Source organism: Phacochoerus africanus, chromosome X (genome assembly GCF_016906955.1).
Source record: "Phacochoerus africanus isolate WHEZ1 chromosome X, ROS_Pafr_v1, whole genome shotgun sequence".
In the NCBI taxonomy this organism is placed as follows: Eukaryota; Metazoa; Chordata; class Mammalia; order Artiodactyla; family Suidae; genus Phacochoerus; species Phacochoerus africanus.
This window is the reverse complement of record NC_062560.1, coordinates 78559501-78703679: the sequence shown is the minus strand read 5'-3', so window position 1 is coordinate 78703679 and position 144179 is coordinate 78559501. Positions and strand designations below refer to the sequence as shown.

At 34.5% G+C, this 144179-nt stretch overlaps 1 protein-coding gene across 1 annotated transcript; it reads right to left on the bottom strand.

Annotated features, from left to right (window-relative positions):
* Nucleotides 1-42321: 42321 nt before the first annotated feature.
* Nucleotides 42322-120709, bottom strand: PCDH11X (protocadherin 11 X-linked). The gene is made up of 5 exons (XM_047765631.1): nucleotides 120626-120709; nucleotides 119399-119615; nucleotides 81008-81591; nucleotides 46235-48730; nucleotides 42322-42801 (listed from the first exon to the last, which is right to left on the bottom strand). Exons 3-5 carry the CDS (start codon nucleotides 81545-81547, stop codon nucleotides 42757-42759), a joined length of 3081 nt encoding a protein of 1026 aa, XP_047621587.1. The 5' UTR covers nucleotides 81548-81591; nucleotides 119399-119615; nucleotides 120626-120709; the 3' UTR covers nucleotides 42322-42756.
* Between the last annotated feature and the right edge of the window lie 23470 nt (nucleotides 120710-144179).

Genomic DNA, 144179 nt, shown 5'->3' with positions numbered 1-144179 from the left:
ATAGCAGTAATTTCACAAGTGGCCAATATTTAGACCTCCTAAATGGTGTTGCATTCATTCGAACTAAATAATATTTCACTTTTATCATGATGCATAAATTTTGGACATTTAATATTTGTTCATATGTATGATGCACTTTATTGATTATAGAGTAAATGTTATTCTGACTTTAATCAACAGGCATATTCATTTTACAAACTGCATAAGATAACTGGACAGATAGCATTTAAGAGGAAGACAAAGAATTTCATGTACTAAATAAGAAAAGTATATTTAAATCCTACTATGTTTCTGAAAGTATAACAGTACAGTATTGGTGCTTATTATTATTTAAAAGGAAAAACTGTCATGTAGACTGAGTTACAGAAGATGCTCTTTCTATTGTTTTACTTTTTATTATGTATATGGACCGTTGAATGAAAAAATTCAGGGAGTTTAAAGTCATCCTTACAAAATCTATCTATCTATCTATCTATCTATCTATCTATCTATCTATAGTCTTAGAAAGATGGATTCATATTATATTAGGTGGCATTATATAATCAGATATATAGACTTTCAATCTATACTATTAAAAACCTTTATAATTTAACAAAAATTATTCTTTTGCCAATTGTGACTGAATAAAATACTTAAGTCATTATCTAAATAATTACAAAAACATATACCATATTTAAGCTTATTGAAATAACAGTTAACAGTTAATTCTAACAAAGTAGGAAAGTAGTAAGCATCCTCACTGAATATCCTAAAAAGAGATAAAATATTAAGCCTATCCAATTATCATTTTCTTTATAAGACTTCATTACTCATAAACAATGAATTTTACTCATGCAAGGCTTGAGTAATACAAAAATCTGGCCTACATCTGAACTTAAATAATAAATCAATCAGAAATCATTCTTTTCAGGATTCTTAAACACCAAAACCAAACAAAAAACTTCAAATGTTATCTTCAAGTTAATGGCAAATGGCAAGACTCATAGACAAGGACCCTTTCCAATGTTATTCAAATTATACTTTCTAAGGGGCAGGTTATATATTTCAAAGAGGAGCTAGATGTTTCAAAAACATGAAAGTTAAGAATGAAAATAAAATTGTGATTTGTAGGAGTTTGAGATAATTGTAAAAGGTCAAATATGATTCTGAGTGTGTGAATCAGCTGAATGTGAAGAAGGGTAACATTACTCAGGAAAATCTAACTTTCATCTCAGAGGACTACCAGTTACTATTTAACTACTTTCCAATTTTTAGGCACTGTTGATTGAAGAGAAACATTATCTCAGTAGATCCCATTCTACTGAAACAACCCATACATAGCTGGATTCCTGGACCTTACATAGCTTGATTGAAAAACATAGGGCACCTGGACAGAACAAAGAAACTGATAAGTCCCCACTCCCCAAAACAGCAGTAATCAAGAAAAAGGTGACTGAGTTTTAGTAGATATGGTAGATATTATCAGTATTAATATACTATGGAGATTTAATTCTGTATTATTAAATTAATAGAAACACTGATAATATAAAATAGCATATACTTTTAGGAATTAATGCTGCTTAAGAGAAGTAATTTATCTTTAGAATAAGTGACATTATAGTGGAGGACATTTCAGTATGAAGAGTGGTATACTAAAATTATAAGAAAATACTTTAGCTATCTATAAAAACTGAAATATTTTCTTTTATCTCTCTCTTATTTCATGATGTCCCTTTCACTTATTTCTTTAGAAACATTTTTTCACCGAATAACTCTTAAAACTTCTGTAGTAGATTTTTTCCAGTAACAGACATTTCTTATATCTATAGGCATGATAAATTGAAAATATGTTACAGTATTCTTTCTCACTTGCATAGTTTATCTTTTTATACAATTTTTTTTTTAAACTCGAATTTCTTAGGCTTTGTAAATAATTGGGATGACACATCTTGTGGAGATATTTTCTACCTGAATTAGCATACATTGTAAAATACTTGTTTCCCTTTCAAATTTCTGGTCTTCATTAAGCTGTGTCTGTTGAATTTCATTGCTTTGTTACTTTTTTGAGTTGCATCTTACAAAATGAACTGTTCTCCTAAAAGCCCAATGTCTCTCTTTGTTCATTTTCCAGCTTTAAGATGATTTAAACACAGTGTTATTTCAGTTTAAATTTACTGACAGATCTACAGTGGGATTCCAGTCTAACTTCTTTCATTAGTCTAGGACTCTCAGGTGGGAAAACACATAATTCAGTAAAGAGCAACCAAAAGTCCTTCATTGAGGAAAAAACAATGACTATGGTTTTCATTGGATTTGTGACATGTGAACGCAAACACTTTGATGGATAGAACAAAGTTATTAGGATTTTGTGTAAAGTATTAATTGAATTAGTATGTCCCAAAGTGAAATTTTAAAATCATATATTGACTTAAAATCTAACTTAAATTGTTTCCATATAGTTCTAAAGAACTGGATAGGGTCTTCCTAGCTTATTTTAGCATAACCCAGAGAGACATGAAGAACATATCCTATAACTAATGTCTATAAACCTTACTACAGTCAGAAGTAATCTAGGCAACAGTAGAGTGTTGTGCCAAGAATTTCCAATTATAGCAGGAAACAAAGGGTGACCTCTAAGTCTCAGGGGAAAAAAGGCCACATTCTCAGAAAGAGCAGATTATCTTTTTAAAACATTAAAACTAGAGGCATTACATCTTTAATTGTGGGTACTATTCTAACTCAAGCTGGAGGAACTAAGTTTTCCCCTAGTGCTGGTAAAATTTGAATGGCACTAATCAATGATTCTTATCATTTGGGCTGTGCAATTCTTTCACAATAACGTTTCCATGGTTAGGAACAATGAACAAAGGAAACAGCAAAGAGTAAGATGAACACATTTTCCATCTTAAAAGGAAATAAAGATTTAAACAGCTGAGGTGAAATATTTAGCTATCTTTTAAGAAAAGAATGTGTCTGGGTGTCTGGGATGCTAGCTCTATTGTTGTCCTAATTAACAGGCTTAGGATGTTTTCTTTGGATGGATACATATCTTTAACGACAACTTTCTATCTTTTTGCTATCATCCTTTCTCTAAAGCACACTTGACAAAAGGGCCATTAATAATGTTTCTACTCAGAAACCTGATTATTTTGTGTGATTTGTGTTTATTGCTCACATGTTATAGTTGTTATTGTTTTTCCGCTAGAAACTTTTTGAAGGGGAGAATTTAACACTGATTTCAAGCAATTTCCTTAGGCATGTCTGACACCTAAAATATTCACTTATTCACACCAACTATCCCATTCAGCAATTCTTATTCACTGACAAATTTAGAAATAATTGTTTACTACCTAAGCAGTTCATAAATATGCGTTGATTTTATCAACAAACTAGGAAACTAGAGTATATTTTAACAAAAATGCATCTAAATATATCAGGATTACTAGCTCACATTAATGCTGTCTTTTCCTGTATAAGCTGGGGTCTTTTTTCTTAGAGAAATTTGTTTTAAAATATATCAAGTGTGGAAATATCTTCAAATATTTGCATAGAAAACTGTGCTAAATCATGCTTGAAATAATGTAGGTATTTATTATTATAATGCCTATATTATAATAAAAATCCACCAGCATGAAATAATATTATACATATAAACATCCTCTAATATTTTTACTACACATTTTAGGAAGTAGTGGTCAATGAGTAGCCCCTTCTCTCTCCAAAGGAAATGATTTTGTCTGGTTGTGTCTGAACGTTCTGAATACGGCTTGTTAATTACTTCAGTCTTGGAATTGGCTCTAATCAGGAATTAAGAAGTGGCAACTGCTTTGCAAGGTACAAGTCTGCTTTTACCAGTTAGAGGGGATTTTCAAAATAGGTAAATCAAGGCCTCGCTTGATGATCCTAAAACAATCTTATATTCAAGAGAATGATGTTTAGGAAATCAAGAATTGAAATCATGTTTTTCATGACAGCATTTTTCTTGACATCTGCAAAAAAATGCATTGTTTCAAAATTGAGCATTAAAGGAGGATTTTCTATCCAAAGGTGATGGATCAAGAGTAACAACAGGAGGTGTGTAATTCCAGAAGCCCTACACTCCTATAAGACTTGTAGGGAGAAAGGCAGGGAGCAAGCATACAAGCAATCTATACCTCCTATTTGAAATGTTACTTGTAATTAAATCATTAATTTAATAGGATGATTATAAGATATTTTATATTATTAAGTAGATACTATTTAATGATGGGTACTGTTGCAAGACATGTTTTCTTGAAAACTCCATCTTGTCCTTCCTTCCTTTATCCCATCTTCCTTCTTTGAAAAACAGTCACAGTGCTGGTAAATGACTTAAGCTTAAGAGCAAAGACCTAAAGGCATAAGTGACTTAAGCTTAAGAACTGTTATGTGCCTAGAGGTCAGAGTAAGAGCTTAACCCTTTACCACCTAAGTGGCTTTCTAAATACTAAAAGAACTTATATAATAGTAAACAAACCCTGTATCATCCACCCATAGCCACTCCTCACTTGATCTCATCTAAAGAGCACAATAAAAGCAGTGTGGTTTCTTGAGGCAGAGGCGCTTGGTCCCTGAGACCTTGAGCTCCCTGGCTCCCACCTCGACTTAAGATAAATGTCTCTGTGTCTTGTTTTGTGTTAACTATTTTTCCTTAAGTTCCACAGCACCCGTTCTTCAGCCCCATCCTGCTGAGCTGGCCCCGGCAGGGTACTGTTTCATCCCAGAGTAGCTCTAGAAATTATCTTTTTTTTTTCTTTTTCTCTGTCTCTGTCCTCCACATGATTCTCCATACCTGTGTTTCTCTTTTCCCCATCATCATGTTCTCCCTGCCTTTTCACTCTTTTCTCTTTTGTTGTAGATTCTCTCTGCCTCTTTCTATGTATCCCAGATTTTTTCTCCACCTGTCATTCTTTCTTTTTCAATTTATTTTTTATTGTAGTTGATTTATAACATTGTGTTAGTTTCTGGTATATAGAAAAGTATTCAGTTATACATAGTCATTCTTTTTTCATATTTTTTTCCATTATGGTTTATTACAGGGTATTGAATATAGTTCTTTATGCTATACAGTAGGGTGTTGTTTATCATCACTCTTTTTAACTTTACCTCTCTATCCCCACCTCCACCATCTTCCCCATGTTTCTCCACTTCATCTTTACTGTACTCCTTTCCCTCTGTCTCCCCTCCTACCCCCTCTCTCTCTCTCTTCTTTTTCTCTCTCCCTGTTTCTCTGGCCAAAAATCACAAAACTTCATGGTATTTTTTGTCTTTTTTATTTTTTAACACACAATCATATATGGTGTTCTACATCAACAATTTTTGTTTGACTCAGCTTTGGTCAGGGACAGATCATAAAACAGTAAAATGGTATATTTTTCTATTGAGTGGAAAAATTTTAACCCCCTAAAATATGACTTTTCTGTGGGATTCAACTGCATTCACCAAACATGGAAAAATTTTCATTTAGACATCTTTTGCTGAATCCAATCCTGAATGAAAGACTGGATAATGAACATCTAAAATGTTTTCTTTTGCAGCTAGAGATATTTAAATAAATCATTAAAAAAAAAAAAACCCACAGGAGAAGCCTTAGCATTAATACCATTAATACAGTACAACCTACTATGAACTTCTTCAACAAAATCCTTTGTAAGTGGCCATCTGGCCTTTGATGTTTAAATTCCAGTATTGGGAATCTAACTACCTCATTAGATAGCTCAGTCCATTCTATTAGAAAATTCTGCCTTCTAATGAAATAAAATCTGTCTGTGTAAACTCCCCTCATAGGTTACTACTAATTACTCCTAGTACATTAGCACAATGTTTTCAACATAATTAATTCTGCTTTTCAAAATTTGTTTTTATGGCAGCCCAACATGCACATACTTTTACTGCATCTTATTATATAAAAGTTAATTGGAACGAACTGAAAAAGTTTCCATGGTTTTCTTTCATGCCGATTTATGTGGACAGTTAATTTAAGATTAAGGATCACACATGCAATTTTGTAAGAAAAAAAGACAAGTGAAAATGTTACCCATAATGAACCCCAAAGACTAAATTCAGTTAAGTTCCACTTTCCTAAACACTGTTTCTGAATATTTCATCTGGGATTCTTTGGACTTTGAAATGTTATATACTTAGAGATCTACATCTACCTGAGAATAACCATAGAGTGGCACACAGAATTTCCCCATCTGCATATAAATTTTATGCTTAGATTTTCATGTCTGAACATTATAACCACAAAGAAATTTACATTATAATGACCAATCCTGGGAAGACACTAGGCCAGCTTCAGAGCTTATCTACCATGCCCTCTGGTGCCAGCATCAAGGGCCAAATTAAGGCATCAAACTTATTTGCAAGTCCAAATGAATAGTTCTCTTTATGAAAAACAGAACCCTAAATGGGCTGCAGGGGCACCAGCTCTGTTGCATCTGATAGTTAAGGGTGACTGAAGCCACTTCTCACTTACGGCAACTACAAGTTGGATCCCAAAGTTTCCTTTTCTTCTCATAAAAAAAAAAAGAAAGAAATTAGAAATGTCTCTTTAAAGAGGATCTCTTGTTTTGTCTCTAGTCTTTTTTCTAAGTCTCTTTCCCTCCTATATTGTCTAATCTGTTATTTTTCAGAATTATATATCTTTCCATAGTTCCTGAGGGAATATTTTCTTTTATTCTTTTACTAATCTTCTCTCTCTCTCTCTCACATACACATACACAGAACAATTTACCACTACTATCAGATAAGCTTTGAAATTTGGCCATTTTTTAATATTTAAAATGAATTTCTACCCATCTCTACCAAGTTTCTTCTATCACTTTAATGCATTAAATATTCTATACTTCAGAGTTATCTGAAGACATGTGGGCTGATCTAACATATTTAAAAGAGTGTTCTGGCCTGAAGAAACTGCTCCTATTGGGGTCTTTTTTTTTTCTTGTCTAATTCCTGGATTTATTCTAAATGATTATATTTATTAATTATTAATTAGTTTTCCTACTACTAAAGTTGGAAGCAAGTTGGCTTCCAACTTGCTTTCTGTCATTTCTAACATTCTCTTTTTAAATAGATCCCTCCACTCTCCTCAGTGATTATTTGTGATCCTGCAAAGTATCTGAAGAACACAGAATCATCAACATATCATGAATTTGTATAATGCTGATAGAAGTAAAGCAGTACTAAAAACTAACCAACTTTCTGGGAACCAAAATCTCTAGAGTCAACTAAATCTTTACCACATATCTGTCCATAAAGAATCTTGGAATCTGAAAGACTCAAGTTATTAACCGTGCTAATTCCAATTTCACTCCCTTTTTACTTTCTCTACTATGAAGTTAATTTTACAAATTGCCCCAGATTTCTATTTTTAATAGCATGTTTGAATCTTTTATAAGTGTACTGGAAATAATGCTATTTGTTTTGCTGACAATATATCCATAGTAATCAGTAAAGATAGTTAAAACTGGATTTCTCTAGCCAGACTGCCTGGGCTTGAATCCTAGCTCCATTACTTAATAGATGGGTGATCTTGGGCAATTTAGTGTTTCTGGGCTTTAGTTTTGTTTTCTTTTAACCTAGAAAATAGGGATATAAAGAAATGTATTTCATAGGACTCTTGTGTTACACATATTCAAGTGCTTAAATTAATACTTGGTACATAGTAAGAACTCAATAAACTCTATTATTCCTCTTTAGAGTCTCTCTGTACATGACCTTCAGATGGACTATTAATGTAATATGTTAGCTAAAACTAAATATAAACCAAATAATTCACACCAACTATCAAAATGATTAAGGTGATTTTATGAAACAGGACATTTCAGCTTTCAGGAAAAAAATCCATTAAATAGACTTAATTGATTTGTCAGAATTTGAATTTATTACTTCATCTTATAATTCAAATTTACTAAATTGTATATGAAATAGGCTGTTCATTACCTTCTAAGCTAGGTGCCATTTAATCAGACTCAGCTGATAGTTTTCAAGCTCTCTAACTCAAAAACATTTTTTTAATATCCTAAAACATCTATATATAGGGGATTCATAAACAAAAAAACAAAATTTTATGTAAATGCACTAACCTAAATATTTGATTTATTTGCTCCTGTTTAAATTTTGTTCACATGCTTATACAATTCATTTGTTCCCCTAATCTACCAATGGCATTTGATTAATTCTATGACATCCAGGAGCAGTGAATTCTTTAAGTTGAAATATGCTACTTAATGTCAGTTTCAAGGATAATTTCAGATCACGATACTTAAAAAGAAGTCAACATCCTTTTGTATAATTTTCAGAGCATGTATCATTCATTATGAACTCTTACCCATGACATTTACATTCTCAGCTAGGATATACCAGCCATTCATTTCCATCTATAAAGATGTTTGCTGACACATCAAACCACTAATTGTTGAATTGCAATTTGAGGCTGTCTCAAAGTGTACTGTCTGGGCAAACTCCTGTTAAATTTAAAGTTCAGTAAATGTAATAAAATCCTTATTTCCTTCCTCTCAGACAAATATTTGCATTTGATTTAGGCTACATTTTTTTTTCTTATTTACAGTAATCATTATATATTTCATGTCTGATAAAATTAATCATAGCCCTTTTAGCAAAGAAACTACTCTTTATATAATATATACGAATAAATGATGCTCTTCAGCATGATGTTTTTACTATAGGTGCCTGCAAACCACATGAGCCAAGTTTCATTAGGTTGTTCATTTTACAAAACCCCAGGATAAATAGTTTAGTCTTTTTTATATGCATAGTGAGGGAAGTGTTACTCACTGCAGCAGTCAGGAACATATTCACAGGCTGCTATCAGTAGTGAGTAGAGATAAGGGGAATCACTGAAATAAACCTTGAAACTTAATTTCCAGTTTAAGTGTCTATTAGTCTCAACTTTTTTATTTTTAACTGAAAAATAGGTGCTTGACAGAACACTGTAAACCAGCTATAATGGAAAAAATAAAAGTCATTATAGATGAAAAAAGTAAACAAAAAAAGAAAAATAAGTACAGAGAAACATACTGTACATAAGTACTGGCCATTTTATTTAGACTATAAATAAGACTAAGTAGATGTTTTGATAGTAGACAAATTATTAGTTCTCTCCCAGTAACTATGGGGCCTTAATACAATCCTTCCTACTTCACATCCTTGTGAATTATGAAGCTTCCTCATGTCTAAGCCAATATCTAATTAAGTAGTAGATCAGAACCTGGAAACAGATTCTGTAGATGTTACACTGCCTCTTTCAGTATTCTTGGTATGTTTTTTCCCTGGCTTCCCTCTCTGCCAGCGGCCATTTGCAATGGGGGAAATTCTCAGAAAGGTTACTATGGATAGCAAAGGTATACTGCATGAGCTGAGACAAGTCATTTGACTTTTCTGGTTGCCTGAGATTCCTTATCAATAAAGCGAAGAAATATGATAAGAAAGCTGTTCATATTCATAGGTTCCAGGGATTACAACCTGAACATCTTTGGGAGGACATTTTTCATCATAGTACAGCATGTAGTTTTTACATCAAAGCCCACAAAATATGAATTAGTTTTTCATTTCTATTAATTCAATATATTTTTTTTTTGATTTAGGATTTCTAGAAAGTGTTCTCTTTCAGAGTCTATATGAAATTACAGATCCTCTGAATCTGGTTTAAGAGTTAGTAGGAGATACTTTACATCTCTTGCCTTTGATGATGGTTACATGCTGCAAAAGTGTTTTTAAACTCTGAAAGATATTTACCAGAGGCCTAAGATTCTGTCATTGACAACATCTTAAGAACTTCTACCATAATCTCAAAATAGAGCATGGACTCTAGAGCTAAACTGACTGGGCTTAAGTCTGATCTTTACCACTCATGCTATGCTTTAGTTTCTTAATCTGTAAAACAGAATCCAAAATATTACCTAAATGAGATAATATATGTCAATAGAACAGAACCTGGTACACAGTAAAGTGCTATATACATGTTACTTTAGTTCTTATTAACAAGTTATGATAAATGTTGAAATTATCTATTTAAAATGTTTAATACAATGCATTATTAATATAATAGATCTTGACTGATTTCACAACTACTAATTATATTATAGAACACAGCCTCACTTAAAAATGGAAATTGTATATGTGCATGTGTAATGCAAAATATGGGACTTTAAAAAGCCATTTCTATATGATAGAAAACACTGAATCAGAAATGGCTGAGATATCTGCTATTATCATCAAAATGTAAGAGGATAGATTATTTCTAAGGAGAGAGATTCATCGGGGGCAAGTTTGTAAATGAGAAATTCATTCATAGACCAATCACCACTGGAGGCTCTGTGGCAACTTTTATTATAACTTTTTGGGTGATATTTTGACTTTGTCTAGAAATCCATACAGCCAAAAGCATTTGTATATCTAGAATTTTTCAAGTGTGTGCTATCTACAAACACTCAGATTATGAAATTACAGACTAATTAGTGTAACTGGCTATTCAGGGCTCAACTGAGGTTTACCTAAAATTATAGGTCTGCTAATGAGAGAATCTACATGATTCCAAGATTCCCTAAGACAGAATTTTTCAAATTATGAACTCAGTAACAGTAAAATTAGAGTTAGTGGGAGAAAAAAATTTAAGGCAAAAGCAAGATAAATTCAGGAATTTTTTTTCTACAAATATATTTTTCTCATCACTTAAGTTTATATAAAAATGTAAATAATAAATGCAGTCTAAAATGTCTCAATTGTCAAGAAAGTGTCACAAAGCAAGTTATAACAGTTGCAATAAAGACCAAAACTTTTAATTTTTTGTAGGGTGTCAGGCAATTCGGGAACATTTTTCATGTTCACTTTCTTTCTAAAGTGAAAGAAGTATACTGATTGAGCAACACTCCTTTTACAACTTCATTGCCTTTTCTTTTCAATTGTTTACTGCGTGCAAAATATAAGTTTGAATTATTTAGCATAGAAGGGACTTATTGAGGGCTCCAGAGAAAATGTTTCTGGCGCAATATAATGCATCTCTATTTTATCCACCATTGCACAGAACATCTATAAATGGCCCCAGTGCTTGCACAGTTCTATAGGGCTCATTCCCATTATCCCTGAACTGTGGTTATTCCAAATGCTCTGCTAATCATTCTGTGTTCTAACATGCTCTGGAGGAAAATCTAAATGTTCCCACAAAGTCGAAGTGGAGTCCTACTAATGAAATTAAGCAAAGGGAATAAAATGTGTTTTTGTCAATGAAGACCCCTTAAGCTAGACTTTGGAAGGTAATGCACATAGATTATTCAGTAGAAAAGCTTTTAATTAGTGTTACTTTACACTTACTTCATAAAGGGCAAAAATAATCAACACAGTCCATCAGGATTGTTGAATGTGTAACTAAGCAAGTTTTCAACAAGCTGGGTTCACATCACTTACCTACTTGAAAAGTACATGAAAGGTAATTTAAAAAAAGTCACAAGAAGTGTCTAATCAAGTTCTTTTGGAGGAAACATACCTTGTTCCTTTAATATTTATAATAAGAGTTATTTTTTTAACCAAATTTCATTCCATTTCTTTCTACTGTGTATTTCTTTCCCTTCCTGATTGGGTTCTCTTTTTCTCAGTGCCTCACTCTTTAGCTCTGGTTGTGGAGTGTAAAATGCATTGAAAACAACAATTTCCAAAAGCTTTGTTGAGGACATAATGACAGAGAAAAAATATGCAAATACTCTGCCTCTGCCTCAACGTTGATTTCTAACCAGCCTGAAGGGTTAACGTAATTGCTTTAATGGACAATTGTCTACAGCTTAGAAACTTGAATCTACCCACACCACTCTTTAACTGCAGTGCCCAAAACATTATTGATTCAAATATTGTCTCTAAAAACAAAGATAATCCTTTTTTGAGATTTCAAATTGAATTTAAAGACTGTGTGTAAGTGACACTAGGTCAGTGCTGCCATTAGCTGAATGCCAATTGACATTGGCAGCTCTGACATTTTAAACAGGCAACTGGTAGTGAGTGACTCACCAGAGAACAGCTCATTATTTAGTGCCATCTCTTACGGAACTGACTTGATTCTGACCTGAGGAGTTTTCTTCTGCACCTGAGCAGTGTAGAATTACAGACCCTTACTGAATTGAAAAGTAATCTCTTCCTTTGTAGTTTCTAATTTTCTGACTTTCTTTTTTTCAGTTTCCCTGAAGGGTTTTTATCCTCTCCTATAGGTGATATTCTATCTACACTGCCTCAGTGGGAAGTACTGCTGGAATATGCACTTCTCTTAAGTCTATATTGTCCTGAATACTATTCTGTGGATTAGAATTTTTCTTGAAATTTGAAAAGAAAGAGACAGAACTAGAATACCAGTTATGAGAGTTCCTGTCGTGGCACAGTGGGTAACGAATCTGACTAGGAACCATGAGGTTGTGGGTTCAAACCCTGGCCTCACTCAGTGGGTTAAGGATCTGACTTGCAGTGAGCTGTGGTGTAGGTCGCAGACGGGGCTCAGATCCCACATTGCTGTGGCTCTGACATAGGCCGGCGGCTACAGCTCTGATTAGACCCCTAGCCTGGGAACCTCCATATGCCGCAGGTGCGGCCCTAGAAAAGACCAAAAAAATAAATAAATAAAATAGAATACCAGTGATTATTTGAAGAAGTCATTTATCATGAAGTCATGGTAAATTTAAAAAGAAAATCTCATACATGAGATACAACTTTGGTTGATTTTCCAGGAGGGTTTAATAAAGCAAAAATTCCCTGAAGTAATTGAGAGTTTTCCATGATTAAAAGTGGAAAACCCTCCATTAGAAAAAAATGTGAAAAAAAAATTTTTTGGAGTAATTATCCCCACAGCAATATTCCTTGAACACATTTCAGACCCAGTAGAATGCCTCTTGATCAACTACATCTTGATCCACACCAAGCTCGTAATTATCTTTCATCATTAGCTGTCTTCCTTCTTTTATACCCCAATGTTTAGGTGTCAAGTAATGTATCTTTTGTGTTGTAATAATTATGCATGCACACGCACACAGACACACAGACACACACACACACAGAACAATGAGACTTTCGATTGACTATTTACTAAGTAGTGATTTCCTTGGGAAGGCCAAACAGCAGACTTAAATGTGGTAATAATATATCACAATAAAAGCAGTCAGGTAAAAAAAGTAACAAATAGTAAGATTTCTTCTCTCTACAGGATGTTTAGGAATAAACACTGTATTTGATTCTTTATGTTCATTTGCTAATATATCAAAGAACAATGAAAAAAAAACTAACAATATAAGCAGGATACAGCAAAGCAAACAATTTTTAATTAAATACCCTACTAACAAAAAGGAACTTACAGTTAGAATTTCATTTCACTAGAATTTTCTGAATAGGATCTCAGTTCTCTATGCAGTTTACAATGGGAAACTAGCAAAAAGTTTGTATGTTTGCTGACAGGAATATAGTAGCTTCAAGATTTCTAGAAAAATATTTTGGGTTTTATATATAGAATATTCTCTTACTAATTATACATCACTTTCCCAGATTAAGATGATTCTAATTGAATGTTTTATAGAATTATAATTTAATGTATATATTAAAACACATACTTCATAAAAGATTCTCATAAGTTTAAGTCAAATAATTTAGTTCCTTTATTGTATAATGCACATATATTTTATGAATACAGAATACTATTATAAATATGTTGCCTTGTTATTTTATCATAAAGTTTAAAGATTCCCTATAAATATTAAGAAATACTTTTAGTTTAACCTATCATAATCCTAGAGTCAAATTCTAATATCTGTAACTTCTAACAGTACAAAACTCTGATAAATGATTTTAATTGTTTTAGATGAATATACTCTACAGGTTGCAGCTAGTACTGTTTGGTTGTATGTTATAGAAGATAAGGTGATTTGAGAAATGAGTTATGAATTTCAGATTAGAGCCAGATCATGGAAGATCTTAAATGCATGATGAGGAAGTTTGAACTCTCTTTACTAAGTGGTAAGTTGGGAATAAAGGATGACATTATCAGAATATGACTATGGGAGGATGATTCTCATACCAATTGGTTGGATAGGCTGCAGAGGACATAGCTTGGAGCCAGGAAAATCATTTAGGAAATTATTTAAATATTTAAGATTAAAGGTAATGAAAGTGTATATTTTACTTCAACACAAAAAAATTTACCAAAAATAAGAAAATAAGGACCTGAATTAAGATGGCAGTACTGGTAATAGAAATATGTGAGCTATTTTGAACTTGAAAACAAGAGAACTTGGAATTAGTTAGATATGAACAGCATGAAGTAGCTTTACTACTTTTATTTCAAAAGTCTCAGAAACCCATTGCTTGTGATTAATTTTCATTTATTTCATATTGTAAAAATGAATAGACACATAAACATGTCTTAACAAAAATTATGACTATATAGACACCCCAAATTAACTATTTTTATACAAATGAATACATCTTGGCTATATGACTATTGTGCATTTGGATCCCTATATGTAAATAACTCACATAATTATAAAGCCTTGAATTAAGAGCTGTAAAGATTACTTACATTTACTTCAATAATGCTTTAACTCAATGCTAACTTCAGAAAATTATATTGTCACTTATTTTGTGCAAAAGCAACTTAAATTGAAAGATAAAACAAGTTGCAGGAAAGCAAAGTTAAAGGAAATCTCATTGGCCTGATTCTGTATATTTAATATTTTTATATGTTAACTATCAGTGATGAAGAAACTCTCTTTAGAGAATATAGATGATGGATGGCTGCAGTTTGAGTTTGGATTATTATTTCCATAAGGTTACCTGCTTACACCATGTTTGGAGAGAAATATTTGAATGTTTCATACTTCAGCAGTTGAAAATAAATCTCCTTAAAATTACATATATACACACTGAAATGTCTAAACTCCAATTATTTATCCTGAAGTTTGTTTATTTTTACTTGATATTTCATTAAAATGTTTATTTGTTATTTTTATCATAGTTTTAGTATATTTCAATTGAATTTACAAAGTTTTTACAGAATTTGTTCTGTCTTTTACACATTTTTTATTTTAAATAATTTTATTTTTTCCATTATTGCTGGTTTACAGTGTTCTGTCAATTTTCTACTGTACAGCAAGGTGACCTAGTCACATATACATATATACATTCTTTTTCCTCACATTATCCTCCGTCATGCTCCATCATAAGTGACTAGATATAGTTCCCAGTGCTATACAGAAGGATCTCATTGCTTATCCATTCCAAAGGCAATAGTTTGCATCTATTAACCCCAAATTCCCAGTCTATCCCATTCCCTCTCCCTCCCCCTTAGCAACCACAAGTCTATTCTCCAAGTCCATGATTTTCTTTTCTATGGAAAAGTTCCTTTGTGCCATATATTAGATTCCAGGTATAAGTGTTATCATATGGTATTTGTCTCTCTCTTTCTGACTTATTTCACTCAGGGTGAGAGTCTCTAGTTCCATCCATGTTGCTGCAAATGGCATTATTTTGTTCTTTTTTATGGCTGAGTAGTATTCCATTGTGTATATATACCACATCTTCTTAATCCATTCATTCGTCGATGGACATTTAGGTTGTTTCCTATCCATGGCTTTTAGATTCAATTTGTGAAGTTCTAACCCTTGGAATAATTTTAGAGCTATATTCATAACAGTTGTGGCCTCCATATCTCCTTGCTTTCTTCTTTTGTTATCAAAATCAACTAGACAACTTTTTCCAAAGTAATTAACATCCTTGGCTGAATAGTAAAAGCTAGGAAAATCTTTTAAAAGTTGCTATATATAAGAGGAAAAAGTCACTAAATTCATGGATTTTGCAACTTATGATTGTTTATTGAACTGTCAACTCATCTAGGGCAACCACTATATATATATATATATATATATATATATATATATATATATATATATGCATTGTAATCCAAGCACCCAAAATTTAGAATAAATAGATCGCCAATATATACCTTAGTTGTTTTTGAATGACTCAAAATAATCCAGGTATTTTTCAATCCAACAAAATGTGTATCATCAAACAACAATTTTGTTTCATTCTTTCCATGGGGCAGATTTATCTTTAGAAGTTCAAACAATCGGTAGAGATATAGAAAGTGTAAAGTACCATAAATATTTTGTGATATTTTTGGAATGTTGACTTTAATCATTGAAAATTTCTAAATGATTTGACTGGACGCTTTAAAAGTCTGGTTACATGCTAAGTGAAATAACTCCAAAAAAGTATTATATTTTCAAAATCATTTTAAACATTAACTAATTAGTTATGGAGTGATATGGTTTACAGAACTGGGATATTTTCAACTGCCTACAAAAATCATGATTCATAAATCAATGTATTTTAAGTATAGCCACTTCTTTAAAATTACTGTTTCAGGACATTTAATTTCATTATTTAATTCACTCTTTAATTTCATAATTTTAATTCCTATTTTCTCGGTAGGTTAACAAGTGTTATAAATACAGTGGTTAAATTTACAAAAGTCTAAAGTATGAAAAATAAAGTTCTCATAATACTGCAGTTCCTTTTTACTTGTTCCATCATGCTTAAATATAAAACACTAAGTGAAAATGATGTGAAGATGTAGCAAAAAAACATTAAAGACAAGTATTTCAGTGGAAAAGAATTGCATTAATATAATAAATTTTTCTAACAGAAATGTTGTACATCATTTTCATAAATTGAAATAAATATTACAAAATTTGTAATCACATCTGTTCATCTAATAATTATTTTTTTGTCTTTTTGCCTTTTCTAGGGCCACTTCCCGTGGCATATGGAGGTTCCCAGGCTAGGGGTCTAATCAGAGCTGTAGCCCCCGGCCTATGCCAGAGCCACAGCAATGTGGGATCTGAGCCCCGTCTGCTACCTACGCCACAGCTCACTGGCAATGCCGGATCCTTAACCCACTGAGCAAGGCCAGGGATCGAACCCACAACCTCATGGTTCCTAGTTGGATTTGTTAACCACTGCACCACAACGGGAACTCCATGTTCATCTAATAATTTTATGTAACTTTTACTAAACAATGTTACCAGAAAAGCTCAATTTACATGTAATCAAGTGTCCCAAGTATCCCCCAAAATATTGCAATACACATGATTATATGCTCTGTCTAAGTAATACTACAGAACATATGCAAATTATTTTTTATGTTCCCATAATACAAAAAAAATCTAGATGCTTGGAGCCACCAAGAATTTTACCGTTCCACTGACAAAGCACTATTCATCAACCTATTAGATATTTATACTGAGTATATAGAAACATGTAAGACAAAAGCAGGAGATCCTATAGTTTAACTGACACCAGGCTTAATGCAAATGAGATTCTTCCTCTTTCCTTTTTGAATATTTATTTTATAGACTATAGTTTACTTATGAATAGGTAGCCTTATCTTCTCAGTAGAGCTAAAATTGCTGTTCAATAGTAATGAAGTCTAATACATTCTGTTCCTATCTCTTGCAGAGTTAACTGTTGGACTAAATCTTTCATTAATTTAGCAAGAGAGCATACAATGGTATATTTTGTTTATTCTTTCTTCACCTGAGTTAGAAATAAAATGAAGGTGTTCCCGTCGTGGCACAGTGGTTAACGAATCCGACTAGGAACCATGAGGTTGCGGGTTCGCTCCCTGCCCTTGCTCAGTGGGTTAAGGATCCGGCGTTGCCCTGAGCTGTGGTGTAGGTTGCAGACGCGGCTCGGATCCCGCGTTGCTGTGGCTCTGGCGTAGGCCGGTGGCTACAGCTCCGATTGGACCCCTAGCCTGGGAACCTCCATATGCCGCGCGAGCGGTCCAAGAAATAGCAACAACAACAACAACAACAAAAAAAGCCAAAAAAAAAAAAGAAATAAAATGAAAACTCCCTGAAGAATTGATGGTATGTAAAATGAATTACCTAGAGTCCACTTCATTTCCAGAGACTAATTGGTTAAAATAACTGTATTTAGATCTTAAGAGATCATTTTCATTCAACAGCTTTGTGATAGGCAGAATACTAAAATGCCCCTCTCTCAAGTTATACATCAAAGTCTCTGGGACTGTGAATGTGATGAGATATCTGCGATGTGTTAAATTGCAAAAGAAATTTTGCAGATTCAATTAAGTTTACTAATCAATTGGCTTAGAGTTCAACAAAAAGGATGAACTAGGTGGGCCTAATCTAATTACAATACCCTTTAAAAGTAGGTAATTTTCATGAGCTGGCAGTAGAAGAAGATGTCAGAGATTCAAAATGTGGGAAGGATTCAACACTTGAGAGGTATTTCTTTTGCAGAGATGGAGGGGACCTTGGACTAAGGACCTAAGAGTGGCCTCTAGAAACTGAGAATGGTCCCTAGCTGACAGTCAGCAAGAAAATGGGAACTCAGCCCAGGAACTAAATTTTTCCACAACCTGAATGAGCTTGGAAACAAATTCTTCCCCAGAGACTCCAGATAAAAGGCAGCCTGGTCAACACCTTGTTTTTGACTTTGTGAGACCTTAGGCAAAGAACCCAGTCAAACCTGCCTGAACTTCTAACCTACATAATTGTGAGATAATAAGTGAGTAGTTTTAAGTTGCTAAGTTAGTGATAATTTACTACACAACCACAGACACTAATACAGCATTCAATTTTTTATAGATAAGAAAACTGAGTCTCAGAGAAGTCTACAAATATAAATTGATGTGCTTACACTTCCTTCATATTCCACCGAACACACTTGGTTTGTGTTCCTTTATTGGCAACTATGCGAATCCCACAAAACAAAGATATCCAATGATTTTTATTTTTATTTTATTTATTTATTTATTTTTGTCTTTTTGCTATTTCTTGGGCCGCTCCCGCGGCATATGGAGGTTCCCAGCCTAGGGGTCCAATCGGAGCTGTAGCCACCGGCCTACGCCAGAGCCACAGCAGCGCAGGATCCGAACCGCGTCTGCAACCTACACCACAGCTCATGGCAACGCCGGATCGTTAACCCACTGAGCAAGGGCAGGGACCAAACCCGCAACCTCATGGTTCCTAGTCGGATTCGTCAACCACTGCGCTACGACGGGAACTCCTCCAATGATTTTTAAATAGTCAAGTGGCCATAAAAAACTGACAAGGAAATAATACACAAATTACTGAGTTATCAAATGTATTAATGTGGGAATTATTATATATCTCCTTATTCTAATTAATTGAAACAACATTCCTTTTAGCCTTGGTGGTAATAAACTGATTATACTCCCTTTTTTTTAATAGGTCCAAACTCTTTGGGTGTCCAAAATATCTTTTCTACATATATATTCAATTAATTATTTAAAAATAACCTCTAGAAATAAGCTTAGTTACTCTGACTTAACTAGTTTCATTATTTCATATTGAATGAATATGCAAAATCCCTATGTGTTTGCAAATTTCAGAAATAAATATAAAATCAACTATCTTTGTATAGACCTAAATCAAATTAATGGAGTTTCAGTAATACTATTAAGGAAGAGAAACCGCTGATGTGATTCTGAAATCTGTCACTTGCTTGACTTGGAAGTGTTCTAAATAGTTTGTCAGGGATAAGAAAAATATCAAACTATGGTTATATTAGAATTCTTCAGCCAACTAAAATGGAAAAATTAAAGTAAGCCTTCAGAATGTGTCCAAACACCAGTTTATTTGACACTGTGTGTGTGTGTGTGTAAATGTATATTTATGAATGCTTCTTGGCATTATCACTGATAAAGCAAGTAATATGAACCAAGAAGGTAGGTTAGTGTCTTGGAAAAAAAAAATCGCTGAACTAGGTAGCAGTCAGGAGATTTGATTAGTCTGTCATGAATCCTATTTCCCAGTCTGCATTCTCTGTAATGCACCTTCCACTTTATGGGTACATTTTACTGGTGGGCCTAATTAAGCCACATTTTCTCATATATAAGATTTTATTCTTTCCAGTTATAAATCCTATCCTCTTCCATAATTATAACACTTTATAATGGTCACAACACTATAATGCTTAAGGTTATAACAAGAATGCACCTAGAATTTTTAGTCAGTGGAACTTGAGTCTGACCTACCTTCCCTTTGATTCTATACTCCTTTGACACGAATTGTTCTGTTTTAATCAAATTGTTCTCGGTTTGTCTTTAAGATCTGGAATTTACAGTTTTATGGACCATGACACAGAATGGTTTGATTTTTGTGGAAATAAATCATTATTTTTGAGAAAATTCTTTCTGTTATCCACATCTGTATTTTGGTGCCTGGTAGACATGACCATACTGGTAGGCTTTGTGCCAAGTGCACTGGTTACATTAACTGAGTATATTTATCTATAATAGTTATTTTGTTGAGTCAAGTATGAGCATTTGATCTGATGAGATTAAATTTATTTTTTAAGTAAAGCAATAAACATAATTAATTCTGTATATGTCAGCTTCAATGTTCCAAAGTCAGGATTGCAGTGAGACAAGGAGGTTTCTTCATCAGGGTACTTGCAGGCCCTGGAGACTGAATATTCTCAAATTTTGTGCCCTCAGTGCCTCATTCGCCTCAAATTAGTCCTGGCTTTGTAATGTACATTAACCAATTTTTATGTTATTTAATTATACATAATTTTTTCTGATCAGATGCTATATTCGGTGACAATAGCAGGCATATAAAATTACCATGTATGTATGCATTTTCAAAATTTGAAAAAAAAGGACAAAAGTGTAATATCTTTACAAAGTGTATTTGAAAGTACTACTAAATATGCTCAACAAATTCTTTCAAATGTTAGAACATTTATTTTGATATAAATAACAAGGTAATAGGTTTATTCTTGGACATTGGAAGTAGATTTTGACAAATAATCAGAAAGGATCATGTATATGTAGTAACAGTAAAGAAAGGATTTAATTGGATTAGCATTATAGTACCTTTGGCATTTTGTGATTTTACTTCCAAATAAATACGCTTAAAGCTTATAAACTTACAAAAAGCTGTCTTTGAAATTCAGACAATGAGCTTTTATTAATTTAGAATTTCTGAAGCAGAAAGATAGCTTCAAAACCTTCCAAAGTAGTCTAGCTTTTGTTCTATTTTTAGACTTCCTAAAATAAATTTCAAATTAGTGATAGTTGCATGAGGTCCATATTGAACTATTTTGATAGTGTTTTATGAATTTTATCTCATAATGATGTATGGTACCAAAAAAAAAAAGCCAAACTGCTTTATACTTCATTAATTAAACAAAGTAATTATGATTTAGGGAATAAGGTGATAATGACATTTTAAATAAAGTTTAGACATTTTCATATAAAACAAAATATACATTTGACATGGTGAACTTTGCAAACTAGGCAATGATACTGGTAAATGTGATCTGACATAAAAATCTTTCCAATATTTTCTTCTTGGATGTTTTTCTGTTCTTATAGATTGTCATGTAATGTCCTCTGTGAGGTTTGCAAGTGTCAATAATAGGATGTTACTTATTTAAAGAAGTCAAATATTATTTATCTAAAAGCTTGTGAAGATGTTCTTTTCATGTTTATTTTGGTGAATATTTATTTGAAGAATTAAGAACTTGCTGAAAACTGTGTATGGATGTTTCTCCCCAAGGAAACTTGAAATTTCCTATAGTAACATTTCATTGTACATGCAAATCACCAAGTTCAAAAAAGGATGGTGTTTTTGGCTAGGCCTATAAAAGGAATGTATGCCATAGTTCAATGCTAGTGTCAGCCTTCTAATTTCCTCTCTTCCCACTTTAGGTAGACTTTACTGGGAAGTAATAAGGCCCAGCAAGGGAAAGATAAGTGTTGTTATTTTTTATTGCTTCACATAAAATAAAACCTTATTATGGTGATATCCATAGACAAGCCAGAGATAGAAAGGCCAGTGTGCTCATAAGCAGTCCTTTCAGATTAGTTGGAACATTTTGTTTCACTGACAGATGCTGTTTAAAAAAAATGTATATTCCAGGTATCATATTTTAGTGAATCTGGCTTAAATAGCTGGGTACTACTGGGCAATCACTCTCTGCAAGCCAAAAACGGGAAGTGTTATAAAGCAGACATTACTAAAGAGTAAAATTACCTTAAAATTGGCAACCTAATCATATAATGTGCCACCTTCACAGACAAATTAAAAAATGGATGTGACGTACCAGTTTCCAAGTTCTCTCTTGAGCTGAAGTTTTCAACTATTTATTAGGCAATACCAGATAAGATTCTGAATCTAGTGAGGCATCAAAAAGATTGCTAAATTTGATTTTTATTTTAGCCTGAATTACACTCCTTTGAAGTTACCAAGCCATAAGAAATGCCTGCACCTTCTTTCACTGTATCAGTGAGACTTTTTTAAACCAGCAAGACACTGCAAAAGTTTTAAGTGGATTCTTTCAATATTATGAGTTGCTGTATATATTTTTAATGCATTTTCCTTTGGATGCATTGAGTTTCTCATGATTATGAATGTTTAAAAGATGGGACATATTAGCAACATACGAGCTACCAAATGTGACAGAAGCAGAGGTATCAGAAAGACAAGTTGATATTTTACAAAGTAGTTGTGGATGGAAGCATCTAATTGTTCAGATTGAACTTTGTCTTCAAATTTCTCATTTGAAACTTATTTTTTCCCAAAGAGGTACTTTAGCTAATTGAGAACAATCACATTTCCACTGAGATTTAATTTGAATATAAATCTTGGAACAAACCATTCATTTGGAATAGCTTGTTTTGAATAGGTTGTATAAAACTGCCTCTTCTCAAAGAAATGACTTTACAATGTGCTCTTTTCTACTTTATTTTGAATATTTTGTACAGCTTTAGAATTACACAATTATGTATGATTGAAGAACTGGTAAAGAAATGGGTCACTATGCTGTACAGCAAAATTGACACAATACTGTAAATCAACTATACTCTAATAAAGAAAAAAGAAAAAAACTAAAGTGAATAAAGTTGTCCTTTACATTGGCAATATATTACATTTGATTTTTTAAAATATAAATTGAAAAAAAATCTATACTAGTTAAGACCATGTCAGCTTGCAAATCTATATTTTTCTATTACAATACATGTAGGTGAAGGTGTGTTTGTGTGTGTGTGTGTGTGTGTTGAGAGTGATGTGTACTTGTAGGTGTATGTGGGTACCAATGGTTGGTCTTTGGAAAATTAACAGAAATAGAGAAATTCAGAAGCCATTAAACAAATAAAAATTAAGTACCAGATTCACCTTACCTGTATCTAAAGATCTGTTATTTACAAAACTACTAAAATCAGTTTAATATTTGCTCACACTTTAAAATTATACTTATAAAAATGGTTGTATAGTATACATGATTTTTACACTTCAACTTGCCATATTATTTTACTTTATTTTAAAAGTAAAATTACAAACTATACATTGTCTGAATATCATTGAGTTGGCAGAGCTCCTAAAGTTTATTTCTTGGCAATGTACACTGAGACTATTAGCACCTTAATGGTGAAAATGCTTTTCCAGTAAAATTATCCTTCATTTTCTTCAAGAAGACATATCCTTGTTAAAAAAAGAACAATAAAAGAGCAATGATAATATTTGTTCCAAAAGTAGTTTTCTGTTTGATTTTTAAGTAGGGATTTCATAATCATTTTACCTGTCACTTACTATGAATCTAACTATATCATTATTCTTTTTTGATTTAATGAGTTATTGTTACTATGTTAAACAAATAAACAAACAAATAAAAAAACCCCTAAGTGACCATATGATGAAAACTGAGCTAGTTACTAGAGGTACAGAACTAATACAGACATTTTGTCTGCCATCGAAAAGCTCAGTCTAGTGAGTAAGCTTATTAATGAACAATGTTTCAAATATGTGAATAAGGATTCATTTAATGGAGGTATTAATATCTCTGCACATTCAAATCATCTGCTAAGCTAATAAAAAATAAATATAGCTAGGCATCAATTCAGACTTACTCTATCAGAATCTCTTGGGAGAGATTCTGACCTCCACATGCAATTTTAATGCTCAGACAGTGTTGTGAATCATTGGTCTAGATAGTGATCAAATAAAAAATCATTTTTAACAGAATGGTTAATAAAATGGGTCAATGATGACTCAGCTTGTTTGTCCCATTCTAAAAATGGGAGAGGGTGAAGTCTGCTTTACTCTAAGTAAAAACAAATTGGCAAAATACTGAAGAATCTTCAATATAAAATTGCTTATTAGATAGTTTAATTCTCTATGTCCAACATAGAAAACAAAGACTTCATTATGTTTAATTATAGTAAAATGAGATTTAAAGTTATATCTACATATTGGTGATATGTTAATATCAGCTTCTAGAGCTACTTGTAAGCTAAAGATGTCTTCTCTATCACGATATTAAATAGACAGTGTTATACTTTTTCCTAGCTTTTAATATACTAGTCTTTATTTTGAATATGGCCTAACAATTTAAAGATATTAAATGTACATTGAAAACTGCACCCTGAATTGCAATTTTTCTAAGTGAATTCTCTTAGTTTTGAGATATAAAATTAACAAGTAGATCATTACATATATAAAGATTAAGAACTAATGGGTTGATATGCTCCTATCGCAAGACATGTTTCTACAATATTTTCTTAGCCTCTTTGCTGAAAACTCTATATTGTCCTGCTTTACTTTACCCCATCTTCCTGCTTGGAAAACAGTCACAGTGCTGCTAAATGACTTAAGCTTAAGGACAAAGACCTAAAGGCATAAGTTATTCATAGGGTCAGCTGAATGAGGACTTAATGCGTTGGTCTAGGCACTCCAGACCTGTGCATATTGGCCCGCCATTTGCACAGCATGATATGTCCTCTTAAGAATAAAAGAGGAGCCCCATGGCCCCAAGGTGTTTATGAGGGGTTGTTAGCAGGATATGCATTAGCAAAGAAGAACCGAGGTGCAAACCTAGGCACACTGGGGTGCTGCAGATAGGCATGCAGTCTGCAGAAGCACAATGAAGATTCTCTAGATGCTATGCATACATAGCTGATACCAAGCTTCCTCAAATGCTAATGATTGTTAAATGCCTAAAGGTCAGAGTAAAAGCTTAATCAGCAACCTGCTATGTGACTTTTAAAATAACTTTAAAAAAAAACCTATATCCTGCACCTAAAACCCCCTTCTCACTTGACATAATCCTAAAAAGCACAATTAAAGCTGTGTGGATTCTTAAGGCAGGGCTCTTGAGTCCCCCAGTTCCCACAGGGCTCTTGAGTCCCCCAGTTCCCACCTTTACTTAAGATAAATATCTCTGTGTCTTGTTTTATGTTAACTTTTTTCCTTAAGTTTCACAGCACCCATTCTTCAGCCCCATCCTGCTGAGCTGGTCTTGGCATGCTCCTAGATTGGAAACATTATTATTGTTAAAATAACCACAGTACTCAAAGCAATCTACAGATCTAATGTGATCTCTATCAAATTACCCATGACATTTTCCACATAACTAGAACAAATGCTCCTAAAATTCATATGGAACCACAAAAAAGAAACAAGCAAACAAAAAAACAAAACGGAATTGCCAAAGCAATCCTGAGGAAAAAAGAACAAATCTGGAAGCATAACCCTCTCAGACTTCAGATAATACTACAAAGCTACAGAAATCAAACAGTGTGGTACTGGCACAAAAACAGACATATATGTATATATAGATCAATGGTACAAAATAGAGAGTCAGTAATAAACTCCTGCACCTAGGGTCAATTAATGTTTGACAAAAGAGGCCAAGAATATACGATAGAGAAAAGACAGTCTCCTCAGCAAGTGGTATTAGGAAAGCTGACAGCCTCATGTAAATCAATAAAATTAGAACACTCCCTCACACCATATAAAAAAATAAACTCAAATAGTCTAAAGACCTAAATGTAAGATATGTCTGACACCTAAAACTCCTAGAAGAAAACATACACAGAACATTATCTGACAGAAGTTGTGACAATATTTTTATTAGCTCAGTCTTCCAAGGCAAAAGAAATAAATGCAAAAATAAAAGTTCTTGGCACATGCCTGGCCTCTAGGAAATTTTCAAAATATAATAGTTGTCTATTCAAACCAGTCTTTGAATTACTCAATTGTTAAATGAAGAAGTCATTTATAATCATTTATAAAGTTGCAAATATAATAATAATCAGCTATTATTTTCATTCTATTAAGAATATTTCAAACAGAAAATCAGGAAAAAAATTGTTGAATTATTGGAATGGGGAGGGGTCACACAGGGAAGGAAAGAAGATATTACCTAAGTTTTGAACTTCAATAATTTGAGTGAATGGTGACTCAATTAGTTGATACAGATAATGAGCCAGATTTGGAAAAAGGAAGTCAGAGGGAATTGATACCATTTGGAGAACATTGAGTTTGAGGATCCATGGATCACTGATGGGAAGATGTCCATAGAGAAGTTTTGTATATCTGTCAAAATTGCAGGGAGAGGTAGGGACTATATATGGGGATTAGAACTCATCAGGATATAGGTCACATATGAAAAATCAGGGAGAGTATAAAGTGATGAGAACAATAGATGAAGGATATCATTCTAGGAAAAATGAACACTGATGCCATGGACAGATGATGAAGTACCCACTCACATACAGAAAATAAAATTGTTAGAAGGCAGAAGAAAAATCAGAGAAGAATATAATCATGGAGGCCAAGAAAACAGAAATCCAAAAGGAGTGAATGAATGAGGAAAAGTGTCAAATGAAGGAGAAAGAAACACAAATGAAAAATGTCTTTTGAGTTTAGTAAATAGAAGCCACTGCAAACTAGGTGAAAAATGTGAGTAGTAAGCAGATGTTACATTTTAAGGAATAAATGGGAATTGAAGAAGTATAGATAATAAATGTAATACTGCCATTTGAGAAGGATATACAAGAAACAGTGTTCCAAAAATAAATATCAAAACTCCTTTAGTCTGGTATTTATTGCCTCCTCAAAGTTATCCATAATATAGTCCCAACATATCTTCCTAAATTTACCTCAAAGGTAGATGAAAACCCTTTTTTAAAAATACGACATGTACTTTAGGTCATTTAACTGCTACTGATTTCGACTTCTTCCTCTCCATATTTCCAAACCATACTTTAAAAACTAAATCATGTTCATTCTCCTCCATGATTCTCTCTCATTCTACCTGAGCTCACAGTGGTTTCTCTCTTCAAACATAAAATGAAAATTACTCCTATACTGCTTTGTATTTTAGGTATTAATTTTCATGGGCGTACAATTTATGGGTTTCAATAATGTGTTTTCAATCTTAAAACCAGTCTTTGAATTACTCAATTGTTAAATGAAGAAATCACTTATAATCATTTATAAAGTCTCAAAATTGTCAGAATTCTGTCATTTTATTTTATTTTATATATATATTTTTGCCTTTTAGGGGTGCACTCCCAGCATATGGAGGTTCCCAGGCTAGTGGTCTAATTGGAACTATAGCTTCCAGCCTATGCCACAGCCACAGCAACATCAGATCCTAGTCGCATCTGCATACTACACCACAGCTCGCAGCAATGCGAGTGGGATCCTTACCCCACTGAGCGAGGCCAGGTATACAACCCACAACTTCATGGTTCCTAGTTGTTTTTGCTGCATCATGACTGGAACTCCCTGTCATTTTAAATAATATACAATTTTTAATAATAAACAATTTTAAATTTTAAGCTGACGATTAGAAAAAAATTAGAGATGTATTTATCAAAATGCTAAAAGGGGTTAATTTTGAATAGCAGGCTTATAAAATGATTCCTATTTCCATCACTGTATTTTTTTCTTTTTTTAAACTTCTATCATAAAATTTTATAGACAGAAAAATTAAGTGTAGTAGAAATAAAATAATTGTGTTCCTGAGCTGAAAATCTATAAACTATTCATTTGAAATTTTATGGATGTGCAATTTGATTTGCTAAACCAATATAAACAACTTAGCATTCCAGGTGTGATGGAAATAAAACACTTTAACTAAAAAATTATTTAACAGATTCTAAACAATGTATAATATAAAGTTTCAAAAAGCTTTTTAGGCAATTTAGTTTCCATAGCATATGAATTCCAATTATGTTGAACCTAGACTCTATTAAAATTTCATCTTAATATTTTACTTCTGGATACCTATTTTAATTAGAACTATGCTTTGTAAGATAGTCATTCATGTATATGGAGATAATAAGGTAAAATGGCTAATATTAAAATCACATATTAAGTCAGATTCTTAACATTATATTATAAACTTTCCCCTCTAAAGTTGTTTATTCATAGTTTCAAGAATAAACAGTCTTGCTCATATCTCCCTATGCCTAAGGAAAAAGAATTTGAAAAAAGATAAGTATATATTTAATGCCATGCATAAAAACTTGAATTTTCTGAGTTTTTAAACTACATCTGAACAGAGGCATTTTGGGTCCTATGCCAGAGGCAGAACAGTGGACAGGAAATGACTTGAAACTGAGAGGCCAATCTTGGTAAAATTCCAGACAGGCCGCAAATCAGTTGCCTGAGCCTGAGCAAATCATTGAAATTCTGAGACTCAGTCTCTCAATTTGATTTGCAGTGTGAGGATGACCCTAAAGATATCTTGTTCACTAGGTAGTTGGGTGGATTAGTTGAGACAATCAATGAAGGGTCTTAGCACTTAGTAAGTGCCTGTTATGTGCCAGTCACATTTTATAGGATATCTCTTTTAGTTTTCACAACTCTATGAGTTTGACGTTATTATAGTCATTTTAATGGATGAAGATCCCCAGACTCAGAAACATTAAAAAGTGTTATGCAAGACCCAACAGCTAAAGACCATAACGTCATGGTTAAAGCCCACATTGCCTGATTTGGAAGCTAATCCCCTTCCTACTGCTCCAATGTGCCTATCCAGAGTAGGCAAGAACAGTTTTCTCCCCCCCACCCCACTTTTTTTTGAGAAGACTCACTATAGCACTATCATTTCCAAAATGGCTCTTACATGTCACTGAAAGCTGTCTCAGCTTCCTTAATTAAATGCCATACAAACCCATGGTTTTAAATAATTTGATCTCATGTGTTTCTAAACTATACTAAGAAATACTTGGTATAGCTTAGTTAAAGAGTTACAAAGTGCACTTCAGAAACACAGGAGTCTCCCAGTCTCCCCACATAATCACAAGCTGGCCACTTTGGGAACTTGCATAAAATATTAATAGAGCATTTGTAATCAAGAACTCATCATTTTCAGTGTCTTGTGAGGGAAGAAACCTGAGTGTAGAGCATTTTTAAAGACTTGTTTAGTTTTACTGATAATAATTATCAAATGTAAATCTCTCATTTTTCAAATACTATTTGAAACATCATCTAAGGTTCTGAAAAACCCATCATCTTCATTTTGCACGTGAAGAAATTGAGTCTCAGAGATGGTTAAGTGATCTTCCAAGGTCATAGCAGATTTACTACAGAGTAAAGCTTAAACTTCAATCACTGATTCCTACAACAGTTTTATTTTTATTAGTTTCGCTTTTTCCACAATTTTAATACTATTCAGTATCACTTCATACAGCAGTTATTCAGGGCACAAAGTTATCACAGACTAAATAGGTTGGGTATGTAGTGGTAAGAATCTTGAACTGGAAGTCAGGAGCTTAACATTCATGACCTGATTCTTTAAAAATCTAACTGTAGGACCTAGGGCAAATCACTCTCACATTTGGGAGTCTTATCTTCTTCATCTAACGTTTTATGATTCTAACACTAAATTAGTGTTGTCAATAGTTTTCGCCAAACTTTATTTCCAACAGCCACATTTAAAAATTCATTCACCTACAACTGAAAGGATTTTAAAGTTAACGTTACTGCCTAGAGCAATACTCAATAACTCTGCTCAGGCTCCTGTAAAGAAAACGCATGATAGGGTTCAAAAGGCAAGATTGCTGTCTGGGTCAGCTTTAGTTAAGCAGTTAATAAAAAATATGGTTGTCTAGATTCTTGATTTGAAATAGCTGTGATGTAGGGAAAGCACAATTAAATTGTTTAAATTGAGCTTAGGCAAATTTTAGAAGCTCCCTGAGACCCAGTTTGTTTGTTTGTTTGTCTTTAAGGGGTATGATACCAATAACATCTATCTCACTGTATTGTTCCAAATATTAGATGAGTTCATCAACGTGGAACAGACTTACATTTATTAAGTGTCTACTTTATGGCAGACACTGTACAATGCACGTTTTTATACCTAATGTCTTCAAATCCTCACTTAATCCATTTAACTGGAAAATATGGTACAGCCTAATATTATTCCTAGTGCCTAGAAGGGACTCGCCAAATTTTCCTTGAACTATACCTTCCTAATTTCCTCTTTTCCCTTCATCTTTATTTTCAGAAGTTAATGTAGCATGGGCATCTGATATATATATATATGTTCCCTGATTGTTATTAAGGAATTAATGCAGCTTCCTAAGTGCTAAACTGTTCCCATTTGAAAAAACAAGTATTACGTAATATTTTTTAGGACATATTGGTCACTGTTAAAAATTAGTGTTCCTTTAGCTACATATGAATTGGCAAAACTAGGAAGAAACAAAATACTTTTTCAAGTTTTCCTATGTAATCCAAAGTTAATCATTCTAAATGACTAAAAGAAATTCATAATGTATTTGAGTTGATAATTTTAAATACTTTTTATAACTATCTGGTGGTCCATATTTGATATATATTTCTGGTTATTTCCAATACATCTCATATGGTTTATTAGGGATTCATAACTATACTGAATATTACAATGATCCTTTTTATTATAAATTGATATAGAAATTAATTCATATTTGGTGACACACATATATACTCTTCTCTCTCAAACTCATCTTGTGGCTCACCAAACTGCAGGACATTAGAATCATATTATGTTTTAAATGTTGCAAAGGTGGAATGGAAAGGGAACTTTCAAAGTTCAGTTCAGTTAAACACTTTTTGAATAGCTGCTATTTTCAAAGTTTATTCAGGAGTTCATATATTGAGAGTGGAAATAGATGGAAGAAGAGAGTCTTCGTTGTCTATCCTATTTGCATTTTTCCAACTGATCTATTCACAGGGAATTATGCCCCATAGCTTCCAGAATGAACGTGGTACTTGCTAAGCTTATGAAAATCTTGTAATGAGAATCGTCTAAAAGATCATGTCTGAGTTTAAATACTTGTGGATGAGTCCAGGAAGGGGCAAAGAGAGTTGGGAAAATCTACACCAGTTTACAGCTGAGAAGAAATTTAATGAGAAGGTGGTAAAAGTGAAGAACCTCTGAACTTCAAAACAAGAGTTGTGGGGGCCATAACTCTGCCAGACATGACGTAGAGAGGAAGGAGAACTTGAGAGTTACTTAGATCTAACCACAGCTTCTCCCGGCCACTTACTCTGAGATAAAGAACTGTTATATGTAAGGTGACTAGCACACTGCTTGACATAAAATAGATGCTCAATAAAGTTTGGTTCTACTGTCTGCCAAATAGTAGAAGCGGACTAGGATATCACATATTCTCTGAAATAGAAGCAGGTCACAGATGTAACAATATAGCCCATAAAGGTTATAGGAAATACTACAGATCTGGGAATTAGATGGTCAGCATAATATAACCAGAAGAGTAAAAAGTATTTTCAACTATTCAAGTAAATGTCTAAGTAGCTGAAGTTTTTCTCCTATTGGATTGACAGAGTTTGGATAAGAGACCAGACACATGTTCCTATCTGAATATGGGGCTGCAAAAGTTTCCCAGAGAATAGAGAGGACAGACCAACAGCATATTCCCTTTATGCAATAAGAGGATAAGTATCTCTCAGTGGGTCCAATACTTCCCATGCTTATATATGAAAGTCCACCTTGGGTTCTAACACATTTTAGTAGCCAGGCCAACCTGAAGAAGAAAGGAAATGCTGACAACTCTATTTTCAGAATTTTCTCTTAGGTTTTCATATGAGAAGGGATATGGAATTTTTCTCTATGAAAAGTAAAATGCACCATGAAATTTAAAATTTCATACACACATGCTAAGACAGTTATGGTAGGAATACAGTTAAGGCAGATTTAGCATATAGCTATGGTAATTTTTGTTAGACTGATTTTACATAGGATTGTTCCCAAGAAATAAATCATAGTTAAAAATAATGTTTTTTGGCTCTAACAAATTAAAAATGAATAATATGAATAATAATCTTCCCTCTGCCATGATAGAAGCACTTCAAAAATATATAAAAAAAATACAAATATGAAGAGAATGTTTGTTCAGTAGAAATGTGGCAATGTGTTACTCATGTTATTGAGTCCTTAGCCTTGTCTTTATATCCAATCTTCCACTTTATTACCTGTTTATATTATATTCTCCAGGGATATGTACTGAAGAAAGTAGCCACTGACTTTAATTTGAAGAATGTTAGTAATTGCTTTTATTTTATATGGGAAAGTTGGAAAACTCTCAATGATTATAACTGAGCTAAAAAACCATGTGCCTGCTCATGATTATGTTTATACACTTTACATAAGGAGGTGAAATAAATAATGAGTGGTAGAATGGAACCATCATCAGGTAGAATGGAAATGTTTTGTAGTAATTCCAGCATCCCAATATAAGACTATTTAGCAAATATATGAAAGACAAACCAAAACAAAACCCAAATCCCAAGGATGTTTCCTGCATGACACTTAGAAAGTTTTTTCTGTTACATTGAGGACAAAAGAAAAAAGGGCTAATGTGAGAACTATGTGGTTTATTTTCATCTATTTCTAGGAAGCAGGTGGCATACTTGTTTCCAGTATATGTGCCAAGAAGTGCATTACTTAAAGATAAGTGTGTGTGTGTGCATACAACATAGGGATATATGGTTTCTGAATTTTCAGAGTAGCTCTATCATGTTATAATTTGGATATTATCTACATTTAATATCTCATGGTTTTCTGCGTCTATGCTGTTTTGACAAATTTAATAAATTTGACTTTCAATATGAGGTGAAAGGGATAAAATGATTTCTATCCAGGATGACCATTTTATCTCAGTACTTCTGTGACAGTTTTTATATATATACGAGCACATTTTTTTTTTGGCCACACTCGTGGCATGTAGAAGTTCCAAGGCCAGGGATCAAACCTACACCACAGCAGTGACCTGAGCCACAGCAGTGACAATGCCAGGTCCTTAACCTGCTGAGCCACCAGGGAACACCTAAACAAGCACATTTTAACCAGAGTTCCCAATATCTGTTACCATTCACTAGAAAAATTTCCTCTGAGAAGAAAAACACATTTTTTCTTGCCATATTTAAAAGAAATGTCACATTGAGATGCTTCTTTTGCTAAAATGCCTAAACGCAGTATGTGGTTCTTCAGTATATGGACTACATTAAGATCAACGAATGGGGTAAAATTTTCCATTGATACTTTTCATTTTAAGTGCAACCTCTGGACAGGAAATAAAATAAGAATCAAAGTATCTGAGGTAATTATTACAAAATATTCTAGGATTAGTGGAGAAAAATGATATGACATCAATTTTGCTGGAAATAGTTTCCAGAAACTACTGTTTGAAAAGTTTTATGACCTACTCATTTATTGACACATTTAATTTTACAAGAATTATGTAAGGTTAATGTTAAGAAACAGAGAAGAGAAGGTCCTGCTGGGGCACACTAATATTGTCTTGGGAGCCCTAGGACATGGATTCAATTCTCAGCCCGGCACAGTGGGCTAAGGATCTGGTGTTGCCACAGCTGCAGCTCAGTTTGAGGCTGTTACTTGGATCCGATCTTTGGCCTGGGAGCTCCATATGCCGCGGGGTGACAAAAAAACAAAAAAACAAAAAAAAAAAGAAAAAAGAAACAGAAAAGATATTGAAGAAAGAAATATCCAGGCTTCTTCCATTTTTAATAAAATCATAGGTAGCACTCTTTGATTTTTATCATATTCCATTTTAAAAAGTATGTTTTCTTGCCTTATTTCCACAATTACATTTCCAACTCACTGACCATGGCTTATTTTTGTTGTCCACACAGAAGAATCTTAACCAATGGAAGTGCTCAATATAATTCTGGTAAATTGTTCAGATTTGTGGAAGCATAAAAGTACATAACATAGTCAAGGAAAAAGAGTAGTAGGCATGACAAAAATATAGGGTGCATGGAGTAGTAGGAGATAAGGATGAGCAAATAGACTTGGTTAAAATTGTAAAATCCTTGAAAAATACAGTAATGGTTTTTATTCTATATGCTATTGGGAAAGGCTTGGAAGATTTTCCCCCATAGGCTTCACTTGATTAGATCTGTTTTAGAAAAAAGTATTATGGGTACAGGATAGAAAATAAATTGGACAAATGAAGGTAACAAGCAGAACAACCTATTAGTAGTGGAGCTGATAACTCATAACGAAGACGTAAATAAGGAAGTGGCAGAGTTCCTGTCGTGGTGCAGTTGTTAACGAATCCAACTAGGAACCACGAGGTTGTGGGTTCCATCCCTGGCCTTGTTCAGTGGGTGAAGGATCCAGCGTTGCCGTGAGCTGTGGTGTCGTTCACAGATGTGGCTCGGATCCCGCGTTGCTGTGGCTCTGGCGTGGGCCCGCGGCTACAGCTCTGATTCGACCTCTAGCCTGGGAACCTCCATATGCCATGGGAAGTGGCCCTGGAAAAGGCAAAAAGACAAAACAAACAAACAAACAAACAAAAATAAAGAAGTGGCAAAGGGGAAAATGTCCAAAGCACTGTAGAGGCAAGATTAAAAGTATTTGGTTACTATTTGGATGTGACTCAGGAAAATGTTGATGACTTTAAGATACTTCCTGAAATGGGTTAAGTATATGCTTGCTCAGTTCAGATTTCAAGAGATTTGGAAAGAGTATCTACTTACTACATAATTGTAAGGTACTCTACTAGTGATGTTCACACACACACACACACACACACTTCTAATTATTATGATAAAACATTTTAATTTTTCTCATTTTTTTTTAACATTGTATACTCAGGGATTTTCTGCTCTAGAAAAACTGAAAGTTTTTTTTTTTAACATACTTTTCTCGGATAAAGGGATTTTTACACTACTTGCAACCAGGGGAATTCTTTTATTGTCCCACATCTCTACCTACCCTTTATAACCCACCCTTCATCATAACCACCACTATTCTCTACATTGCTTTGTTCATAGGAGGAGTTTGAGAAATATTCAACTAATTTCACTTGAACTCATGGTAAACTCCATTATCTAGTATGTTTTATGAAAAACAGTAGTTAATAAGTAGCACCATATTACCAATACTCAAAGTATTTGAATACAATAAAATGCACAGAACTAAAAATTTTAGTGAATATGAATCATTTCTATATACTTCATTGCTTTGGGTTAATTGGAAAAGACCAGTAATCTCCCAATGTTAGTGATGAAGAATGAGAATATATAAAGTTCCAGTTCATACAACTCAGATAACAAGACATACCCTGAAACTGTAGGATATTAATGCACTAAAATGTATTTTAGGATCCCTGATGATGTTAATGAAATTGGTAGCCTCTACTGTACTGAAGTAGCACTTCAAAAAATATCAGAAGATTTGTTATTGGAATGCAGAAACAACTTTATTTGTATGTATTTCACTTAATACAGATTACACACACTTTATGCACTGAAAATACATCAAATACAACCAGTGTTGGTATCAACATGTATTCTAGTTGAAAGATGCTCTATGATTTTCACTCTAATATATTCACACATAAACCTGTTATTGACTTTTTTAAATTACAGCTACAAGTAAAGCAAATCAAAGTTTTAAGAGAGAATGTTTGTGAATGCTCTTGCATTTTAAATCTTCACAATTTTAATGTTACTTTGCACAGCTTTTCCTCAATTGCAGTTCTTAATACTAACTCCATTCAAAAGCAGAAATGACAATAAATTGTACACATTACCCAATCAAAAAACTGAATCTATCCTCACAAATATTTCCATGAATTAGGTCAATCCACAGTCCACACTGAGCCATTTATAGAAGTGTATTTTGTATTTACATACATAGATAATATGTATGCCTATATATGATAATGGTAAATCCATATCTTAGCATTTGATAGAAACATTAACACACAAAGTTGCAGATTTATGAACTGAAAATCTGACATTGTACAGAGAACTAAGAGAGAATTACTTATTTCATTTTTGGTGCCAGAAGTGTTGAAATTAAGTAAGGTATTAATGCAAATAAGGAGGGTTAATCTAATGGATTCTTTTCTATATGTTTTTGATATACCAGCTGAGCAGAAGTTGACCATTACTGCAGGCAAATTTATCTTAGCTTTTTTGTATACAAAAGAAGTAGAATCTACACTGGTACTTACATAGGAAAAAATGGTTTAATTTTTACTGTATAATTTAATGTTACTGGATCTGTGATCTTTTAGAAAACAGGGAAACTGTTACATTTGAGGCAAATAATCTGATTGAAATTATTTAAAAACACATGAGCACATATTCAGAATCACTGGATAGGACAGGTATTTTATTAAAGAAAAGGTGCTGTATAAGATGACATAAGGGATAAAGGATGGTTAAAGTGTGTAAGTGAAGCATGAGTTTAAAAGAAGAGAGAATAACTTTGTAAATGTAGATGTATGATCTCTGAACAAGTTGTCTTTAGGTTAAAGTTTATAGTATTTTTTCTGCTAGAAATTTGAAAAACCTAAATACACACATATACATGCAAATGTATGTGTGCTTATACATACTCTAACCCATTTTAATCCCACTGTATTAGAATTACATAAAGATCAAATCAAAATGAATTTTCCTCTGGTTTGACAATTAGGTCTCTTATTTTTTTTTTTTTTTTGCCTTTTCTAGGGCCGCTCCTGCGGCATATGGAGTTCCCAGGCTAGGGGACTAATCGGAGCTGTAGCCACCGGCCTACACCAGAGCCACATCAACTCGGGATCCGAGCCATGTCTGCAACCACAGCTCACGGCAATGCCGGATCGTTAACCCACTGAGCAAGGCCAGGGATCGAACCTGCAACCTCATGGTTTCTAGTCAGATTCGTTAACCACTGCACCATGATGGGAACTCCTAGGTGTCTTAATTTTAAGACTTTGGTATGTTTGTCTTTTAAGTCTCACACCTAAAAAGAATTGTTATGTACCTCATCATTTCTATAATTGGTATGCATTTTGAAATAAATATGTGTACAGTCTTACAAACAACTACAATTTATATATGTAAAGTTGAATTATAGTACCGTGAAGAATTTTGTTGTTAAATGTTATCAACTGCTCTAGTGTCAGATAATTTTCTAGAGCACGTCAATTTTTTTCTCCTATCTAAAATGAAATGATTATAATATTATTTTGTAGTACTAGATAAAATCTGCAGCTTTATAAAGTCAAACAATTTTTCAGGTAGACAAAATATTCCCATGTTCACTGAACATGCTTCCAGATATTTTGGTATCATGTAGACAAAGCTATGATACCTGGAGGAGAACTGAGCACCTTCTCTTGAATAATTATATTTGTGTGAAAAATGTAATTATTCAATTTGAACATCATAAATAATTTATATAATTTTTTACCAAAAGGGACCCAATACATGATTATAAGTGAGTGATCAAATAAATAAAATTAATAATGAAATATAATTTCTCATTTAGGAATTCTTAAACTAGTTTTCCAAAGTCCATGCAATGTTTGTGAGTTTTTTTCTTCCTTGATTATGAGATTATATCTGTGTTTACATGCCAAAAGAGCTGGTTAGATTTGTGGGGGGGGGAATTACTCTGAGGCTGTGACACTGAACAACTATTTGAGCTGTATATTTGAATTATTGGACACATGTTTATGTAAGTTGATAGTATTTATAATCAATTCTGTTTAGTTATAAAGTATCATTGAAATGGTGATCTGCACTGATTTTGAAATTGAGATTAAAACTGGTATGTGATAAGACAAGTAAATACATTTTAAAATTTATTTTATGAATTTCTGAAAATGACTTTCACCAGTGCTGAACATTCATTTATTTCTAACTACCACCAAATAGAGTAAAATTGGTATTAAATTTTCTCTAAGTATCTAATGAAAACATTATTTTGTTATCCAATGTTTTTACCAAGTATTAAGACAAAAAGGAAAATGCTTTTAAAATGCATTTCAAGGAGAATAGCATTTTATGAAGTAAATCAATGAATAATTAATAAATACAAGGCTCCAGGACAAAGGACACAAGTGCAAATATTTCCAGAATATACATTGAAATACCTCATTTTCCTTACTGTGTTATTTTGACTAGCTGAAACATAATAGAATGTGATTTTTTTCACTTCACCAAAAAAGGCTTACTCCTAATTGGATGGTACCAGTGTATGTGTAGATAATTAAATATAATTAATCACTTAAAAAGGACAGTTAAAACAATTTTAATTGAGAAGATCTAGAATATGAAAAAGGTGGTGTTCCCACTGTGCCTCAGTGGTAACAAATCCAACTAGTATCTGTGAGGATGGAACCCTGGCCTAACTCAGTGGGTTAAGGATTCAGCGTAACTGTTACTGTGTGCTGTGGTGCAAGGTCGCAGACATGGCTGGATCCTTTGTTGCTGTGGCTGTGCAGCTCCAATTGGACCCCTAGCCTGGGAACTTCTATATGCCGCATATGCAGCCCTAAAAAGACAAAAAAGGAAAAAGAAAAAGGTAAGAGTTGCTTATGAGACTTTTTGGAAATAATTAGATAACTTGAATGTTCATTCCAAGGCAAGTTTTGGCTGATATTAAGAAAGCATTCTTAATCAGGCGCTGTGGTGCAATGGGTAGCGTATTGGACTTCTTGATGGTATTCTTTTTAATGAAAAAGCTTTTTCATCAAGATTGGGTATTTTAACTGAGGGGAGATTAGTCTTATGATGGAGATATATAGTATGTCTCTGTATTATGCCATCAACTAATTAGGCTACACTATTACATAATGTCTAATCATATATTTATAAAATAAATAATATGCATAATAAATAACCACTATGTGTAAAAAAAGTTTTTCAAGTATAGTTTAAAATAAAAAAGAACAGAATATGTCTGTAATTTTAAAGTGCACCAACTCCAGAGGTTAAACAGAATTACTAAGCAAGTTATAAAGAAAAACTTACTGGTATAGCTTAAAATAAAAACAAAGATCTAAAATCCTCCATTCAAAATCTACCCACAATTTTAAAAACCCTACTCCCAATTCTAAATAGCACATAACACCATGGTATGAACACCCATAATGTATGAAAAAATAAATTGCACAATAGTTCTTTTTTTAAAATACTAGTTATACACAACACACACAGCTTTATATTACTGCAGCACCTTTGAATATCTTAGAAACCTAAGTCTAAACAATATTTAAAGTAGACAAAAACTAAGTTACATAAAACCTAAGGAAAACTGTCTATTACACAAGAGCACCTATAGGAAGCTTTTACAGATTGTGGCTTACATTTATATAAGATTATTTAGTAGAGCTGTTTGTCCTGAAGCACTTCTGCTGCAATCAGGCTTCTTTTCACACCTAGCTAGATGCACAATTACAAAAGCTAATTAAACAGTGAAAAGTGCAGGTGACAAACTGTAGAATGAGACAATATTATTTTGTGTCAAAATAAAAAGATTAGTAACTATTGTACAAAATAATGATTGATTGATTGAATCTTAATTCAACTTTTAAAAATTATTCTAGAGTATAGGTGTTTTCAGTAATGATGTGGACATGACAGTCAGCAGAGAAAACAGAAGTATATATAAAGGATTTATTATTGGACAGAATTTAAATTGCTTTATAATTTTTCCAATTTAAATCATTGAAAATAAAATTAATTTACGAAATGTAATGGCTTGAATATTCTACTTCTAAAAATAAACTTTTATATTTAATGTAAAATAAGAAAATGTATTTCAGCAGCTTTTTTCAAAAAAAGACCACCATGAATTTTAATCAAATTTGAGCACCTATAGCGGTGAAAGTGTACAGGCCATTGTAGTTCATCAATTAGTCCCTAAAAGTTTATTTTATGACTAGTCTTAAAATTTGCTTTCCTTTTGTTTTTCTCTATACACTGACTAGAATAAGAACAACAGAGACGGTCAAGGACACTTCACTGAGACTATTCCAGGAGTCTATTACAACAAGAGATGGGAAGATATCTGAGAACTTATAGGCCAAACATGTAACAACAAAAATATTTAAATTAAAAGTTTCATCAAATCAACTGATAAGAAGGAAACAAGTAGGAAAATGCATGTTTTTGTTTTCTCTAGCTTTTGTCTAAAACTAGTTTCAATGCCATCCATCTTATTCTCCAATAATATTATTTCTGCAAGCATAAGCAAAGGAAAGATCAAAGGTAGTTAATAATCAAAAGCAGAATCCATTTTCATCTATGGCCAAATTCTAAATACAGTTAAATCTCAGTCATTATTGGTTTATATGGGTAAATATTTTAGTCTCAAAGAGCAGGAAAGAAATCAGTTCAGAAGTTCCTTTCTCACACAAGTTGTATTCTGAGAGATGGAATCACTTGCAGCTTTAAAATAAAGTTTCTATTTTCATCTTCTGCAAAGATGACACCCATAAAAATATTGAGGAATTTTTTTTTAGAGATTCTGGATAACTCTTTCAAGACACTTTCATCTTCATATAAACAAAGGAGTGATTAGGAATTTTCCTTATTACAGTCAGAAAGGAAAAGGTCACAGAAGCAGAAGAAAAATGAGATATTCTCCTCTAGCTCACAAAATGTGCAGAAAAGGAGACAAGCGTGGCCATGACACAAGCATTTAAAATGTGTTTATATAATAATTACATATACAAATGGTCATGAAGCCACAGTAGTCTATCACAGGACAAGTGAAATATTGATTCATTTTCTTGGGCATCATCATTTTGTTCACAATTAAATTGAGACTACGAATTTTACTCTTAGTACATCTTGGTGCCTGCAGGGTACTAACTCTAAGGGCATAGTAAATTGGCTCAATTTTGACATTCCTTGAAACGATTTGAATTAAACTGAAATATCTATCAGGAAAAAATGGGGGAGGAATTTCAAAATTATTCTATATGAATAACTTTCACAAAGGTAAAGTTTAATTTTAAGTATTATTATACAATAGTTATTTATAAGTATGTAACACAATATTGTAATTTATAAGACATATCTCACTACCAGTAAAAAAGTTACACTCACAGTCATTATAATTAACTAAGTAATGTTTAAAAAGCCAGATAGCAAGCATGTTCAAGGAACTTGACGTTATTAGAGGTACTAATTCTGTACTGAGTAAATGGGAATGTTGAATTTTAACAAAAATCTTTTCAAAATCCTGCCCATATATTAAATATCCAAGAATTACACTAATCAAAAATGCTAAATAGAGCATAAACCTCTTCTAAACACCTTTACACCAAAGAACAAGTAATACACTAATTTAATGTACATACATATAGACCAAATCCTACTCACACTTTGCAAGATAAAATGTAACACAATGAAGCATTTGAATGAGAAGTCAGGAAACATATGTCATGATTATAAGGGTCCTTTATACTCCCTTTTTTTTCCCTGAAAAATCATGTTTTTAAAATATTCTGTTAGTACTAGTACTGTTATTAACTTATAAGCAGCTTAAAGAATACAGTGTAAAATTGGGACACTTCCTTCCTCAATAAGTTTAACGTACACCCAATTTGAGGCATTTAATCATTTGTGTAGGAAAGTAATTAATCAAAATGGTGTGAAGGATGAGATAAAGGGCAAATTACTCAAAGTAAAGAAATACATTCAGTAATTTGATGCCAGAGAAATAAATCTATTTAGCTGCAACTCTAGTATCTTACATTTTTCTAGGTAGTTTCAAAATTAAGATAAAATCTTTCAAAATATCCTATTTAAACCCTTGACTCTACTCTCATATGACTAGAATTATGAGACTACTCTCATATGACTAGTATTATGTCATTATGTAAGATATATCAATACTTTTTTCCCAAAATATTGGGGAGTATAAAGAACTTTTACATTCTCCTTTTGATAGATTAAAAATAGATAAAGCTTCTTTTTCAGTATTTAAAGAAAAAGGAAACATGATCACAACAAAAATATCTTTAATGATTAAAGTAGTGGAACAACATGATTTCAATCAACATAAAAAACATTGAAGTTATTTTATATCAGCTAACTTTTAAGAAAAGTGATGGATAATTATAATTATTTTTTCAACACTATATAATGAGAATATTTTCAAAAAAAAATGCTAAAGTGTTTTGTTGTTGTTGTTTGCTTTTGGTATTAAGGAAAATCTCTTGCCCTGGATACCTTTCAGAGGGTAGCTTGGATAGTTCAGCTTCACTTCCAAACTCCCAGAGATGATCTTTAAATTCTTCAGCAATCAGACAGGGCAAGTAATTCCATGTTTTGTGATTGATATATTAACCATCATTTTGTACACCAAGACACATTATATCACACTCATTGACATTCAGAGCAAGCAAATGGAGACACAGCATGATAAAATTCTTTTATTATACTGCACTGTTTCTTCCGCAAATTTTAAATTTCCATTGCAAGATTATAGCTAAAATGAGCACAAGGCTCAGTGGGACAAAATTTTTAAGGTGGTTTTTGTTTTGCTTGCCTTTATAGTGGGAAATTCAGGTTACGAAATTAATGATCTTAGCCAAATTTTGAAATCACAAATCATTGGAATTTTTTGGAAGGAGAATGGAATTATGTTGTTCCTAGAAAGTTATATCTCACTGTAGATTTCAATAGTTGGTGTCCTGGAATCAGTCTAGGACAAGAAAAATAAAATGTTATCAAAATCAGATGGTTTTGTTCTAGGAGTATTAGTTGCCAAGCATGCTACACGGCTAAAATTCACATTACTAAAATACAGACGCATAAAAATCAAAGTTATGGGATTTAACAGTAGTGAATACCAACCCTACTCCAAGCTAACTCAGACTCCTCTTATCATTTTAAATCCGTGTATAATATCTACATTCATATAATGGTGAATTTTTTCTTTGAAATGAAGTACCTCAAATACATGTGACACTGTGCTAAGACAGTGACTTGTACATAGAAGTTCCTTTCAAAGTAATAAGTTCATTTTTATTCTCCTATTTTTGAAATATATACCTTCACAATATTATAATGTGAGAGCTTTGTTAAGCAAGACTTGGTTTTGGCATTATATCTCTTTTATACAACAATTATCAAAATTGATTCTAAATGATTATTCTTACTGTTTTTCTAGAGTTGCACCAACCAAACAATATCTGCTTGCTCTGAAAAACGTTAACAGAAAGTAAAGAGTAATATCATCTTCCAAATTTCATTTTTTTTTGTCTTTTTAGGGCTGCACCGTGGCATATGGAGGTTCCCAGGCTAGGAGTCAAATCAGAGATGCAGCTGCCGGCCTACGCCACAGCCACGGCAACACCAGATCTGAGCCATGTCTGCAACCTACACCACAGCTCACGGCACACCAGATTCTTAACCCACTGAGTGGGGCCAGGGGTTGAAATCGTGTCCTCATGGATACTAGTCAGGTTTATTACCACTGAAGCCACAACGGGAACTCCTCACATTTTTAATTTCTACTACTGTATAAAAATGCCTTCCAGAATATCTGTAAAAATTTACATCAAAAGGAGAATCCATCATATTCCCCAGGTATATATGGCTTTATGCAATAGATACATTTCTATCTGATGAATGTACCATATTTTTTTCAGAACATAGGTCAGAAAAAATAAAAACTATAAAATGTATTTGATTCCATTTTTAAAACATGAAATTTCTGATAAATCACCTTATATCTTATAGCCTACTAGAACCATTTCATTTCTTCACTTTCATATTTCTGTTCAGAGGGGTAATGAACTAAAAGTAAATATCATCCTAAACCATCTTTTTGAAAATACATTTCTCACGTTGTTTAAAATCAATTGAATATAATTCTGCCTTCTGTTAACAGTAGTATTTTATTCCACTGTCAGAATTTCCTTAAGGGGCAATGAATTTTATTGGCTGACACTTTTCCCCATTTTGTAGGATGTTTCTTTAAAAAGGATACACCTACTGTATTTGAATTTTTATAAATACATGAGTTCATTTTCAGTGCTTACTTACCTTATTAGCATTCTGTAACATCAGTGAATATAAGATGCCTCTCCTGGCATTAATCAGAAATTGAAGTGTGTATAGAAAGGGTGAAGAACATTGCAAATGTAGCACAAAATACAAGGATTCAAATTATTTTTAGTATCATATTAGTCTAAGTTCACTAATTCATGTCCAGAAAATATTTAGTAATTAATCCAAAACATCTGTGAACCAATAACATAAAATGTACAATTTACCTTTTTTAAGGTGTGAGAAAATAGAATACATCATCTGAGAACTCACTGATTCCAAGATAGTCCTTTTAACTAATAAAAACCCAATAATAATCAAGAATTTATTTTTATTAGCATTTACTTTCCGTATTTTGCCTATGTCATTAAGTTATTGTCCTATTTCTTAGCTAAATAAAATGGCATAATGAAAAAAAATTAATTTTATTGACTTTTTCAGGATTAAAAAATATTCAAAAAGGTAAATAAAAGAGGAAGATATTTGAAAAACACCTCAATTTTTTCCTTTGTCTATGTTATAAACAAAAACACACCATGATGAGATGTTAGGCATCTATGTTTGCCACCCATTTAAGATCCATCTTGGTCAGAAAATATGGGGCTGCTGTGAACTGTAAAAATAATCACTGCCCTATAAACTCATTCTAAGCATAACAGAAACTCTCCACAAAAAGAGTAGGGTTCTGTTTTGCCATTTGCAATAGCATAATTATGAACCTATCGTAAAAAAATTCACGCACAACTGAATTAGTACCTTACTTTCTTTTCACTGTGTGATTAAGAGAGAAAGGTCAATGTTATTGTGTAATTTAATCGTGAATATCCTTGCGTGATGTTAATTCCTAAAACCATTGCCTAAATTATGGTAAATTGTTTTCATTGTTATTTTAAATCCTGATAGACTTCTTTAATATCTCTAACTTTGGTGAGAGGGAACCTATTTTGACTCTCACGTTACTACCATTTTATTAAGCCTGAATGGGTTTCCAGAAGTCTTTATTCACTGAAACTTAGATGAAGAAGACCTTGTTAGGAGTAACACAGATGAAATAATAAAGTCAACATGTGGTGTTGACTTCGATAGAAAAAATAAAATTTCATCACTTGACTTCATTAAGGTAATAACCTTACTTAAATCATTTAGTTATGAATTTCTAGATACATTTTAATTCATTTCTCCATAGAATACAGATAAAAATGACTGTATAAACTCTGTTTTCATAAATTTATTGGGTTTTAAATTATCATATACAGATTTATTGGGTCTTAATATGCTCATATTTCCCTCAGGCCCATTAGAGAAAGCAAGCATACTTCATTTTCCAAAAATCATTATCTTTTAAGAATGTCTACTGAAGGGTTCTCAATACCTTGCATAGATATGCAAGTACTCAAATAGATATCTAAAATAGAAACCTCATATATATTTCATCCTCTGGCTTGGAGATGAAAGTGAGTAGCATGGCTTCATTTTCCTAATCACATTTTTGCTACATGGTGTCAATGCAGATTTGATGAACTAGAGTAATGGTGAGCTCCTAATCTGAAAATGACACTCTCTTTTCATTGTGGTGGTTTGAGGAAATGGTGGGTAGGGAGAATATCTTGATGTTATTTGATTATCTTGGGTAGACACATATTTGCCCAAGTGAAGCTGGAAGTCTCAGCATCATTAAGATCTGCTTATCAGATTCCAAAAGGCTTTACTGTGATGTATCTAGCCCTGACTCTTCTGCCCTCATGCACACAATTATTACTGAGGACAGTGTCATGACCCTTTATTTTGGAGTTTTTCCAGGATATTCTCTAGCAAGAGGTATCACACTGCCATCTACAGACAACACTTCCCCTATTATAATCATCGTTCTGCACCCAATTTTCCTACAATCAGGAGTCATTTTATTCTGATTTTCTGCCAAACTTAAAATGAATCCATGTTTCTCTTAGGATATTTCTGTAGAATATGATCATTTTGATCCCATGATGAATCAGTAGATTCTGTAAAGCCCCTACTTCAACTGAAAATAATTTTTAAAAATAAAATAAAGTTAGAAAGATCAGTTAGAAACTTGGATTACCTACCGGTCTGGTGTGCACAGACACAGGGGTCTTGAAAGTTGTCACTGGATAGCTGCACTCAGAAACACTGTAGGGATCAGAACTGCTGGAGGAACACTTGGAGATGGAATCACAGCCCACGAAGGTGTTATCAAGAGGCAGTTCCTGGATGATGTGGTGCTTCGAATTCAGAGGAGTTTCTGGCTGGATCTGGAAGGTAGGCTGTGGAGAGGCAGATTTGTAGTGCCGGGCCAAATCGGGGCTGTCAGGCTTGAAAGTAGTAGGTGTAGTGCCCCAGTTGTACTTGCCCATGGTTTGCTCTTCCAGCTCAATGGGAAGGTCTAGTGTGACGCTGCTTCTATTGTTGTCAGCATCATCCGCCTTAGCTTCTTCGATAGTGACAAAGTTAAGCAGCAAGTTCTTAGGTGCATGCTTCTTCTTCTTCTTCTTCTTTTTCTTCATCATTATCATCTGCCTGTTTTCTGGGTTTGGAGTAACCCATTCAGAATTCTGCTTGTTTTTCTGAGCAGCCTTAAGGTGTGGTGATTGCCGGCATCTTACTACAGCAGTGATGAAAATAACAAGGATGACAGTTATGGTGCCAGCCACAATGGCAACCACGATCTTGACATAGTCACTGGATGGTGAGGATGCATCAGTTGTCTCAATATTTTGGGTCACTGGTGTTTCAATGTTTTTGCGCACCAATTCATAAATCAGTGTAGCATTGGTCACTGACTCATTCACAAATAGATTAACATTTACAACATTGAAGAGAGAATCAGGTTGTCCTAAGTCCTTAGCTTTGACTACCAATCTGTGTAAACCAAGGTCTGCAAAGACACATTTCTCCTTCAGTGTAATGTTGCCTGAAGTTTGGTCAATTATAAATAGACCTTTTGTGTTTCCTCCTACCATGCTATAACGAAGCTCTGCATTCATGCCAGTGTCATTGTCAACAGCAACTACTGTGAAGACCACTGTACCTGGATTAGTGGATGGTGGAACCAGTTCAAAAGAGTAGTTGGAAGAAGGGACAACAAAAACTGGTTTGTTGTCATTAACATCAACCACATTTATGGTGACTTTGGCAGTTGAAGAACGTGATATCCTACCACCATCCTCAGCTTTTACATAGAAAGTATAAGATTCCTGTTTTTCTCTATCAAATGAGATATTTGGTCGGATGACACCAGTTTGTGGATCAATGGTGAAGTCATCATTTGCATCTAAAATGGAGAGAATGACTGCAGAATTTTCTCCATAATCAGGATCAGTTACTGTGATTAGTCCTACTGTGCCATGTCTTGGAAGGTTTTCTGGAACATAGAAGTTGTACTCATTGTGCGTGAAAACTGGACTGTTGTCATTCTGATCAAGAACAGTCACAAGGACCGTGGCATTGGTCATTAAAGGTGGCATCCCATTATCTTTTGCTAGAACTGTGAATGAATATTTTTCCTGTTTTTCTCTATCCAGTTTCTTCACTGCGGTCAGAATGCCTGTACGATGATCCAAGTTGAATTCAGATGGAGCATCAAAGCCTAGCAGGTAATTTATCTCAGCATTACGCCCACTGTCTGCATCCATTGCACTTATTTTTGTCAATTGGGTGCCAGGAGAGTTATTCTCAGGAACAGAAAGACTTAGGAAAGGCTGAGTGAAAACTGGAGCATTGTCATTTTCATCTTTTACTTTGATGAGGAGCATGGATGACTGATTCAAAGGAGGTTTGCCAGCATCTGCAGCCAGTAATTTAATGGCATATTCTCTTGTGGACTCATAATCAAGATATGCAGCAGTCTCTAGAAGGAACTGATTACTGAATACTGGCCTTAATCTGAAAGGGACCTCATGGTCTGTAAAGCATGACACCCTACCATTATGGTCAGCATCCTTATCTGTCACAGTTATGAGAGCAATTTTGGTGTTGAGTGGAGCGTTTTCTGAAAGAACCACAGTGCCATTGATGGGATTGATGATGTATCTTATGTCAATTGATGGGATATTATCATTGATATCTGTAACATTGACTAGCACCATTGCTCTTGCTGGCGTCAATCCACCATCACTCGCTAAAACAAGTAATTTGTGATTTGGTGATTCCTCCCTATCCAGTGGTTCTTTGATTGTTATAAGTCCAGTAGTGGAGTTGAGGTAGAACAGCTTTTTGGCCATGTTGGAGATTAGATTGCTGAAATAGAAGTGAATCTTGGCATTTTCACCTATGTCGGCATCTGTGGCATGGAGCTGTGTCACTGAAGAACCTACAGGAGCATTTTCTGGTATACTGACTTCAATTTCATTCTCCTTGAAGACTGGGCGGTTATCGTTTGTATCAGCAACACTTACTTGCAAAATAGCAGTACTGGATCTTTGAGGAAAGCCACCATCTTCAACCTTTACTTTCATTACATATGTATCTTTCTCTTCCCTGTCTAACTCCTTTTGAACTATCAGCTGTGGCATCTTCTCTCCTTCTGGTGTTTCAATGACATCAAGCCCAAAAATACTTTGACCCTAGAAAACAGAGAATGAAATACTTTAGCTTATTATATTATTATTATTTTATTATTTGTAATAGTTATTTCTCCAATTTTTTTCTACTGTACAGCATGGTGACCCAGTTACACATACATGTACGCATTCTATTTTCGTACATTATCACGCTCCATCATAAGTGTCTAGACATAGTTCCCAGTGCTACACAGCAGGATCTCATTGCTAATCCATTCCAAAAGCAATAGTCTGTATCTATTAACCCCAAGCTCTCCAACCACCCCGCTCCCTCCCCCTCTCCCTTGGCAACCACAAGTCTATTCTGCAAGTCCATGATTTTCTTTTCTTTGGAAAGGTTCATTTGTGCCTTATATTAGATTCCAGATATAAGTGATATCATATGGTATTTGTCTTTCTCTTTCTGACTTGTCTTTTTAATGAGACCAGTTTTCAATTTCTTGAAGCCACATGACATAGCATCGGCTAGAAATAAGTGAGTGCCAGAGACTTCAGTTTTAAGTCTTAACTTTGTCTATAACTAATTTTGTGACCACAAACAAGTTGCTTAACTTCTCCAGACATTTGTGAAATTAGAGTCGTGCTAGATGTTCTGAGGGCTTTTCAGGCCATAGCATTTTATGGTGATAAATGTAACTCTTTTATGTGAACTATTAAAGATTTCAGAAGCAAGAAGTATGAAGAATTTTAAGAATTGTCACTAAGTTTCACATGAGGAACAAAGTTATAAGTGAGTTAACCATGGTTACTTCAAATGAATTAAAATATATTATTGTAGATTTAGTTGTCTGGGACAGTTTTTGACCACCAAAGTAACAATCAAGTATAAAATAATTATCTCAAAGAACATATATCACATGTAATAAATACAGGTAAAACCTTTGGCATGGGGAGAAAATATGCAAACACTGTTAAGAATAAAACCTTAAGTAAAATACATAGACTTTCCTTCCCTCCCCCCCCCATAGAAACAGGAGTTAAAATGCTATTTACTTTCTTATTTTTAAGGAACAGACACGATGGACTGAAATTCACATGCCACAATGTCAAAATGGAAGATATAGCTTGGAACAGTTATCTATAGTCTCTTCTTGCCTATAAGGTCAGATTATGGGAATGTTTAAAATCAATCTCCACTGGTTCAAAACCATCAAGGAAGTGGTTCAATTAATTAAAAAAAACTCTAAAATACTTAAGGTGCTTGGGCTCTCTTAAGAGACTTTTCAGCACACAGTTAAGCTTTAAAAATAGTCAAATACATTAATTTTGATAAAGTCCAATTTATCAAAAGACAATAAAAAAATTTTAAGTCCCTCCTCTGAACTACAGTAAGATGAGCCCTACACATAAATAGTGACCTTGCTAGCTGATTGAGGAATAGTGTTGACAGGCTCTCAGGGGCAGTCCTATCCAATGTTACTTGTAGCACTTTGACAGAAATGATTAAGATAAAAAGCTACTGGAGGCTATGAAGAAAAGATCAAAAGATTTTAAAATTCCTAATACACGAGTGATTTATGAACCGTTATGTATACACACACACATAACCATACACTACAATTTTTAATTCACCCATATATTTTTTAACAGAAAACTTGTTGGCATGTGGTGAAGATCAATTATTCAGATCTCATTTACATGCTCTGTTTGAAGAATGGGATAATATCTGAGGGTTTTTCCCCATAGTTTTTTCATACCAGTGTCTAAAACAAGATCCTAAAAGTTGGAAACAAATGAACAATATCAGGTTTTCAGGGATCACTACAATATGGTGAGATTACATGGTCATATTATTTTTTTTAACTTACCAAGGTGTAATAATTGCTTACATATAATCTAGTACAATACTCAAGTACAACTACCTTTTTCGTAGTGAATTGCCTGAAGATATTTCAGCATTTTTTGTTATTTTTTTAATGTGTTTAGATTCACTTCCACTTTTATTCAAATCCAGAACCATAATATATCTTGAAGGAAAAATTAAATATTTATTACAAAATTTAAGTTGGCATTTCAGAGATATTAATTAAAGTCATCATTATGCTTCCATGTAATTTTAAAAATTTTTCATATGACGTAAACGGTGTGTATTAATTTTGTTTTTAATTTGTAAACTAAAATGAGCATTCTATTAATATTTTATTCATATAAATCAATAAAAAATCTGCCTTTATTTGCCAAGGGAAATATTTTTCATATCTATTTAAAAGTGTGAAAATTAGCAAACTAGAATCTATTCTTCAGCTTTGTATTTCAAGAAAAACAGTATTTTACAACATTAAATATAGACATGTTAACTTTAATGATAATGTCATCTAAATAAACTTAGTGATTAATGATAGTTTCATTTTTGTAATTATGTTTCAAAAGCCTTTTTTTTTTTGTATTTTTGCCATTTCTTGGGCTGCTCCCACAGCATATGGAGGTTCCCAGGCTAGGGGTCGAATCGGAGTTGTAGCCACCGGCCTACACCAGAGCCACAGCAACGCGGGATCTGAGCCGCATCTGCAACCTACACCACAGCTCATGGCAACACTGGATCCTTAACCCACTGAGCAAGGCTAGGGATCGAACCTGCAACCTCATGGTTCCTAGTAGGATTCGTTAACCACTGAGCCACGACGGGAACTCCCTCAAAAGGCTTTTAGGAAGGTTCAAATCTAGAATGTCTTATTTATGAGTAGAAAAAATAGTTTCTGAATTGCACTTCACAAAAATGCATGGCACTTAATAAAATTTTGTTAATTCTTGGCATGTCAATATTCAGTGGCTAACAGCATTCTTCTAGTCACTGGGGATATGATGGTGAGTAAAAATATTTTACTAATGTAATGGAAATTAAATTTTAGCTAAGAGGAGAGAAAATTAATAGCAATCTAAGTATGTACTGATGTTGATACTAATAGATTCATGTTAGTTGAGAATAATTACATCTTTAATAAGAGATATAAAGGTAGATTATAAAGTATTATTAGAGGTTATATAAAGGGAAACTGGCATATATAATATAGTATTAAAAGAACAGGTAAATATCTTAAGTTCTTGAGTTTTGGACTCAATTGTCCAGTTTATGTGGATAGTGATTACTGCATTGGACAGCACAGATATAGAATTTGGCAATCATTACACCAAGTTCTACTGGACTGGACTGTTTTAAGATCTCATATTTTTCTTTAACAAAAATCTGTGTTTAGTCAGGTGATTGGGTTCATACTCCCTGCTCAGATATTTAGAGCTCTACAAATAACTTGCTGGCTTGCATATTTAAATTTAATATTGTCCAAGAAATTCAAAGAGGAGTTGCCCACATGTAAGATATAAATACTTTTCAACAAAGTTTTGGCTATATACATAAGTTTGATGCCAAAGTGTGGTACCAATGTGAGCTTACTACCATTATTGAATAACTATATCAAGGACATTCCTTTGTCTTGTTTCTTTAGGAATAAAGAATGACTAACACCTGGATCCAACATTAGTTCTATCCCATGTCAATTTGCTCAGCGGAAACTCAAAGCCACAGGTACAATGAAAAAAACTGAAGGCCTTTGCCATATTTGAAACTATGACATGAAAACAATGGGAAAAGTGAAAAAGGAAAATGAAGATATACATCTCTCATCACCTTGCTAACTTTAGCATAGATGTGTCCTATATGTTAAAAAAAAAAAAAGTTAGAAGTTTGGGATAATTGACCTGTAGTATACTAAATTCCAAACCTACTTAAAATTATTTCCCTTTGTTTATAGGGACAAACAGCCTGAAAAAACCCTTTGTTATCTCTCCCAAATGGTCTTTCTTTGGTGATAGCACTGGCTATCTTGCACATGTGTGTATCTCTTAGTAATATACTTAAACCTGTATTACACTAATGGATGCAAGTCTAGAATAAAATGGCATCAAGCTTCCTTCATATGTGTAATCTCTAAGGACATAACACCCAGCGTGTACAAACACATTAAATAAGTATTTGCTAGATGAAGAAATGCATGAATTAAAAGGATGATTCCTATTTTAAAACATAAAAAGAGAAAGAGCAGAGTTTGGTTAGCAGAGTTTTTAACTTTCAGTCTGTGCTGGAATAGGAATATATTGTTTTTGGATTGTTTTTTTGGTTTGTTTTTTTTTGTTTTTGTTTTTTCTTTTTAGGGCCGCACCCGCAGCATATGGAGGTTCCCAGGCTAGGGGTCTAATGGGAGCTGTTGCTGCTGCCCTACACCAGAGCCACAGCAGCGCGGGATCCGAGCCACTCTGCAACCTACACCACAGCTCACGGAAACGCCGGATCCTTAACCCACTGAGTGAGGCCAGGGTTTGAACCCACAGCCTCATGGTTCTTAGTCGGATTCGTTTCCGCTGTGCCAGCACGGGAATATATTGTAATTGTTGACTTAGGTTGTCTTTTTCTTTACTTTAATTGTCCAGAAAATAATTTCGAAATTATTTTATAAAACAACTGCTTTTTTTTTTTTTTCTGATAGGGATATAATAAGCTACAGTGTCACTCTCTGCTAAAAAGTTAAAACCTGGTTGTAAACCTTTATTTTCAGAAGAAATAATGATAAGTACTTAGTGTGGTAAGTGGTCAGTGTAGTACTTATAAAATACAAAACCCTACATCTGTCAAACACACATATGTACTAATAAGAGAGAAAACAAAAACTCAGAGAAGAAAACAACATATTATATGAATTGGATGCAACATGTTATATGTTGATTTTGGATCCTGATATCTTAAACTAGTTTGATTTCAAGTACACAAAATTACCAATTCCAGTTCAGGTCAAGAAAAAATTATGGGCTTTCTAATAACTCCATGTAATTACAAAAAACTTAATTTCATTTATGAGTGATATTTCTTCCTAAATTTAAAAAAAAGCTTTGAGCTGGCATATTCAGCACAATAATTGGTGAAATAAGCAAGGTATTATTAAGCTCATCTGAGACTTTAGTTCTTTGTAGGGATTTGTAAAATCAAGGAAGAGAATGTTGGTTTTGGATATGAAATTCCCAAGAGAAATATTTTTGCTTTTGAAAAAAATGAATAAGGAATTTCCCCTGCCAAATTAAAAGCAATTGTTTGGCCTACTGCTCTGGGAAAGAATTAACTGAACCATTGTACTAAACTTTTTTGACATATGCATGTGCAAGACACCAACCACTTCATTGCCTATTGGAAGGTAATAAATAACACAGCACTTCCAGAGCTATAAATCTAGTACAGTTGCCCAGAAAATGCATACAGTGCCAGTAAGTACTAAAAATAGTTCCAAAGAGATTGGATTCTAAAACTGATTAAATAAAACCTGTTTACTCTGAAGATCGAGGAATGCTGGGGAAAGACTAAAAATTTATTTCTGAGCTTTACCACTGCTGATTCACCAAGAACCAACCTGACTTTAAAAAAAAAGTTTTTTTCTGTCTGTTCCTGACACACCTTTGGGTCGGTGAAACTCAAGGACATAGTTTCAAATGGATAAAACCACAAAGATATGTCTATTTTAGAAAAGAGTAGGAAAATAAATTTAGTATTCCCAATACAAATGTAATGGGTACTATAATAAATTTCCTTTAATTCCATTAAAAATTTTATTGGTTTGCTATAGGGTGCCTAGAACTACTGAAGAGAATAGCAACTGTTTCTGAAATATTCAGCTTTGTGATGTCATTTAGATTCTATGCACTATTTCCAAAACATTTCTTTTAGCTTTCATTTGTAGCACTGTCAAGGGAAATATAATAAAAATGGATTACAAGTAAAATGACCTGAGCCATTAGTCACACATTTGATGATAACTTTGAAATCACCAAGTCCTTACCTACTGTAAAGTTAAATTATGGAGAGTCATTTTTTTTTTTAAGAAAATATCAACTCTCTTTGGAAGAAATGAATTTACATGAAATCACTTATAGCATTGGCTTTCACTTTGGCAAAGCTATGCACGAGGTTTAGCATATACACATGTTTATTTTATCTATTTGATATTTACCAAAGACTATTTAGTAGAATAATGTTATTTGTAGCACATGGTTCTTTTTTTAAATGTTAGCCCCAAGAAAAGTAATTCCTAACGCTGCCTTATTCCCCTTCTATTTCATCAGATTTCAACACTAGGAACAGTGTGTTTTGTTTTTTCTCTTTGACAAAGGAGTAGGTACTCAGGAAGGTCATTGAAAATGATAGCATCTTGATACTAACTTCTGTCTTCATGTGTACTCCTCCCTTAATTCAGGATTTTTTTTTTTTGTGATACATGGTAAATACTATTTCCTTTTTTATGACCATGTGCCCCTGTCATTATTCTGTGTCCTCCAACTGAGAGAATAATCAAACTACTTGATCATATTATTTGGAATAAGTATTCAGATTGAAAAAAATATTTTTGGCTATGCCAATGACATGTGAAAGTTCCCATGCCCCTATAATGACAATGCACTGTCCCACAAGGGAACTCCCCAGATTGAAATGTTTTAAAGGGTTAACTTAAATTCATAATGTTATGGGTTGGAACAAAGGCAATTTAATTGAAGATATCAGGGTGGTTATATCCATGAGAACAGGTGGATGTTGAAACAAATCCATTCATCAGGTTTCCATTTTTTCAGTCTATTCTTCACTTAGTTTTGAAAAGCCAAATTTTCCACTTTCAGACAAAAAGGGAAAATCTTAAACAATTGACTAAATATGAGATATATATAAATGAAACAAAAGACATAATCTGATTCATTCTAACATCTCAGGAAGAAACCATTTTTTACCAGCATATATAATAATTCAGCATTCTCTTTCTTACTCGTTCCATTTCCTGCTAGCTCACTTTCTCTCTCTCTCTCTCTGCAGATTTTAACACTTGCAAAGACTAAGCATGCCTTACCATATTAAAAAATACTCTTCAATACTAGATAAATGTTTAAAATACAAATTGGACTTGATCCCAGAGATTTTAATGTTTTACATTTTATTTGAAAATATTTTAAGGAATACATTTTCAAGCATGTGATTTTTTTTTTCAAAACAAAAACAATAAATATTTTCTTTTATTAGAGAAAAAGTTCTGAGTTTATCTGAATGTCATACTGAGTGAAATGAGCCAGAAAGACAAAGACAAATACCATATGATATCACTTATAACTGGAATCTAATATCAAGCACAAATGAACATCTCCTTAGAAAAGAAAATCATGGACTTGGAGAAGCATGTGATTTTAATCGCTAACTGCTTTTAATTGAAAAGACTTGCAGAACAAATGAAATGTCACTCCTAATTGTTGTTAATCAGCTCTTTTTAGCAACTGCTTCTCTTGTGCTCAAGTTAGATTAGCTGGTTTCATAAGAAAACAAGAACACAGTATACTGAATCACTGAATACCAGTACTAGAAGGAACTTCAGATATCATCTAGCCTTCCTTCTTCTCCTTTTACAAAAAGGACAATGAGACTCAGTGAGATTAGGTGACTTGCTCATGATCACACAACTAGTTTACTGCAGAGCCAGATCTGAAAGCCAAGTCTCTTGATTTTGAGTTCAATAGTTTTAACTATGGTTAACTATGAAAAGGGATGCCTTACTGATGCTGGCAAGAATTCTTGTACTATGGAGAGTTCTTGGACATGAGATAATCATCAGGTAATCATTATCCAAAAAAGAGCAAAACAAAACAAACAAAACTGTTCCTTGATCCACTTTGAGCCTCTGACAAAGAGTTTTCTTCTTTGTCCCTTCAAATCTATTTCACCACCCGAAGGAGTAATATTTACTGAAAAAAGAAAGCAAAGAAATACCTTCTAAAATATAAAAAGTGACATTATTTCTATACATAAAGAAGGGTCAGATTCTCAAAATGGCATTCATCAATACTTTTTTTTTATGTTTTATTTTTTTAATAAAATGATTTTTATTTTTATCCATTATAGCTGGTTTACAGTGTTCTGTCAATTTTATACTGTACAGCATGGTAACACAGTTACATATACATGACTTCCCATGTGGCTCACATCATCATTACTTTTTTAAAATAATCAATATAAAGTCTTCTACATTTCATGGAATATTTTCTTAAATTTCTCTTTTGAAAAATAGTAAAAAACACTTTCTGGAAGACAATCCAAAAGCTTTTTACACTGCTACATACTTCACTTGAACTATTGTTTAAAATAAATAAGGTAAAGACCTCATGGTTAACTTTAATTAAAATTCATGATTATGTCAAACCATATCAAAAGTTTAGTCATCAAAAAATGGAAATACAATATTTTACTAATAGAAACTCTTGCAAACCTGGTTGCTTATCAGGAAGATAAAATTCAAGATGCTTCTGGTCCAATGTGTCAGAGAAAACATCAGGTAAAAACAGTCAGTACATAAGGTAAGTCTGGGGGTCAGGAAAGATACTGTTAGAAAATCTAAGGTCTTATGAAGACATTTTATCTTTTAAGTCTCAGAGCTTCTTGAGTGGTTATAACTCTGATTGGTTTTAACCTCTGAACTGTGAAAAGTTCTAAATCAATTTCTGTTGGACTTAATCTTCAAAGCCTAGAAATCCAAAAAGGGATTTCAGTTGCTACACCATATGGGAAGGCCATGTCTTCTGTGTGTCCGATATCTGAATATTGATTAAACAAATGTCATAATAAAGATGGTGGCAACTTTTCTTGAGAGAAGTTAAGTCAATGACAAAGTTGTCCATGAATTACATGCTCTTGAAAATGGGTAAACATTGCAAGAATAAATCAACTCCTTTGCTCTTTGGGGCAAGTGGAGTTTCAAATGGCAGTGACTAATAAGAGATGGCTCATTCTAATCAAGGTTTTGCTGAATAATTGGAAGTCATTAATGCTAATCTATCTTGTGGACGATATAATTTTCATATTGTGGTTCACTAAAAAATTGTTCACATTTGTTAATGAAAGTACCAGATTTCTCAGTGATCTGGTTTTTGAGAGGTAGACTGTAGCCCAGCAGAGTCAGATCATTGTGGAGGTGGGGGCAAGGTTTGTTGGGGGATGGCATGAGGAGAGCAGCAAATCTGGTTTTTTTCTTCCCTCGCGCATTTCTCAAATGGACCAAAAGAAAATTTTTTTCCTTAATGGATGTGAAGGATGGAAATCCTACATATGGCTTTCTACAGTTCAGACTTTTAACTCGAATACATATTCTTTTTTGGAGGTTAAGACTGGGAGAGGAATGGAGTACATGGGATAGTTTTGACATGCATCTGAGATAAGGGAAAATTAAAGAGAGAGAAAAATCAGGGCAGACAATATTAGGTCATGTCCAGGGAGGCGTATCTTGTCTGCTGAATCAGAGAACGCTCCAGGTTAGGCCATTTACAATTATTTTCATAATCCAAGGCCTATTCACTTGGTACTGACCCCATGGGATGTATCTTGAGATGTTAAAAGACCTTACCTCTGACCTATGCTTTTCTGTTTTAATTTAAGGGAGAGAGGAACTCATGCACATTTGCCTAAGTGTTTTTATGATTTCTGTTTTCGAAGGAAGAACCACGTCTTCTGAGATCATTTCTGATTCTTCATCATTGCCCATGTTTTCATGAAGAAACGTGAAGCCCAGATTGCTGACATTGAGCAATTCATGGGTACCAATTTTATATCATCAAATAAGTGATCATCATCATAAAATTCATTGTTTTCATCACCAGCAGTATCATCATTATTGCTATTATCATCATTATAGTAATCATTATCATGATTTTTGTAGTAATTTTCCTTCTCTGAAGGCACTACCTTTTCTGAACAACTGACACGAACAGTCCCATAGGCCAAAACAGGTATCTTTTACATAAAAACAGAAGAAACCAACAAAGTCAAAATTAATTTTAATATCTATTCACTTTGAAAGCTAAACTACATAAGCTAATGCTAACTAAATGAGTAATTAGCATAGTAGGTGACAAAAATACTTTTTTGCTGCTACCTTCCAATAAAAAAAAAAAATCATGTCTTCTTAAAGTAGCTTCTTGGTGTGAAAAAAGCCATCAGTGTTCTGTAAGCATAACTATGTTTATATATTGAAGGAGGCTTAAACTACTCAAATTTACTAGATGTATTTAATATCAGCAAATACTATACCCCATGGCACTTATTCCAGGGCTGATTTAAATTATGTATGGGATCATTTTGAATTAGGAAAGACCATGGTATTTTTCAGACTACTAGTAATTATTTTTCCCTCAAGTGCACTGAATCACACTTTTTAATTAGAGCATCAATACCCTATAAAATTTAACTCCATCTAGAGAATAGTAATATTTATAAAAGTTCTCCAAAATTAAGGTGATGCCTTGAAAAGCAGAACTAGTATTTTTATGCTGCAACATCTAACAACTATGTCAATGAAGCAAGCATCTGAAAATTCCAGTCTTATTATGTTAATTAGTTCTTTACAGACACAGCCAATGACAAACTTAATGAAATTGGTCCCCGTTTTACACATTAAAGCATAGACATTTTTGGAGTTCCCTTGTGGTACAATGGATTAAGTACTGGGTGTTGTCATTGCAGCGGCCCCAGTCACTGCTGTGGCACAGGTTTGATCCCTGGCCTGGGAACTTCCACATGCCAGGGGGTACAGCCATTAATTAATTAATTAACTAATAAAGCATAGATATTTTCAATGATGAATATAGCAGTCTAGATAAAATTATTATAGGCATTAGGTTAAAATATATTTTTGTGTCCCACAATACTAAAAGAAAAGAATAATAAAACTGAAGCTCTAAGAATATTTGACCATAAATAAATCCATTAGTAAAACATTGGCTTAATAAATGCTTCTTTTAACAAGATAGCCATATTAGTGCTATCATGCAACAATGAAGACTGTGTTCCATTCATATACTGTGTCTTCAATCAGTTCTTAATTTGTCTAATACTAGAAAAATGTTAATTTTTAGCATTTCTTATCCTTAATGATAACAATTTTTTTCAAAGCTTACTATTTTAACTGTAATAAGTTTAAGTATTTTAACTAATAGTTCTTATATGACCATGAAATCAAGTCAGAAAAATAATGATTTTACTAATGAAAAGAATAAATTTACTTTACTAGCTGAGCTCCTATAATTTATAACATTTTGCAAACATACTCATACATATTAATTTTATCCTTCTAATTTTTATTCTAAGATTAGAAATTCAGCTGGTAAAGTACTCAAACATTTGTTTAATATAAATATTCAATTTATAAAGTGAGATTTTGTTAGGGCTGATAATAAATGTATTTTCTTGATATATAATAAAACAATAAATAAATAGTGAAATACCTTTGTGTAATTAATGAATTTTTATCACCTGAAATTAGAACACCATCTCTCAAGCTACTTTGCTCCCCCTTAAGTTATATACATAAGAAAGTAACTTCTACATTGAAAATTAATTATAACATTTTACAAATTATAAAAAGCACTATTATTTCATAAAATCTCTATCAAAGGTGCTAACACTTTTTTTGTGTGCTAATACTTTCCCACCTATGAATCCTAAGGTTTAAGAAACTGTTAAAATTGCATTTACTGTTTAAACATCTATGAAGTATTTTCTCATCTGGAAGTACTCATCATTTGAAGGTTTGGGGAAGTGTTCCAAACACCATGATATGTCCTTGGAGTTACAAAAAGGGACAAAATCTACTCCTACCACACTACAACATGCAAGGATGGGCTAAAGCTGTAATTCTCTGCTGAGGAAATTTTACCCCATCCCACTCCACCCTGACACATACAGGGGATGTTTAGCAAACTTTGGAAATATTTTAGGTTGTCACATCTAGTCAGGAGGGTGCTACTGAGACCTAGAGTGTATACTAATAATCCTCATACAATGCACAGGACACCCCCGTCCTGTCCTACCCTACCTCACAAGAAAGAATTTTCTATCTCTAAATGTCAATAGTATCAAGGTCAAGAAACCCTGGGCCAACACTTTGAGAATTACAATGCTAAAAGAAAAAGACTAAATTGTGTCCAAATACAAGGTTTTACTCTGAAATATGTGTAATTACAATTATATTTGTAGGGTCTAGCAAATAAATAATCAGAAGAGCCTCAGAAATATAAATGAAAAGAAATTAATTACATTTGGTCATTAGAATCATTTGTACAACCATCACTTTTCTATGACAGTAAGCTGAATAGAAACATATTTTTGTATAGGCTATCCTTGTCTTGTGGTTAATTATACTACCAAAAACCCTAATGTCACCACTAATACCTAATTTTATGAAAGTGCAAATGATTTAAAATGTTTCTAAGAGGAGAAGCTTTTGACTTTGATTATTTGTATGCTAAGCCAGAATAGCAGCAAACTTATTTCTCTTTGTGACCAATGGATGTACTATTTAAAAGTTCCAAGGTTTATACAATAGCTTCAAATTACAGATGGTAAAAATCAATACACTTTTAAAATACAATGCTTGAAATTAAGCGAATCCAACTAGTGTCTAATGATCAGACCATCTAGCTATAGAACCGGAGAAATCTGATATTTGATTATCAACTATTTTTTTTTTAATTTTTTTACTGCCATACCTGTAGCATATAGAAGTTCCCAGGCTAGGGTCACATTGGAGCTGGAGCTGCAGGCCTACACCACAGCCGCGGCAACGCCGGATCCAAGCTGCATCTATGCCACAGCTTGTGGCAATGCTGGATTCCGAGCCCATTGAGCGAAGCCAGGGATCGAACCCACATCCTAACAGAAATTAGTTGGGTTCTTAACCCACTCACTCACAACAGGAATTCCAATCAAGTAAAATTTTAAAATCAAGTTTTGATTCAGGTTCTAAGACATATTTGCATTCAATTAGAGCTAAATCTATAGATAACAAAGAAAAACTGAACATATGGAAAATATTATATATACATAGAAGACGTTATTTATCTGATATGGATAAATGTGTAACTATTTGCACATTTATATTAATTTAAATCTAATACTGTTTATTATTTTTCAATGAAAATTGTGCATATATTTGATCTGTGACAATATCATGAAAGATCAAAGTGGTTTAAATTTCTAGGTTTTTATAGATTTTTTCATAATACTATGATCTAATTCTTAGAGTTACATGCACTGCTTAGTGATTTATTAATGTACAGTCAATAAACATATGCTTATGACAAAATATAAGAAACTTTCCACACCTCAATATATATCTTAATTAATTTGCATCATATTGAGTAATAATGGATAACCCAATGAACAGTACAGGAAAAGATGAGAGCATGACAGCAGAATTATCACTGTTTTCAATCTACCAGAAAGCTGCTCTAGTTTATCCTTTACTTATTATAACAATGCTTTCCCCTTATTCTACTAAAAGAGCTATCATAAATGTCAAAGATATGACAATTTGTGACAGTTAAGGATTATAAAATAAATATTCCAAAATATAAAGTTAGTAGAAAGGAATTTTTAGTATAATCCTCTTTTGAATTGGGGCATTTTAGTGGTTTCACTTCCCTTTAAAGACTTACATTAAATAAAGTTTACCAATTAAGATCATAAATAAGCAAAGGTATTTTCAGTCCTCATGCAGCAACAAGTCTTAGTTTAAAAGGGTGGGATGAGAAGACAAAAAGAAGTACAATTTAACTGTAATATGAAAATACTGTATATTTGGAAAGTCACAGGTCTTGATAATATTTTTAGAATAAAATATTCTTAAAATAGAGTTCTAAACTATAATGCCTATGAGTACTATCTGGAGCATTTATAGGTTACTTTGATTTAAAATGATAATTGGGCAATTTGGTAAAAATTGGAAAATTATTTTTTATCGTGACTAAAAATTAATAAAGAGCTCATATGTCAAAGCCCTTATATAATATTATATTTCCCCTCTGGAAATCAAAGCAGAACATAAACTTGTAAGTATCTACAGCCTCTGTATGTTTTCACAACCTCAGTAAACCAATAGCTAGAAGAAAAAAATGTTTTAAAGAAACTTACAACTACCAAAAAAATCTTCAAAGGGAATGTAGCTAAACCAAAAAAAAAAAAGTTAAAAGAGGAAATTCTTTATCAATGATGCCCAATACATTGAGGTTTGAGGCACCTACAAAGTTTGAAATTCCCTTTAAAAATTTCTGCTATTCTAAATAAGCACACCAATTTGCTTTGACCTATCTTCTTAGAAGAGAGAATATACTCTTCCTTGTAAAATATTCTATATGTAATAAAAACCAAGGACAAGGGTGCTAAACACTGATCTGAGCTAAAGAGGAGAGTATACTAATAACATGGCAAAAGGTCTAATGGACACGTGAGTTTATCCAATCCCATGAATAATTCTGGAATGTAAAAAGGCTTTATGGGAGTCTCTTCTTTTTTAATTGAAGTACAGTTGATTTACAATATTGCATTAGTTTCAGCTGTACAGTCTGGGAGTCTTGATACACTTTTGCTAAGGTAGAAAAATTTTAGGAAGTATTTTTAAAGTATCTTGAAGAAAAATAAAATGTAATGGGAATATGATTCACTCAAATTTGATTAACTACAGAATAACAAAGTACTGGCTATAGTTCAGAATGAATAACTTAGGGAATTATGATCAATTATACTCATGCACATAAAGACATGCACAAGATGCCTGAGTATTAAAGCGGTGCTCAGGTGATTGACTTTGAAGTTATGTTTTGACTATTAAACTCTAATTTAATGTAATCACAATTTTTCAAAAATTTGACAACACTGGGATATGTATTTTTGAAATATAGGAACACTCTATCGATAGTAGACAGGCAAACATTTAATAAATACTGATTTTAACTTCTGAAAAAAGATGTTCTTCTCTGATCAAAATCATTTGTGATTTGGTAAACTGCCAAGGGGTGGAAGAAGAACACTTAATTAACATAAAGTTAAGGAATTAATAATTAATCAATTTGAGTTTTAAAACATCATTATTCTAAAATCAAATGTATACTATTAAACCATTGTATTTTTTAACTAACTGAACTCTTACACCATGTTTTGTTTTTAACTTCATTTTTATCATCAGAATTATTTAGCTTTGTAGCAACTGCTGCTAACTCTATTAACTAGATATTTGAATATAATTCAATTATTTTTTATTAGTGACTATGCTAAAATATTCAGCCAATCTCTAGGAATTAAAGAGAGGTTTCAAAATAAACATACTTGAAATGTGTTTACTAGTTCATTGAATAACTTCGCTTTTCATGGATAATGTCATATAAAAATCAATAATCCTGATATGTGCAAATGAATTTTAAAATAAAATTCTACATCATATCTGGTTCAATGACTCAATCTGTATAGAACAGTCTAGGATTAAAATTTAAATGTATCGGAGTTCCCATCGTGGCTTAGTGGTTAATGAATCCAACTAGGAACCATGAGGTTGCAGGTTCCATCCCTGGCCTTGCTCAGTGGGTTAAGGATCCCGCATTGCCGTGAGCTGTGGTGTAGGTTGCAGATGCAGCTGTGGCTCTGGTGTAGGCTGGCGGCTACAGCTCCATTTCGACCCCTAGCCTGGGAACCTCCATATGCCACGGGAGCGGCCCATGAAAAGGCAAAAAGAAAAAAAAAATTTAAATGTATCTTTAGAAAAATGATTAGCTGGACTAGAATCATATAGAGGCACTCTCAAGTCACCATCAGAATATACCTGATATATATTATATATTTATTATATAATATATAGTTATCCTATATATAATAAAATTTTGATGGTGACAAGTTCCCATATTTATATTTTTAAAAATATGTATATCTAATACATATATGTATAATCTTCAAAACCTTGACTGAAATCCAGGCAAACTGATGAAGAAAACCAAAGCATATGATGCAAAAATAATTAAATGATTATTGGTGACATCATATTTTTTTAATGTTAGTGAATGGAGAAACAGCAACATAGTACAATTTGATAGCGCATTCATAGTATCAGTTACTCTCAAATCAGTAAAATAAAGGTAAATATAAACTATTCTGTTAAAATTATTTATGAAGACTATTCCATGCTAATAAAATCACTATTCCTCTCCTAGAAAAACCACTCAAGGTTCTTATCTACAACTTTATTCTTAGTTTGAAGAGAACTGCAAGAGTCAGAAAGGACAAATACCATATGATATCACTTATATCTGGAATCTAATAAACATACAAATGCACCTTTCTACAGAAAAGAAACAAACTCATGAACTTGAAGAACAGACTTGTGGTTGCCAAGGCAGATAGGGAGGGAGTGGGATGGACTAAGTTCAGGGTTAGTACATGCAAACTATTGCATTTGGAGTGGATAATCAATGAGATCTGCTGTATAGCACAGGAAACTATATCTAGTCACTTGTGATGTAACATGATGGGGAATAATGTGAGAAAAATAATATATATATTTCTTTTACATGTATATTCTTTTATATATATATATATTCTGGGTCACTTTGCTGTACAGCAGAAATTGACAGAACATTGTAAATCAAGTACAAGAGAAAAATAAAAATCTTAAAAAAAAAGAAGTGCTGGAGGTTTTCTAACTCATTAACTATTTAGGCTATACTCAAATGGCCCCTAGATAAATAGCTATTTAATGAAAACTGTAGAAAAGGAGAAATGGGATAACATTTAACTTAAAACCTTGTTTAGAACCCTGGCCAGAAGTCTAAGCCCTCCTAATTTTTATGAGTGAAAGCTTGGAAGCAAAGAGCAGATAGTGTTCATATAGTTGAATAATGATTAAGGACATCTTATGTCCAAAATAAAAGAATTTTTAATACAGTTACATCTGTTTTCCATGCCATTCTCTTGCCTATTTAGCTTTAACGAACACTATGTGAGATGAATAATGTCAGCTCAGAGAAAAGGATTCATCCTATATAAATTTTAGGATAGCATACGCTGCCAGATAATTCTTCACAAGCTAATCTTATGCCAGTTGAGCTAACTCAGAATTGTTCACCTGAGAATGTTCAGTTAAAATAAGTGGTGAATCCAGTTTGAGTATGTGCAAGTACTAGTTTACTTCACTGATGTTATGCAGGAAGTGGCAGCTCTCTGGCTCAAGGTTTTTCAGACCTTCAGGAAGACGTGGAAACATAAAATGGCAAAGAAGAAATTAATCTAGGTATTTTGGGTTTTCTGCATTGTGAATATATATCCTGGTGTCCCTGTTTAATTATTAAGAGTAACAACTTTCACTTTCAAAATTGTCCTTATTTGGAGGATAAATTATGTGGTTACTCTCATTTTATATACAATGAAAATAGTTAAGAGAAAATCAGATGAGGATAAAATAGAGGTAAAAAAAAATACACAAAAAGATATATAGAAAGAACCCAATGATAATTCTTTTAATCTACAATTTGAGTTTGAACTCCACAGGTCAAACAGTTTGTCCACTGTCTCTGTGGAAATCATTTGAGAAAGCAACACTTGAAATTACTACAAATATTGCCTAAGAAATAATCAAAATAAGCAGCCATCTTTTAAAGCAACTACTAATAACTGCAACTAGGTCAGCAGATCCAATTATTTGTGAAATGGAAACTGCTAAACGTGTGAAAGCACAGAGTTATGCAGTCAATTATTTGTGGAGAAGAAAACAATGAAAAAATCTTTCAACATCACACTAACAAAATACAAAACCTATTGTTAGTAAAAAGAATTGTCATTAACTCAGTGTGGCAATGCACTGTAAATATGGGTAAATCAACTATCACTAACTCATTGGAACAATCAAGTTTAAGAAAGCTTAACAGCTGCAGCAGATGAAACAATTGCCAATAAACTGTGTAGCAAAGAATGAAGTTATGTAAGGCAAAAGTTTACGTTCACTTTCAGCTGTATCTAATTAATAAACTATACCTTAAAATGGGGAAAAAACTCAAAAATAATTGCTTTGCCAAATTCCACAGTTGTCTGCTAATATCAGGATGTTATTTGGTAAAATGCTATTTTTATATTAATCAATACCCAAATAAGGCCAGGCACTAATTTGTGGGGTATGAAGAAGATTATCCCAGATAGGAGTTAATTTTTTTTTTTTGCCTCAAACCTTTAACAGTTCAGATTATAGAAGACCAGATATATTTAAAGTCAAGCATCAAACAAATGAAATTTTTAATTACTTTAAATTACTGAAATTTGCCATAGTATGGTTATATTTATGTAGCCAAATATAGCTCAAGAAGTCATGTCTGTTAGATAGCAAAGAAATCATATTTCTAAGAGTTAAAGAGATTAAACTCTCAGTTTTATTAATCTACCTATTTTGCATGTAAGCTGGTTTTCTAGGTGAGACCTCTAGCTTTATAAAAAAATCCATTCATATCAGCTGATTTCTCTACAGAAACACTACAGGCCAGGAGGGAATGGCAAGAGATATTTAAAGTGCTAAAAGGAAAAAATATGCAACCTAGAATACTCTATCCAGCAAGAATATCATTTAAAAGAGAAAGGGGAAATAAAAATTTTTTCCAACAAACGAAAACTTAAAGAATACAGCAACACAAAACCCAGGTTAAAGGAAATATTGAAAGGGCTTCTCTAAACCAAAAAGAAAGGAAGGAAAGGGAAGAAAAAAGAAAAGAAAAAAAAAAAAAGAAGAAGAAGAGGAAGAACTAGGACTGAGGAAACCACAATCAGAGAGCAGTCACTCAAATAAGCCAGCATACAGATTTAATCATGAACATGATTCAAACAAAATAAAATTAAAAAGAAAAAAATAAAAAAGAGTCATCAAAACCATAAAATGTGGGCAAGGGATGTTAGGAAATAAATAGACCCTTTTTGTTTGTTTGTATGTTTCTCTTCTTAATTTTAATATAGTAATGAAGTGTTTGAACTTACAGGACCATCAGGCTAAAACACACAATTATGGGAAGGGGTTAGCATACTTAAAAAACAGAGCATCCACAAGCCAAAACCAAATATTGCATTTGCAAAAAAAAAAAAAAAAAAAAAAAAAACTACACTCAAGCAGATAATAACAGGAGACCATCCAACCAAAAAAAAAAAAAAAAAAAGAAAGGAAGAATGGAGAACCATAGAATCAACTGCAACACGGGGTTCAAAATGGCAATAAATAATCATCTATCAATTAGCACCTTAAATGTCAATGGATTGAATGCCCCAATCAAAAGACATAGAGTGGCTGAGTGGATAAAAAGGCAAAAACCTTCAATATGCTGCCTACAAGAAACTCACCTTAGGACAAAAGATACATATAGATTGAAAGTGAAAGGGTGGGGAAAAACATTTCACACCAATAGACATGACAGAAAAGCAGGAGTCGCAACGCTCATATCAGACAAAATAGACTTTAAAACCAAAGACGTAAAGAAAGACAAAGAAGGACACTACTTAATGATTAAGGAATCCATCCAAGGAGAGGCTGTTACTATCGTCAACATATATGCCCCAAATACAGGAGTACCCAGATACATACAACAAATATTAACAGACATAAAGGGAGATATTGATGGGAATACAATCATAGTAGGAGACCTTAATACCCCCTCACATCAATGGACAGATCCTCTAGACAGAAAACCAATAAAGCAACAGAGATCCTAAAGGAAACAATAGAAAAGTTAGACTTAACTGATATCTTCAGGACCCTACATCCAAAAAAAGCAGAATACACATTCTTCTCAAATGCTCATGGAACATTCTCAAGAATCAACCACATATTGGGACACAAAGCTAACCTCAACAAATTTAGGAGCATTGAAATTATCTCAAGTATCTTCTCTGACCACAATGCCATGGAATTAGAAACCAACCATGGGAAAAGGAAAGAGAAAAAACCTACTACATGGAGACTAAACAACATGCTACTAAAAAACCCATGGGTCAATGAGGAAATCAAAAAGGAAATTAAAAACTACCTTGAAACAAATGATAATGAAGAACCAACCGCTCAAAATCTATGGGATGCTGCGAAAGCAGTGCTCAGAGGGAAATTTATAGCAATACAGGCCTTTCTCAAAAAAGAAGAAAGATCCCAAATGGACAACTTAACCCTCCACCTAAATGAATGAGAAAAAGAACAAAAAAGTCCTAAAGTCAGCAGAAGGAAGGAAATTATAAAGATCAAAGAAGAAATCAATAAAACAGAGACTCCAAAAACAATAGAGAAAATTAATAAAACCAAGAGCTGGTTCTTTGGAAAGGTAAACAAAATGGACAAACCCCTGGCCAGACTCACTAAAAAGAGGAGAGAAAGAACCCAAATAACCAAAATTAGAAATGAAAAAGGAGAAATCACAACGGATACAGCAGAAATACAAAAAACCATAACAGAATACTATGAACAACTATATGGCAACAAGTTTGACAATCTGGAAGAAATGGACAATTTTCTAGAATCTTACCACCTGCCAAAACTGAATCAAGAAGAAACAGACCAACTGAACAGAACTGTCACTAGAAATGAAATTGAAGAGGTCATAAAATCACTCCCTACAAATAAAAGTCCAGGACCAGATGGCTTCACAGGTGAATTCTACCAAACATATAAAGAGGAACTGGTGCCCATCCTCCTGAAACTCTTTCAAAAGGTTGAAGAAGAAGGAATCCTCCCAAAGACATTCTATGATGCCACCATCACCCTCATTCCAAAACCAGGCAGAGATACCACCAAAAAAGAAAACTATCGCCCAATATCATTGATGAATATAGATGCAAAAATTCTCAACAAAATCTTAGCCAACCGAATCCAACAACAACATATCCAAAAAATTATACACATGACCAGGTAGGGTTCATCCCAGGTTCACAAGGATGGTTCAACATACGCAAATCAATCAGCATCATACACCACAGTAACAAAAAAAAAGTCAAAAATCATATGATCATCTCAATAGACGCAAAAAAAGCATTTGACAAAGTTCAACATCCATTCATGATCAAGCCCCTCGCCAGATGGTCAATTAATCTTTGACAAGGGAGGCAAGAACATCAAATGGGAAAAAGAAAGTCTATTCAGCAAGCATTGCTGGGAAACCTGGACAGCTGCATGCAAAGCAATGAAACTAGAACACACCCTCACACCATGCACAAAAATAAACTCCAAATGGCTGAAAGACTTAAATATACGACAGGACACCATCAAACTCTGAGAAGAAAACATAGGCAAAACACTCTCTGACATCAACCTCATGAATATTTTCTCAGGTCAGTCTCCCAAAGCAACAGAAATAAGAGCAAAAATAAACCCATGGGACATAATCAAACCGACAAGTTTTTGCACAGCAAAGGAAACCAAAAAGAAAACAAAAAGACAACTTACAGAATGGGAGAAAATAGTTTCAAATGATGCAACCGACAAGGGCTTAATCTCCAGAATGTATAAACAACTTATACAACCCAACAGCAAAAAAGCCAATCAATCAATGGAAAAATGGGCAAAAGACCTGAATAGACATTTCTCCAAAGAAGATACACAGATGGCCAACAAACACATGAAAAAATGCTCAACATCGGTGATTATAAGAGAAATGCAAATCAAAACTACCATGAGATACCACCTCACACCAGTCAGAATGGCCATCATTAATAAGTCCACAAATAACAAGTGATGGAGGGGCTGTGGAGAAAAGGGAACCCTCCTACACTGTTGGTGGGAATGTAAACTGGTACAGCCACTATGGAGAACAGTTTGGAGATACCTTAGAAATCTATACATAGAACTTCCATATGACCCCACAATCCCACTCTTGGGCATCTATCCGGACAAAACTCTACTTAAAAGAGACACGTGCACCCGCATGTTCATTGCAGCACTATTCACAATAGCCAGGACATGGAAACAAGCCAAATGCCCATCGACAGAGGATTGGATTCGGAAGAAGTGGTATATATACACAATGGAATACTACTCAGCCATAAAAAAGAATGGCATAATGCCATTTGCAGCAACATGGATGGAGCTAGAGAACCTCATACTGAGTGAAATGAGCCAGAAAGACAAAGACAAATACCATATGATATCACTTATAACTGGAATCTAATATCCAGCACAAATGAACCTTTCCACAGAAAAGAAAATCATGGACTTGGAGAAGAGACTTGTGGCTGCCTGATGGGAGAGGGAAGGTGAAGGAGTGGGAGGGATCGGGAGCTTGGGCTTATCAGACACAACTTAGAATAGATTTACAAGGAGATCCTGCTGAACAGCATTGAGAACTATGTCTAGATACTCATGTTGCAACAGAAGAAAGGCTGGGGGAAAGTTGTAATTGTAATGTATATATGTAAGGATAACCTGACCCCCCCCTTGCTGTACAGTGGGAAAAAAATAATAATAAATGATAAAAAAAAAAACCCTCGCCAAAGTGGGTATAGAGGGAACATTCCTGAATATAATCAAAGCCATTTATGACAAACCCACAGCAAATATAATCCTCAATGGGGAAAAACTGAAAGCCGTCTCACTCCAATCTGGAACAAGACAGGGATGCCCACTCTCACCACTGCTCTTCGACATCGTTTTGGAAGTCCTAGCCACAGCAATTAGACAAACAAAAGAAATAAAAGGCATCCATATAGGAAGAGAAGAGATCAAACTGTCACTCTATGCAGATTACATGATACTATACATAGAAAACCCTAAGGACTCAACCCAAAAACTACTTGAACTGATTAATTAATTCAGCAAAGTAGCAGGATATAAGATGAACATTCAGAAGTCAGTTGCATTTCTGTATACCAGCAATGAAACATTAGAAAAGGAATACAAAAATATGATACCTTTTAAAATTGTACCTCACAAAATCAAATATCTCAGAATACACCTGACCAAGGAGGTAAAGGACCTATATGCCGAGAACTATAAAACTTTAATCAAAGAAATCAAAGAAGATGTAAAGAAATGGAAAGATATTCCATGTTCCTGGATTTGGAAAATCAATATTGTAAAAATGGCCATACTACCCAAAGCAATCTACAGATTCAATGCAATCCCTATCCAATTACCCAGGACATTTTTCACAGAACTAGAACAAACAACCCAAACATTTATATGGAACCACAAAAGACCCAGAATCACCAAAGCAATCCTGAGAAACAAAAACCAAGATAGGAGGCATAACCCTCCCAGACTTCAAGAAATACTACAAAGCCACAGTCATCAAAACAGTGTGGTACTGGTATCAAAGCAGACAGACAGACCAATGGCACAGAATAGAGAACCCGGAAATAAACCCTGTCACCTATGGTCCATTCATCTTTGACAAGGGAGGCAAGAACATCAAATGGGAAAAAGAAAGTCTATTCAGCAAGCATTGCTGGGAAACCTGGACAGCTGCATGCAAAGCAATGAAACTAGAACACACCCTCACACCATGCACAAAAATAAACTCCAAATGGCTGAAAGACTTAAATATACGACAGGACACCATCAAACTCCGAGAAGAAAACATAGGCAAAACACTCTCTGACATCAACCTCATGAATATTTTCTCAGGTCAGTCTCCCAAAGCAATAGAAATTAGAGCAAAAATAAACCCATGGGACCTCATCAAACTGAAAAGCTTTTGCACAGCAAAGGAAACCAAAAAGAAAACAAAAAGACAACTTACAGAATGGGAGAAAATAGTTTCAAATGATGCAACTGACCAGTGCTTAATCGCTAGAATATATAAACAACTTATACAACTCAACAGCAAAAAAGCCAATCAATCAATGGAAAAATGGGCAAAAGACCTGAATAGACATTTCTCCAAAGAAGATACACAGATGGCCAACAAACACATGAAAAAATGCTCAACATCGGTGATTATAAGAGAAATGCAAATCAAAACTACCATGAGATATTACCTCACACCAGTCAGAATGGCCATCATTAATAAGTCCACAAATAACAAGTGCTGGAGGGGCTGTGGAGAAAAGGGAACCCTCCTACACTGTTGGTGGGAATGTAAACTGGTACAGCCACTATGGAGAACAGTTTGGAGATACCTTAGAAATCTATCCATAGAACTTCCATATGACCCCACAATCCCACTCTTGGGCATCTATCCGGACAAAACTCTACTTAAAAGAGACACGTGCACCCGCATGTTCATTGCAGCACTATTCACAATAGCCAGGACATGGAAACAAGCCAAATGCCCATCGACAGAGGATTGGATTCGGAAGAAGTGGTATATATACACAATGGAATACTACTCAGCCATAAAAAGGAATGACATAATGCCATTTGCAGCAACATGGATGGAGCTAGAGAATCTCATCCTGAGTGAAATGAGCCAGAAAGACAAAGACAAATACCATATGATATCACTTATAACTGGAATCTAATATCCAGCACAAATGAACCTTTCCACAGAAAAGAAAATCATGGACTTGGAGAAGAGACTTGTGGCTGCCTGATGGGAGGGGGAGGGAGTGGGAGGGATGGGGAGCTTGGGCTTATCAGACACAACTTAGAATAGATTTACAAGGAGATCCTGCTGAACAGCATTGAGAACTATGTCTAGATACTCATGTTGCAACAGAACAAAGGGTGGGGGAAAAAATGTAATTGTAATGTACACATGTAAGGATAACCTGACCCCCTTGCTGTACAGTGGGAAAATAAAAAAATATATATATTAAAAAAATAAAAAATAAAATAAAAAAAATCCATTCATTATAAGAGTTAGTTATTTGATTTTAAGCATTATTTGAAGGACTAAGGCAAAACTCTAGACAGTTACATGTGCCTGAGAACTCAAGATGGGTTTTCTGGAGAGAATAGATTTCAGAGTAATGTCTGGAATCCTAAAAGCTACAGATGGATAAACTAGTTCAGCCTAAATAGAAGCCAGACAACAATGTTCCAACTAAGTGCCATATATACCAGCCCCAATGAGGAAATTCTCAATTTTTCAGTCCCACGAGTTTAGGGGCATTCTAGTTAAAGGTGCATTCTCATACAATGGCTTCCAAAGGCTTAAAAATAAGATGGGTCATTGCTACTACTTCAACTTAATTGGAATCTAGGATAATGATGTATTTTAAGGGATGATATGATGTTAAAGGAAATGATAGGGCTATCTGTAGCTGATCCTTTAGGAATCACTTTCCTCACAGTAAAATTAAAGGTCTGAATTGCCTCCTGAAACTCACAAAATCTGTTAAATATTTAACAGAGAAAAAGCAGAGTGATACCACTAAATCAAGAATATAATAATCGACATCAGTCTTATCTTTTTGTGTATTCAACCAACCTAAGTAGCCTTCATTTTATATCTATTTATTTATTTATTGAAAGGAGTTGGATATCTGAGCTAATTGAATATTCATTAGTTTGTAACTAATCACGATCATATTTTCCAGGTTTTTTGTTAGCTACATGCACTCTCATATTCATCCATACAATCATTCAGAGACTTCAATAAAGCACTATGTTCAACTAAAAGTAATAAAGTTCTAAACTGCTTTATTTATAATCCATTAATTTTTTTATTTATGCATCCCTGGATTGTCTAGAGCATCACTTTGTTCTTCTGTTAACTATTTACTTAATTATTTTCCTTACTGACAGCAAAATTCTTCTTAACCCTGACTAAGCCATTTTAAATCACTGTTTCTAAGTAAACTCTCGTCCTCAGAGAATATAATGGCCATCTTCATAAGCCAGGAAAACATACTAATATCCATGAAAGGCTAATTCTAGCATATCTCCTGCATGAAAAATGATATTTAAAACTTATTTAGGAGTTCCCATAGTGGCTCAGTGGCTAATGAACCTGACTAATACTCATGAGGATGCGGGTTCGATCACTGATGTGTTAAGGATCTGGCATTGCCATGAGCTGTGGTGTAGGTCGCAGAAACGGCTCGGATCCCATGTTGCCATGGCTGTCTTGGGCCGCTCCCGGGGCATATGGAGGTTCCCAGGCTAGAGGTTGAATTGGAGCTGTAGGTGCTAGCCTATGCACACAAAAAGATAAGACTGATGTCTTACAGTAGAAAAAAATTGTATTGGGGAAATAACTATTAAAAAATAATAATAATAAAACAAAACAAAACATGTATAATACCACTAAACATTTTTTCACTGTATTAAAGGAGAGAAATAGGTTTCTTGTGACTGATCATCTAGAATTACATCTTATATTTCACAACAAATGAAAAGTATATGGATGACTATAGTTTTATTGTTTTAGTTACTAAAAGACATATTTCTGTTTGCATACACTTGGATATTATATTTTGATGCATTGAGCTCTCTAGTAATGAACATTTAACTTTTTATGGATAAAATACATTGTCACATAATTGTAGAATAATGTTGGTGGATATTTTTAATTTCTGCAAGCAAAAGACCAATACATAAAGAACATTTCAAAAATAGTTATTTAAGCACTATGTCATAATTACATTGAACCTAATACTTTACTTCCTCTGGCACCTTCTACCGGCATTCAGAAGCTAAAAGACACTTAGACAAAGATATACTGAAATTTAATTTGTGGTCAAAGCAATTTATTTGATCTATTATGCTATTGAATTACTAACACATTTTTATTGAGTTATGAAGATGACTGTTAACTAATAAATGCAAGGAGAGCATTTATGGCATTTGATTTTGAAATGAGAATTATCTTTCATACGAAATTTACATTTTTGCTAAAGAATAATTTATTCAAAATTGGTCCAAATTCACACAAAAGCATAATGCTATATAAATTATTTTATTGCTCAAATTAAATCAAAATAAGAAATTTCCCCCAAAATGACCTTATTGCTTTATCATCACTTCTGAAGAAGTTATTACCTTTGGTACAAAAATTTTACTGATCCATCAATTTTTTTTGGCCTAAGATTCAATGAAAGATCATACTTCAGAGTGTTGTTATATAGTCAGTATATAGTGGTGTAGACAAAAAGAATAATTTATGCTCAACTAACTACCCACATTGGGACAAACATTCATTATCTTAGATTATTAGTATTGATCAGAATTATGGGAGCCAAGTAGATCTGTATAGCCATACCTCATGTTTTCATTGAGTCCTATACCAAAGAATATTGTCTTGTATAAATGTATATTTATTTAGCTTTTAAGTAATTCCCTTTGGCAGGCACAAAATTAAACATCAAATTGGTTTTTATTTAGAGAGAGTGAATAATGGAATAACAACAGATCAAATAAACCTGTACCTAATTTTAATTGACATAAAATTTAGACATATTTCTTATAGTTATCATCAGGTCAAAGGGCAGAATGTGAGTAAATTAATCAAACTTGGGGACACATTTGCTGTTCAGAATCTCATTTTATAAATTCTAGAATTGAGCTATCTGAAATGTCCTACATATATGTGGTTTATGTGGAACTGTTAATAACGTGTATTTAATAAAAGGCATTAGTGGGCTATGAGTATTAACCAAGACTCTGATAATAGCAATGAAATCAAAAGTTACTTAATCCTATTAGTGTCACACTCTCATTTTAATAAGACCTGACAGCATTAATAAAGATCCGTTCATGAAGAGAGTGAGCTTCATGTTGTCATTTTTCCCAACCGGATGTGCACTTTGATAACCTCCCGCTTTCAGGGACCTAATGGTCATTAGCATTTGATTGTCATCTCTTTTGCTTTTTAGCATAGATCAAAAATGTTAATCTGCACGTCATGGAATTCAGATAATATAAAATGAAGTTATCTTAAAGCCGAAAGGATGGACTTCCAAATAATATTTTATTTTATAGTTGGAAAAATGGAGGAAATCTCTATATTCAAACTTTATCTCCAAAATATATTATTTGATGTCTCATTCTCGACAATTTAGTATTCAAGATTACTAAATCTAATGGTAGATAAGTTTTTCACAATTTGAATTTTCTAATCCCAGATTTTAAAGAAAATCTAAATCTAATCTTAGTTTCTTAAGTAAATCCAAGCTCTTGATCAACAGGGAAGATGTTTGGTTCTCATTTATTCCATATATAGTTGTGAGTCTTGGCCAATCACATCCTCCCAGTTTATTTAGTTTTAAAGTAAAGACCAAATGTATCTTATTTTAAATAAAATAGAAACAAGGGCCCAAACCTTGATGATGTGAAAAGACTCCTCAAGACTGAATTTTTTTTGAAGTGGATGGAAAGATGAGGATGCTTTATGAGATGGGCAAAAATGTGTTGAAGGCTTTGCGTGGGGTCACCAGTCTGAAAAAAACTTGATCTTCATGATGCTCTGCCAGCACAGTCAACTTTTGAAACATTGTCACCCCTGCCTCGAGGGGACCAATCAACACACTGTCACTGGGCTAGTATAGAAATACTACTGCTGATACATGTGAGGGAAGATGAAAATCTGAAGCAGAAAATGAAGATATATGTAGCATCATTACACAAACTAATTTCCCCTGAGTTCCAACCATGGGAAGAAGTAGGTCCCTGTGGTTTGTATCCATATCCTGAGTCAGACTAGGTGCTTGAAGTATATTTCTATTTGTGAAAATACTGGCTTCCCTGACAAGTCTTAGAATATGAAAAAAAGCTTTATAAATAACAGGACATCAGAATAATACAATGGAATTTAAAGAAATACTGTAATTTCCTACTCCTGGACAACAACTCTATCAAATACTACAAGGACTTAATTGTATATATACAGATGCAGATCATTATATATATATATGTTACACACTGTGTACATTTGTATGTATAGTGTATACATTGTATATAATATATATTTTATAAGATATATAAAATGACATATATACATCTATGTGTGTGTCTATATAGAATATATATGGATATAAATCTTTAGCATAAGTAGTTCAAATTAAGGGAAATGATATCAAAATATTATGGGGAATTCTCATTATTATATGTCTTTACTTGAAACAGGGAAAAGAGATTTCACTTCTGGATTTTAAGTGACAGTTCACATCAGAAACTTTTGTAGATGAATCATTTTTTCTTTAGAGTAACCTAATTTTTCAAAAAATTGAAAATTAACCTTGCCAAGGTCACATAAATAAGTTTTATTTTAACATAATTTTCTTTGTACAAAGCAGAATCACTTGGTGATCATGTTATTCATTTCTCACTTTCTTTTTCTTTTTTCTTCTTCCTTCCTGTTAAGTCATGAACTTGCTATGATCTACCCCAAAGGTTTATCTGCCTGTCTTTCTGTGTATCAATCAAATCTAAGAGTCAGAAGACCTTATTCTGGTTCCCATTTCTATAATTTACTGGTCATATGATCATAAATGAAATAAATTATTACTCTTTCTGACTCCTATATATTTCTCCATTTTAAATACTTAAAATGTGGGATAATAATGCTTTCCATGTTTATGTCAAGGCACACCTTATATCATAAAAATGCATAAATTAAATAAAAAATCTATTAAAGTTTTGAAGATTAATACTGTAAGATTTGTCTTATGCTACTTTTTATTATATACATTTTGATATATTTATCAAATGCTTTTATTATAAGGTAATTATCTTAAGTCAGTTAACATAGAATTGTCAATAGCAAGAACATTTCATGTGTAAATTGACCTAATTTTCCCTAGAATTTTTCTCTATATCATCCCTTTGTTATCTGAACTTTTTATATAAATTTTATATTTCCTTAGTTAAGATAAAGTGTGATTTTGCTAGTTTTGTCTATTCAACAAAAATAGAATAATATTAATGAAATTCTCATCTTATTCTACAGGACTGAGGGCCTTTACATTATTATGGTTGGCCTACTTATTTTCAAATTAACATTTATTAAAGTTTATGGATGAATCATAACATTTCTTTTCTTTCTTTTTATTTAAACTCCCTATCCTCCCCCCCACCACCAAGCGAACGTACCACCTTCATGCATGATAAGACCTTCTTGTAAGTCAAAGGGCACTCAGTTAACCCATGTCATGGCCTTCTGAAAGCCCAGGGCTATGCTTTGTGTTTCATATTCATTATTTTTAACAAGCGGTCAGGACAGTATTTGCCCATGGGGCCATACAAATGCTCCAGTACTTTTAGGTACATCATATAGTTCACTTTTGGCTTATCACACACTCTAAAATAGAATGAAATTTTAGAGCATACCTATTTCTAAGACTCATCTAAGAACCTCTAGTGAGTCTGCCTTTATGTCACTTGCTGAAAATCTTTGAAAGAAGTTCAAATGAAAATAGATTTTAACGAACTGAAATTAAGCTAGTGGGTTTGTTTTATGTGAATTTGTTAAGCTGCTTTTAAGACAAATCAGAAATATCTTTAGTTAACATGCCCTGAGGGAGATATGACAAAATTATTCTTTGAGTAAAGCTTTGAATTTCAAAATAACATTTTTGTCAGGATGGTTGGGTGAAGAGACCCTATTACCACTTCCTGATTTAAATCTGTTAAGGTCCCATTTTGCTTTTAACCTGTCAATTTCCAATTTCCAAACAAACTTCTTCTTTGTTTAGGCTCTGCTCTCCAATACGGTAGCCACTTACCACATATGGCTATTAAAATTAAGATTAAGAAAAATTAAGCATTCAGTTCTAACCACATTTCAAGTACTGAACAGCTACATGTGGCCAGTAGCTACCATATTGGATACCACAGATTATAGAACTTCCTTCATCACTGCAGAAAGTTCTATTGGACAGTGTGTTTTTTTAGAGATAGTATCCACTCAGCTACACAACTTATTATTTAAAGTAATAAGCCTCACATTTCTATAAACAGTCGAATGTTTCAAAGCATCTCCAAAAATCTTCTATGCATCTACCCTGTACTTAGTGCTTATTCTTCCCAATTTATATCATCATCCTCATATTATGACTGAAGAAACTAAAAGTCAGCAAGATTAAGCTGGAGATGGCTTGTTAGTTGGTGGTAAGCACAAAGCTGTGATCCTTATCTTTCTGACTCCTTCATATTTTTCCATTTCATTAGATAAGGAGTTTCCATTGCAGAGACATTACCTAAAGATGCTAATTTAAAAATCAGCAATCCCTTTTCAGATTTTACTTCTTATATTCACACATAAATCTGCATTTCACTTGAAATCACTCAAAAGATCTGTAGAGTTTGATTTCTGAATGTATGTATAAACAAATATATCTTCACAACATATCAGCATCATCTAAGCAGTCTTCCCATATTGTTCATCCTCCAAGCTAAGACCTTCAGCTGATATACATCATCATATCTTATTTATGCGTTCTTTGAACATTTTTAACATTAGTCACTATGATAATCATAATCTGGTACTGAATAGTCAGAAAATGTTTATAAAACTTTGAAAATCCCTTGGCCATATCTGTACTATATCTGCACATTTGTTCTTTTACCATTTGCCAAGATCATTCAGGTACACTGCACTATTTCACATACCCAAATCAGAGTTTTCTACCACTCTATATACCATATAGGTAATTAAAAAGAATCATCCATTCACTTGGTAAGTGCAGGCCCTCTGCACATATTTCAAAAAATACCAAATATTCCATCTATTCTTCCCTTTGTATTATCCACCCCAAGACCCAAATCATACCAGAGTGGTTTCTTCAGGTTAACTGAAGCTTTTTGGCTAAAAAACTTACTTTACAGTAAATGAGTATTCTGTGATTTCAAAGAATTGGAACAAAATGAAAGTATTTAATATTAACACATGGCTAAAATTTAATCGCATTTTGTGACTCAGGAGATACTTAAAGATCTTGCCTTGACTTGAAATTAACAAAAAATATTTGTTATTACTCTACATATGTGTAGAAATGCTAGTAATAACATGTTCTAAAATAAATTTATTTGGTATCTTTTCAAATAGCAAGATAATGCTTTCTGTCTAAAGTAATCACTAGGAAAAACTGAGAGGTTTGTAGATTCATTCTTAACATTTAGATTTGCTTGTTTAGGCCATGTTTGAGACAGAATCATGACTAGACAGATTAAAAGTAAGATATTGGGTAGGATATTGATTTGTAAACAGCAAGGCTGAGCTCCTTATCCAACCCCTATAACAGATTGTTAGTGGAAACACAAACAACTGCTTGAAAATGAATATACATAAACTGAAGATTCATAAACCCCATGCAATTGCAAAAACTGCATTGATAAATTTTCTACACTATGCTTTGATTAAGCGAAAAATTGTGGTGATGGCTTACTCAAAAATTACTCAAATTCACCGGGGGTTTGGGATGGAAATGATATAAAATAGGGTTGTGATGATCGAGGTACAACTATAAATGTAATAAAATTCACTGAAAAAAAAAAAGATACTCTAAGATCCTTTTTTTTTTCCTTTTAAAAAATGAGCTATGTTTAACAAAGTATTTTTAAAACACACCTTAATTAGATGATAGTTTTGAACTCCGTTTATTCCTGTGTCAGGATCAATGGCCGCTGGGAGAGCATACCGAGAATTTATAGCCGAGTTCTCTGGAATTGATATGTTGATAACTGTTGCTGGGAATAAAGGTGCATTATCATTTATATCTTCTATCAGAAAACGTATCTTAACCAGTCTAAATATTTCATCAGGCAGAACGGCGACCTCCACCTCATAAAAGCAACGAGCATCCACCACGATACCAGCACATAATTTCTCACGATCAATGCGAGCTCCAGTAGTGAAGATCTCACCAGTACCCTCTTCAATTCGAATCAGTGGCACATCCCCAGTCTTGTATACTAGCTTGAACTGCATAGGAGTTGTTAGGGACCTGTCTGGAATTAGCGACAAGTTGAGGTCTTTCAGCAAGTCGCCTATTAGGACGTTTTCTGGCATTTCTTCCCGGATAGTGTAGTTCTTCTCCTGGGCGCCAGACTGAAATACGACGCATGCTAACAGGACCGCAAATATATACGTCCCGGACAACAAGTCCATACCAGGCTCGATTGCACTAGTTCCTTCTATCAGTCCACAGAGAACTGTCAAAGAGAAAAGACCAAAAGAAAGAGAAGACAAAGAGGAAGAGGAAGAAGAAATTATTAAAGCCAAGCATTAAATGTATGTTAAATACTGTTTTAAATTAAAATCATTAAATGAAAATACTAGCACAATAGACACTGTTAAATAAACTAATGACAGATTTGCTTTGAATCTGATATTATGCATTTTTTATTAAGATGAAAGGTAAATTAAGCAAGATACCTTGATTAATTAAGAGACCCAGAGTATTTATAAAGGTATTCACTACATAAAAAAATATATATAAATATATAAAAGATAAAATATATAAAAGATAATCTTATAACCAGGTATTTAAAAGTAATAAAATAATTTAAGACATTTAATTCAATAGTTAATGAAAAGTAAAGGGCTATTTGTTATTAACAACAAAAAAATAATCATTTACTCCATTATAATATGGTTTTCAAATGCAATTTTTCTGTTTGTAGTGAATGTTTTATAGAGTATTCCATGTGTTCAGCTCTGGGCATCAAAATATAAATATTGATCTAGATTAAGAAGTCTGGATTAAAGAAAGAGGAATCATGTAAAAAGGGGATTAAAGTTATCATTCTATGGATAAGAGGAACAAGAATAGGCTTACAATTACAGAGAGGCCTATTAAAGCATTCTGGAAAAATGTTTTCAGGAGATACTGAATTCCATATATTTGAAAGAACTGAGAGAAGCCATATCATCAGTTTAGATCTACATATTTATGATTTGTTAGACAACATCCAAACATTCAATAAGAGAACTGGATTAGAAGACATCACAACTCTGGGAATTTGTTTATAGATTACATGAAGAAGTCCATGTGGAAATGAGTTTTCACATCTATAAACTGACATAAGAATTACCCAGATACAAGCAACAGCTTGACTAGGGTTTAAAAATAAGAACGACATTTTAAAAGACTTTACCAAGAGTCAAAAAACAAGCAACATCTCTGGCTGCTTCCCCCCCGCCCCTTTGCTTATTATTTTCCGTTCACTGAAATTTGCCTTTTTTTCTTTTTTTTTTTTTGTATTTTTAGGGCCGCACTCACAGTACATGAAAGTTCCCAGGCTAAGGGTTCAGTCGAACTGTAGCTTATGGCCTACATCACAGTCACAGCAATGCAGGATCCAAACCGTGTCTGTGACCTACACCACAGCTCATAGCAATGTCGGATCCTTAACCCCGCTGAGTGAGGCCAGGGATCGAACCCTCAGACTTGGAATACTAGTTGAATTCATTACCCCTGAACCATGATGGGAACTCTGTGAAATCTGCCATTTTATTTTAGTTCTCTAGTTCTTCTGAAAAAATTCAATAAAGCATTTTTATTTCTTTATAATTTGCAAATTTTGTTTTCAATTTCCTTTATTAATTCTCAATTACAGTTCTCTATTTGATTTGTTGGATACAGTCTCAATTTCATACATTAAATATCTTTTAATATCTAGTATATGAAATATTTTACAAAGTGAAATTTGTATTTCACTACATTAAACCCTATCAGATATTTTATTTTTATAATTAAGTAGGGATTAATGCAGCTATCAGGTCATTCATAAGTTTTAAAGGATCAGCTGACAGATGGCCATTTAAAAATCCATTACTTAAAACCATTAATTCATATAGGTGTCTAATTAAAGAAGTGCTCATTTTTTCTTGGTAATTGATAACCAGTTAAAAAATTTACAAAAATTTTATTAATAGTTCTAAAAACAGGAGGACTCATGAAATGGTATAAATAATTTACTATGGATATTACTATCTGATTAGGCCAGACATTGTATTACATTAAATAACCTTAGAAACTGTGCATATTGACAGGCCTGAAGACACAAAAGTAGGGAGAAAGAAACTTTACTATTTGCAATCGGTAATAGAATAAATGCATTTGTTTCAACAACTGAGATAGTTTGGGTCATGAATAGAACCAAGAAATGAGCTAAAGAGACTTGAGGCATCTCATTTCATAAATTCTTATCACAGAATTAGAAATTACATATTATGGGTCCAACCAGTTTCCTATAACTGGTTTCATTTATTGAAAAATGTTAAGTATAATAGTAAATATTGGCTAATGCTGAAGACATCTTCTATCTTAGTAAACAACACAAAAAGACTTGCCTGTGGTATTTTTAGCATCATTTACTCAATGATGAGCTTTGGGATTACATAATATAAAAACCTTTTCAAGATTCATTCTCTTGTGAATTACTGGGCTTATACTTATGAATATGAGAATAAAAATACCTCATTTTTACTTACTATGAGTTAATATGCATACATATACATGTGTCTTATTGTGAATCTAGGACATCTAAAAGAATTTGAGTGTCTATGTGCGTAATTTTATAAATACTATGCAAACATAGGAGTTCCCGTCGTGGCGCAGCAGTTAACGAATCCGACTAGGAACCATGAGGTTGCGGGTTTGATCCCTGCCCCTGCTCAGTGGGTTAACGATCCGGCGTTGCCGTGAGCTTTGGTGTAGGTTGCAGACGCGGCTCGGATCCCGCGTTGCTGTGGCTCTGGCGTAGGCCGGTGGCTACAGCTCCGATTAGACCCCTAGCCTGGGAATCTCCATATGCCACGGGAGTGGCCCAAAGAAATAGCAAAAAAAAAAAAAAATAAATAAATAAATAAATAAATAAATACTATGTAAACATAAGCAAAAATAAAAATGAGACAGTGATGATTCAAATTAAAACTACCACTCTGTTCTTATCTTACTCTTAGGTATTACACATTATTACAACTGGCAGAAGAATACTACAGACCATTAATTTAAAAACATTGCATGAATGTTGCAATACCTCTACACAAGAGGAGGGATTAAGAAAGTGACCTAATTCTAAGCAATTCCCCTCTCCCACTCCATTCTAAGTATGTTCTACTCTACCTTTAATAACAGCATCAAAAAAACATTTTAAAATGTTTCATCACAAAATTCTTTCAGAGGTTTTTAAAACCAGGAAAAAAATTGTGAAAAAATAACTGAATTTTTAAAATTTAGGTAAATATACATACTGCAAATCTAGAAGGAATATTTACTGTCTAGTTAGTAAGTAGTTTCATGAAAGTGTAGTCACATTTTGAACAAATATTTAAGCAATTTGTATATGCCAGTCACTGTTGCGGGCACTGATAATAAATCAGTGAACAAAACAGGCAAAAATCTTTGCTTTCACCGAGTTTATATCTGATAATATAAATATTCCGAATGTCTTTAATTCAGTTTTCAACCAATGTATGACAAAGCCAACTTGGCCTCCATCAGGATGTTCAATCCCTGGCTTCACTCAGTGGGCTGAGGATCCTGCGTTGCCATGAGCTGTGGTGTAGGTCGCAGATGCAGCTTGGATCTGGCGTTGCTATGTCTGTGGTGTAGGCCGGCAGCTACAGCGCTGATTCAACAATTAGCCTGGGAACCTCTGTATGCCACAGATGCAGCCCTAAAAAGACAAAAAATAAATAAATAAATAAATAAATATGGATTTCAAGAGTCAGTGCTTAATTTTAGAAAGATGATTAATTTAACTCAGATATTCAGGGACCATGCACATACCTTTACCTGGCTCTAATTTTCTCTCTCATGAACAAATGATAACTTTAGGAGTTCCAGTCTTTACTCAGTGGTTAACGAACCTGATTAGTATCCATGAGGATGCGGGTTTGATCCCTGGCCTCGGCTCAGTGGGTTAAGGATCCAGCATTTCCATGAGCTGCGGTGTAGGTCGCAGACGCATCTCAGATCCCGTGTTGCTGTGGTTCTGGTGTAGGTCAGCAGCTGCAGCTCCAATTTGACCCCTAGCCTGGGAACCTCCATATGCCACAAGTGTGGCCCTAAAAATCCAAAAAAACCCACAAAACTTTAAATTTCTTTACTGTTCTCCCAACATCCCACTGCTACTATTGTGTATGGTTTAGTTTGGAAGTTAATAAGGAAGGTACAATGAAAGCAGATACAGAGACAAATTTTCCATCAAGTTTTAGCGGTGCCAGCATTATTTAAGTGATGTTTTTACAGGCAATATGTGGTGAGGGTTGGGTAGGCAATAGTCATAGTTGGAGGGACAGAATCATGAAAATCAGAGAAAGCAAAAGCAGAAACAAAATAAAAGGAACTCTGAAATTTTAAGATATGAAAAGCAAAAATGCAAGTTTGTTTTATAGTTTCTGAGCAATTTAGTTCTAAAAAGGTAAGTAGGTAGGGGAATTAAGTCCTTACTCTATGCAATTCTAAAGATTTCAAACCATAAAAATGATATCCAAATGGTTTGTCAGGATTCCAATGCACCATTCCCTGACATACTTGTTACACTTTCCTTCATTATAGTGCTATCCTTAATTTGTAATATACTTAATTCTATATGAATGAGTGGCTTACAGACTTCAAAAACAAATTATTAAAAATAGTACAAATTTGGGTATTATATGAAAATAAGAAATAATCTATACATTGCCCGTGATCCCAACTCCACTTGGTTCTCATTCTAATTACTTTAATGTCCCAGGAAGTGAAAAATGCACAATTAAACAGCCATAATGTATTATATAGTTATATGTTCTCATTCTCATGCACAAAGTTTCTTTCACAGACTGGGAAAACAGTAAGGTAGTTCTTCAGGTTGACAGGAAGGAATCTAGGACGTTGCAAGAAAAGTCACCACATCTGGAGAAAAACAAACTGGAGTAACTGAGAAACTCAGTGTTTTCAAAGGGACTGACCACAACAAATAGAGTGGGGTAAGTGCATTGGCTGTCCTGTCTGACATGACTATTTCCTATGCATTCTAAAAATTGAAATGTCAGAATGAAAGATTAAATAGTATAACTTTAATTCTATAAAACTGATATTTTTATTGAATTTTATTCCAAAAAGGGCTCATTTATTGTATTACTTTTTAAATGGGTCTGATTTCCACATTTGGGTCTAATTTTCTCCAAGAAGTGGATTCCATCAATATTGCTTTCTTCTCCGAAATGTTTATATTTTATTTATTCATTCTAACAACAATTAGTGCAGTGTTCTCTAACAGACCTTCAAATCTGTTAATAATCAATGCTCAAATAAGATAATTTATGAAGGCTACTTTTCTATATTAATTTTCTGGATTGTTGATATATGACTTAGGGAGCCTTGATAAAAGGCTTTACAGATTAATCAAGCAAGAGACATATTCCATATGGCAAAATTATAATGCTTGTCCATCATCATGTATCTTTTTATCACCTTGGGGTGAATTTAATCATGATTATTTCAGCATCTACTACTTACTGTAAAATTTTTGGTCTATAGGTAACATATTATCATAACAAATAGTTTTTAGATTCACTGAGGTTAAAAGGATAATCTCCATTTGATATAGTATTTTAATTGCTCTAAATTCAAATCAGTTATTTCATAACAACTACATGTTTCATATGAATATCTATAGGCATTAATTTACATATTAAAAGTATATATCAAATAGAGAGTACTTTCACACTCTATAGATCTTCTAGATGGTTATGTTTTTAAGATCATGTTTTATACAGGTAAATAAATGGGATAAATTTTTTACTTTACCGAGAATTTATGGGTTTTTAGATATGTAAGGATAAGTGATTACTTTTATTAATTCCTGTCCTGAAGAATTAATAAAACAGTGTAGGTCTAAACAGAAAAAAAATAAGTGATGACCTAGTATATTTTTTATTTGTATCAACTGTTAATTTATCAAACTCGTGATGCAATAAAATCAACAGTTAAAAGCAAATGATATCTTGGAAGCAGTGTTGAAAACAAGATCCCAGCTGATAGTCTGAAAAATGAATCAAGATAAGATATTAGTTATTAGAAGATGAATAGTATCTATCAACCTATTGTTCCAAGGACCAGGGAGATGACTTTCATCCTTAATAGCTGTATTCATTCACCCAGGGAGACAAAGAAGCTTTTCCTGGTAAGATGAATTTAGGGTGACATAAATCCTCAATCAGTGGCTGCACATCATAGACCACTAAGCAAAAATGACATAGTAACTTTTAAGAAACCAATCTTGCTACTTGGTTAATCAACTGCTTAATAACAAGTGCTTCAGTGTAAAGGTTCAGCAAGAATCCCTTCTCTTTTTATCCTTATTCTTTGACACATATTTTAATATTATTTCTGTGATTTTCACTTTGTGTCACCTGAAAACCAAAACAAACTGGATGACAGGTTAAAAACGATGACATCAATGAATCAATGGGTAGAAAAACACTTGAACCATAAATGGGACATACAAAGGCTACATTTTGATACATTTAATTTAGGGCAGAACAGTAATTACATAGAATTCTAGCTTTAAAAACTGAATTAGCATTTATGAATTATATTAAACACTACTTCTTGTCAGTTCTTAATTTGCACAACAAATTCACATTCTGGGGTTAGCCCCATTTTCATGAAGGAATTTTTTTTCTATAACAATACAGTTCAAATGCATATAAATAGCTCACACAAGACAAATTGTAAATGTTAGTATTTCTACTATTTTTCCTTTCTCTTTAAGTTTTCACATGAGGAAAAGTCTTGTTTTAGAAACATCCCTAGAACGTGTAGTGAGTTATTATTTCAATTTTGTCTTACCTCATTTTAATTCCAAATATAAATATAATTCTAATCATTCAAATTTCAATTTGGGCATTCAAAAAGACTATGCTAAGTTTGGGAAATCCTTATTTTAGAGATCTGTTGGGTCCTGTCTCAATATTACATGTATATCTGAATGTATATCTGAAAGTGTACGAAACGGTCAGTTGTATATTGGATGCTTTTATGTGTAAAAACCTAAATAATCCCTAAAGATTTAGTCTTTAAAAAACAGAAATTTAGGAATAAAATTCATATTTCATGAAAATAAATTGAAATGATTATATAGATCCATAATGTTTTATAGTGTCATCCTTTAGTCTGCTTGCAAATGAATTATTTCAAATATATAACAAAATTTATTAGTAGGCCTTTATACTCAGTTTAGCAATGAATGGGCACTGTGCCAAATACTTAAATGCTTAAGAAATATTTATTAGGTCTTTGGATTTCCAAGTTTTTTGTTTCGCACTCTTTCTTTCAAGATCCTAATACTACAAGGACTGGCAAAGATTCTAAGACAACAGAAATTCTATACAACAACTTGGAGTATTCATTGTATTTTACTAAAAAACCCTACATTTTTCTAACAAGAGTGTATTTTAAGCACAATCTTCTCCTGCAGGTATTTTTTTTTTTTGTCTTTTTGTTGTTGTTGTTGCTATTTCTTGGGCCGCTCCCGCGGCATATGGAGGTTCCCAGGCTAGGGGTTGAATCGGAGCTGTAGCCACCGGCCTACTCCAGAGCCACAGCAACGCGGGATCCGAGCCGCGTCTGCAACCTACACCAAAGCTCACGGCAACGCCGGATCCTTAACCCACTGAGCAAGGGCAGGGAGCGAACCCGCAACCTCATGGTTCCTAGTCGGATTCGTTAACCACTGCGCCACGACGGGAACTCCCTCCTGCAGGTATTTTCATTACAAATTACACTAAATTGTATTTAAGCAAGCAATTTTCCCAACTATAAGTACAAAAAATATTTAAATTAATTAACAAATCCAATACATTTTCAAAGTATTGTAGATTACTTTTATTGAATTTTTCTATCATGGTTTCTACTTTGGAGTACTACAAATTCCACTTAGCTTCATAAAAGAATCAAAAGCAATTACTTTCATCATTAGACTTCATTCACTATACTCCATTCTCTCCCACCGTAAGTGAAGAGTCTTCCCTCTACACGGTAATAGGCTCACATGTTGGAGGAAGAATTTTATGCTACTTTTTTATAAATGTACATTAACCTCTAAGTGACTTTAACTTTCAAATAGGAAGGCGAGAATAAACAAGTTACATTTCCACAGAGTTGGATACAGTTTGTTCTTTGGACTAGCAAATGATAGCCAAATCCTCATTGTGGAATATTCATGAGATAGCTCATTTTTATGTTTAAAATGGTCATCTTCATGTTCCACTATGGGTATATATCCTTGTATGTGAGTGTGTGTGCGCACATGCTCACATGCACGAGGGCACAGACTGTTTCAATGCAAATTGCCAATTGAGATGCCAATACATAAGACAATAGTTGAAATCCAAGTGGTGTAGTCAGAATTACTCTCATACTAAGGCAGTCTCCACATGCAATACTTTCGCTGTGTCCCACACTAATACACAAGGAGACCAAATAGATATTTTATTTAGGCATTTGCAGTCACTGTTATTTTTTAAATTTAGTTCTTGCCCTGCTCATGAAAAATATTACTTGGATTTTACTTATTTAGGAAAGTTTGTGAAAAAACTTAAATTTATCTTCTGAAAAATAGATTTCACATTTGTTTCGACAAAGTTTTTCAAATAAAGACATCATTCTTCCTATTAGGTACACAAATTATTTGTGTTACTTTATCTCGAAAATATTTTTGGATTTTAGAATTACAACTCACATTGTGATGATTTCAACTTGAAATAGAGTATGATGAAATAGGTGAAAAATGGCCATTGTCTTATTTTAAATAAGGTAAATCACAATTTCTGTATAGGTGATAAATACATAATATTGTCCTCACATTTTCTTATTATTCCAAGAAATATTTGAAATATTGAAAAGACTGTTTCCTTTGCAAAGGTATTCAAACCTTAAAGGAGATAATAGAAGGAGCTATCACAACCAGAACTATCTCACACTTGCTGTACCTGGTATTCACTCTAGGAAATTATGATCACATGCTGCATTAATCCTTCCTATAAATTGACAGTCCTGGAAAATGAAGGCCAGTGCTATTTACCGTAAAATTGCTTTGTATCAAGACTTGATATTATAGATGGCAAAAGAACAAAAATTAGAAGCAAATGTGATTATGCCTTGGTAGAAAAAAGGAGATTTTTTTCCACTCTATAGTCATATTTAGACTATAAGCACTAGGTGCTGTGCAGTTCAGTGTAGTCTCCCTGGCCATATGTAACCATAACAATTAAATGAAAATTAAAAATCCAATTGTTTAGTTGCACTAGGCACATTTCAAGTGTTCAATAGGCTCATGTGGCTAAGGGCTACAATTTTGGATGCTGCAGGTTATAGAATGTTTCTATCATGGCAGAAAGTTCTACTAGACAGTACTGATCTAAAGCAAGAGGAAAATAATCTTGAGCTATGCATGCATCTAGGAAAGTGAAATGATGGCTGAGGTACCTGATTCATAGGCAGGGAACAAAAAAGGATAAAATGGGATTATGTGGTAAAATTTATTATTGAATCATTTAGTAAGGAAGCTATGTTATGATATCAAATCTTGAAACTATTAGATAGTGGATATTTTTTATAGATTGGCAACTTGCTAATTCAAGGACAAACAATCAAATTTCCCCTCATTTTAAATTAGAAATCATACTGCTTAGATCACCTGAGAGAAAAAAGTATGCAGTTTTAGTTATAAATAGTACCTTAAATTATTTTCACAAAACATTATATGATCCCCATAAAACCTAGAAGAAATACTATATAAATAAATGTACTGTATCTGAGACACTAAAATTATGAAAAGGCAATATACCAATACAACTACCCACTTGATAGATTTCAGTATATTGTGTAGGGTCAACAGAGTGTGGGGTACTCACCATGTTTTCCTGACTTACGTAACATCATCATAATCTTATATGGATAATACGAAGAATATAATGCATGATAGAAATCATTAAGTCTTCAAGAACTTCAGACAGGAAACTGAAGGGCACAGTATAAAGATCCTAGTAAACAACTATATAAGTTTGTCTCACTTTATAATATCAGAAGTGCATGCATACTGTAAGTATCTACAATAGAGGACCATGCAATGCAAGCAACTGTTTTATAATATACCTAATTACCATTTTACTTTTACTTTCAATACCTCTCTATTGTCACCAAGTCCATATTGCTCCCTTCCTTCTCTGAACACACAGAGCACTGAATTAGCTGGTATAGTTTACAAATTTCCTCATATTTCTATTTTTGTGCAGACAATTCTTGACCTCCAAGTCCTCCATAGTGCTGGATAGTCTTAACAAATGCTGCTTTTTAATTTTTATGTGTTTATATATATTATATATACATACACTTTAAGAAATAACATTTAGGCGTTCCCGTCGTGGCGCAGTGGTTAATGAATCCGACTGGGAACCATGAGGTTGCGGGTTCGATCCCTGCCCTTGCTCAGTGGGTTAAGGATCCGGCGTTGCCGTGAGCTGTGGTGTAGGTCGCAGACGCGGCTCGGATCCCGCGTTGCTGTGGCTCTGGCGTAGGCCGGTGGCTACAGCTCCGATTCGACCCCAGCCTGGGAACCTCCATATGCCCCGGGAGCGGCCCAAGAAATGGCAAAAAGACAAAAAAAAAAAAAAGAAAGAAAGAAAAATAACATTTAATAAATAATAGGCTCTGAGAGTTTAAAAACTTATACAAAGTAATTTAAACCACTAGTAAAAGCCATTATCCCCTGAAATGGAAATGGAATCCTTCCTTTTCTCTGTGCAATAGCTAGTCAGGCTCCTAATCTCTCAGTCTCTCTCTCTCTTTTTGTCTTTTTTGGGCCACACCAGTGGCACAAGGAGGTTCCCAGGCTAGGGGTCAAATCAGAGCTGCTGCTGCCGGCCTGCACCACGGCTTACAGCAAGGCCGGATCCTTAAACACTGAGTGAGGTCAGGGATCAAACCTGCATCTTCATGGATGCTAGTCAGATTCATTTCCACTGAGCCATGATGGGAACTCCCTCCTAGTCTCTTTTGTCCAGAATTCCTATTTCTTATAAGTGAGTTATTCCCAAATTTAATCTTATTGTCTTTAAATTCTATTTGGAAAAAAGTAAACAAATAGAAGCAATGAGTGGAGGAAGATTTAACTTTCTAATTTTGTTGAAATATTTATATAATAAGTTTAACAACTTATTACATTATATATAAAACAGTAAATTAGCCTGGGCATTTTTTTTTGTGCATTAGGTATTATTTTTTTACACTATATAATGTTTCTGTAATGGCTTTTCATTTACTTATTACTTATTTCCTTCCCATATGTCAATAGGTTAACATGTCAATGTCAAAGTATGCTCTTTAAAACGGCATGATTTTATCCAATATTACTTTCAAAGTAGGTATTGAGTTGACAGACTCAAAAAAAACTAGAGAAAAATAGAACTTTTATTTCTGTTTTGTGCCATATTCATGAGAAAATGTAAAATCAATTTTTTTTAGTCCTTATCAAGCGTATGAAAAAATACTTCATTGATAGCCAATTCCACCATGCTCACACAGTCATTTTATAGAAGCACTATAAAAATACACTTTTGGTTTGAGCTTCTTGTTTTAAAAATGAAAATTTATCTTTAAGCAGAATGAGCCAAAAGACCCTATATGGATCTATACTTGCTGCTGTTGTAATGACCTGACTTCAGACAAATCATTGATTCAGGGATTCGCATACATTGTAGCAAGGCCATTCATTTAGAGCTATTGTTGAATATACTGGACATGGAAATTGAGACAAACATTCATTTCTCTACTTAAAAATCAAAGTCACAAAAATGTTATTATATCCAACTATAAACTGCTCTGGCACAACGAAATGTAAAAAAGGTATACTTAAGATTTTGTAGCATGAACTATGGAGATGGATCACCTGCTTTTGAATCTACCATCTACTACTTATTAGTTTTATAACTTAATGTAAGTTTCAAAAAAAAAATTGTCTCATTAAAAAATAGAGATAACAGTAGCATCTACCTCATAGTGTTATTATGAAGACTGAATGAATTAACATATGTAGAGCACTTAGAACAGTTCCTGGAACCAAAGAGGTATTGTATGTGTTTGCAATCGTTGTCGATATTAAACTGAAGAAAATAAACAAAAGTGTATATTCTGTACTCACAAAGGCAAATAAATAAGTCTAATCCCATGGGAGAAAAAAATCGACTTGAATTCTGGTACTAACTTGCCTTTAAATAGCTATGACTTTGGACAAGTCATTTAATCATCTGTGCCTCACCTTCTTCATTACAGTGAGTAGGATTGAGGTTCACCTAGAAGATCTTTTCTTGTTTTAGCATTTCATGATTGAAATAAGCTTTCATCATAAATCTCTAGTCATTTGCCTAATGGACCTCAATTATATGGAATGCTACAGCTTTAAAAAATTTTATATCACAATTCCATGTGTAAATCCAAAATATTATTTAGTTACCATCTGCATATTTCATGTAATCGTACTTGATTTAAAATTATGTTTATAAGGTTTAAAGACTATGCCTTTTTTCCTATAGTAGTGATTTTATGGTTGTTTCTAGCTTGACAACAAATGATTTTTCATATAATTTAGAATGGAAACCTTGTTTTAAAAGAGTATTTTAATTATTATTTTCCATTTTCAAAGTTTTTTTGGTAATAAACTTTCTCCTCAAATTTTTATATCTCTTGATAACATTTTCAAAAAGGATATACTGCAATGACATTTATCTTTAGATATTACTATGATATGATTAGTTTTCAAATGCATAAATTGGCCAATTTATGCCTTTGATGAACTAGGCAATATATTGATTCATAGGAAGATTTTAATTTACATTTGATTTTTTTAAGAACAAATATCAGAGAAAGTGGGAGTTTATTTTCACCAATAATTATAATACATTTTGAATCCCTATAATCTAGCACTGTGTTTAAAATATTGAAGTAAACAAATCTCACAAAATCAAATGATTTTTTTGCAGTAGCATTTCCAACTAAAATGTCACCATGATTTTGTATTGAAAATGATAAAAATTCAACTTCTATAAAGTTGATCACTTTAAAATTAAAAAGATAATTAAAACCTGTTACAGCTGACAACTACGACATTGCACCTTCAAAATTTTCCACTAGTTACAGCTGGTAATTTTTAAGAGGAACTGTTAGTCAGATTTGACATGAGGATAGCATCTCCACCTCTTTTTTTATTCAGAAGAAGCTTTTTAAAAACAAAACATTTCTAAATATATTATCTATCCAACCAGTACTTTTTTATTGACTACTTTTACTTTTTTAATGATGGAAAATAAATACTAATTATTTTGTAAAACAAAATATACAACTAAAAACAATACAATAACTGAAAACAAAACAAAACAAAAACTAAATGTGTTACCTATTAAGATCTACAGAATCTAAACTCGGCCTAGCATTCAAAGATCCTTAATTAGTTGCATCTAACATATGTCCTTCTTATCAATTTATAAGCCATGACTTCCCCTCTTTAGCCAAGACAACACCCACCTTCTAGCCATAACATTTTCCACATCTCTGATAGTCAAGGTCATCATCTGTATTTCACAACTCATTTCCTCTAAGAAAATTTCACATATTAACATCACATGGGGAATATCTGAATAAGCATAAGCATAAGGGTAAAGGATAATGCTAAATGTACGTGCTTAAGGGACTTATAGTTAAAATGTGGCAACTATGGAGAAGGCAGTCAACAAAGTCATGGAGGAGTCTTTTTTTTTTAACTTTAATTTGGAAAAAAAACTCTTTAATAGTTATTGTGTGTCATGTGCATTTGAATAGCACATTCCCTAACTCATCTATTCTTTCTTCTTCATCCTGTAAAGGTGTACAGAATATTGTTTGGAACTGAATGTTTTATTTAATAATTTTTTTAACCTTGTTTTAACTTGGCTTTGATATCTTAATGGTAAACCACCACTAAGATAATGGGGACCATACCTCCTAATTTTTTTTTTTTTTTTTGGTAATTCTACTCTTCTATCTCAAGTCCTTTTGAAAGCAAACCTGGTACAAATGTCAGGTCTTTAAAACATTGTGTGCATGTTAAGGAGTAATAAAGAATAGGACTGAATCAGCCTACCAATAATTAAACTACAAATGGTTTTTTCATAATCGTTTGTAAACCCAAGATGTTTATAAATGTACTAACATTGTGGCAAGTTATATTCCGACTACCTGCAAGGGCCTTGAACAAATTCAGGAAGGACTGCAAGGCACTGTGGAAACTAGGAGGAGCAGAGGGTATGAAAAGGTCTATGGAGGAGGAGTGAAAAGAATGGGAATACTAAGGAGAGCCAAGGAATGATTTTGAGTATTGGGATGGACTAGGAGAATGAGAAGTCTTCCTAAAATCTAGGCAGGACAGGATAGATGAAAACTAATCTGGGCAAGTCGAAGATGAGGAACCTAATGAGTGTGTAGAAACTTGGAAGTTCATAGAAATTTAAACGCCCAGTGAAGAATTTGGTGAAACTAATGAACTGAGAATGACTTCAATGAATGGGAGACTTGACAGATTGAAAAGAACAGGGAAGGGGTGATTTGATAGATCTGGAAGGTCTTAGGCCCCAGTGAAGGTGGATTTGAGTACCTGACGGGAAATGGTGGGAAAAGATGGAGGGATGATGGAGATAACAGAAGGGAACAATGAAGATAATGATGCAAAAACTAAAAGAAGCTTGCTTAAATTTCTTCTGCCATAGGTAAATATTAAATTATAGGAGAAATTTTGCATTGACTTTCCTCTTTCAGGAATGTCAGGGGTGGCAGTGGGTAAGGGCATAGTACATACTTCACCTTCTTCTTCTGCCACGTGGAAGAGAAAAACTGAGAATGGGAATTTGTGACAATGAACTTAAATTATTTCAAAATATAAAATATATTGTACTACTTTATTGCAGTGCTGCTTAGTACTGTGAGAAGGTTGAGGGACTGCACCAGAGGACATATTAGTCACTGAGTCTACAAACTTCAATGATTTTTGAAAAATTTAATACTACCCATGACACTCTGAACATTATTTAAAATTTCATTTAATTCAGTAGAATTTAAAAAGTTTTAAACACTTAAATGAAGATAGGGGTATAGACTACTAGCTTGGTTAATCAAATCATCATCCTATCAGTACAAGAAATCCCATATATTTATTCATTAGAAAAATCCCATTTGCTAGTCTGATATATGTTATTGAATATCTTCTAAGTACCAGGCATTGGAAATGCAAAAATAAGGAAGAACAGTCCCTGTAGCTAGGGTGCTCATGGTCTACAAAGGAGGTAACTGTTCTGAAAGTAGGTTTTTCTGTAATTTATCAGTACATGGATAACTAATGGTCCTAATGATATCTCTATATGATCCAAAAGGGCCTTTATATCTTCATAGGTTACCATCAATCAGGCTAGAGTGTATTTTCTTTTCTCAGAATTGATTCTTTAGAAATTTACAATACACTGATGGTGTACATGGTCATCCAAGTCAATATAAATATTTACTATAATTTGGGGTGTTTTGATTGTTGCTGTTTTACATCTCTCCCCACATGATATCAATCAGTATATTAGAATATATTCCTAGAATATATATAGTCCCTTTCCCCGCATCCACTCTCTCTGTTAACATTTTAAGCTTGACACAAATCTTTTAAGGAAAAGAAAAGTTTTTAATGCATATGTGCGAAGAAGTTATGGCAACTTATTACATATTTCTATTGCATTTTAAGTTTTATATTGGTGTTGCAAAAATTTATAGATTAAATGGCAATTGATTAGAATTATATTAATATAAATGTTCTTCAGGGTATAATTATTTACATTGTAAATGGCTATAATTTATACTTAATAAATGGGAAATGGGAATCCTATAATTCCAGAAACGTGTCACACATTGATTTTTCCATCAAACCTTTCTAGAGCAGTGCTATGCAACAGAATTTTCTGTGATGATAAAAATAGCCTATACCTGCATGGTCCAATATGGTAGCCACAAATGGCTATTAAACACTTGAAATGTGGCTAGTGCAACTGAAAAAATGAATTATTAATTTTATTTAATTTTAACTAATTTTTATTTAAGTATCTAATTGCTACTAACTACAGTATTGAACAACACTTTACAGAGACACTTCATATTCTGTATTTAATTTAAGATATGCATGACTTATGTATGGAAAATGCATTTTGTTAGGATTCTCCATGCTTTTATTCATCCATCCAGCCTTCAAGCCATCCATCCATTGATCCATCCAGTTGAGTTTTAATTTTGAAGCACCCTCAGTAGTTAAAACACTATGTTAAGTTTATATAATAGAGGGGCTTTCCATTAGGTTAAATTTTTACCTTAGGGGAGATAAGACAGGACTTGTACAAGATAAATAATACTGTACATTGAATAAGCTAACTGACAAAGGAAAGAGCAACTTGCTATCCAAAGAACACTTTTGGATAATGGAGTTAGGAAGAGATTCGTGGAGTTAAGTGTTTTTGATAAGTGGTTGCAAGGCACAAGAAAGATTATAAGGGAAAGAATTTGCATGATAGCAAAGTCTGAAGTTTAGACTGAAATGTGGGGATAAGAAAAAAGGGATATTCCAAGGCTTTTTAAGTCTGAATGACTGGAAAATTTTGTGTCAAAACAGATAGTCAGGAGAATGAACATGTTTTGTAGGAAAATGTTGAGGTTAAATAAGAGAATGTATTTTAATCTAAGATATTTATGAAAGTTTTTGATTATAAAAATTTGTTATAAAACTTAATTTAAAATGAGTTAAAATTTTAGCCATCAAACTAACTCTATATGTTAAAATTGTTATTGTACAAATGATAAATAAGATCAGTGGGGAGGTCTGATATCATTTACCTAAACTTGCATCTTGTCCTCCAAAGACTAAATATTAAGATAACTACAGTAAGAACAGCCAAACACAAACATATGTGTACTGTCTTTTAATTCTTATATAAAATTCCTATTGGGCAGTACCAGATAACCTAAGCTATACAAAATTTTTTCCATGCCATAGGAGAGTGCCTTAAATTCCTCAGAAAGCAAAGATCAAAACACTTTGAGGAAGTAGACATCCTTCTAATGTGATGTAGGCAGCGAATCAAATGCCATAAATATAGAACCCAACTGATGGCTTTACTGCTCCATATCTATCACACATTGCTTTCGGATATAAATTTATAAACCTGCATTAAATTTGAATAAAAGTAAACATTTATCTGCACACCTCATCGTTAGTTTCATTTTGCTTCTCTCAATTAATATTCACTGTTTCAACCAAAAAATACTTTTTGCTTCCTTTGCAAATAGAGAATTAAAGAATTCATTGGGTCAATTTGCTGTACAGCAAAAATTGACAGAAGATTGTAAATCAACTATAATAGAAAAAATAAAAATTTTTAAAAAGTGAAGATTTCCATAGTTTGAATAAATATGATTTTAAATAAAGATCAGGTATTTAATATCAAAACTTAATTAATTTGAATGTACTCTGAAGTGGGGGAAATAATTGGGGTTTTATTTTTGCCTTTAATAAAGCCTGAGCCTGTAACAGGCTGAAGTTATTTTCACAGCTGAATTTTCTTCTCTGGATTTACAGAGCTAACAGATATGGGTGTTTTCTTTTGAGAAAATTCTGATTTCCAGAAATTTAAATAATGTGAGTGCTCATTTCTTCCATTAATAAGAAATTTGAAAGTTGACGAGTTGTAGACTTTAAATATTTTATGAACTGTTCAGGTGCACTTTATAACTTAGGGGCTATGCCTATGTAGGGAATTTTCTTCCTACCAGAGTGATATATGAGGATCAAGAGGTTGTGAATATACAGTCTGCTGACACGTGGATTCTTCTGGAAGTTCTGCTGTCTAATAAAAAGTATCTCTATTAGCTTGTCCACCCAATAGTACGTTGGTGAATGAATTAAAATACTACTTTTCTGATCTCCCCCATACCCCCTTGCATACACACACACACACACACACACACACACCCCACAGAAATCACAATTTCTTACACTCACACACACTATTTTTATTCTTAATTAAGAGTATAAATGGCAAATGTCTGAGGACTGAATCATATTTACCTATTCAAATCATTTTTAGTTCCTGGTAATGCAACACATCAATGTGCCTAATTCACTCCAAACAAAACGTTAAACATATAACTGGCTATGAGATTAGCTTTAATAGTAGTTGACTTGATGGTACATTTAGGATACGCATATTTTATGTAGCGATGCAGTTTCTCTGGAATTCAATATGAAGTTGCTTTATACCATAGAAGCCAAAATATAGCTAACTACAATTGACCTCCTCTCAAAGAATAGCTTCTTTCCTGATAAATTGTTACAATAAAACTAGAATGGCTAATACTTAATGCTTTGGGTTCCTCCATTTTAATCCTGCTAGCCAATGACTACTAATAAACTTGTTTAATTGCAAAGTGAAGCAAAAATTACTTAAAGCAAAAATTACTTAAGCACATTTATTGTAGGAAAATTGGATATGGGGTGAAAAACCAAATTTCAGGTACAGCTTTACTAAGATGAACTACCTTCCAAGAGTTGTCTAGCAATACCAACAGTAGTGTGCACTGTACAGAACAGCAAGAGATTATGCAAAATTTCAGGTGCAGGAAGAAAATAAGAGATTACAATAATACCACTGGATGTTTGAAAGGTTAATAGAAAGCAATATACTACTTCCATAAGTTACTTTCTTCTGGTTGGCAAAATATTTTCACCAGATCAGATGAAATTCCATGATATTTTCCATGAGGTTCTGAGAACTTACCAAAGAAAACATGGAATAAAACAAACATTCTTTTTTTTTTTTTTTAGGGCTGCACCTAAGTTCCCATGCTAGGGGTTGAATAGGAGCTGCAGCTGCAGACCTACCCCACAGCCACAGCAACTCGGGATCTGAGTCGCATCTGTGATCTATAGCACAGCTTACCACAACAGCTCACTGTAATGCCGGATCCTTAACCCTCTGAGCGAGGAGACCAGGGATTGAATCCACATCCTCATGGGTACTAGTCAGGTTTGTTACCACTGAGCCCACAATGGGAACTCCAACAAATGCTTAAAAGAACTGTCTTTCATAACTATTTCTAGGTGTAAGAAAAAGTTATTCTAATGATTTTAGAGTTGAGACAGTCAACCACATAGCTAAAGGAGGTTGAAAGGTATGACCTAAAATTTTGCTAATACACAAGAAAATCAGATAAAGATGACTAGGAAGAGAGGAAACTAACTTATCAGCTATAGGAAACAGACTGGGCTCTCTTCCTCAACAGTCTCCATTAGATAGACATCTCCATTGGTTGATTCAACCTTATGCATTGATTTATCAGTTCCAGTCCCCGTCTGCCTTAGATATTGATTCTCCCTATTCAATTTTACATCAGTAAAATTTACTAAGAAGTTTCTGTTAAAAGTTAAACTTTTTGAACTTTGTTTTATTAGAAGTATTTATCTCATTGCTTCTCTCTGATCATTAGATGCATAGGTCTATGAGACCACATCCTTGGTATTTTTGATAGTAGAAAACCTTCCTCTTTACTCATATTTCACAGACGCTATGAGTAAAATGTGGTTTACCCCCTGCTCTTCTGCACATGTTCAGATATGATTGCATGAATCCAGTTGGTAAGGGAAAACAGGAAACTAGACACTAGCCCCTGTCAATATCAAAAAAATTATGAAAAATAGATAATCAACAAAAATACACTGTATAGCACAGGGAATTATAGCCATTACCTTGTAATAACTTTTACTGGAGTATTAATCTGTAAAAATATTGAATCACAATGGTGTATCCTTGAAACTAATATTATAAATCAACTATAATTTTAAAAAAAGAAAAAAGTTTATGAATGTTTTGTTGTATTTTTTTCTATACTCAGTAATTGTGGTCAAGTACCAATTCCACATTGCCTATTATCTTTCCACCAGTTTAAGCCTCAACCTAAACTCAAATTTTAACTTGCTTATGCATATTTAATTTGCACAGAGAGATTTAGTTCAGTGAGATTAAAATTCCCATCACCTAGGTGCTTTATTAGTTGAAAAGTAATAGGAAAAGAAATTCCCACAAGTGAGGTAACTGAAATTTATACTCCTTGTGACTTGTCATCTTGAGAAAAGTTTCTTTTGAGAAAAGTTTCAGATTTCTGTGGGCTACAATTTTTTAAACAGGTGTAGAGTGGAGATTATGACAAATCTGCACTTAAGAGAATTTAAGATATCTAAAAGAATTGTCACAACCATGAAAGGTGAGAAACATAAAATGCTCATGCTCTCATTTTAAAACAAAACAACTTTTCCTCTTGTGGAAATCAAACCCTTTAAGTTGTTGTGCTTTAGCAAATACAAGACATTCCTTCACCTTCGTTCTCTTTATTCTTCTAGCAAGATTTTCTGGCATACCCCAAGACTAGGCAAAAAAACGTAAGTATTTCATCCCAATTTTCAAAAACTAATACAGTTTTAGACTATTCATTATGAGATCAAAATGCTCAACCATCTGTCTTTACAAAGGCAATCAATTTAAATCAAGTTTGAATAGTAACCTTTCTTTTGCCCCTCAGTTATACAGTCCTGCTGATCTCCCCACTTTGCAGTCCTTTAAATTATTCACATAAAATGTACTAAATTATTCAAGAAAAATGTCCTAGGTACTTCACTTATCCAATGTCACTTTCATATTACCGAAGTCTTGTTTTCCCTTTATTAGAGGGAGGGGTAAACATTCTGTTTCTTTTGCCCTGTATCTTTTGTCTTGATCACAATTTAGTGTGAACCTGCTCTAAATATAATACATGTAACCAATGAAAATTACTCTGGTAAATATAATGGTTCTATTCTAATATTAGAGCCTTAGAATATTTGAAATTCCTTTTTAAAATAAGCTAGTACAAATACTGATTAAAAATACACTCATATGTATATGTATGTATGTATATGTGTATATATTTAATATGTATATATGAAATATACAATATCTAAAGTCAAAAGAAGCAAGTGTCTAATTTAAAGAATGCCAGAAAACTGTATGATGAAACTAAAGTTTGTGGAGAAAGAATTTGGGACCTCAAAAATTCATCTTCTGTGTAGAAGTCACTACAAATAAAGAATATTCTTTCTTGTCAGCTTAAGCGATGTTAATGTGGTATGATCTCCCTTTTTACAAATGCAAATCTTTTCACACTCTTGGTAAGATTAATCTTAATTATTTAAAAAATTTTTTTTTTAATTTTTGTTATAGTGGATTTACAATGTTCTGTCAATTTCCACTGTACAGCAAAGTGACCGAGTCATACATACATCTACATTCTTTTTCTCATAGTGTCTTTATCACGTTCTATCACAAGTGATTAGATGTAGTTCCCCGTGCTATACACACATTGTTTATCCATTGTAAATGTAATAGTTTACACTAATAACCCCAAAATCCCAGTTCATCCTACTCGCCCATTCCTTGGCAACCATGAATCTGTTCTCCATGTCTGTGAGTCTGTTTTTGTTCTGTAGATAGGTTCATCGGTAGTGACTTAGGATTTCTGTTGCCAGTACTGCCACCAAGTCAAGAAGTCAAAGATTTATATTATTTACTTAACTATTATTAAACAGACTTTATACATTACAAAACATGTTTATGTGTTCACCTATTATAAACAAAACGGCAATGTCTTAGAATTAGAATCTAGATCAAGATTATCAAGGGGATCACCCACTAAATGGTTTGTATGAAAATATAATTCTAGGCAAAATAGGAAAGGTACTTGATGGCAAATGGTTTTGTTAATTTAACTTTTTCTCAGGAACTGAATTTTCTCAATTTTCTGATAATGGGCTAAACAAATACATGGAAGTCTCATTCCACATGTTTCTATAATCTCTATTAAATTAAAACCACTATAAATCTCCTGTAAAATGAACTAAATATCATCTTTTGATCCAACTGCTTAGCTTCTTATTAGAAAAATGTCTACTCATTCAATAAGTAATTGAATTGGAAAATAGATTTGCTTCATACTACATCTCATGGAAAATAATGTTTCATAATTGGATAATATGCACTAAGGACATTAAATGGAACAATGTTTCCATTTTAGGAACTTATATGAAAATTAATTCAGAAGTCCCAACTTTACAAATCTCACTTTCTCCAGAAATATGCATTATTCATAAAGATTTCTCCAACAGTAATTTTTACTTAATCCTCATGTAAAGATCTTGAAAAATCTGCATATGTGAAGAGTATATTCAGGAAATATTGGTTCATCGGTGCCAATTCTTTTGAAAAATTCATAAAAATTGTTTAAAAAGTCTGGATTGCCATTTTGTTGTGATTCCAAATGTTCTTTATCTACAAGAATTCCATAGAACATGAAATAGCAGTGTTATACGTAAAGTGGTTCTTGTCATTTAAAATTAACCAGGGAAGAAATAAGAACAAGTTTAAGATTGTTTAAATACATCATTAACTTATTAGAAAAAAGTTAAGCTTATTTAAAATTTATTATCTATAAATCTTTAGTAATATATTTATTGGTTTATCAGAGAAAATTCTATTTTAAAATATATAGATATAGATAAACATTTATATTTAATAAAACTTTAAAATTTATCTTTCTTACTAATATTTAATGCCACTTTGAAACTTGGGAATTCTAGTGTTCATAGAGTCGGACTAAATACCTAGGCAGAATATATGAATATATGAAATTTATATCATAAATTTTAAGATATTTGTGTGTGTATATTTGGATTTTAGAGAAGCGAGGCTATTTTTTCAAGATTTTAAAAATCACAATAATATAAAAACTCATAGTCTGCCTACAGAATAAGAGTCCACTCAGGCAAAATTCCACCCTGCTAAGCTTCCCTGTTTGTAGGTATCAAGCAGAGGCATCTGTATTCATCTATGTTCTCTGATTTACACCGCATGTGCATCATTACTGCATGATAATAATATTAATTACAAAAAAATCTGACAAAACATTTTAACTTTTGACTGATCTTTTTTTTTAAATTTTTTTATTTTTGTCTTTTTGCCATTTCTGGGCCACTCCCACGGCATATGGAGGTTCCCAGGCTAGGGGTCCAATCGGAGCTATAGCTGCCAGCCTACACCAGAGCCACAGAAACATGGGATCCGAGCCGCGTCTGCGACCTACACCACAGCTCACGGCAACGCCGGATCATCAACCCACTGAGCAAGGCCAGGAGGGATAGAACCCACAACCTCATGGTTCCTAGTTGGATTCGTTAACCACTGAGCCACGACGGGAACTCCTTTTTTTTTTTAATGTTGTCTTTTTACAGCCACACTTGTGGCATATGGAGGTTCCCAGGCTAGGGGTCAAATCGGAGATGTAGCCTCCAGCCTACACCACAGCCACAGCAACACCAGATCTGAACCGCCTCTGCGACCTACACCACAGCTCACACGGCAACACTGGATCGTTTAACCCACTGAGTGAGGCCAGGGATCAAATATGCATCCTCATGGATACTAGTCAGATTCATTTCCACTGAGCCACGATGGGAACTCCTTGACTGATCTTTGATCAATGTGCTTGACTCATGGTTTTCCATCCTGGCTGATCAGCCCTAAGGTCATGATTAAATAATAAGGAACTGCTGTATTGTATGTGTCTAGAGAAGAAATACAGACTGAGTTATTTGGACAATAAGTCTAATGCTCATATAAAAATAAAACTAGCAGTTAATTTGAAAATTCAGTTAAAATAATAAACTATAATTCTATACAGATTAATTTTGGGTTCAATTGAGTTTTAAGTGGTTTAAGAGAATGTTAGCGATTTAGCTGTTTAATGCTGAAAGAAAGACATTATATCCTTCTGGTATTAATCCTAGCATTATGTATAAGGATTTCTGAACAGAGACTAGACTTGAAGGCTTTATTTTAACTTGGGGTAGTCTAAGCAAATCCATTAAAAATAAAATTGCTACATGCCTCTACATCAAAGCTGTCAAATTTCAAATACAAATTAAATAAAAATGCAACCATCTTTGATGAGAAAGATCATAAGCCATCTATAATTTTAACTTTTAAACTGATTATATAATCTACAACAAAAATGGAATTATCAAACGATAAAGTCTAGGTTTTAAAGTCTAGACCAGTAAGTATGTGTCCATTTTCCAGGCTATAACTGAATTGTTAATGACAGGTGACTTTTTAGATTGATTATTTATCCTACAATTAAGATGTCCAGAAAGAAAAAAAAAAAACCTTAATATTTAGTTTGACTGATATAGTTTCTTGTTTCCTCAAGGCATGCTGTTCTATAGCTCTAATACAACTAATAAAACTGAGAAATGGCTATAATTTGAAACATGTCTGAAGAGAAATAAAATATTCACATACATAGTCATTATTAACATAGCTAAATGATACTTCAAAAATGTAGATAAAAGTAAACTCTATTATTGCAGTTAAAAATCTGGTCTGTGAAGTAAAAAATATCTGACATAGTCATTGACTATCTGTTGAACTTTGGGCAAGTCCAATTTCCATATTTATAACATGGAAATAGTTAGAATACCTCCTACCTCACAGGGGTACTAATGTAGATATCTAAGATAAAGGTAACTAAATAATAGAGGAGGCTCTGATTATTTTTAACCAACATATATGTAATATATACATATACACACATGTATATATATATATATAAAATCAGAAGCCTCCTTTAGTATTTAGTATATATACAGAGTGATTATCAAATGTGCAATATATACATAGTACAAATATATATATGCAGTGATTATCAAGTGTGCAACAAATAATAGCTGTGAGTAAATATGCATTTATATTGTAATCATCATTTTGGTTAATGACTGGGATTTTTCAGTTATTAAAACTTGTTAGTTTTGAGAATCAGCTTATCAAGTAAGCCTTTTGTAGAAGAAGCGCTGAGAAAATTTTTGTCCCCTTTTAGTCATTTAACAGTTTCCAACTTTACCTGTTTGTCTTGAGGAGCTTTTGAAAGGAAAAGATTCGTCTACATTGACTTTTTTACCACATAACTAGTATTTCAAAATTTATCTGTATAATAGTTCCATAACAGTCATGGTATTAAAAAATTACACCTAGAAATTTTCTCTGTAATTCAAATTGACATCCAAATTATTTCTTAAAAGAATTTCAGAGTTTATGCTATGGAGAAAAATAGACGGCTCTGATTTAAAAAAAAAAAAAGTCAACAGGGGTTCCCGTTATGGCTCAGCGGAAATGAATCTGACTAGGAACCATGAGGTTTCCGCTTTGATCCCTGGCCTCGCTCAGTGGGTAAAGGATCCAGCGTTGCCGTGAGCTGTGATGTAGGCCGCAGATGTGGCTTAGATCTGGCATTGCTGTGGCTCTGGCATAGGCTGGAGGCAACAGAACCCATTAGACCCCTGGCCTGGGAACCTCCATATGCCGCAGGTATGGCCTTAAAAAGACAAAAAGACCAAAAAAAAAAAGTAACAAATCGTAGACCAATAACTATGGAAGATAAAATGCTATTGACCATTCATAATGAAAAGTCTTTAAATTATGAAAGAAAAAAGATATAATCTTAGTTATGTAAAATAAATTATTATCCAAACAAGTATAACTAGAGCAAAATATGACTGAGGTTTCTGGATTTTAGACTATTTCCTTATATTTAATCAAAAGTCATTAATTTATATTTTGAAAAGCAGCATGACCTTTGAAGGTGTGTTTGCTAAGCCAAAGTTTACAACTCCACTCCATTTAATCTATTAAAAAGCTAACATGTTAGACATTTTTAGCAGGAAAGCAAACACCTCTAAAATGAACAGGGAAAATATTTAATTTTCAGGAAATAAACAAAACAAAGTTTAATAAATTAGATCATTCATAGAGTTTATGGAACATTAAAACTAATGTATTTTGGAGTCCTAGTAATAGAGGCATGCTATTAAAGTTAAGATGACTATAAAACTGTTTTTATGTCATTTTTTTTCAAAATAAAATTCTTGGATTCAATACAGATGTATGTTGCAACACAGCAGAGTATTACAGTGAAATTTCAGTCAACATTAAATTGCAGCATAAAAACTCATGTAGAAGATATATCTAATATTCCAGTTGGTAAATTCTTTAAAATATGTAATATTACCTTATAAAATGTAGGGCTTTTTTCATAAAAATTGTCAATGAGTTAACATCTTTACCTTATTCAAAAAGAATCACCATTTTTGCTACTTAATACACTTTTGTTTCATATTTGCTATCCAAATCTGTAACCAAAATTAATAGTAGCACTTTGGAACATCTCAGGCTATATGATCATTACACGTCTAATTTTGTATTATTTATGTAAGCCGTTATGTGACAGTATGATATGATATAGTGAAAAGAAGCCTGGCCAGAGAGACCTCAAGTCTACTCTATTCTGTCATTAACTACCTTTTGTGACCTTGGGCAAGTCACTTAACAAGAAGTAGAGGAGTTCCTGCTGTGGTGCAGCAGGTTAAGGATCCAGCATTGTTGCAACTGTGGTGTAGGTCAGAACTGCTGCTCGGATTTTACCCCTGGCCTGGGAACTTCTATAATCCATGGGTGAGGCCAAAAAAAAAAATGTAAGCTGGAAAACAGCAAAACTTAAGTGTAACTGATCACATTAAACAGTCTATGTGTCTTAAGTTATTTTAGAAAAAGTGCAAGGTATGTAACAAAGACCAAAAGTCCCCAAGGATGACCTTCTTAAGCAAAAGAAACAAGCAGACGAACAAACAAAAAAGCCCCAAACTGAATAAACAAGAGATTCAAGGATATTATATAGTGTCTACGAATATGTTTCACTGAGATGTCCCTACTCTCTCTAGCTGGAAGCACTAATAATGAGAAAAGAAGGACAATCCTAGCAGCAAACAAATTATTTTCATCAACACTTCCAGTTATGAGTTACCTCAGTATACTGCTAGTTCTATTAAGCTTGAGTATCTCATAACCTTCGCATTTTTGTCTTCAGCAAAAGGTTAACCCTAAGCTATAGTCCAAATCTAAAAAATACTTCCTTTCTCTTCCTTCTTTGTTAAAAATTTTACATCATTGCATAATAATTCACAGGATAAGTTATCTACAACCAGTGACCCAATCTATTTAGCATAGTGAAAGCTCATGGAATTTGATGTTACTCCTAACTTGATGTTCTTAGGCAAGCTTAATTTAGCTAATTCTGGACTACACTGATTCTTCACTTAAAAAAAAATAAAAGAAAAAAAAGAAAGAAAAGAAAGAAAAGGGGGATAAAAATGTCTGCGCCACCTAACTAACTAGGTTGTCTGGAGTGTTAAGGGATCTTAAGTGAAGTCATTTGTCAGGTACAAATTCACAAAAAAATATTAATTTTAAGTAGAGGAAACTGCAATAAGGATAATGTTTGTCTTTCATATCCAGTAGCACTTTGGCAGAATATGTGTCATCACTTATACTTTTAAGTCTACTAATTATCTCATGAGATTCATTAAAGAAACTAAACAGGGTTTGCTTCTCTGACAACAAAAGATATTTTTGTAATACCTTCTAATAATCTAGTTCTTCCAAGGGAAAACAAAGTATGATCTCCCAGTGGGTAAAACTATTCACCCCACGTGGTTAACTACTATTACAAAAATCTATCTTACAGAAATGCTTAAATGTAATTCAAATAAAATGAGAAATCGAAACCTCCCAAAGTTCCAGGTTGCAAGCATTGCCAGAACTTAGGCAGAGCAATACACCTTAGTTTATGATTTAACATTCCATATCTAAGCCAACCCATAGCCATAATAGATTTCCATTTTTTTTCTTCCAAACCCTCTCCCTCCAGACCTATTTTAACAAATATTTTTATCTTTTCTGAGAAAGAAAACTCTAGGAACTTGGCTCTTGTGTCTGAGCCTATTTTAAATTGGTACTAAATCCTCATTTTTTTTCCCTAAAACGGTTTATCAGATTTATCCATCCTGGTAGTCTTTTTTTTTTCAATATGATCACATCCTTATTTCCCAGTCCACTATGACTGTTGTGCACTTGCATATCTGTGTTACATGTTTTAAATTACTAAAGCCAGTAATATTATCCTAATTATGCCAGATAAGATCCAATGAGTGCTCATTACGAGTTTCTAATACAAATTCAAAATTCTTAAAAGATTAAATATTATAAACATATAGTTAATTGTTTTCCTTTGATTTACAGCCTTAATCATATTTGAACCTAAAATTTGAGTACAGACTGATGGAGTGAATATCGTTCCAGTGATCATTAGAATAAGGATCTAGTACTATCTTTACAGGTATGTGGCTGTAAGGAATAAAAAACAAAAATAAAACAACCTGTCTGTGTGGCTTTCTTCGTGTATCAAAATGGTCTAGTACCTGTTTCATAGAACTCTTGTGAGATTCAGATGAGATAAAATCTGTAAAACCCTAAAGTGCAAAGAAAACTTTTCTTTTTCTTTTGCTATTTTAGGGCTGCACGCAAGGCATTTGGAAGTTCCCGAGCTAGGGGTCAAATCGGAGCTGTAGCCGCTGGCCTATACCACAGCCACAGCAACACCAGATCTGACTGTGATCTACGCCACAGTTCATGGCAAGGCCGGATCCTTAACCCACTGAGAGGGGCCAGGGATCAAACCCGCAGCCTCATGGATACTAGTCAGGTTTGTTAACTGCTGAGCCATGAAGGTACTCCAAGAAAACAATTTTTAAATGATCATGTAATCATTCACATAGTTAAAATCCTGATGGTAGTGCCTTTCATACTTCCTGAGAAGTGCTATTTCAGTTACTTTCTTAAGATTTAATGCAAAGACTCATGATGAATCCACTGTGGGTTTTTTTTTTTTTGTAAATTATTAGTTTCGTTTTGTTTTCAAAACCTTAGTTATTTCAATTACTGGCAAAGCATGTTCTTAAACAATTTTGTAGCTATCATTAGTGTTTGATAGAAAGGAGATATAAAATGTGAAGACATTTTCAAAGGAAGTATTAAACATATCCTCAAGAGTGTCTTCCACTTTTTTGAATGATGATGCTTCCTTGAGTTGTCAAATCTCCATCCTGGAACCTAACTTAACTTGGAAATCTATTTTTTTTCTAATGAATATAATCTACCCATTTCCTTAGTAATGCTATTACTAACTTTTGCAATCCTATCATATTAATAGCAATTATAAGTACTGTCAACATTTAATGTACATTAAATAGCTTTATTTACTGGCCAATTGCGTTTAATCTTCACTGATATCTATTTTAAATTTTTACCGACTTACTAAAATTTGTCCAGTTAATCAATATTTTCCTCTAACTGAAAAAAAAAATCTCATTTTTTAAAAAAATATATCCACATTGCTTCTGAAAGAGTAAAAAGGAAAAATGACCTAAAGTTATACTGCTGGGTTTTATTACTCTAATTAACAACACTTTAACGTTTTTAGCACTTCTAATATTTGTTAGATTAGTCCAAGAAATTATCTCATTTTTTCCAGTTGTTATGATCCTGAAGTAGTGTGGTTTTTTAACATCGTATGAATTTTATACAATATTTGAGTTCCAATGCCATTGTAAATTAACATAGTTTTTTTTTTCTCATCCTGTCTTAAGTCTTGACAGGCATATTTTCATAGAAGTGATATCTCTACTTCCTATAGAGCAAGTTTCCATTTTCTATTCCTTGAAAATAGAGTTTGAAGAGGTCTGTTATTTCTCATCTGTTTTTTGTTCTGTTTTGTTTTGGGATTTCTTTTCCTTTTTATGTATTTTGGAGTTTCCTCTTTAAAAATATATATATATTTTGCCTGCCATATAAAAATATATATATATTTGCCTTTCTCAGGCACATGGAAATAGTCTATGCTTAACATTATTAAATAATGTTAAGAATAATGAAATCCAGGCAATTTTGGCAGACATCCAAGCTCATTTAGCACTTACAAAAACCATTTTAATCCACTTGGCACTTTAGTTCACTGGGATCCTCAAGTTACCACCAAATAAGCTCTTCTGTTGCTATTAAAGTATCAGAGCTTAGAAAAGACTAATATAGTTTCATTAGGAAGGCAGTAGCTGCTGAATCCCAATGCCACAATTAAGACATGAATCCCAGCTTTGAAGTGACAGTTTTTTCAGTTGATTCCCTACCTCTGCCAAAACCACAATTGTGCCTCCTAAAACAAACACAGTTTAAACACTTACAACTTGATTTATCTCAATAGCTGCTTTCAATGTTTTTTGTTTTAATTTGACACTGGTTCCATACCCAGATGTACTACACATTAAAAAAAAAAGGAACTATGAAGATTTCCTAAATGGATTATGAATGAAAATTTAGCTTAGATTGAATGGCTTTCTGCTGTAGTCTACGATCAAAATCTAGGTGTAAAGTGGTGTCTAATCCACCATTTGTTCCTGCTTTGAGGGGGGCTTGGGGGGGTAGCAAATATAAAATAACCTCTACCAGGTCTCTTTTGTGGTTGTTCCTGCCCTGAAAAATGTCAGAGACCAGCAAGCAACTTTGTTTTATTCTGAACTACAGTTTCAACTGATCTGTTACATCAAAGGTTAAAATCAAATTTAATATCCAAATGAAAAAATTGTATATCATTTTACTTTTTAAATATTTCATTATTTGCAAAAGAGCTACACTGAATCTTTTTAAAAAATCTGTTACCTTTCACCCTTTCATGCTTGTTTACCAGACTAAGTATTAACCCCCTGTCGCTCAGTGTGGTCTTAGAAGCAGCAGCATCTACATCCCCAGAGAACTTGTCAGAAATGCAGAATTTCAGGCCCCAGCTAGAATCTACTGAATCAGAATGTGCACTTTAATAGGGTTCTCAGATGAATGGTAGGCACATTAAAGTTTGAGAAGCACAGAAATAGAACGTAACTTCCTAGAAACTGGAGCTTAAAATAACAAGTCATCAGCAGTGACCGTGATTGATTAAGAAGTTGTGTATTGGCTCTATTTCTTTCTCAAGTACTTAGATTCTGTTATAGCTAACCTGCTATATACATTTTTAGAATTGGCCTTATATTCCCATAATTGTTTACTTTTGTATGCAATTCTAAGGCATTCAGAAGCTTTAAGATATTTAATGGATTCAAACGCCCTTCCTCAAATAATCCTACTTTGCACTCATTCACTTTATAAAATGGCTAGCATATATTGTAACTGTTTTATCTTATGATGTTAAAACTGAATTCATGGGCTAAGTAAAGTTGCAGGAGAAGGGATGCTGTAAGAAACATGTAGCCTGACTGAAGGCTAAAATATCAGTGTTAACACGGAGCAGTTTTTTTTTTCCTGGCGTAAACAGAAAAACAATGGAAATTCTGCCTGGTGACCATAGAGCAAGCTCCTGTGTAGAAAAGTTTTATCCTGTTTGTGTGTGCTTATTACCCATTGCTAAGCTTCTTTTAAAAATTTTAATGTAAAAAAAAAAAGAAAAGAAAAAAAAATTTTAATGTGTTCACCACATTTTTTTGAAGATTTTTGATCCAAGTAAAACCAGCAAACAAGTATCAAGTAACAGTTAAGGTATCCCAAAAGTTGCATATTTCACCCTAGACTGAAAACCAGGCCCTATCACCTAAAACTCTGGCAGTGCTCTTCCCTATTTGATTATCTTCATTTTTCTCTTCCTTTCCCTCTGTCACAAAGTAAAATAAAGCAGTTTAAGGTTATTACAGAAGAAAGGAAAGCTTTACTTTGGCTTGTTCTGCCTGCCTACTTTGCCTGATCTATACTCCCTAACACACACAACCACTAGACATGAGCAATAAGATCATGCAACAGACTAAAGTTTAGAAAATTCATTTAAAATCTTTCTCAAATTATATTTAAACCTTCAGGAAAATGTAAATTTAAGTCCTTAGGTAAATACACTCGTACATTTCTTGCTGTCTTAAGTAAATGTGCTTTTCAAGTCATTTTTATTTTTAAATTTTTAAATTTTTTTTTGTCTTTTTTGCCTTTTCTAGGGCCGCACCCATGGCATGTGGAGGTTCCCAGGCTAGGGGTCTAACCAGAGCTGTACCTACTGGCCTACACCAGAGCCACAGCAACGCAGGATCCAGGATCCGAGCTGTGACTGCGACCTACACGACAGATCATGGCAACGCTGGATCTGTAACCCACTGAGCGAGGCCACTGATCAAACCCTAGTCGGATTCATTAACCACTGAGCCATGACAGGAACTCCTCAAGTCACTTTTAAAGAGTTAAAATATTTACATACTTTAGAGCATTAATGCTTCAGTCTTCACTCTGCCTTCATGTCAAGACTACATTTTTCATGTTTTATAACATAATATGCACAATAGAGTTGTGTTTTTTTAATAATCTAAGTTTTTTTAAAAAAAGGCTTGAAAATATGGCATTTTCCTTTTTTTTTTTTTTTTTTACTGCAGAACCAGGGGCATATGGAAGTTCCTGGGCTACGGGTCGAATAGGAACTGCAGCTTCCAGCCTATGCCACAGCCACAGCAACGCCAGATCCTTAACCTACTGAGTGAGGCCAGGGATTGAACCTGAAGCCTCACAGACACTATGTCGAGTTTAACCCTCTGAGCCACAATGGGAACTCCAAAATATAGCATTTTCTATATCTAAGTCAGATTGAGAAATTGTCTAGTTTAATAAAGCCAAAGAAATGAAGTCCTGGACATATTTAACTTTCTGATAAGGTACAGGACTATTACTACATTTGAGCAAAGTAGGGAAGAGGAAGGGTTGTAAATTAATTAATGTTATCACCCAATACCTTACATGAGTTCCCCACATTTTGGGGACAATGCCTTTGTGATGAACTTTAAGGGCCATCTTCTCAACCCATCCTAACAACCACATTTGAAATACTGCAATGCTGGACAAACAACATTTTAGATATGGATGGTTAATGAACTGTTGTGTTGAAACTGGGAATACCTGCAGAGCCAAGGGACCAGGAAGGAATATATGGTACAGCTTTCTGTAAAACATCATATAACTTTTTTCCCCATTGGAAAGGGCCTGGAAATAATTTAAAATTTCTTCATCTTACTTTTGGGAAAACTGTATTCCAGGGAAATGAAGTTATTTGTCTAAGGTCACTCTCTGGATACTAATAAAATATAAATCATAAAATACCTTGTGTTCACACAATTTACATAAACCTCTGCTCTTATTTACTGTACCAAAAACCATGAGATAAAGGAGTTTACAATCCTGAAGAGAATAGAAAATGAGTTGTGTATTGGGAGCTTAATGTCCTTTGGTTGATATTATACAAACCTACACATAAGTGATTTCTAAAGATATTTGGCTTCAAAGACGGCATGTCAGAAGGAAAATGCTATTTGAAAATAAATGTCAAATATTCTCTAAAATAAATCATATATAAAAATAGATATCCTAAAAGGAAAACGAATCAGGCAACAACACTAAATACTTGCCACATCAAGTAAACTTTATGGAGTGCCATTAACTGGGTCATAATTTGAATTATTCTTGTAAATAAAAAAGAGGAAGTGCATGAGCATTTTTGAACATGTAAATTTCAGTAGTATATTTTATCACATATTATTTACATGTATAGTGCACAAACACTCTGAAGGAGAGGAGAATGACACAATTAGTTAATTGTTAGAATTTTTGAACATATTTGAATATACATGGAAATTTTTATTTTTTAATTCAAGAAGCATTTTGGCTTTTAGTCTTCTTTTTAACATTAAGAACTTTGAGGAAATATACTCAAAGAAATGAGAGGCAAGGCAAGGTGTTGGGAAAAGCCCCCTTTGGAAATCAAAAATCTTGTATAGGTGTCCCCTCTTATTAATGAGAAAGCCTTAGAGATAGGATTTCACCTATCTGACCTTCAGTTTCTCCACTGAAAAAATAGGTATAACTGTGCTTTTTCTATTCATAAAGGTTTTTATGAGATTAAAATAATATATTTACTTTTAAAATTATAGAAAGTAGAGAATACTGTATGAATTAAACTAAGAGAATGAATTAAAACAAGAAGGTAGAAAAAAATGTTTTGTTTTCACTTCCTAGGATGACAAGAAATGAATTGTAAAATAGGTAAAATCTCAACTTGCATTCTAATCACCTTAAGATTTAAAAAATGAATTTTCATATAGTTTAGTTAAAATCCATCACTAAATTAGTTTTATTGTTGTACGTTAAAGAATGTTAGATTAATAAAATTAGTTTTTATTGAAGAGAGAAAAATCTTCTCCCAGGATTTTCTCTCTTCCTTCTTTTGTCTTTCCTCTTTTTGTTTTCTCAAATCTACATATTTAAGATGAGCAGATTAGGTGGAAAAAAATCATTCTTTCAGATCTGGGCTGGAAATGACAACTATAGCCATTGTCACTCTTAGTTTCAAATTTTATTATACTGATTTGATGCTTACACATTAAAGACAATTAAAAGGGCAGTTTAAATCCTTGATCAGTTGAGGATGTCTAGAGTGCAAAAGATAATGGAAGCATTTATGGTTTCTGCCAAATCACTCTTCTAATCCAAAAACCATAATTGAAAAAAATTCTTTATGCAATTTATTTTTACTGTTTGATAATGAGAATGCAGCCTTTCCACAGATGTAACGAAACCTCAAGACACTTCGTCCTAAAATAGCTTTCTCCATGTGATATACCTGTGCTTTACAATTAATGCTTCACAGGGCCTAAATCTTGAGGGACAATGGCATACAGGTCATTTGACATTTTGTCTTAGCAAAAAATGACCACATTTTGGGGACAGTGCCTTTGTGATGAACTTCCAATGAAAAATAGCACCATTTCAAACTGGGTTAGATTAATTTAAACAATGCAAGCCAGTCTGTAATATCAAGGCATCTTACCTAGTTTTTTCATCCTGGATACCAAATGATCAATAAAGCCTTCAGATAACAGAACTCTTCTCAGACAATGATGTGTAATTTGAATGTTATAAAGTCAATCCAATTAAATGTACTTATAAATTTTTTTCCAAAGGTAAAATTTACTCGTCATTGATGATAGAATGTATCATCTATTTTTAACAGTATGCTCTTTCTTACTTCCCCAATTACAACATTGAGCTAACCTCAGTGCATGTGGAATTTGTGAACTGCCCATTTCCATACATACAAAAATAACTTTCTATGAATGACTACAGTAAAAAACAAGGGTTCCTTTGCCAATGAAGATTGACACAGTAAGTGTATTTTTGTATGAGCATGCTTTGACAAAGGCCTTAAAAGTGTGTGTGTGTGTGTGTGGTGTGTTACAGGGCGTCTGAGGACGCCCTCTGCCCCCTCAAAAATAATTAAATTTGAGCCACTTGGACAATCCTACAAAGCAAAAAAAGAGAAGGGAATAAAAACAAGAAACTTTCACTGAAAACATAAAAAGAATGATCCATGGGAAGAGGACACAGCAGAAAGGATCAGATGCAGAGAAACAGTTTAAGGAGTGTGTGGTGAGAAATTCAGAAAAGGTAGACATACTCCCCAAAATACAATATTTAAATCCCTAGATGTAACCAAAGGAAAACAGACATTTGTAGGCATAATAAAAAATATAAGAAATCTGAGAAATTACACTCTAAATCTTTTTGGAAATAAAACAGCAAAAGACAAACAGCAAGAAATCTTGGTGAGGAAAACTTGACAAATCTGTAAGTTTGAAGTAGACACTCACTGGCTCCTTTTTTTGTTTGTTTGTTTGTTTGTTTTAACTTCTTTGAGGTCACTGAAGGGGAGGAGTCCAAGGTGGCTAGTGGAAAGGAAGAAGTAAAATGGGAATGAGTGGAGAAATTATCTAGGTAGGCAATACAGGGAAGAAGCACTGAGGGAAGACTGATAGGAAAAGGAAAAAGAGTAGAGAGAGCTGTGTGCTAATGTCTAAAAGGAGGAAAAAGCCAAGATTAAGGGAGTCTAATTGTTGGTACAGAAATGAGCTCAAGTGGATAAGGGTGGGAGAGATAATATAGGGGCTCAGATATGATGTGGAGAGGTGTGTGGAAAATGGAGTGCAGTGAGCATAAGTATGCTTGCAAGTGGCTGAAGGAGCTTACTCCAATGGTGGAAGATGGGGAGTTTGGAGGGCTGGGTGGGGAAAGTGAGATGAACATAAAGATATAACTGTAGAGATGATTATGACTAAAGAGAAATTCTCTTTCCAACATAACATTCCCTACTTTCGTAATTCTTCTGCTGTACCTTAGCCCCTCTTCATTCATCTGTCCTCTTTTCTGGATGTTACACTATTTTCTTAACTTATTTGCCTCTATTCTCTATTCCAATGCATTAGTTTATCCAAATATACATTTAAAGACAACAAAAATGTTTCTATTGTGTGCCCCCTACTGCCCAATTTTCTCACCCTGTTTTGTTGTTTTTAACATATCTACTTTGAAAATCTTCAAAGTGACCTATGCCTACAAAATACACACAAACCTCCTAATTCCACAATGGGGCATCAAGCCCCCACACCTTTCCTTACTTAGTTTATATCAGGCTCTTTCAGGTCTACTTTCTGACTAGCCATTGCCTAGGAATGCCTATTTTTCAAAGCCAGAGAGACACCTTCTTTATGAATCTTTTATCAACCTCTTAGCAAAAATTAATTCCTCCCTCCATAATGTTCAATTAGAACATTAATCACACTGTATCATAAATTTGTCAGTCTCCTGGCTCACAGAGGCAAAAGCTATCTTTTCAAGTTCTTTTGTATTCCTGGATCCTAGCATGTTGTCTGGCACAGTAGGTGACTAATTAATGTTTGCAGATTCTTTGGTGAATAAATAAACAGGTGACACCTCCTTTAAAATACATGAAGCAAGATTACTGGAGAAAATTAGACTTCAAAATTTCATCCCCTGAATAATTCTCCTTGCCATTAGTAGAAAATGCAGCGGCCATACATATTTTGTCAATTTATTTTAGAGCCAGTGCTTTATATAGAGTCTCCTTGTTCCTGTGCTTCCCCTCCCTTCCCCAAGAACCTTATAAATCCTGGCTAAAGTCTGCTGTGGACTGCTTACACTGAGAAAAGGAGAAATTTCTGCCTTCTAAATCCTGTACCAGATTTCTTCCTGCCACCAGCAGGCTGGAAGTTCTCTATCAGGAATTTCTATCTTACCAAGAACATAAAGTTTTGAATACCAAAAGAAGAAATAAGGTGAAAACTGCAGTCCCTTCTGCCAGGGCTCCACAGTCCTTGGGCATCCATCAGACTCGCATTCGGGTGATTTAAAAAAAAAAAAAAAAAAAAAAAGGTTCCTTTCAACCCTTAGCGAATGAGTGAAATGAATGTGCTTTTATGCCTGGTCTGAGTTTCCTTCCCATCCCTGTATTTCAAACGCACAACAACTTTAAGTTTGCTGCCTGTGCTGATTAAATCAAATAAAGGAAGCCTTCCATCCAAGGGAAAGAAAACAAAACCGGAGATTTATAAAATCGAAGCCTTTGCTCCTGCTCACTTTTCCCCCAAATCCCCAACCTGCCTCCAAACCAAAATACTCAGTAGATAAGCGGTTTGTAGAGTTTTTCCAGGGAAGCAGTTTGCTGTAATTTCCTTGGTAAGGAAACTCAGCTCCGAGGCCCAGATGCCTCCATATGCCCTGCCTCTGTCCTCCTCTCTCCTCCAACTCCCACCCCTTGCCCTGTGCAACCTTCTCCACCTGCGCGATGCGGTCCTTCTCCCGGAGCTAAAGAAAGAATTGTCTGCAATCTGGGGAAACGGATTAGCCTCCAATTTGGGAAAGCAGGGTGTTGCTCTTTAAAACGGGAAGAGCAAACTCCGAAGGGGCGCCGCAGCGGGCTTCGGTCTTGTAAAATCCCATTACTGAAGCTTCCCAATGTAGCGCGCCGGTCTCTAGAAGGGACTGCGCAGCCTTATCATAAAGAGGACGGTGGCCTCTCACCTGCGGCAGCAGCTCCTAGAGCCTTTGCGCAACTTCCAATTTCCAGTCCCTCTCAATAAGGGGACTCTCCATCCTGCGCCAGCGCCTCCGACTGTCCCCTTCCCCCATCGCACCATTTCTTTGGGAAGACAACCCTCTTCGCCTTCTAGGGAGCTTGCTCTGTTGAAGGCAGAGACAGCCATAGGATTTTAAGGATGCCGGTCTTCACATCCTCCTTCTTTATCACCCGGGGAAGAGAGAAAACAGCGGAAATTTAAAACTGGTAACTATTATTATTTCCTCTGAAGAACCTGCCCTCTAGAATGCCGCTAAATGAGTATGTTCACAGTGGATTGTGAAGGTGCGAACTGAAAAGAGGAAAGAACAGGGAGTGGGGCGCAGGGGAGGGACAGTGAAAAGGAGGAAAGGAGGGCGGGAAAATCCTAAATCTGTGTCGGATTCAGGGGTTCCCAACCGGCCGCGGCCCGCGCCACAATAACCTCCCCTGCCCGGGTCGCCTCCGCGCGCCTCTGGGGAGCGAGTGAGCGGGAAGGAGGAGCCGAGAGAGAGCGCGGGAAGGAAACCGAGAACCGAGGGCGGCTGCGCACAGGGAGCGCGCGGAGCAGTAGTGCTCGCGCTCCCGGCCAGAACCTGCTGCTTCTCTTCCTCCTCTCTGCCCGCCGAGCCGTTCCCGGGCTGACATCATGGTCAGGAGGGGCTGCCAGTGCAAAGGCGAGTGGAGAAGGAGACTCGGGCCTCGCCGGCGGAGGCGCTCCCTTGCCGCTTGGCGGGCGCAGCGCGGTGGCGGCCAGACTCGGCCCTCGTTGAGCTGCGCGTGGCAATTCTTAATTTAGCGGAGGGAGAAACGTATCTTTAGACCTTAGCGCGTCCATCTCAGTTCATTCGTCAGAACCGCCCGCACACTGTCCGCCTTCCTCCGGTGAACCAGACAAAGGCAAGAAAGCGGGAACAAGTACAGATACTATTATTACTTCGACTTGCTTTCACGTGTCCCCCTCCCGCACCCCAACCCCTGACCACGGAAGGACAGCCCTGAGGCTATTTCCTGCCGTGGCTGTTTCAAACAAGGTCAAGAGTAGAATTGCAATTGTATTTAGTCTTCATAAAGTTCAGAAGGTGCCTGCAAGTACCCGTTTTGGTGGTTTTTGCTGTTTTCTTTTTGAGTCACTCCTGTTTTAACCTTTTATGGAAGGGGAGAGAGTCGCTTTAGTCTTAAAGCGCCGTTACCTTCTCCGGTGTTTCGCTCCATGTCCAGGATTCTTCTCCGTACGCTCCTCAGGTTGTTTCCTTGTTGCCGTGCTCAGAGCCCGCCTGTGGCTCGTCTAACACCACCATCCCCCTCCCCATACTTCCTGCCCCCGTCCCCGCCTATCCCAGGTTTTCAGCGCTTTCCGTCACACGCTTTCCTTCGCACAGGAACTGCTCCTATGCCAGGTTTCAACACAACCTTGGGATGTTTCCACACAAGGACTCGTTTTGTTTTGCTCTTCTTATTTATTTATTCTTTTGTCCTAGCCCTTCTTGCTTTCAAGTCTTTGCTTTGTGGGTGTGTGCCGCAGTGGCGCAAGTTCCCAGCCATCCCCTCCAATCCATCCAACATTTTGGAAGGGCACCCCGTTCAGAGATTCGAAGGCCCGCCCGCAGAGGCGCTCGCACACGCACTCCACACGCACACCCCAGTGCCCCGCACCCCAAACCGCAAAGGCGGCCAAAACACTGAAGGGCGGAGTAATTCATTCGGGAAGAGGAGAGGCCGTTTTCGGTGGAGCTCTATAAAATCTTTCCTTTGGAGAGGAAAGGAAGTGGTTGGAGCTATACACTCTTGGAAAGTGACATCCTCTCCTCGCCCCCCCCCCCCTTATTTTTTTGAAGAGGGAGGATGTCGAGGCTAAGCGCTCACGTGCAAGTTGTGCCTCCAACCAAGGGTGGACTGCCGCTCCGCTTTTCTAAGTCTGTAAAGAAAAGACCCATTTGCGGTTTTGCGCTTTGCAAAAGTCACCTTTTCCGATGACGCTCTTAAGAGGTATTCATCATCGCGAAAGGGGGCTGTTTCACGGCCACGCGCTTAAAAAAAGAAATAATTCCTTTGGGGATCCATAAAATGTTTTGAGGTTCTAGCTTAGTAAACGTCATTCATTTATGGGATAGGTAGGCGGGTTTTGGCAAAGGGATGAAAAGTCATTTCTTTAGAGAAAGAGGAACCCCCCCCCCTTTTTTTGATGAGAAAATGGTTCCGTTTATTGGCAACGCGATTATAAGAACTTCCTTTTTTAAAATATGAGCAGAAATTTTCCACACCTACCATCTCCACATCCAGCGGGTGCTGGCTGAGCACAGCCCCAAAAGTAGCGAGGGAAGGAAGGGCGGGGAGGTGAGCGGTGGGCGGAATGGCACCGGGGGCCCGGGGAGTGCTGCGCTCTCCTTTCTCTCTGCGCCAAGGGTCGGGCCCTCAAGGATTAGAACTAGCCTGGCAGGGATCCAGACGGGAGCCCCCAGAGATTGAAGCACAGCGAGGCCAGACCACGCGCCAATTCCGAGACGGTTCCGGGCTTGCGGCATTGCCCCTCAGCTCAGACCGCTTTGCTAGGTTCACCCGAGAGTACGGGACATGATCTTTTCTCAACCCCCTGCCCCAACCATAGAGTTTGTCTCAGCTTCGCTGAAGCTGGCTGCCTCCGTTAAATTGAAAGACCTTTTAGCACCGCCAATGTGGGGGAAATTCACGCGCGGACACTTTTCTGACAGAAGTGACAGTTTTCGCAAAGTAACCAAGCCAAGCCGACTGGTGGCTGCGCTAAAAAAAAATATTCTAGCTGCGCTCTCCTCCGGGGTTTGCTCTTTCTCTTATCTCTAGGGAGGCGATGGGGGAAGGGTAAGGGAGGACACAGGAAGCATCTCTAAAACCGCTCTGTGGTCACTGGCAAAACCCCAAGAGCAGACATCAGGAAGCCTCCGTGCAGCAAGTGCGGGACTCACGCTTCACACACCGCGCACATTTCTGGCACCCGGACCGGATACTTACCTTGTTGTCGAAGCCACTAGAGTAGAAATGAGGTGGGAAATGAAAAAGAGAAAAGCTTCCGCTAGCTCCACGGAGACTGCGATTGCCGTAGCGGGGCTCTGCCGCCACAGCTCGCAGTCCGCGGAGCAGCTGGAGTCGCGAAGGCTTCCTTTGAGGATTTTTGGGACGCCCGGATTGCCTGGGCTGCCTTTGTCGCCGCTGCCACTGCCACTCTGCGCCCTCTGTTCCGCTCGCTTTCTGCTTTGCCGCGCGGGCCGCTGAGTGCAGCTCGGGCTCACGGCTCCTCCCGCCCAGACAGTTCGCCGACTGCAAGGAGCCAGTGCCGAGCCAGCCCTTTTCAATGGCGAGGGGGAGGGACTAGATAGAGGGGGAAAAGCGGGAAGGAAGGGGGTTGAGCGAATGGAGGGCGGGCGGGGGGAGAAAAGTGTACCAGGGCTCGGGCCGCCTGCTGGGAGGGGATGGCGCAGCACCGACTGCTGGGTACCCCTCTCTGGTCCCCACTCCCTGCACCCCACATCTTCGGCTGCTCCGGGGGAGGCTCCTCTCGGCTAACGCTGAACCAGGGAAGAAGGGCGGGGACTAGATGGAGGTAAGCTTAAGAAGTTGCAGTTTGCCGCCCCAAGAAGGCGGCAGGAAGCCTGCTGGAGGCACCCTTGCGTGCGGGACCGCTGCTGGGATAAACGCGCCGCTTTCGTGCTTCCCGCTTTGCAGAGCAAAAATCGAGGGCAGGGACTGCTCCACTCGATCCTCCGCTGGCTGCTCTCTGAGGCCTCCCTTTAAGTTTAACTGATTCACATTATCTTACAGAAGTTTTATTTTTCTTGTTATGCGTGCTTTGCTCTAGATCCGCTGACCACCCTGACCCCAGCTAGAGAACAAGCATCCGGCAGCACCATTTTATCATACAAGGGTACTTAGACTAGTGGAAGCAAGGGCAGAAGCAGGGCAAAGCCACAGTTGGAGCCGGGAGACTGTGTCTGCATATATCATACTCAGCTGTGAGCCGGGTCTGGTACCACGATTGCCTTCTGATCTACTGGGGATGGCGGAGAGAAGGGTTAGGGTGGAGACCTAACGTTTGGCTAACCCAGAGAGCAAGTATGGGTGAGTGTAAGCAGGTCGATGGCTTTGGGCTGCTTTAGTGGGGTCCAGCCTCTTCGCTGCCAGGGACCGTGCAGCATTGCGGGCGTGGACAGCGCGTTTCGAGGTGGAAAAGGATGCAGAAGAGGGAGGAACCCAGCCGCAGGACTAGTGCTTACCAGCGCGCTTCGGTTGCGTAGTCAGCGACGCCCGGGCAGGCATCGGAGTGTCAAGTCTTCCAAGACCACTAAAGCGAACTGGGGCATTGTGGTTGGTTTCTGGCTCGGATATGTCGTGGGTATGTAGAAGCAGGGCTAATTCCCCCGTCCCTGTAGTGGGATTAAAAGCAAATAGCAACCACAAACAAAACCTTCCATGCTGGTCTGCTCTGATTCTTGCTCCAAGGAAGAAGTCCTAAATTTACCCAGAGGCCGGAAAATGAACCAGGTGAATTCTTTAAATTCCTCTCCAGAAAAGTGCAGGGTTTTAAGCGAAAAATCCATTTTCCATACCTAATCAATAGAAAACTTATCTTTCTAGTGCTCTGCTTTGTTTTTGAAAGGAGGAGGCTCTCTTTCCTGAAGTAAAAGGAGGAAAAGTAGATAATGTTTTCTGGCACCAAGAGCACAGTATCCATTTTTATTTCCGTCTACTGAATGGAAGGGGGAATGCATCTGCATAGGGATAGAACATCAAGAAGGAAAAATTTTGCAAATTATCGTGAGTAGATTTTATCTAGGAGCTTCTTCATGGAAAATTATTTTTATTGACGGACAGATCTTTCTTCTTTCCCCAGTATGTCCCTCTCCATCTTCATAACTGCCTTCTTTTCAATTCCTGATATTTTTAAAGGTTAAAACCCAGGTTCAAATAATCCTCACATCACCGTTTTATTTTTCCTTTTGCTTTTTTTTTTTCACCTAAAGTCACTGCTGGGAGCGATGTTAGCACCACAGTTCAGTGCAGTCTGTGTGAAAGAGGACTCAAGGAAGGATTTACTATTACATTTCATTCCTCCTGTAACTCTGCCTCTGTTATTCACAGTATTCAGCATATGCATTGTCCTCTTCTTTAGAGCTAGGGGATGTTTTGGAGCTGAAACCAGAAGCTGTCAAATAGTTACAGCTTACAGTTCTGACTCTTGGGGTTTGCACCACTGTATAAGACTCAGTCATAGGTGATGGCAGGAATTCAATGAAAATAAAATCAGTGATTGATCCAGGAAGGTGTGGCAAAGCCATGCCATGGAGGCACTCTCAGGGCACTACTAATCATTCATAACATCACATTAGACATGTCCATCTAAACCCAAGGCAGGGGGAGAGAACTATTCAGTGACTGTTATGAAGTATTTAAAGTCCTCATCATGACAGATTCATGAGATTTATATTATTATCCACATTTTACAGTTCCTGAAACTGAAGCTCACAGACAGGTAATTTGCACAAGACCGTGGAGCTAAAGAGTAGCAGACTCTGGATTTTTATTCAGTGTTTACTCCTAAATTCAGCTACATGATAACTTTATAATGAATCTGGATTCTTCACAACATTTAGTTTTAAGTGTATGGTCCACTAGAAAATGATCTCTGTAGAGTAGAAGCATTACTTACAGACCAAGGAGACTACGAGTTGAAGGAAGCAACCAAGAAAATCATATGAGAAATTCAGTTTGTTGATAAAACTGATAGAAATCCACATCTGAAAATAATGAAAAAAAGTTCCCATTTTCTCTTCTCATTGTTCTGTCTGATGGTGGCACCAATGAGCAATGGAATAACCAAAAGCAAGGACACCTGGCCAAAGCTGTCCACCTGGTGCTCTAACTCTAAAAGGACTGATGAGAATTCTATTCTGCTTGGTTACAGAGAGGACTCCTTGACTGAATGCCTTTTATGCACCATTTGCATTATACACATTGTCTTATTAATCCTTAAAATCATTCCACGAGATAGGTATCATTAGCTTCATTTTTTTTTAACAAATAAGTAAAACAAAGACTCACTGAGACTAGGTAAAATGTCCAAGGTTATATAGCTATAAAATATATGAGCTGGAAAATTCAACCCGTGTCATTTCCAGTCCACTGTGCTGACCCTCAGCATATGGTCCCCAGATTGTGTGATTACACATTTTTAGAATTTGCATTATATCAAAAAATTTATAATTAACTAAAGGAAACTTTAGGAATTTGTTTTTTGGAGGAGATGTCATGAAATAAGTTATATTTATTGCATATGTTTGTTGAGTGTTTCAATTTTGAACTTCAACTAGGGTACCACTAAGATCAGAAAAGGAAAATTATGGTAATGTGTACCCTATAAACATGGAACCATATGTCCAATCTCTGATGATTAAACTATACAGCCATTATATACTTAGAGAATGGCTCATACAAGATAATTAAAACACTTCAGTTGAGTTAAGATGTTTCTCAGGCCAGTGAGAATCAATTAAAACTGAGAAATAATGTGTTAATCTAAAGAAAAGTTTCATCAGATTTAGTGAAAGAAGTTTCAAAGCAATGAGCATTGGTAACACTTTGTTACATTGGTAACACATGTACATTTTCATCTCACTGACAAAACCACCCTTGATATGAGATTGATGAAGTTAATCAAATACTCTGAGATTTCAGTGCCCTATGCACTGAAACACGCCTTATAAATCATTTTACCATCTGATTGTGATTTGCCTTCCCATGTACTCTGTCTAGAGAGAGAATGCACAGGTCTTGCAGATGGATGAGAATGAGTACTTTGCGCCACATGCCAGTTATTTTGCATCACATTTCATTCATTTTTATGTTGTCCACAACAACTTGCACTTACATTGCACACAAATGTTACAATCAAAAAATCATCATTGTTATTGAGAAAATAGGTGGGTGTATGGACACAAAACTGTAAGAATGGATACATTACATTTTTCACGATATTTTTCATATTTATTGTTAGCCATCAACAACAACAGCAATTAGTAGGAGGCAGTGAAGCCCAATGATTAAGAAAAGAACTAGTTTTAAACTAAATTTGGAATTCTGGCTCTGGCATTTTCTAGTCGTGTGGCTGTAGGCAAATTAATCTGTAGACTTGTACTGTGTAATACAGCCACCAGTCACATGTGGCTACTGAGTATGTGAAACTTGACTACCCAAATTGTGATGGGCTGTGAATACAAAGTACACACCGGTTTTGAAGAGTTAACACATGTACCTACACACATATATGAAATATATAATCAATATTTTATATAAATTGCATTAGGAAATGATAATATTTGGACTAACTGGTTAAATGAAATATCATTAAATAATTTAATCTGCTTATTTTCAATATTTTAATGGGTTACTAGAAAATTTAAAATTACATATGTGGCTTGAATTATGCTTTTGTTGCAGGGAGCTATCCTAAAAACCTTCAGTTTCTTCATCTACAACTAATCTTTTTCAGCTCAAATTGTTATATTGATATTTAAATAAAATAATGCACCTCAGATGCTTAGCACAGGGCCTGACATTTAGTTTAAAAGTTGCCACTCTCCAAGATTTAGGACATAAAGATGAGTAAAATTAAAAAACAAAGTCCATAAACTTGAATGGGTTAGGGACTGCTCAAAGAGAAAAGCTTTAGTTACAAATTAGTTTTCTTTAACTCAAGTGAAATCATTCTACCTTTCCCTCTAAAAACAAGGGCAAACATACAGTTGTGGGGGGGAAGGACAATATTTGTGACATATAAAAATAATACTGCGTGTGCAAGTGTTTTGAAGAGTTAAAAGTACTTTCTCAATTCCAAGCGTTTTTACTATAGTAAGTTGCAAGGCACTTTTATATTTAATTGGAAGATATTTCTAGTGTTGAGAAATTCAAGTCAAAAATGAAAATAAGACTGAAACTGGTGCAGGTACACATAAAGCAAGTGAATTTCTGCAGAAAATCCAGAAATAGAAGAAACTTGGTAGTCACAGAGTTCTGTTTTCAGTAGTTCAGCAGCAGAAATACTGTACTTAGCTAATTACAAAAATGCATAGCTCCACTGGAGACACTAGAGGGTGCTATTAGTGAGCGTTTAGAAGGATAAATAAAATCTTCCAACACCTTTCCCCCCTCTCCACTGCTATAGATTATAAGAATTTGAAACGAAAGTAACACTTCTCCATTCCTTCCTGAACATGATTTGCATCTGTTTTCTTTTTTTAGTCCTGAGGCTGGCCTTACAGCTTTCCCAAAATAATAAAATATTAGAAATTTGCTATAGTACTTAGGCAAATAATTCGGAAAAGTTTGAAATGTTTCCCTGTTCTGAGAAAAACACTTTACTAGAGCCCAAAGAGGGGAATACACAGGAAAGGGCTTTCAATGAAGGAAGGACTCCAACAACCTCTGCAATTAAGTATGGGTGAGACGATTTTTTGGTTATCATTCCATACAAGATTTTTTTTTTCTCTCTAGGCTTGAACGGCTACACATGTGCAGCTGAATTTCTTTCAGAGAAGCCTGGGTATTATGACCTTATGTATATAGCTCAACTCTGCTGAAGCACTGAGCTCTGATTAACGCAATTAAATGAGTAAAGGTATGTGGTGTTGTAGTTTCCTACTAAAGAACACACTTCTCCTTACTGTACTCTCTCTCTCTCTCTTTTTTTTTTTTTAACAGATGAATAGTTGCAAACTGTACCACATAAGGCCTGTATTGTGATGGAAGCACATGAGCAGGGAAAATTATCCTTTTAAAGCGTAGAAGGATCAGAGTGCTATTAATGGTTTCTATCCTTCTTGTTTCCTTAGGACAGGCTTTAGCTTGAGTTATCCAGATGTTGCTTGGTGAGGTGAAAGATTCAGAGAGATTTTGATTGCCAAGGAAAGCAGATTCCTTTTTGTTGTTTAACGTCGAGATTGAATTTTTTTCCATCCTACCAAAATTCCTATGTGGTCATGTCTTCAGCAAATAGGCATTAGCTACTGTTCTAAAATTTAGGACATACACACACCTATTAAAACAATCACATAATGTTTCCAAAGCAATATATTGGGATTGATAAAAATATACATTTTAAAAGAACCCTGGACTAATCCCATACCACTCTGAGCCTTCTTTACTTTTTAAGCCTCTTTATTTCTATTACAAGATATTACTATGAAGTACGTAGATTTAACTTTTGTATGGTTTCCGAAATCAGTTATATTTTCTGATGTATGATAACAAATATATGAAGCATTTCATTGAAGCATGTAGGAAAACTGCTTTATGTTTTTTATTAACAACCATGGCTGTGGTTTAGTCAACACAGTGTTTAATAGATGGCTACTTTGAGCTATTTTTCGTTGACCGGTGTAATGAGGACATCCCATTTTAAGTGATTAGACATGCATTTAGATAATCAATGTAGGGCTTCTGTTTTAAGATTGAATAGTTTTTATTTCATCATTACTTAAACTTAACTGAATGTCAGTTTCTTTGGATAAGATATGAAGAACAAGAATTCTTAGTTGCCAAAATGCAGCTGGTCCCAACTATTCCTTTTAGATTTCCTGTCACATAAGGTGGAAAATGGTGATTCATTTTACTTTTACACCAAAAAAAAAAGCCAATGTCTTAAATTTTTCAATTAATTTTCCTTTCTTGACTAACTTCTAAATAAAGTGAAACCACAGATGGAGTCTGGCACAGTATTTATCCTATCGTGGTTATCTTTTTTGACAGGCTAGATAGGGAAGGAAAAGTGTTTGGAACATAGAATGGTTCCTTTAAGGGAAAAAAAGAAGTGTGCCTAAAATTGGCAATGAAAATAAAATGTTGTTGTTGGATTCCTTCCACTGTGAATATATTTATTTTTTGGTCCCACACACAGCATGTGGACCTTCCCAGGCCGGGGATTGAACCCACGCCACTGCATTGACAACGTGGAATCCTTAACCACTAGGCCACCAGGGAACTCCCATGATTATTGTTAATATTAGGAGCCATCTTCCCTAGATCTGTTGCTGGAGCTCAAAGTGCTAAAGGACTTTCCCTTCAGACTGAACCTAATCCCGTCATACTGAAGAATCCTTTGAAATTTCCACCTTGGCAACTGATGGGTTTTTTAATTTGATCTCTTTCAGACCCACTGTTCAGTGTTCTAGTAGTGAATCCAACAAATCTAAGTTTTACTCCAAGTCCACTTAGTACGCACTGCATAGGACCACTGTGCAGGCTCTAACACTCAGTTGGAGTATTCGAATCCTGCCTAGTTTCCACCAGTCCATGTCCCTGGTGCCATAGGCTCTGTATCAATGAAATATTACCTTCTTGGCTGGGGGTCATGATCCCAACAGGAACACTTTCTTAAAACTTCCCTGTAAATACCAAAATAACTCATGACTCTGGCCTCACATTTTGTTTTACATTCTTGGGCCATTTATTCTATGGAAGATGCGGAAGTGGGTAGGCTATGTTGGTAAGCCTTTTGCAGTTCATCACAATAAGTAATGATATGTTATTCAAAGATGTTTATTATTCTTGAAAAGTGCAACTGAACAAACACCCACACTTCTACTCCCATCAATTACAAATTATTCTCCAAAAATAACCATAGGGATATAACAATCATAAAAAAATTACAAATAAAATATCAGAAAATATGAAATTAACTTTGTCATAAACTTGTTAAATGACAGAAGTTTCCAAATGTCCTATGAATTATTAAAATGTACCCCTTTTTACAAGGATCACGTGAGGTGGGGAGCCTGAGTGGATTTCTGAAAAGGGGATAATATTTTAAAATACATTTACAAGTTAAGATGTATGGTAAGTAAATATCAATTAGTGACACAGACAATGAAATATGTACCTCCAAATTTAGTCAAGAACCTCAAGAATTATGTACTTATTATATTGAAAGTATTAAACTGTGTTTGTCAGCTATTGTTCTCAACTTACATTTCATAGAGAATTAAATAGTTTGTTCTAAATTAACTTTTATTTTTAACTCTGTGTCATTCTAGTCTCTTCTTCTAAGGTCTTTCTGGGTTAACAATGCACAAAAATAATATAAATTAAAATTTTCTCTGCTTGCTTGTTATACTTTACAGAACAACTAGGCATGAGATGAAGTCTTGACTGGCAAAGTTGTCAGACAAACATCTTTATTGTTACATTAGATTTGTTCTAACAAGAAGCTATAAATTATAGTTCAATAAAATCTTAACAAAATTAACTTGGCTTAATTTTGCTGTTCAACTAATAATAGATGAAAAGACATTTCAAAACTAGAAGACAGTCTTTTTTGTCCAAAGCATGTGTGTCTCCAAGAGGAGGAGGAAGAGAAGGGGTATGAAGAATAGGCAACCTCAAGGTCCTCAAATGCTAATTTGAGAGTAGTGTGGGGGGAAGTGGAAGTGATAATAAAAAGGGAATTGAAGTCACCATTCGCTTCACAATAACTTTCACAGGGCAGACTCTGGAAAGAAACAAAGGGAGTTATCAGTTAGCCATGGAGAGATAGGGATCCATGTTTGAACCATGTCCCTAAGGCCCTCTTTACTTTGAGCTTCCCAGGCCAGACTGCCAGCAGGATAGTGGAAGTAGAAGTATAAGTAGGAGGGGAAATGACAATGAGAGTGTGTGTGCTGAAGCCCTTTAAAGGGCAGCATAGAATAAATTTGGAGTTGGGGGAGGTGGGAGGAGGGGTGCTGCCCAGAGGGGAAACAGGTTTATTTGGAATAGGACAGCCTATGTCTTTAATATGGGTAGTGACTCTCCAGCAGTGGCCTATGCAGAGTTTACTCAAACTAGGAACCCTTTTGAAATAGCATGAAAAATGTTGCTAAGTAGTTGTTTGTTTGCTTTTTACATCCACACCCACAGTATGTGAAAGTTCACAGACCAGGGATTGAATCCAAGCCACACAGCTGCAACCTATGCCCAGCTGCAGCAATGGCAGATCCTTAACCGACTGCACCAGTCAGGAATTTGAACCTGTGCCTCCGCAAGGCCCAGAGCCATCGAAGTCAGATTCTTAACCCGCTGTGCCACAGTAGGAACTCTGCCACTAAGTAGTTTTAAAAGCACCTTTCAGCTCTTCAAACCTATTTGCCCCATGTGATGGGGTTAATCCCTCTGCATATAGCAATGTCATGCTATTAACATTCATGTTACCCTTGATATGCTGTTGCCCAAAGCAGACTAGACTCCATTTCAAAACTGGGGATAGAAAGATCAATTTATGGTTATGGAAATTAAAAGGAATAAATTGAAGAAATCTGTGCATTGTAGCACAATGAGAGATTTTGTTGTAACTATTTTTTGCCATAATATATTCATTTTTTTTGTATTTAATTTGCCTAGATACAATTTTAATTTAACAGTCTCTCATAAATTTTTTTTCGAGGGGGCTATATTTTTGCATCTTGATATGACAGGAACAAAAACAGCTCTGGTGTGTTTTATGTAAGAGTCTAGAAAGCTTAGATTCAGTTTGTGATTCTGTGGGATTCTAGATGCAGAACATTTGATAAGTTACTTAAACTCTCTAAATTCCAATTTCAGTAACTGTGTACTGAGAAATATAATTATCTTGGGAATCATTTTGTGGAATAAATGAGATAATGAACATAAACACAGCTAATGGAGTACCTGACACAGATAGTTTAATGTAGTTGAATGCTCCAATAGATTTAGACTTCATTACACATCTAAAAGCAGTCACTGAGGTAAAAGAAAATGGGAGGTGGGGATCGCTATATTATTCATCAACTTGTTTTTTAGTTCATTTATTCATTTATACACAAATATCTAATGAAGACCTGTATATTCAAGGCACATTTTAGGTAAATTAATTTATTCAATAGTCTTTCCATCTCACATGCATTTTATAGATCTAGATGATGAGTTTATAATGCTGAGTACAACCCCATTAATTGAGGGAGGAAGGGAGAATGGATTGGTAACTTCAGTTCATTTGCAGAAAATAAATATCTCCCTTCTACCCCACCTCTAACATATAATTTACATCTTTCCTGGGGAGCCATTTGTCCTTAAACACACTCCAAAATTGAAATTAATTCTTTGTATTATGTATGTGTGTGTATACACATGTATGTATAGATAGATGAATAGATTAGATAGATGGATGATAGATGGATGATAGATAGATAATTTTGAAAAAGCAGGTTGTCACACTTTAGACTATTTGAACAGCCACACAGTGATCAAATGACTGATATAAACAGAAGAAGATTTACTACACAGAAAATCAGGTTTTAGCTTAAGGTACCTCACTTGCATAGACATCGTCCGAGGCCTGATATGAGAAAATCATCATATGAAAAGATAAATGACATGCAGCCAAAAATGTTGCGAAAAAAGTATTACAGAGGTATATCAAACAGTTTATTAGTACACATATATGACACTTGCAATTTTTATAACACCAGCTTTTATAAATCTGTCATTTGCTGTGATTATTTTTGTCTATAAATTACTATTTTGTTTATAGCAAATTTTGTATTAGTAATTTTTTTTTCTGTGTGTGTGTGTGTGTGTCTCTGGACTGCACCCACGGCATATGAAAGTTCCCAGTGGTCGAATCAGAGCTACAGCTTCCAGCTTACGCCGCAGCCACAGCAATGCCAAATCCAAGCCGCATCTGTGATCTACACCACAGCTCATGGCAACGCCGAATCCTTAACCCACTGAGCAAGGCCAGGGATCGAACCCACAACCTCATGGTTCCTAGTCGAATTCATTTCCACTGTGCACCACCGGAACTCTGCAGTATTAGTAATTTTGTATCTTTTTGTTAAAGAGTGTCCCTGTGTATAAGCTTCAGTCTCCACAATACCAGGTTTCATCCCCTATTTATTCATGCCAAATACTTCCCTTTTGGATTTCCTTGCTGGCCTAGCGGGTTAAGGATCTGGCATTGTTACTGCTGTGGCTCGGGTCACTTCTGTGGCATGGGTTTGATCCGTTGCCTGGGAACTTCCACATGTCACAGAAAAAAAAGAATAAAAAAATACTTGCCTTTTATTCTTCTGGAAGACATAAAAAATACCATTAAAAATAGAATTTAAGTTACAGGCTTGGGTCTTTATTGCATAGTTTAATTTAAGCCTACAAAATGACTTCAATTTTTGATTCTGAAAAATTTTTACTCATTTCTATAGCCTTCTGGAATATGATTCTTAGCAATATCAGCAATTAAGGGAAAATAAAAAGCAAAATTTCCACACATTTATGGAAGAGATTTCAGTCCTTTAATTAAAGGACAAAAAGCCTACAATCCATACAATATGGAGCTTTGTAAACTAGGAGTTGCCCTTATTGTCTTGGAAATTTTAAGATTTGTACAGGTTTTGGACTTTTGGTTATAGGACATTTTTTTTCTCAGATAATCATCTGTCATGTTTAAAGAATATATGAAATTCATGAGAAATCAAATGAAATGGAATTTTGTATTGAACATAAAATAGAAAACTATCAAATAAATCTTACTTTTGAGTTCTGTGATGACAATCCTCCCTTGGATTAGATTTTTTCCACTTTGAACTGCTAAGTATAGTATATTTCACCCAAAAGGAACATTAGTCAAACTTCAAAACTTTTCTTCAGAACAGCTGTCATTTTTGTTATTTTTAAATGACAAGGGATAGGAAGCAATGCAATGATTTTATCCACTCCAATTGAAATTCTGTGCTGTTATTTACAATCTGCTCTAAGAAGAAAAAATGGAATTATAAATTATAGACTAAATTAAAGTGAATGGGATTCTTTTATGAAAATACAGAGTAATTAGATTTTAGCAGATAATAATAGCCCATGAATCTCTTAATTGTTTTTATGCTTGTTGTAAAACTACACATATTTTTCAATTAAAAAAATGGTTGCTACTTGTATAAGAGAAAGAGTAGCTTGAAATTTGTTCAGAAGGAACATTTTTTAGTTAAAATGTGATTAAATCTTGAGTTTTCCCCCTTGGGGAAGTTCCTGTAAGTAAAGTATGTGTTTAGAGGTATAGCTGAAAATCTATTAGTTAATAATGATGAACAAGTGTGATACCCACATATGCATACGATCCTGCTTGCTCCTTTTAAAAAAAATAACGTTAGCGATGGGTTTCCTTTAAGATCAAAAAATAAACATTCGTTAGAGGGTTGGTTAATGGCAAAGAGCCCCAATGTGGGTGGAAACAAAATGTTTTTTTCTGTACAAAATTAACTGGCCTATATGTGACTCAAATCCACGGCCTCGGATTCATTAGCACAATGCTCTAACTAATTAAACTAATGAATCTCAAAATAATGACAAATCCCAAGTTTGAAAGAATAAGGTTCTTCTTTAACTTGGCTTGTTAAAACAGATGCAGACAATTAAGCAAGGATGCCAAAAATGTGCTAACACTTCCTGAGATCACAATAACAATAAGGAGAAAGAATTGTCTTTCTTTTCCTCCTGGTACTTGTTCATACACACAGAGAATGTCAAAAGTTAGCACTCAGTACTCTACTGGCCAAATGTTGATAATACTAATACAAGTGAAGGATGATAGGGGGAACACAAACTAAATTGGAAACCTAAGAAACTTATTAAGCTTTCTATTCTGAAGCATTTGATGGTGAATCAAAGGTCATGCACCACCAAATTTAGTATTAGGGGATCAACAAATCTAAATAGGGCAATTAATTTTTTGGCTCATTTATCATTTCAATGATTTTAATACTCAGGGCAAGAAGAGTAAGAACTGATCCATCGGTTTGCTGATTAAGCTACCTGAAAGATTCATTAGACAACCACATAACCCTTGCTAAATCTTATTAGCTCAATGATACATTTACTTAGGATGGTGTTTTCTAAAGCATGTTCCTTGAATTTGTAATTAATATTAGCTTTAAGGGTTCTGAGTTGTATTGCAGCAAAGTAGATTCAACATTTTATAACCCCAAATTTCCCCAAATTAATTACCTGTGGAGTCTGTCTGTTTTCTTTTCTTTTTATTATTGTTCTGTTGAACTCATTTTTTTTTTTTTTTATTTTCCCACTGTACAGCAAGGGGGTCAGGTTATCCTTACATGTATACATTACAATTACATTTTTTTCCCCATCCTTTGTTCTGTGGCAACATGAGTATCTAGACAAAGTTCTCAATGCTATTCAGCAGGATCTCCTTGTAAATCTATTCTAAGTCGTGTCTGATAAGCCCAAGCTCCTGATCCCTCCCACTCCCTCCCCATCCCATCAGGCAGCCACAAGTCTTTTCTCCAAGTCCATGATTTTCTTTTCTGAGGAGATGTTCATTTGTGCTGGATATTAGATTCCAGATATAAGTGATATCATATGGTATTTGTCTTTGTCTTTCTGACTTACTTCACTCAGTATGAGAGTCTCTAGTTCCATCCATGTTGCTGCAAATGGCATTATGTCATTCCTTTTTTTGGTGGAGTAGTATTCCATTGTGTATATATACCACTTCTTCCGAATCCAATCCTCTGTCGATGGACATTTGGGTTGTTTCCATGTCCTGGCTATTGTGAATAGTGCTGCAATGAACATGCGGGTGCACGTGTCTCTTTTAAGTAGAGTTTTGTCCGGATAGATGCCCAAGAGTGGGATTGCGGGGTCATATGGAAGTTCTATGGATAGATTTCTAAGGTATCTCCAAACTGTTCTCCATAGTGGCTGTACCAGTTTACATTCCCACCAACAGTGCAGGAGGGTTCCCTTTTCTCCACAGCCCCTCCAGCACTTGTTATTTGTGGACTTATTAATGATGGCCATTCTGACTGGTGTGAGGTGGTATCTCATGGTAGTTTTGATTGGCATTTCTCTTATAATCAGCGATGTTGAGCATTTTTCCATGTGCTTATTGGCCATCTGTATATCTTCCTAGGAGAAATGTCTATTCAGGTCTTTTGCCCATTTTTCCATTGATTGATTGGCTTTTTTGCTGTTGAGTTGTACAAGTTGTTTATATATTCTAGAGATTAAGCCCTTGTCGGTTGCATCATTTGAAACTGTTTTCTCCCATTCTGAAAGTTGTCTTTTTGTTTTCTTTTTGGTTTCCTTTGCTGTGCAAAAGCTTTTCAGTTTGATGAGGTCCCATGGGTTTATTTTTGCTCTAATTTCTATTGCTTTGGGAGACTGACCTGAGAAAATATTCATGATGTTGATATCCGAGAGTGTTTTGCCTATGTTTTCTTCTAGGAGTTTGATGGTGTCCTGTCGTATATTTAAGTCTTTCAGTCATTTTGAGTTTATTTTTGTGCATGGTGTGAGGGTGTGTTCTAGTTTCATTGCTTTGCATGCAGCTGTCCAGATTTCCCAGCAATGCTTGCTGAATAGACTTTCTTTTTCCCATTTGATGTTCTTGCCTCCCTTGTCAAAGATGAATGGACCAAAGGTGTCAGGGTTTATTTCCGGGTGCTCTATTCTGTTCCATTGGTCTGTCTGTCTGTTTTGATACCAGTACCACACTGTTTTGATGACTGTGGCTTTGTAGTATTTCTTGAAATCTGGGAGGGTTGTGCCTCCTGCTTGGTTTTTGTTTCTCAGGATTGCTTTGGCGATTCTGGGTCTTTTGTGTTTCCATATAAATGTTTGGGTTGTTTGTTCTAGTTCTGTGAAAAATGTCCTGGGTAATTTGATAGGGATTGCATTGAATCTGTCGATTGCTTTGGGTAGTATGGCCATTTTTCCAATATTGATTTTTCCAATCCAGGAACATGGAATATCTTTCCATTTCTTTACATCTTCTTTGATTTCTTTGATTAAAGTTTTATAGGTCTCGGCATATAGATCCTTTAACCTCTTTGGTCAGGTGTATTCCGAGGTATTTGATTTTGTGAGGTACAATTTTAAAAGGTATCATATTTTTGTGGAATGGTGATCTTTTAAAGTATGAAAATCAAAGGACAGATAACACAAATGAAAAAAACATTACCATAAAAGTATGGGATTTACCTCCTATTCTGGTCTTAGATAATAAAAAAAATTCTATATAAAATAACTGAATAGATCCTTTCCGTTGTCATAATTTTAAATATGCACTTGAAATTGAAAGACATATTCATGATCATCTATCTGCTCCACATATTTTCACACTGTATTCCTCGGAATCCTAGGGCAAGAGAGATGCCTGAGAAGCTAAGGTATGAGGTGCAGTGAGAAGTAAGCTTGTTGGGAAAGACCCTGGGTCATCCTTATTTAGAATTGCTTTTTTTGTTGTTTGTTCGTTTGTTTTCCTGATGTAGATATGGGGTTCCACTTCATATTTTGAATGAAGTCAGAGTTCTGCTGCTAAAAAATGAAAAGAAACTTTAAAAGAAATCATTGAGCTAGGCCATCATCCTAATTTTACTGTTGAGAAAACTGAGGCCCTGTGGATTTTAATAACTTATTTATGAGCATACCCATTTACTGAGTGGCAGAATAAATTGTTCATCAAAGTAAATAACTAGGATATATTTACTATTCCTTATATTTATACATGATTTTGAACTTTTCAAAACAGCTTTATGTCTTATTTGATTTGATCTTCAGAAAATAACAGTATTTACTGGTTAAAGAAAACTTTAGTTCAGTTTTAGACATAAGGAGATGAGGTTGAAAGAGATAAAACCGCCAGGGTTGTACAACATTATTGGCAGAGACAGGATGAAAACTAAGTTCTTGTCACACCCAGGGGTTTGCCCTAAATCATAGTTTTTTTGTTTGTTTGTTTGTTGCTTTTTAGGGCCGCACCTGAGGCAGATGGAAGTTTCCAGGCTAAGGGTAGAATCAGAGCAACACAGCAACCTAGGGTCCGAGCTGTATCTGTGACCTACACCATAGCTCACAGCAACACCAGATATTGAATCCACTGAGCAGGGCCAGGGATCAGACTTGTGTCCTCATGGATACAAGGTGGGTTGGTTACCGCTGAGCCGCAATGGGGACTCCATAGTTTGTTCTAATAGCGGTTTGTCTACAAAGTGCTAATTTACACAGATGTGATACATGCCCTTACAAAATGCTTATCAGAAGTCCATGATGCTGTCACTATAGACTCTCTGAACTCACTGACAACTTTAAAATATCTAGGCTCACTTTCCCATTTTATCGATGGAGAAACTGAAACTCAGGCTAAATAAAAGGGCTCAAATTAAAATCCACACATTCTAAATTCAAGCTAGCATTTTTTTCCTAATAAACTGTATTGCATCTTAAATGACAAATATATGCAGACCAGTGAAAATACGCATTCTTGCCAGAGTTCCAGCAACCTTGTTTTTAATTATTTAGTTCCTTTGTCTTACAGTGCCGAAAGACCTCACTGCAATAGACTTACGGATACTCTAAAATAGGTGTGATAAGCCCTTTCATGATTTGCAATGACCCTAAAGAATAAAGAAATGCTAATGTTTGAGGAGGGGTTATGGTCATGTGCTATTTGCATAAAATAGTAATTTTCTTGGTCAGTTTCTGTGAGAGCTTTCAAGTGAATAAGTTCATATCTACTTTTCCATCCAGTAGAGAGATTGTCTCCATGTTTCCAAAGGAGGCGTCACTTCACTAGAAGTTTAACTCCTCTGAAATATAAATAAATTTCCTTTTAGTTCCTAGATAATTCAGACTCTAGGATTGTGCTTATTAAAACAATTGTTTTTTTCTAAATCTCTACTAGATCTATTGAAAGTATTTTTCAGGAGTTTCCCTTCTGGAGCATTGGAAACGAATCCTACTAATATCCGTGAGGATGTGGATTTGATCCCTGGCCTCATGCGGTGGGTGGGGGATCCTGTGTTGCTGTGAGCTGTGGTGTAGGCCAGCAAATGCAGCTCTGATTTGACCCCTAGCCTGGGAACTTCTATATGACGTAGGTGTGGCCCTAAAAACCAAAACAAACAAACAAACAAAAAAACAACAAAAAAAGTATTTTTCATGGTTACTGTATGTACTCTGTTTCTATTATTATGTCACCTCAGATGCCTTCTTAATGGTAGAACCTCTTTCACAAATACATTTGCAAGAGATAATAGTCTTAGCAGCATTTATATACTTTTCAATTGACCATTGTCTATATTGGAATTTAGCAACTACATTTTTGCCAGTAAAGAGTAAACAGGAAAAATGAAAGCTATTCTCATGGGTTTGTGGCTTTTCACTTATTTGAAATTAAATTAAGCAATTATTGAAGAAGATCCATTTGAATGATGTAGTTCTTTGGGGAAAAACATGTCTCCAGTAACAAATAAATTAGGCATAGAGGTATACTCCAGATCAACAATTATGTACAAATTATTACCAATAATAGATTAGAAAATTTCAAATATAGGAAAACAATGATTAGAATTTAGGAGAAGGTGAAAAGGAGATAGGTTATGAAGATAAGGTCTCTTCAGTAAATACTGTTGGACAGGGCAGGAAGGGTTCTAAAAAAATTAAGAAGCCAAAGGGAAAGGGCAATAACACTTGACCCCTAGAAGGTATAGCTCAGGACTGCTATGTATGGTTGTGCGGTTCTTCACAGCACAAGTGATTTACTACCAGGATAAGTGGGGACTTAAATTGAAGATGAGCATTCTAAGAGTTTTTCTTTTATAGGAAGGACTACTATGGCAGCCAGAATTTTAAAGATACCTCTCTTCAGTGGAAACTTAAATGAAGGCCTAAAAAAGAATAAGTCCGCATGACTCATTGACCCACCTAGACCTAGCCCTGCAGTCTCCACTTTATTGGACCTCCACAGGTGAAACAACCAAGCCCATGAAATTGTTGACTTTCCAAGGACAAAGACAGCCCCAAGGAGAAAGTTAAATTTTTATACTATGATCTCAACCACCATCCCAGACCTATAGAACTCAGCACATGACCCTCTGCCTATAAAACCTGATTCTCTCACCATGGTGGGGGGCTCTGAGTTCCTCTTGCTCAGGGCTACCAGCCACTCTGCTAGGCAATAAATCTTGCTTGAGATCTCACTGCTCTGGTCAACTGTTCTTCTTTTCCCCGGCTCTCTAACACCCTCCACTCCTGAATCCTGCTCAAAATTTTAATGCCCTAGCTATTCAATCAAACACTTATCTAGATTCTATCATGAAGGGATTTAGCAGATGCAATTAAAGTCCCAAGTCAATAGAACATAAAATACAGATATGATCTAGGTGGGTCTGACCTAATCACATGATCTCTTTAAAAGCAGAGAATTTTCTCTGCTGGTCACAAAAGAGAAAGTGACAAATCCAAAGCACATGAGAAATTCAGAATGCTTTTTCTGGCTTTGAATATGTAAGGTATTGTATGAGATGGAATACAAATAGCCATTAGGAGCTGAGAGCAGCCATCAGCCAACAAGGAAACAGGAACCTCAGTCCTATAACCTTAAGGAACTGGATTCTGCTAACCACCTGAATGAGCTCAGAAGCAGATTCTTCCCAAAACCTGTACTAAAAGAACACAGATTTGCCAACATTTTGGTTTCAGCCTTGTGAACCCTTAGCAGAGAACCCAGTCTAGTCCACATAGATTTCTGACCCATAGACCTATGAGATAAAAATAGATGTTGCTTTAAGGATATAGATTTGTGGCAATATATGATAGCAATAGAAAAACCAATATAAACACCTTCAAAAAATCATATGAAGATGCTCTATGAGCTAATGGCAGCTCCCTTTATAGCTTTATAGGGCCAAGTTCTTCAGAAAAGCAGGATAAAGTCATATCCTATCACATGACTTTCTTTTGATTCTCATCCCAAGTACCATTGCTTTCAGGGGCAGTTGTGACAATTGTCAATGCAACTACTGACCTGAAAAACTCAATCACAAGTAGAAGGTTATTTGTTCCCATACTTATTTTCTCTTTCAATTTCACTTCCCTTTTCACCTTTAATCTCTTCCACAGAACATCATTAAGAGTGACTTTGTGGCAAAGCAGTTATGAGGCTAATTTTTCCATAAACAGATTTATTAGGTAAGACTTTTAATTGTGAATGTCACTAGGTGCTTCTTAGAACTAGCATCCTGTTTATTGAAAAGAGGTAATAATTCATTAGGGCTCTGGTTGGGCAGTGCAGTGTGTTTAAAGTGACCAGAGGGTATAAGGTTTGATACCTAGCCTTGTAAACTAAAAACCAAAGCCTTGTAACTAATAACCTTTCTGAAATAAAAGAGGTCAGAACCCTTATGATTCATCACACGATGTTTCAAGAAAAAGAAAAAAAAAGTGGTTGAGAGGATACTGTTGAAATATTTTCTATTATAACAAAAATGCAACTTTGCCATCCTACTGTGGACTTAAACTACTATAAGCTAACTTATATGTTGTATTTTATTTTACTTTTGTGCATTCATAGGCTAGCCTTTCCAGTTTTCCCCAAGTGTCATAGCAGTTCAAAGTATAATAATAAAATTGGAGAAGAACTCCATTTAACCCTATTAATTATAAAGTTCTAGTTATCTCAGCATCATTTTGGATACAAAAACAAAAATCAAACCAAAACAAATTAAAAAACAGTAGTGTTACATGAAATGTTATGAACGGAATTTATTTGCTTCCTTAGTGTATTTTATTGTATTTATATTTTGTCAGATTTAGAGATTTCAAATTTCCTGAGAAAATGCTAAAATACAAACTCCTGAAATATGAACTCCTGTGGCTGCAAACATGTCCAACTTATGAACAGTTTATTTGTTTGTTTTTTTAGACTTGAATAGAGTACAAATCTAGCAGTAGCCTGCTGATTTTTATAACTTAATGCACTCTAAAGAAAAAATAATTTTGTCACCTAAGGCCATAATCTCTAATGAAATGGATGAAAATGGAAGTTTCATATATGCTATGACTAGGTGAAGATAAATTTTATAATAAACAAAGTGCTATTATGGCAAAGGCAGTAGTTGTTCTGTTATGTAATGATCACTAGTCATTATGTCTAAATTATTATGCATTCTAAAATAGAAGTGATGTTACCTAAAATGTTGCACTCAGGCTGGATGGACTCAGGCAGGGTCTAAAATAACACATTCATATACTCAGACATGTAAAGTGCTTGCCCTGAAACTTTTACCATTCATGAGTTCTTATTTAAATATCATTCCTTATTTCTAGGATTCAGTGACTAGCTTGTTTTCTGAACCAGTATCATTTATCTACTACATGTGTGTCTCCATTTCATTTCATCTAAACTACCATTTAGAAATAGAAAATGTAGCGATATTCAAGAGAAGATACTTTATCTCTCTAATAAACACACCCTAGAGTAATGTGATGTTGGATTACGTTTGGTTTGGCCTATAAATATTGACTATTAATATGGAATGGTGAAATAAATAATTCTTCTCTGTCTCTATGAAGAGAATATGAAAAATTTTGAAGTCTTATTCCTTAATATTTAGATTTACCACTACAGGGCAGTCATAACAACTAAAATAGTAAACTACATGTGCTTTTTGTGACTTTCAAACAAAACTGCATGTGCTTGAATTCAGAGAAAAATATATGTATAATCATTTTTCTGAGATCCTGAAAATTTCTAGCTCTTTTTGCTAATGGATTTTTAGGGGGTTGGTTTGTTTATTACCCATTAGTTTATTTTTTGCTTATTCTTAGCATTCCTTCCTTCTAAAATTACTCTTCAGTTACAACCAAATTGAAATACCAAAGTAATTATTTGTCATTATTTTTTAAAACTGAAATCCTGATCCAGAAAATGTCAGATAGTGAATGGAAACCAATCTACATTTTCTAAGTGCTGCATCTACTTTCTTCTGCACCATCTAAGACATAAGCGGAGATGTTGATAAAGATGTTACCATTATTCTCTTGAAATTTATTATAAATTTGGGCTAAAGAGAATTGGTAATATTCTGTGTTACCACAGTAGTTATGTTAGAGAATTATTTCCAAGCATAGAGCTGACAGAATTTTTATGACAAATGACAACTTTGAATGGATTTTTCAGTATAATGACAATGTCAACTGCAGAGATAAGCAGATAACTCCACAGACAGGTGGAGAATAAAATTGGAATATCCAAAAGCAGGCAATAGTAAGGGAAGTTTGATAGCTAATAAGGAGACCAGCCATGGGATATTAGGGAGTAAGACTTTTTCTTAGGAAGACAACTAGCAAGAGTAACTTAAACTCTAACCCTTGAGTTACTGGAGTAGTCAAGATCACAGGACAAAATATAGAATCATTTATCAAAATTATACTAAAATATCCTTGATCTTCAAAATTAAAAAAAAATCACTTGTCAGGGCATAAAGTCAGCATTAGATCTCTCCTAGCCAAAGATGAGATTGATTTAATAATTAGGGCATGGCTAAGTCAGTAGTTAAAGGGGAAAATAGCTGAATCTGAGGAGGAAAAGGACCTATAAAGAAGAAACCAGCTTTAAGTATCAAAGTATTTACAAAAGTGTTTCTTAACCTTGGCACTACTGACATTTTGGATTGGATAATTCCTCATTGTGGGGGCTCTTTTAGGCAGAATAAGATATTTAGCATCTATATCCTTGATATCTACTCTACTAGATGCCAGTAGCACTCCCCTTTCCCCAGTTGCGACATCCAAAAACATCTCCAAAAGTTGCAAAATGTCCCTTGAGAGGTAAAACTGCCCCAGGTAGAGAATCACTTGTCTAGAGTACAGGATATCCTCATTCTTCTCTAGGAAAAGAAGCCTAAACATATCTCTGAAGAGTTTGAAGTGGAGAGC

Excerpts from the sequence above, each read along its gene's own strand:
- PCDH11X (XM_047765631.1), bottom strand. The coding sequence starts at position 81,547 with ATGGACTTGTTGTCCGGGACGTATATATTTGCGGTCCTGTTAGCATGC. Across the intron at positions 48,731-81,007 it reads AAAACTATCATCTAATTAAG|GGTCAAAGTATTTTTGGGCT; the intron begins GTGTGTTTTAAA and ends TCTGTTTTCTAG. Across the intron at positions 42,802-46,234 it reads TGTCTGTGCACACCAGACCG|ACTGATTCCAGGACACCAAC; the intron begins GTAGGTAATCCA and ends TTCTTGTCCTAG.